Source organism: Cryptomeria japonica, chromosome 9, assembly GCF_030272615.1.
Source record: "Cryptomeria japonica chromosome 9, Sugi_1.0, whole genome shotgun sequence".
Lineage (NCBI taxonomy): Eukaryota > Viridiplantae > Streptophyta > Pinopsida > Cupressales > Cupressaceae > Cryptomeria > Cryptomeria japonica.
In genome coordinates this window covers 492,431,591-492,575,769 of record NC_081413.1, presented here as the reverse complement: position 1 = coordinate 492,575,769, position 144,179 = coordinate 492,431,591, and the positions used below count along the sequence as shown (strand labels likewise).

At 36.0% G+C, this 144,179-nt stretch overlaps 1 protein-coding gene across 1 annotated transcript; it reads left to right on the top strand.

Moving 5' to 3' along the window:
* Window positions 1-59,827: 59,827 nt before the first annotated feature.
* LOC131079683 (aspartate aminotransferase, cytoplasmic isozyme 1) lies at window positions 59,828-100,153 on the top strand. The gene is made up of 12 exons (XM_058017702.2): window positions 59,828-60,163; window positions 95,343-95,414; window positions 97,219-97,280; window positions 97,389-97,472; window positions 97,600-97,699; window positions 97,860-97,980; window positions 98,098-98,261; window positions 98,399-98,536; window positions 98,685-98,806; window positions 98,886-98,980; window positions 99,099-99,219; window positions 99,766-100,153. Exons 1-12 carry the CDS (start codon window positions 59,978-59,980, stop codon window positions 99,848-99,850), a joined length of 1,350 nt encoding a protein of 449 aa, XP_057873685.2. The 5' UTR covers window positions 59,828-59,977; the 3' UTR covers window positions 99,851-100,153.
* The last annotated feature ends 44,026 nt before the right edge of the window (window positions 100,154-144,179 follow it).

The following is a 144,179-nucleotide window of genomic DNA, read 5'->3' as shown; positions in this document are numbered from 1 at the left end:
ACTTTAATAACTTCCTCTTTTGCACTGGTGGCTTCACCACTTGGTGTACTATCAGTTACTACCAGTTTCCACATGAACTGTGTCCTTAACCAGTACACTCTAATCTAGAGGACTATTATCCTCAATATTTGTAACTTGTACAGTTTGAGAATCTATCGGTATATCTACTTTTATCATTATCCCCTATCTGTCATGTACATTAAATTCTACTAGGGGCTCTACATCCAATGCCTTATTATCTTTCAAAATTGTGGGTGGGGTACCTACTATACCTTTGCCTTTCCCTTCAACTAGGATGTTAGTAGTGTCTATCTTAGCTTTTGGTGAAGTGTAGAAACCAGGGGTGTCAATAAAGAATTGAACCCATGCCTTGTGGGTTTCAGTGACTATTTCATTAACCCTACTTGACATAAGACTAACTATCCTATGCTTGCTTCAAAAAATTGTTCTATCTACAACTTCAAGTGTCATATCAAACTCATTTGGAGTAATGGATCCACAAGTAGTTAATAACTATTGAATTTTTATGCACTTGTCCTCCTCCATAGCTGATAATCTCCTAGCATCTAGGTTGTCATATAGTCGTGTCGGTATTTGCTTCTCAATTTCCAACAAAGCCTTCTTAAATATATCCAGATATAACAAAACTTCTTCTTCAATTTCTCTTTGCTCATCATCATCTAAGTGCTCATAATATAATTGTACATTTTTCAACATACAATCCTTAGTGATTTCGTCTACCAATTATGCACAAGTATTGGGTGTGGTTAAAGTTACATTATAGGTTACAATAGCAAGGTATGTGTCATCCATCTTCTTTCTTCTACCAGTACCAGATGATGCAGAAGGTGTATGAGATGTTTCCTTTGGAGCTCTTTTCTTTTCATGTTTACTTGTCAGTACCTTGATTGTGATCTTCCTTACCAATTGCTTACTTGCTTCCTCCTTAGACTCCTCACCTTTCTTCCTTAATACCCTCTTGAATGCTAAAGGTGTGTCATCTTCAGTTCCAGAGTCTAATGGAATGGGCTCAATGAAGATTTCAGGCTCTTTCCTCTTCCTTTCTTTTGCCATAACAACATCCATTAAGGCCTTGATGTCTTGAGATACTTGTTCAACAAATTTGTTGGCCTTGTCTTGTTGTTTCTCCCTCTTCTTTCGATTGAATTCAGTTTGAACCTCTTGCTTCTTTTTTTTTTCAGTACCGAAAGACTTTTCAGTCTCATCAATAGGAGAATCAATCAACATCTTGGCATAAGCATCTAGAATCTCAGCATCAACCTCATATCCCATCTCTTCTATCCATATCTTTCGTGGTTTAACTACTTTCATTAACGTTTCATCTTTTTTAACCATAAAGCAGATCTCAGTTGAGTATTTCTTAACAATGTGTTTAGGAACCCTCTCTCTGGATTTCATTTCTTTTTGAAATGCCTTCAAGTAACCCCAAACCTTATCATCTCACTGACTACCAAATCTAGCAATATATTGTTTCAGTTGTCTTCCTACCGAGATATCAAATGCTCATTGTCTCTTCCCAAAACTGGGAGTTTCATTAAGGAAAAATAGTATCAAGGAGACAATAAGATTCCCATACCGGAATATCCCCTTTTTCTCTCCTTTGATCTTCCCAAGGTTAATTAACAACTCATCTAACATCCATCCACATAGATCTATCTTCTCATTTTCCCTCATAATCTTATGTACGACATATATGTAGGAGCTAGAAAAAAAATTGAGACAAATGGATTGAGTTACTTTATACCCAATGATCATGCTGCCAAATTTGATGTCTCTATCAGTGATGGTGTTGACCCTCATCGATCATCGATCCAAAGTTACGTGGGTGAGTTTGTTAACCTGATCATTTGAAATCTTTTTCTCAAGACGCTGACCAATCTGTGGCAAACCGGTGATGCCCCTAATGGCCTCCTTCGTCATCTTATAAGGTCTATCCAACCAAATGAACTTTCCTCAATACATATCTGATGATCTCATCTTCAAATTTAGAGATATCAAGAATGTCAATAAACCCTAGATCCTCAATGTTCTTATACTCATTCTTGATCTTTTCTAAGTCTCCCATCAACTCGCTCATATACATTCTCTTGATGTTACTGGTACCCAGATCCTCAATGCGGTAGTGAATGTATGCTCTGATGTCTTCTACATAAATAAATCCTTTCGGAACACGGGAAAATGCACCAACTAAATTATCCAAGGTGGCAATATGCAGGCATTGCTTAAAAATTAGCCTAGGATGGTCCTTAACCTTGACAATAGTAGGATTTTCAATGAAAGTAGGTGCAAAGGATGATCCTACTTCCATGATGAAAGATGATTTTGATAAGTACCTGAGAAATGGTTTCCAGTGAAACCCTAGAAAACTCTTCCAATCACTGGTGGAATCACTAAAGAAGATATCTGATCACACTGAATTGCCTTAGACTCGCTTTGTATCTCTCTTAATCACTCTGAATGCAAGTTGATAAAAAATGAAGTGGATTCAACCTTTTAACCTTCAAGAAACCTTAATCCATCATTGATATGAATGAACTTCTGGTGGAGCATACTGGATTTCGTTCGAACATGTCCATACCGAATAAACCTTTTCCAATGTCTAGAACATCTTCGAGATCCTATTCCTAGGGCTTAAGCAATATTTTCATGAATTTTGCCTACCCCTAAGGCATTTGCCTCAATTACCAGATGAGATTCTTGCAAGTGCAGGAGCAACCCCCTTTGTCAGTTGAGTAACTAGAGAATTCCCATCTACTAATTGATCATCTAACTTCCTGCCCATTTCTCGGTATGATCTTGCTATATTTCATTGATCTTCTCTTTCCCTTTATCATTTGATTCATCATCATTAACCTATGGATTTTTGCTTCTATAGAATTTAGCTATGTGTCTAATCTTGTTGCATGCATAACATGTAACATTATTCTTTTGAATTGCTTTGCTATGACTTGTATAATTTCTTGACCTGCATTGATTAGCCATATGTCCAAATTTTCCACATGCATGACATTTAACATTCATTCTGCAATATTCTATCTTATGACCATACTTATTGCATTTAGAACATTGACTGGGAGTAGAATTATAGTTTTTTTTTGCTCTATTTCTACACTGACTATCCATGTGACCAAATTTATTATAAACAAAGCATCTACCATTAAATTTGTAAGTATTAACCTGCTTTACCGGTGTCTTCTGGTTCTGATCTTCATTTGCAGTACCGAAACTTTGACCTTGTTCAAATCCAAGTCCACTGGAATCTCCATTTTGTCTTTGTCTTTTCAATAATTCATCAAGTTGTGTTGAACTAACCTTGAATTTGTCCTTGTACTCACTTGCAAAAGTTAGATCATCTCTTAGAATTATCATTTGTCTTTCAAGTTCTTGTTCATTGCTTTGGGATTGCACTAATTCTATCCTCAACATATCATTTCATGAGCCAACCAGATGCATTCCTCAGATCTGTCTTTTAGAGATCTCCCAAGGTTTTCTTCATTCATCTTGCGATCTTCAATATCCTTTGATATCCTCATAGTTAGGGCTTGCATTTCATTCCTCATGACCATATTCTCTCGACCTAGCTTCTGAAATTTGTCATTAAGGACATCTTTCTCTTCATTATTCTAATTTTGCAGAAGTTCCTTTCTCCTAGATTGAATAGATGATAGCCTCTCTTGTAGGATAAGAAAGAATTCCTTGGTAGAATTCAATTCATCTTGTAACTTTAAGTTCTTCATCCTTTCAGTGTCATAATCATCAAGTGCTACCTCAAGTTTCTTCTCCATACTCATATCCATGGATTCCGGATTCAAGATCTCCCTCAAGTTGTTAGACTTCCTCTGAGGCACAAGGCTCTGATACCAATTGTTGGAATCCAAGAACACTGAGAGGGGCAGGGGTTGAATCGGTGTTCTACCAAAATGTTCAATTTTAACCTTATTATAACATGCATTCACAAACCGGTAAACTAGTACATATATAATTGAAATAAGTAAAGAAATCAATAAGCCAATCACACAAATGAATACCATAACACAAATAATTATATGTTGAAAACCTCAAAAAGGAAAAACCACAATGAGATTTGTGACCCACAATATCAATCCACTAGCCATATGAAAAGATATTACATAATATGGGGGCCTGCACATGCAGAAAGGCTTATAGCCTAGAGCACACTGCTCAACACAAAGGAGTCTCACTGAATACAATCACTTTGAATAATAAAACATAAGACTGAACTCCTTTAATGCATCTGCTATGTCTGATTGAGTTTCGGTTCAAGCTCTGACTATTCCGGTTCTGAAACCCTAAACCCTTACCGGATCAACCTTCAAATTACAACATCCTCAATTACAATCATTTACATCATCTCCTAACATATCTCTCCTTACACAAAATGATCTAATCAACTAACCTATATACCCTTACAATCCTTCATGACTCATGTCGGCTTACATAGATAATTAAAAAATGATTATACATGTCGGCTCATTACATATATACATAAATATCAAAATGAATTTCCGATTGTCAGATCTCCCAATGATGTCGGCCTCCTATACCAGTACCCTATTTGTAAGTCATGTCAACCTTCAATGTCGTTACCCATAGAATCCTTCCTATCAGTGAAGAACCAAACCAAATAATGAAGATGGAACATGTTGCCATCAATGACAACATATGAAACCAATCAAATGAGTGTCAATTGCCAACAAGGGTATGCTTTAGGAAGCTCCTCAAATGATTTTTTTGCCCTCTTCTACTAAGTTAGGGGATGTAAATGCATTGATGGATCATATTCATATGGATATGTTGAATATTATGTTCTATCCACATGAGATTCCACCACCAAAAATGAGTAATCTTGTAGATTCTTTGATGATAATCATGTATGTTAATAGTGTAGGAATTAGGCAGACTCTTGTTGATACTAGTTTGACACTCAATATGTGTAGTTTGGACCTATTACCAAAAATCAAAGTGGATCTAAATGCTCTTGTTTCATCTTCTCTCTTTATTCAAGGTTTTGATAACATCAAAAAGGCCACTTTGGGCACTAATATTCTACCTTCAAAGATTGGTTTGATTACTATCCCAACCCTGTTATATCTTATATCAGGGCCTTTATCTTATAATCTTATTTTGGGTAAGTTGTGGCTACATGCTTTAGGGGCGATTTCATCTACTCTTAATGCTTTCATTAAGTTTGTCACAAATAATCAGGTGGTTACAATTAAGGCTGACCCTGATGCTATGCATTTATCTGAAATGGTAGCAGTTGGTCAAACCTTAATTACTCTATCTTTTCAAGACTACATTTTTTCATTATCTTCAAATGTGATGGCTCCTATCTATGCCTTCCCACCCCCCCCCCCCAATAAGATGCTCCAAACAAAGAAGTTAAACTTAAAGAGGAATCATCTAGAAAACTAGGTCCTCTAGAAGAAGACCCTCCTAAAGTAAATCCTCCTAAAGGAGAAAATCCTAAACCTACCCCTATTCAATCTCCTTCTACTTCATCTCCAGCTCAGTCGTCTTCTCCATCTAAAGAGAATGTGTGCCTAGGTGATGACTAGGGATATTTGGATTTTTCTAACACCTATGTTGGTGACTACAAAGTTGATCTTGTCCACTTGAAGGTTCCTAAAATCTTGTTTGCTCCAAGTACAAAGGATGATTATGCATCCATCAAGTCGGGTGATACTTATCATGTGGATCACATCTTCTACACTAACCCCCTTACCTCTTGTGAATTACGAGACACCTATATATGGTTCAAGGTTTAGTTTAGTTTTAAAATATGGTTATGGTGGTAGAGGTTGTGGACCTAATGAACAAGGCATTTGGGTTCCTTTGGAGCCTGAACCTCATCATCACAATATTGGACTTGGATACCAGCCTACCTCTTGTAAAGGGAAACCATGGTTGAATGTCAAAATGATTTATGTTGATCCTCTTTCTCTTAAGATTATTCATCTATAAAATATATTGAATTTTATGATAATTCTAATGAAGTTCCCTTGGACACTTTCTCTTCAAAAGAAGTCTTAGAGGATTTCTTGGGTGTTTATTCAGATTTACCTACCTATCACCACAAATGTTGGTTCTCGTATTGTTTGAATAGTCAAGCATACTTTGGGGAATTTCGTTCTTAGTACTAGCAAGAAAGATTCTTTATTTTATAATGGAGAAAATACTTCTATCCCTCATCTAGAAGACCATAGTGCACTCCTTGTATCTATATCTCAATGTTTTTGTTTGGTCATATGAGGTTATGCCTGGTATTGATGAATCTGTGGTGATTCACAATATCATTTTATCCCTTGATGCCAAGACCGGTCAGAAAAATATTTGCAAGATTAATCCTAAGGTTGCCTTGTTAATTAAGACTAAGATAGAGAAGCTCTTGAAAGTTGGCTTTATTTCTCCTATCAATTATTCTCCTTGGATATCGATTGAATATTGTTCTCATTAGTAAATCTAATGGGCATATTCATGTTTGCATTAATCTTCATGATCTTAATAACAATTCTCTTAAGGATGAATTTTCTCTTCTAAATTTAGATATGATAGCTGATTTGATGGAAGTCCATGACTTTCTTTCTTTTATGGATGGTTTCTTGAGTTATAATGAGATCCTTATCAATCCAAAAGATCAGTATAAGACTACTTTTACTACACCTTGGGGTACATTATGTTATGTAGTCATGCTATTTGGATTAAAGAATGCAGGAGAAACTTACCAACGAGTGATGACTCTTATATTCCATGACTTTATTCATAAGATCTTAGAAGACTATGTCAATGACATTTTGGAAAAGTCTCTAACCTGTCAAGCTCATGTTAAGAATATTCATCTTATTTTTGAAAGGATTTGGCTCTACAAGATGAAACTAAATCCCCTTAAGTGTGTTTTTAGTGTAGACACTGGTAAGATCTTAGCATTTATTGTCTCTCATCGAGGGATTGAACTTGATATGAATTAGATTGATGCAATTTTTAAATGCCTCTACCTAGAAACATCTCTCATCTACGTAGCTTACATGAGAAAATTTAGGTGATTCAGAGATTTGTATCTCAGTTATCTGATTGTACCCTTCCATTTGTGTGTTTGTTAAAGAAAGACATGCAATTTAGCTGGAATGCTAAGTTCCAGTAGGCTTTTGATTCCATCAAGAGCTATTTAGCCAATCCTCTCATTTTGATGTTGTCTATGCAAGATAGACCCTTCCTCTTGTATATATCAATATTTCCTCATTCTTTGGCAACCTTATTGGCCCAGTATGATGATTATGGAAATGAAAGGTTGGTCTACAACATCAATCATATTCTTGTAGATTATGAGACTTGATATTATACTATAGAAAAGTAATGTCTATCTCTTGTTTTTGCAACATAAAGCTGAGACACTATCTAATTCATGCAGATACTTGGGTGATCATTAAGAGTGATTTTCTTAAACATATTTTCTTTAGATTTGATCTCTCTGGGAGATTGTTGAATGGGTGATGTTACTTTCTAATTTCAACCTTAAGTTTGTCTCAAAAATCTATCAAGGGTTAGGTTGACATTGATCAACTAGAAAAATCTCACTCACCTAAATCCTTTCGTACTCTAGATTTATTCCCCAATGAGAGTCTCTTCATTATTGAGCGTGAACCTAGCTAGGAAATGTATTTCAATGGGTCGAGGTGTCAAAATGATTCAAGAGAAGGGGTGGTTTTAGTCTCACCTAAGGGAAATCCAATTCCTCTCTCTTTCTGACTTGAATTTCATTGCACAAATAACGTCTCAAGTACAAATCCCTTATTGTCATTTTGTGTGTTGTGATCACCTCAAATGTTATGCATATTTGTATCCATGATGATTCTAAACTTATTGTGAATCAAATCATGGGAATTTGTCGAGCAAAAAAATCAAATTTGTCTCTGTATAGAGATCTTTCTCTAGCTCTTCCTAAGCATTTTTCATCTTATACCATAGATATCATATCGAGGAGAGAAAATTGTCATATGGATGCAATGGCAAGCATAGCTTCCCTTGTACACCTTGGCTATATTGCAAATCAATATCATTTTTTGGTGGATGTCCTTCACTCTCTTGTAATTTCTAATCAACCTAAATATGAAATTATTATGTGCACCCACATAGACTCAGGTGATTGGCTCTCTCACATCTATGATTACCTAAAATCTAGAATTTTTCCTAACAATGATAATAATAATACTCATGTTAGGATCCAAAATATTTCAACATGTTATATCATTTTCTCTAATATTTTTTATCGCAGATCCTACAATGGTCTTCTCCTAAGATGCCTGACAAAAGCAGAGACACCTCTTGCCCTCCAAGAACCCTACATAGGCTCTGGAGGTTGTCATTTTAGTAGTAAATATTTTATCTGTAAGTTGATTCATATGGGAAACTATTAGTAAACAATGGAATAAGACTCCTTTGACTTTGTCAAGAAAATCCCTCAATATAAACAACATGACAACCTTATTCAAGCTCTTGCTCAATAACTTTGATCTCAAGCTTCTCCTTGGCCATTTCAAACTTGGGGATTAGATGTTATTGACAAAATATCTCCCCCTTCTTATAAGGGACAATACCTATTGGAATTTTGGAATAATTTATTATGTGTTGCATTGATGTTTTGTCATTGATGTCAACACTAGCTGTTATGGTTGGCTACCGACAGACAGGTTTTGGTTACCGATAGAAGAGACTATCTGTTGGACACTTCTAGCATGTTTGGATCTATGGAATGTGTTTGATTTCATGTGGTACGTTCTTCTAGAGCATGTCTTGGTTAGATGGTATTGACTTGGTAATCAGATGCTATCATACACTCTAGTAAACCCTTACTGGTACAGGTTTAAGGTTCTATCAGCAGAACTTTCATTGAGAATTCTTGATAGGATGCATAAGTGGTCTTGGTGTGGCTTTCAGGATGCCAAAGTTGTTCTTTTATCATACTTCAATTAGTTGGAGATGTCACTTTGGTGTGGTGGAGTCAGAATAGGTCTGATGCCTATCTAGGTTATGGACCAACATCATGTTAACGTGTTCTCTACACGTTACTAGGATGTTTTATGATTGGATAATTTTGCTTTGGTCTAAAGCCGACATGGAATATCATTGTAATATGGATTTATGTAATGATCTTATTGTAATATCTTTTAGGTGGCCAACCTAATTGGTTTAAGGAAGAGGTCAAAGGCCTCCAGTGTTGAGCTTAACCAGGACTATAATCAGGCATGGTAGATGTTATCTCTGGAAGTTCACTCTATTGGATTGTTGTCCACATATCTTGAGGTTGTTTTAACCTCTGTATTCAATGAGACTCTTTTTTAATGAGCAGTGCACTCTAGGTAATTTTCCTTCCTGCATGTGCAGGCCCCTCATTGTAACACATACTTTCTACAAAAGTATCATCTGATTGTAGGTAGGCTTCCCACCATGGTTTTTCCCTTTCTGGTTTTTCCACATACAAATATTGGTGCTATGTGGTATGGTTGCTTTGCATTGATTATCTGTTTAATTGTTGAGTTGTATTTTTTACCAGTATCTATGTCTACTGGCATCTGTTTCTGCTTTACTGGTAATTAAATATTTATGTGCTCCGGTTTAAGGTTGTATTGTGGATTAATTGTTGTAATCTGTTAACAATTGATTCACCCCCCTCCCCCCAGTTGTTCACAGGTTATCCTAACAATTGGTATTAGAGCTTTGGTCCTCCTTTGTAGAAGCTTAACCACTTGAGGTAGATCCTATGGAAACTAATCCACCGACAACTATCTTTAGAAGAGAAATTCCTAAGCTTGGTGGAAAAAAGTATGGGATATGGAAGATCCGAATGGAGACTCATCTTAGATGTCTTGGCAAGGATATTTGGGAGATCACTGAGAAAGGTTATACACCTTATGATCCAGCATCTAGCAATCCTGCTCCTACAAACTTGGATAAGAATATTGAAAATGATTGTAGAGCTAGAGAAGCTCTCATGTGTGCACTTACTGATCAGCAAATCATGGGATTAACTGATAAATCATCTTCAAAGGTTATATGGGATAAATTGCAAACTCTAAATGAAGGTGACCCTACTATGAAAATTGCTAAACTTGATGGCTACCGAGTTAGATATGAAAAATTGAAGATGGATGACAATGAAAGTTGCTACATTTATGGAGAGAGTAAATGAGATTGTTATGGGAATTCAATGTTGTGGAGGATGTATAAGTGAAGATGAAATAGTTTCAAAAGTCTTGAGAGCCCTTATACTATCTTACAAGATGAAGGCAACTACAATTAATGAGTTAAGAATAATGGCAAACACTTCAGTTAACAGAGACATTCTGATTGGGAAGTTATCTGCTTTTGAGCTTGAAGAATTTGGACCTTCTGGAGCTGCAAAATTTGAACCTACTTTTCATGCATCACCATCATCATCTACCAACAAGAATGATTGGAAAGCCCTATATGCAAAGGAACTGGAAGACATGAGGAAAGAAGATGAAGAATTTGAACAACTTGAAGCCTTATTTGCTAGAAGAGTACCTAAAGGACCGGTAGGAAGTAAGTATGAAGGAAAAGCACCTTTTAAATGTTTTGCATGTCATAAGATTGGCCATTTTGCATCTAGATGTCCTGAAAGGAATACAAGATTTGAGGAAAGAGTTAAGAAATCTTTTAAGCCTAATCTGAATAGATACAAATTCAAGAGAAACAAACAATGCTTCATAGCGGATGAGGAAGGAGTAACTGAAGACTCTCAGGATGAACCGGCAAAAGACTATGCTAGTGGATCTAGAAATGGAAAGGAATAGGTGTTCTATGCCCTAAAAGTAGATGAACCAGAACCGGCTATCTTGAATGGAGAGAAAGCCCTGGCAGCAAAAGTTGAAGATAAGGATGAATGGGTAATTGATAGCAGATGTTCACATCATATGACTGGAGATAAAAGAAAATTTATGTCCCTGCAAGAATATAATGGTGGTCAAGTACGATTTGAAGATGACAAAGCATGTATGATCAAAGGTACATGCACTATCTCTCTGGATGGTAAGCATAATACTGACAATGTCTATTATGTAGAAGGTTTAAAGCATAATCTTTTGAGTGTTGGTCAATTAGTGGACAAGGGATTCCAACTTCAATTCAAGGATAGAAAATGCAAAATCATTAACAAGAGTGGTTTGGAGATTGCTACTAGTACTCAGACTGGAGGTAATATCTTTCACTTGAACATTGGTAATAAGACATGTTTGATTGCTCATATTGATGAGAGTTGGTTATGGCATAAAAGGTTGTGTCATGTTAATTTTGATTACATTGTCAAGATCAGTTCAACAAAGGCAGTTAGAGATATACCTAAGATTATGAAGCCTCATAATTGGGTATGTAAGGAATGTCAATTGGGAAAGCAAGTTATAACTACTTGTAAGAGCATACAAGATAAATCTAATGATGTTCTTGATTTGATTCACACTGACTTATGTGGTCCATCAAGGATTAGAATCTTTCAAGGTGATAGATACTTCATGTTGATAATTCATGATTATTCTAGAATGATGTGGGTGACTTTTCTTAGGGAGAAGTCTGAAGCTTTTGAGAAATTCAAGATCTTTAAAGCGAAAGTTGAAACTGAAACTGGATTGAAAATCAAATGTCTAAGATCAAATCAAGGCGGTGAGTTCACTTCTCATGAATTTAACAATTATTGTGAGACAAATGGAATTAGGAGACAATTATCTACACCTAGGACTCCTCAGCAGAATGGAGTACTGGAAAGAAAGAATAGAACTATTTTGGATGCAGCAAGAACCATGATGATGGAAGCCCAATTGCCTCATATCTACTAGAGAGAAGAAGTGAGTACAGTAGTCTACACATTCAATAGAGTTCACATCAAAGGTGAAACCGGTAAGACTCCATATGAACTATGGTTTGGACATACACCTACTATTAAATATTTTAAAATTTTTGGAAGTAAATGTTATATCAAAAGGGATGATTCAATTGGAAAGTTTTATCCTAGATGTGATGAAGGAATATTTCTTGGTTATTCTTATCAAAGTAAATCATATAGATGTTATAACAAAAGATTGCAAAAAATTGTGGAAAGTGCAAATGTGAAAGTGGATGAGCAATACAGAAATCATTCTATATCATATGACAGGGAACCGACAGTGGAGATGATCATAACTGAACCGGCAATACCTCAACCAGTATAGGACACTGAAAATGTTACACTTGCATAGTCAGAAAACTCAATTGTGACTGATGATCAAATCACTGAAGCTAAAGTTTAGAAGACTTCAAGGTATGTAAGATCAAACAACGTTGAAGATCAAATCATTGGAAATAGGAACAAGGGAGTTATGACTAGAAGGAGGTTGGCTAATGAAGAGGTGTGTCTTATTTCTCAAGTTGAACTGCCAACTATTGTTGAAGCTTGTAAAGATAAACATTGGTTAAAGGCTATGGAAGATGAATTAGATCAGATAGAGAAGGATGAAACTTGGAGTTTAGTTCCTCAACCTAAAAATAAGAATGTTATTGGAACTAAGTGGGTTTTTAGAAATAAATTGAATGAGGTTGGTCAAGTTATAAGGAACAAAGCTAGACTAGTTTGTAAAGGTTATTCTCAAAAGGAAGGAATTGATTATGGTGAGACTTTTGCACATGTAGCTAGAATTTAAGTTGTTAGGCTATTTCTTTCTTATGTAGCATATAAGAACTATAAGGTTTATCAAATGGATGTTAAATGTGCATTTTTGAATGGTGAACTTGAAGAAGAGGTATACATTGAATAGCTTGATTTTTTTTCACTGATAGATGATAAGGATATGGTTTTTAGGTTAAAGAAAGCATTATATGGATTGAAACAAGCTCCTAGAGCTTGGTATGCAAGGTTGGACAAATATCTTCTGAAGCTTGGTTTTACTAAAGGCAGTGCTGATAATAATTTGAATTACAAAATTACTGATGATGATATTCTAATTATTGAAGTATTTGTTGATGATATCATTTTTGGAGGAGAAGATAAATTGTGCATGGAATTTGCTAACAACATGAAGAATGAATTTGAGATGTCCATGATTGGTGAAATAAAAAAATTCTTAGGTTTGATTACTCAAACTGATAAAGGTATCTTTATCTGTTAAACAAAGTATCTGAGGGAATTGTTGAAGAAGTTTGGTATGGATAATTCCAAACTGGTAAGTACTCCTATGGTGACAAGTGAGAAAGTATCTATCAAAGATACATCTACACCAGTAAATCCAACAAGATTCAGATTGGGCAGAAGATACTGATGGCCGGAAGAGCACTTCTAGTGGAGCTTTCTTTCTTGGAAAGAAACTAGTTTCAAGGATCAGCAAGAAATAGTCATGCATTTCTTTATCTACTGCAGAAGTTGAATATGTTGCAGCAACAACTAATTGCACTCAAATCATGTGGATGAAGAAAATGTTGAATGATATCAGGGTAAAATGTAGTGAATGGGTAGTTATCTACTGTGATAACTCTGCAACTATTGACATATCTAAGAATCTGGTATTTCACTCTAGGACTAAGCATATATCAATAAAGTATAACTTTTTGAAGGATAAGGTAGAAGAAAAGGAAGTCAAATTGGTTTATGTGAACACTAAAGAGCAGATTGCAGATATATTCACTAAACCACTAGCTAAGGAATCATTTGAGTATTTGAGAGACGGGTTAGGGGTTTCTGCTCCTCTGGCAGAGACTTGATTGATGCAGTTTTGCATCAGTCTGGTATGCATTATTAGAGACACTATTCATTCTGGTACTAATGAAGTGGTTCTACTACTCAAGGGGTGTAGTCAGCTTTGAGTTTTAGGGAATTACATTATTGCTTTGATATTTTTGTCAGATTTTTGGCATTGATGTCAAAGGGGGAGAGATATTGATGTGAAAAATAAAAAAGGAGTTGTATACATTAGGGGGAGTTATGTTGGTTGTCTTCCATTGGTGGAGACTAGTTTGGCATTTCTTGGTACTTAGATGTTTTTCACATCTAGTGTTGCCATCAATGCCAAAGGGGTAGATTGTTGGCATTTTGGAGGAATTGATTATGTGGTGCATTAATGTTTTGTCATTGATGTCAATACTAGCTGTTATGGTCGGACACTAGTTGTTATGGCTGGCTACCGGCATATAGGTTTGGGTTACTAGCAGAAGAGACTATTTGTTGGACACTTCTGGCATGTTTGGATCTATGGAATGTGTTTGATTTCATGTGGTATGTTCTTCTGGAGCATGTCTTGGTTAGATGGTATTGACTTGGTAATCAGATGCTATCATACACTATAGTAAACCCTTACCAGCACAAGTTTAAGGTTCTACCGACAAAACTTTCATTGAGAATTCTTTATAGGATGCATAAGTGGTGTTGGTGTGGCTTTCAGGATGCCAATTTTTTTCTCTGATCATGCTTCAATCAGTTGGAGATGTTGCTTTGATGTGGTGGACTCAGAATACGTCTAGTGCCTATCTAGGTTATGGACCGGTATCATGTTAACGTGTTCTCTACATGTTACCAGGATGTTTTATGATTGCAACATGCAATATCATTTTAATATGGATTTATGTAATGATCTTATTGTAATATCTCTTAGGTGGCTGACCTAATTGGTTTAGGTCTTACTGTTGGTATAAATGAATGTAAGATCTCATTGTAGATCGGGTATCATGCTCATGAATTGCAATATCATATGAGAAGGAGTTTGGGTCGATCATTGAGGATCGAGTTGGGTTTAAGGAAGAGGTCAAAGGCCTCCGGTGTTGAGCTTAACCAGGACTGTAATCAGGCATGGTAGATGCTATCTTTGGCAGTTCACTCTATTGGATTGTTGTCCAAATATATTGAGGTGGTTTTAACCTCTGTAGTCAGTGAGACTCTTTTGTAATGAGCAGTGTTCTCTAGGAAGTGTGCCTTCCTGCATGTGAAGGCCCCTCATTGTAACACATACTTTCTGTAGAAGTATCATCTAATTGTGGGTAGGCTTCCCACCGTGGTTTTTCTCTTTTTGGGTTTTCCATGTACAAATCTTGGTGTTATGTGGTATGGTTGCTTTGCATTGATTATTTTTTTAATTGTTGAGTTGCATTGTTTACCGGTATATGTGTCTACCATCATCTATTTCTGCTTTATTGGTATTTAAATATTTATGTGCTCCAGTTTAAGGTTGTATTGTGGATTAATTGTTGTAATCTGTGTAATCTGTTAACACCTGATTCACACCCCCCCCCCTCTCAATTGTTCACCGGTTATCCTAACAATACCTTCATCATCATGACCACAAATTACTTTACAAAGTGGGTTGAAGTTGTACAACTAAGATCCACCACTATAGAGGCAATCTGTAACTTTCTTCTCAACAATATTATTTCTCACTTTAGATTACCTTCTACCATTGTTTCTAATAATGACACTTTATTTAAGAACAAAGAAGTAGAATAATTTCTCAAGAATTTTCATATTCAGCATCGATTCCCTACACCTTACTACCCTCAGTCTAATAGTCAACACAAAGCAACAAATAAGACCATTGATCAAATTTTGTGAAAGACAGTTAATAAACCTAGTAAGGATTGGCAGATCCAATTAGTTTATGAATTATGGGCCTATTGCACAAGTGTTTGTATGGCTATTGGTGTAACATCTTACAACCTTGTGTCTGGTGCTAATGCTATTATGCCTTTAGATTTATAAATTTCTTCTTTACAAGTTTCTCTTAAAGGACTAATTGATGATGACAACTATTGCACTCACTATCTCAATTAGCTTGGATTTCTTGATGAGCATTGATTAAAGGCCCTTCAACATCTACAATCTTACCAGAAATATTTATCCAAGTAGTATAATCAAAATGTTCTTTCTCACATGTTCAAAATTGGTGACCTCATTCTCTATGAGAATTAGAAAAATGTGAACACACCACCTGACTAGAAAGGGAAGTTTAGCCCTAATTGGATGGATCCCTACATTGTCACCTCTATTTATGATTCTAGTGCTTATGGCCTATCTGAAATGGATGGTACGCCACTCAAAGAACCTATGAATGTCATGCTTTTGCGTCAATATTATACATAGAAGTGTCCATCTGTCATGTACATGATACTTAGTTCTCCTAAGACCATCTTGATATGACATTCTTTCATTGACATGCTCCTATTCTACATGTGTCGTGATGTGTTCATATTTCTATTTGATTCCTTTTATTATGTGTTAGACATGTGTGTGAATTTTTCTTCTATGCATCTATCCATATCATCATATTATATTACCTCATCATGATATTTAATCAAGCATACATATATTATGCATGAAATTAAATCATGAAGCTATCTAATCTAATCATACACATACATGGCATACATAAAATAAAAAATAAACATCCATAGAAACACGTGTGAAGATCGAAACAAAACTTCAAATATATATATATATAGACACACACACACACATACACATACGATATGTCACATCACTACAAAAACACATGATGGTTGCATAAATGTATATGAATATACTCATGTGTATGCATCTCAAAAGAATTTTTTACATCACTATCAAGAATATATCTACAAAATCAAAAATGTAACACATGATCCTCCTAGAGCATGTACTCATGAGCTTGCAGGACTTGGTGGATCCTAATCTCTACATGGTAGCTGATGGACAAAAGTGGACTATGATCTAGCCATGGAGGAACTTTATGTCCAGAGACTTCTCAACTCCCCTCACAGCTCTACTATGGTCTCTTTTTGTTTCATGAGCTCCTCTCTAAGGGCATCCTCTCACCTCCTCACTGCATCAAGATTTTCCATAAGCTAGCACACTCTGGGGTGGTTGAGATCACAAGATGCACTCTGTTGAGCAGCATCGACCTGCCTCTAGAGGTTTTCAATGTTAGGACCCGAAGGCAATTGAGAGGGGGGGTGAATCAGTTGTCAATTAATTTCAACCCAAATATAACTTAATCAAACTTGATACATAATACCTGTAAACCAAACTTAATGTCGGCTAATAGATTAATAGTTAATATTAATATTGGTGAAACTTAATGCATGAAATAGGAAGAGAAACAACATCCACAACACATAACACAGAGATTTGTATGTGGAAACCCTATAAGGGGAAAAACCATGGTGGGAAACCTTACCCATAATCAGATAATACTACTGCAGATAGTATGTGTATACAAATGGGGTCTGCATGTGCAGAAATGGCAACCGCCTAGAGCTCACTGCTCAATCACAAAATAGGAGTCACGCTAAATACAATTGGATGGTTAAATCCAATGATAATGTACTGCTCAAAGTAGCATCTTCAATGCTAGATTCAGTACCGATTCAGCTCTAATAATCACCTTCAAACCTTCATTGAACCTTCTCTATGGTCTGCTCATATGATCTTCAATATTCACACATACCATGTTACAATGTCATAACCTTTTTCTTCTCTACTCATACCATATCTCATCTCACAAATGAGACCTTACATATATACCAAAACCTAAGAACAAATGTGTAGGTTGGCTCACTAAGAATATTACAATTAAATCAATTACAAATGAATCAAGATGTGATGCATCATATCAGCTCAATACATTTACAATAATATCCAATTAATAAATCATCTCCATAATGTGTCATACTGATCTAGAATAGATAATGCATGTTGGTCCATAACCTAGACCAATTTGTCGGTAACAACAAATATGTCAACTCGATTAGACCAATAACCATAACACCAAAACCAAGTATCCAAACCATGTCTTCGACATAGCCAAGTGATCTCCAGATGATAACAAGTCATCATCAGTGTCGGTGAACAATATGTTGGTGGTTGTGCATAAGTCACTGAACATGCCGGTGAACACAATGTGTTGGTTCAACATAACCAATGTAACCATAGATCTCCAAAAGGATAAGTGTTGACATCAATGACAAAACTAATGCAACACATCCATAATACCAACAATCTCCCCCTTTGGCATTTATGGCAACACAAGATGGAAAAACATCTAAGTGCCAAAATCAGAATGCCAAAAACCAAAACCCAACAATCTCCAGAAGAGATCAATTACCAGAAATAAAAATACAAATGCAGAGAGTATATATCTCTCCCCCAATGAATAATATCTCCCCCTAGGATAATGATTCCTAAATACAAATTTTTTTCATAGATATCTCTCCCCCTTTGACATCAAATGACAAAGCAATACAAATACCAGAACATACAACCAATTACAATAACCAATTGTTATAACCAACTAATCCCCCTGAGAAGTAGCTCTCATCCATCAAAGCCAAAAAAAGGTTTCTCTATTAGGTTCTGCCTATTTGATACCAATCTCCAACTGTCTAAGTCTCTACCAATGAGGGTATTACCCCAAGCTGCTCTCTGAGATATTCAAAGGTTTCCTTAGGCAAAGGTTTTGTAAAGATATCTATAATCTGCTCTTTAGTATTCACATAAACCAATCTTACTTCTTTTGCTTCAACATTCTCTTTCAGAAAATTTTATTTGATAGAAACATGTTTAGTCTTAGAGTGAAATACCGGATTCTTTGATATATCAATTGCTGCTGAATTATCACAATAAATGATTATAGGTTCTTTGCATTTTACTTTATGTCCTTCAACATTTTCTTAATCCATAATACCTGAGTACAATTAGTTGTTGCTGCAACATATTCTGCTTCTGCTGTTGATAATGATGTACAACTCTGTTTCTTGCTCAACCATGAAATCAATCTGCTACCAAGAAATAATACTCCTCCAGTGGTGCTCTTTCTGTCATCTACATCTCTTGCCCAATTTTCATCGGTGTATGCACATAAATTAAAAAAAATCATCTTTAGGATACCATAAACCAAGATTTGTTGTGCCTTGTAGATACCGGAAAATCCTTTTCACTGTTGATTCATGATTTTCTTTAGGATTACTCTGAAATCTTGAAACAATACATACTGCATTCATAATATCAGGTCTTGTTTGTGTCAAATACAGTAAACCTCCAATCATAGATTTGTACCTTGTCAGATTAATAGGAGTTGAATCATCCTTCAATATCAATTTGTCAGTTGTATTCATAGGAGTACTTACCAGTTTAGAGTTTTCCATACCAAATTTCTTCAGTAGTTCCTTCAAGTACTTTGTTTGACATATGAATATACCTTTATCAGTCTGTGAAATCTACAAACCTAAAAAGAATTTTATCTCCCCAATCATAGACATTTCAAATTCTTGCTACATCTTGTTAGCAAAATCCTTACACAATCCATCTTCTCCTCCAAAAATGATATCATCAACAAAAACTTCAAAAAACAAGATGTCATCATTAGTTACTTTTAAATATAAGTTGTTGTCAGCATTACCTTTAGTGTAACCAAGCTTCAAAAGATATTTGTCCAATCTAGCATACCAAGCTCTAGGAGCTTGCTTCAATCCATATAAAGCTTTCCTTAATTTATAGACCATATCTTAATCATTTGTCAAAGAAAATCCATCGGGTTGTTCAATGTAAACTTCCTCTTCAAGATCACCATTCAGAAATGCACATTTTACATCCATTTGATATACTTTATAGTTCTTATAAGTTTTGAATGCAAGAAATAATCTTACTAGCTCAATTCTAGCTATCGGTGCAAAGGTTTCATTATAATCAATTCCCTCTTTCTATGAATATCCTTTACACACTAATCTTGCTTTGTTTCTGATTACCTTACCATCTTCATTAAGTTTATTTCTAAATACCCATTTAGTTCCAATTACATTTTTGTCTTTAGGCCAGGGAACCAATGTTTATGTATTATTCTTTTCAATTTGTTCTAGTTCATCTTCCATAGCTTTAATCCAATGTTTATCTTCACATGCCTCAATAACAAATTCTGGTTCAATTTGAGAGATTAAACATACCTCTTCATTTGCTAGTCTTCCTCTTGTCATAACACCTTGATACTTATTCCCAATTATCTATTTTCAGAGTGATTCAGTCTTACATACCTGGGTTTATTCACTTCTTGTTGTTCTTCAGTCGCTGTGTAATTCTTTGATTATGTCGGTGTGACTGGATCCACATTCATTATGATCTCTTATGATTTGTATTGTAATTTAATGATGTAATTAGGGTTTACTAGTTGACCTAGTTGAGATGGATATTTAGGATGACACAGTTGATGTTTATTGTGTCGGTGGTCTTAAGAGAATGTGTTGAGTCCTCAAAGAGTAGTGTGAGATCTACCTGAGAGTTGAAAAGTGTTGAGCATAACTGGATCTAATCTAGCAAGCTGAGAAGTGCAAGTAATAGATCACTTTTTCACTATTGTTCCCTAATAGTTGCACCAAGTTAAATCCCTTAACTGGGTAGGTCCTAACATGCCTTAAACATTTAAGTCCCCTAATAGGGTAGCTCTCAAAAATAGTGGTAAATCCTCTCATGAGGTTGATCCTAACAGATCATCAATCTCCTAACTCGATGACTCCTAACAAGGTCTGCTCCTAACAGGGCGTATTGTAAGCTCCTAACAGGACTAAGCTCCTAACAAGGCGTACTTCAAAAGAGTACAAATATTTGTGGGTGCCAACTCCCATTGTGGTTTTTCCCTATTTGGTTCCCACATCATAAATTATGGTGTTCATGTGTGGAATTATTTTCATGTGATGTTCTTGTTTATGTTACATTTCATGCACTATTTATGAGTACACCGGTTATGATGTTTTATCAGAGGTTTATCAAAGGTTACCTGTACTAATAAGAGATGGTAGAGAAAGTGTTTGATCTAATAGATGAGGATAATGAGTTGGTAAATGATCAAATTTATATGACTACTTAAGTGGTGAAAGATTTGATAGATGTGGTAAATGATCTGATTAATGTGTTAGCAAATCTGATAAAGAGGTTGTTAGATTTGATAAAAGAAGTTGAGATATTTTGATAAATGATTTCAGAGCTGATATAAGTTTGTTTTTGGTTTAAAGTTTCAATTGGTATTAATATTGATTCACCCCCTCTCTCAGTATTAACCAGATCCTCGTAGGATTAACAAAGAGTTGCCATCAATGACAACCCTAAACTAATAATCAACCATCAGTTGTCACCAGATGAGTGTCAATTGCCAACATGTTGTTCCTCTTGCATCTTGTCCACCATCCCTAAATGATGTTAAGAAATATTGGGAGGCACATGATTTGCTTGACTAGCTCCATTAATGTTGTGGATTCTCTTTTGTGTGTTTGCTTGTTCATAATATGCTTCCCCCATGATGTGTTTCTTGATATGTCTTTGTTTTATGTTAGATTATCTTTGAATGACCCTTGTTACTATGTTAGTGCAAGGTAATAAAGAGGTTGAATCTATTCTATCATTACTATATTTGTATCTCAATTATTTTATATATTGTGGGGATAATGCAAAGCATTGATATATCTTTTTGGTCTCTTCCATGTTGACCCAAGAGTATATTTATTAGTTCATCTCATGTTCTCTTCTTGCATTGTTTTTGTAGTTTCACTACCTTTGGCTGATGAGGTCAATTAAATACAATTATTCTTGATAGACATTATTTATCAAAAGTGCATATTGACCCCACATTTAGTGGATCCCTTCTATGCTCTTTTATTCCTATATGTTTTGTGACCATTATCCTTTGACTTGTCATTTCTTAGGGGCATCTCATTGTGGAAATGTGCTTGTATTTTGGATGCATGCTACCTTAAAGCCATTGCTCCTAATAAGGCATGTACAATCATTTTAACATGGGGGCATACACTCCGCTCAATGTTACACTTCATGCACACACCATGGCATGTTTTCCATTCATTTCAATATTTAGGTTACTTTACAAACTAAGCCTTTTACTTTGTAATTTTGTATATCTATTTTTCAATTTCCTAGGCTAGTATAGTCATGCTTTTTCCTCTTCATGTGTTGTTCCTTTTATCTCGATCATAGAGTGGTAAGATCCTAAAGTCCTTGGAGGCTTGGTGTGTCTTAGTGAAAAATTTTCAGTGCAACTTTGTACTTACTATAGACACTAAAAAAGGGTCAACACCTATGATTTCACTTTGTAACATGTCTTCTTATTGTATGTTTGCTCTTTACCATTCATCTATCTCACATCATTCTTTTTTCCTCTAATTTGATCATTTCTTGTCAATTTCCTATCATTTTGACTTAAATCTCCCTTCTTGTCTACTCGATTAAATGGTTATATGGATTACTCAATTTCTATCTCTTTGGCATCAATTTGACCTAATTCATTGCTAGGGTTAAATAATTATCAATTCGTATCTAGGGTTAAATATTGTTTAATTATCAATTCCTTCCTAGGGTTAAATAATTTAATTAATTAACCCCCCTTTATGATAACATATCCCTCTTTGGATAAATAAATTCATTATGTATTTATCCTTAATTGCTTTTGTCATAATTAAATGAATATTGAATTGGCTAGTTATTAAATTTGGAGTGAATTAATAAATGAATATATAAATGCCACCTCCATTTTGATCTCCACCTCACTCTTTCAATTTACCAATTTTCTCCACTTAACTTCTCTAACCTTCCATTTCACTCTCCACTTGGAAATGAAACCTTTCCTATTTGGCTTCACTTAACTCATTCTCACATTCAATCTTGTACACATATTGAAATCAATCTTGTCCATCCATTTTATCTTTGAATTATATAAATTGAGGTCTCATTTCTCATCTTCATAACTACGATCCTTCAAATACCCTCGTGATCATGTTGTTGAATTTGTCCTTGTTTATCCCATTTGTGCCCTCACCTAATTGAAAGTTACATCGCATTAGAGGAGAAATAAGAAATGATGAAGTAACATCAAGGGAATGCAATGTTTTTATTTCAATATCAATTCAATGTTGTTTATTTCGTTTTGCATTTTTTCTTGATATCTCTATTGGTTTGATTAGGATTAGTTTGTTTATGATATATTCTTTGTGGTTGACTTATTATATCATGTTTGTTTCTAACCATTTTCCTAGTCAACAACAAGAAGAAAATTCATGCACTTTATAAAAAAATCACCTAAAAAGGAGTTTGTATGAGCTCAAACAAAGCCTCTAAAGTTGCAGAAATGGGGATTACTCAACTACACTTTTGTAAAACTAATTTTTCTAAAAACTCCATGCATCAAAATCAAAATCTTATTTCACCACTATGTAGAGCATAAAATATTAGCCGAATAAAAACAAAAAAATATCGAAAAAAGTTGGCACAATTTGCAAGATATGGGCATTTGAAAATCAGCTTCAAAAACCAAACTGCTAACCATGAGGGGGCCAAACTTCAAAAATCCCACATTGGCTATGGAGAGGATGATTTTTTTCTTTATAAAGTACACACCACATTTTAATTATTGAAGCCTTGTGGATTCCATGTACGAGTTGAGACCCATATGGATTTTGGCTTATGTGTTTGGCTAAATTATTGGCGTCAACAACTCAATGGACCTAGTCAATGCTAACGTGGCAATCTAACTTAGCCCGTTGATGTGACATTGACATGTGTTACTATGAGGTGACTAGGTCAACTACTGACTGGGCAGGTGATGTAGATAATAATATTTTTTTTGTTAAAAAATACATTAGAAAAGTTTAATTTTTGCAAAAAATATATAAAGGGAACCCTGTTAGTACCTATGCAGTACTACTATGGAGGGACATTGCCCCCTTTTATAAAATTTAACTTATTTTTTTTTGTTTTATATAAAAATAAACTTTGCACTATAAATTTTTATTATTTTTTTTTAAATTGAAGACTATATAAAAATAGGGGAAAATTATTAAAAAAAACTTGGTTGTGCATTATGACGTTTGTATGATGGAATAGGTAGAATTTTTCTTTGATGGTACGAGACAAAGTGCTCCAATTTCGATGATTTGACAGTCAATTTTGAGGTTTTGGGGCCTTTTGAGCGCAATGGAAGGGTTGGTTTTAACTCAAAATGCTCAAAAATTGAAAGTACCTCTTAGATCTAGTAACCGTCTTCCACCTTCAAACCTTCATATATTTGGTCTCTGGTATCTGATTTGGATAAAACAAAAGATAAAATTAACTTTAACCGATATTTTGAATCTAATGGTGGCCTCATATTTAACCCCACAAGCTTTGACTTTGATTTTTCATAGAATACCACGAAAATTAAACCCTCAAAATGCACAAAGATATCTCAAAATGATGAACCAAAGGCACTCTAAAATCCCTAATACCATGTAAGATTTGGTTATGGAGATAGCCACCCAAGATCTAGAATCCTAATGGAAAGACCAAGAACAAGAGATAATAAATATGACAAGAATAAATAGTATTCTCATCAACAATTCAATAGAATGAATGAATGGAATAATAGCACATAAGAGACCCCTTGGTTAAGTAGGCCAAGATGAGACATAGGACTGCATGATATTATGACAAGCGTATTAATCTTATGATATGATAGATAAAGTGATAACTTATCACCCACATAAAGTGGAAAAGTGATAGTGGGATAAGTCCACAAAAGGTGGAAGTTCTACTTAAGGTGGATAAGTGATAATATGATAATACCACTAAAAGTGGGAATGTTCCTATGTGGTACCTGGGTAAAGTTAAGTGATAATATGTGAAATTATAACCTAAGTGAAGAATGAACAAGGTACAACACCTTAACTACACCAACACATACATAAGCAATACCACATATTTCATTTTAATTAATGATAAAGAATTTTATCAAGACAAAACTTGGAGTTCTAATATTAGTTCAAACACTATGTTCAACAAAGAATCAATGGGAGAAAGAAAAAATCATTATAGATGAACAATGGAAAGCTACAATATTTGAAGTGCCATAGATGGTTAGTGACCCAATTAGAATAGAATTGGCAAATCATACAATGATCCTAAACGATGGGGATTGCTTGCCAATTTTTCACAATAGGGTGGATAGATTATTTTGAATGAATAACAAGGTATAATGATGAAGTCGCAAGAAATTTTTCCTAGACTTTAACAACTAATGTGGCAATGATAAAAAATTATGTAGGTAGATGTCTTTGAAACCTCTATAGTAGGTATCACTTGATTACTTGTTATAAGAGAAGTCTTCCTATAACACCTTGATGTGAATGTAGCTTGAAATGAGTTTGTCATGTCAACTGAGTTACTAGAGTCTTCTTCACAAGGGATAAAGTGCCTATCCTTGCCTTGGAGATGGACATGTACTATAATTTACATCATATTTAGTATTTTACCTATGAATGCCAATATTCTTTATTATATATAGTTGACTTCAAATTGTTTAAGCATTTGAGACATGGTCGACATGTACATATTCACAAATTTCTTTGTCACCTATTATCACGCATGGCTACAAAATTCCAAAATGTAAGGATATTGCATTGTCTCATCATGATTTAATTAAATTTTTGTTTAAAAGGATTTTGAGAATTCATTTACCAAATATATCCTAGGAATAATTTTTTATAGCGAAAAAGGTAAGAGAGGAATTGGGCCTTGTGTCCAACCACTTACATTTAAACAAACAACATGAATGAATATTTGAGAGAGGATGGGCTTAAGAAATGAGGAAAATAGTAGTGAACCTATAGCCTAGTTTGGTCATGTAGTCTCTTCAATATATGTAGCTCCTTATATGCAAGAAACTTCCCCTAAACCAACGGCTTCTTCAAAGTCCACAACCTCTCCGAATGAGAATGTTCCAACTAAAAACTCTAGTCAAAAACTTGTCAAGAAACACCCTTGACTTTAAAAACTTATATAGAACACTCATCTTCTCCCAAGCCTATGGCCACAAATATACCCACTAAAAGAAAAAGAAAAGTAGCTCAATCCTCCAATGTGGGTAAAAAGAAAAAAATAGCCTCAACATCTACTATGGGTAAATAGAAGAAAAAGGCTTTGGTTAAACAAACAAAAGCCCCCCTAAAACCTTCTATGAAATTGAATCACCTTAAAAGGAGGAAGAGAACCACAATAATGGCTACCACGAAACCAAAACCCCTTTTAAACAAATTATAGACTAGCTCTAAAAGAGATTTTTTGTTTGTGCAACAAAAATGCCCACCTTATGTTGTGGATTCTTCACCCTTTGGAACTATTGGTGAGGAGATTTCAATTGATGCACCAATTTTTTACTAGAGAGACCAATGAGAAGAAGGGAAATAGTCACACCCATAGCCAAAATTTTCAAATAATGGAGAACAACGGGATGAAGAACAATTACCATGCCTACAATAGTATGTCCTAGAGTAATTAACTAAAATGGTTGCCATTGCAAAGAAAAATAAGTGCCATGTAGTGGCGAGTACTTGTCGTATATTGTACTAGAAGTAACAAGTATAGTAGTAGAAGTAATAAATATAATAAAATAAGTATAGTATAGTAGAAGTAACAAGTATATAGTAGTAAGAGTAATAAATATACTAAAATAAGTATTGAGTAGCATAGTTGGTTAATTCCATAATTTATTGAATTAGTCTAATAAAAGTTACAAACTTCAATTTCAGATGCATATCAAATTTGTAATCATGAAAATTAGTTATATTATAAAAATATTTTTTAGTTCAAAAGTATTTGATTCATAGATAAATCTAAAACTAATCAAATTTGTAATCATGAAAATTAGTTATATTATAAAAATAATTTTTAGTTCAAAAGTATTTGATTCATAGATAATCTAAAACTAAACACTTGTTGTAAATCTTATTTCATTATTCTAAATTAAAATTGGTAATAGTTATGATTTAATTGATTTCTCTATAATTTATGTTAAAGTATTTTTTATTTTTGTAAAATTCTTAAATATGAAAAATAAAATAAAAATAATTAAATTTTGCATCCATCAATTCAATTTAAATGATATTATGAATTTCACAATATAATAATTTAATATAAGTCTTAAATTAAATAGAAAATAAAACTACTTACAAAAATAATTTATGATTTTTAAAAATAATATTAAAAAATTTATAATAATAAAATAATTCTCATTGATTTTAAAAATTATCAATATATCATAATTAATTTTTAGCATAAATTAAATGTCTTTCTGTAAAGTTCTTAAATATGAAAAATAAAATAAAAAATCATTAAATTTTACATCTATTAATTCAATTTAAATAATATATAAATTTCATAATATAATAATTTAATATAAGTTTTCAATTAAATAAAAAATAAAACTGCTTTAAAAAATAATTTGTGATTTTTAAAAATAATATAGAAAAAAATTATAATAATAAAATAATTCTCATTGATTTTAAAAACCATAAATGTATTACAATTAATTTTTAACATAAAGTAAAAATCATGCTGAGTGGATAAAAAGGCAAACATTTTATGATATGGTGTATCATACTGAATCCTACAAATTCATGTATAAGAGGTAAAATGATTTTGGCCAATCAAATAGTCATAAAATGTCTTTTTTTATTTAAAGGGTTAAAAAATATGCATATATATAAAAAAAAAACTTAAATTTGATGATAAAATAAAAAAATACTAGATTGTAATTGATTTAAAGAAAAATAATAATAACTACTTAAGACACAAAACTGAAAATTCATTGCAATAATACTATGCCTAACAACAAGTACTAAAAATTAGATTAGGTCGATCAACAACTATATAGTTGACTCCTCCCAATTTTTCATGGCCAAATATTTCCCTGCGCTTATGGAAGAAAGTGTAGCAACTTAAGTTGCAGCAAGAGAAGTGGAGGAACAAGAAAGAGGAAATGCAATCAAAATTTGATATAGATATGAGAAAATAAAGAAATTAAAAGGAATGATTGAGCAAATGGCTCTCATTACACCCCAAAACACTAAATGCAAGTCACTCAAAAGGTTTTATGCCTTGTTTTAAGGGAGCAATATCTAATTTTTCAATATATGTACTTATATTGTGATTTACTATTCTTTACAACCATCTCTAGGAAATTTTTTAATATTTTTTTTAATTCGACTACATAATTGTTGAAAACCCTCTATGAACTTTATATGGGGTATTTGTAGCTACAAGCATTTTCCTCATTCATCCAAAATGAAACCAATAGAGGACAATAGTTGTATGAGTACAAGGAATTAGAGAAATCAATTTTATTGAGCCTTATACTAGAGTCAAAGAACTGAAATAAGATTATAGATGTTTGGTTTATCATTTTTGGTAGAGCGGATATTCAAAGTTATTTTTTGGCACAAAGGAATTTAAATTACGTCATTTTTACATAGGTGGCTAGAAATAAAGGATGAGATGCTCTAGGATTCAATGTAGGGAGGTAGCATGAACCAACAAATGAATTGAAAAGGAAGGAACCTCATTCCTTGTATAACTATCATATGGTAATTTGAAGAGCACATAAATACATAAGGATTATAGGAGACTATAAAATATTTTGGGTACCTCTACTATTTTAACCAACATTATTGTGATGTCTTATTCCATATCGGCAAGAGTACATTATGATAACATAGCATAGTAAGTGAGGTGGAGAAAATTAGAGAAGATGAAGATATTTTACTAGAATCCTCAAAATCAATATACTAGTATCACCACACTAAGTGACTTCAGATACTTGACTTTGATGCAAACTCAAATGCCACTTCCTACGAGTGATGGGTTCCCAAATTGTATTTTAAATGCTATCTTTTGCTTTTTTATTTCCCAAGAACTTTTGAACCGAACTTTGATGGATCCGCCCAAAATGCCTGCCAAGTAGGGGGTGGAATCATCCACGACCACTTGGGGAACACTGTGGCAGCCTACATAGGCAATCTAAAGAACAATATTGTCACTCAAGTGGAGGGAATGGCCCTCCTATGGGGTTTGAAATTTGCCAATTCCATAGGACTTAAATAGCTAGAAATTGAAGGAGACTCGTAGATTATTGTGGAAACGGTGAGGGGGAGATCTACAGCTGGATGGAGAGTGGAGTCCATTTTGAGGGATTTTAGGATCCTTCTGGCCAATCTGGATGGCTTCACCATCCAATATGTCTTTAGAGAAGGGAATGCGACTGTTGACTCCATGGCGGCGATGGGAAGGCTGCAGAACGACTTACGATGTTGGAGGGACCCTAGTTTGCTGCCGATAACCACCAAAGTGATCTTGGAGAGGGAAAAAACCTAAGTCCAATGAGGAATTTGTTTATCCATTTTTAGATGAGGAGAGCCAATTTTCAAATTTTAAATTGGGATGGGAATCCCGCCCATTACGAACCCAAGTTGCCACATAGTCATGACAAGCCTTGTCACCACCCTCACAAGGGATCTGTTTATGATGACAGTACAGATATCGGGAATGATTATTCCCTAATTATTACTCGGACGGAGCCAGCTGGCGGTGATAAAGGTGATAGAAGGGAAAGGTCAAATCACACTGGCTGGATTGAAGGTCCGAATGTTTCTAGTAGATTTCCTAATTTTGATATCTACTCGAATATAAGAGATAATAATCACACTAATTATTGTGTGCTCTTATCTCAAGTTAGGCGCAGATTTTATTACAACTTTGCTTTAGCCCTGCCTCGGCTCTATGATTCTACAGAAGGTCTCACATTTACTCTATTAAATTGGAGGAAACAAAAATGGGGGGGATAGGCTCAAACTGGAACCCAATAAAGTTGATGATTTTAAAGCTAAGTCGACGTTGTGGTTCGTCTATTCAAAGGGCGGCATTGATAAATTCATGGAAAGTATGAAGGGGAACGATGAAAGACTTTCCAAGCAATTTGTGAATTCTTGGGAAGACAAAAGAGTTACCATGGGGGGTATCTCATTTGAAATTAATGAAGAGGTTATTGCTCAGGCGACAGGTCTTTCTATGGAGGGGGGAAAATAGAAAAATCAGAGCCATATTGCGGATACCACCAGCCTGAACCAGTTCTTCCGCGAGGGTGAAAACCCAGTTAAGAGGGTTGGCGGATTCAACCGAGAGGAGCTCCCTTCTCCGTGGGATGAGGTCTGTTACATTGTGATGAAATACTTCACGTTGGAGGGAAGGTATGGTATCTTCTATTACTACCATCTCCCTTTACTTAACCATTTGAGAAATAAGGACTATATTTCCATTCCATTTTTCTTCCTGCATTCTTTGGATGTTAATGTCAAGGATATTGCCGAGGCCAAGAAAAAGGGTAAAGATTTCCCCATCTTTCACTAGGGCCACATTCTTTTCCTTTACAACTTCCACCTCCCCCTTTGCCCGCCCTGTTCTATCTCCATCCAGAATGTGACTAATACCAATCCTTTGGCCTACCCCATTGGATGCTCATTTCTTAAGCTTTTTGCTTATTTTCACTAGTTACGTAATTGATGATGTTAGATGGTAGATCTCTTATTTATTTTTCTTTCTTCTTCTTGAGTATTAATAAGATTCTACTTCAAGTGAATTTCCTTCTTTTATACATAGAGTTAATTTTGTGGCATAATTCTGAATATTGGTATCGATTTTATCTACATTAGAATAATGTTAATTTATTTTGAATATAAGAGTTAGATTTCTTAGTTAGAAAACTAAACAAAGGGAGTTGGAAAACAAAAACCTTAGCAGCATTCGGTATTTACAGTGCCTCTGGGCCATGCTTACGGGTATTGTCATCTTGTTGAACTACTGCACCTAACGCCTAATAAAGTTGCACCAACGACGTCTATGGCATCGTCCCTATAAATCGTTGGGGAGTAATAAGGGGCACTTGGAAGTTAAAATCCAAAGGGCGGGTAATCCCCCTTGGATCAATAATCTAATAAGATAATCTTTAAATGAATTTACATCCGCTAGTTAAACTTTAGTAAATCCCTTTAGGGTTGATTGAGTGAAATTCTTTTATATACTTGGCTTAACCTTGAATAATTGTTGACGATTGTTAATTGGATCAAGGGTGACGCTTATAATAGGAATTAGGACCTAGTTGGTTTAGGCCACAAGCATTAGGCTACCTTGAGCCCTATGCTTAAAGCTACCATCGTGGGTAGCAACCATAGAGAAACTATCTAGGACATTGACCCTATAAAGGGTTGTGTACCCACCAAAACAGTTTACATTAAACCATAGATTAGAAAACAGAAATACATACTTTATGCCTTGATCATGTGTCGAAACGGGTATGTAGGCAGTCTAGGGATGGAGTTGTCCCTAGTACTCAGGCATTAAGGGTTGGGGTCTAGGATTTGGTAAAGCAGATGGATTGTGAAGTCTCCTAATGGAAAGATAAGGGAAATAAAGGAAAAAGTAATCCAACACATACTCAGAAGGAATCCTGAATGGATTCGCTTGACTTCCCAAGGCTTTAGGCCAAATTTCAAGGTGAAATTCAAGCTTGCATTATGCTATTTTAATTTCTCCTAAGGACAGTGACCTCGGTGCACTCCTATTAGAGGAGTGTAGTACTTAGTGAGTGACTCAGGACCCGGATGGTCCCGATGGGTCTAAGTCTCTGGCCAGAGCACCTCCTATCCCAAGTTGGATAGATGCCTACCCCGTTTGGCTAGATGCCTATCCCGTATTGGATAGAAGAAACCCCATGTCCCGTATGGATAGATGCCTAACCCGTATGGTTAGATGCTCATCCTGGATGGATGAATGCCTAATCCAATTGGATAAATTCCCAGAGTATGTGATTGAATCAAACACAAATGATTAAATAAATTAAAAAAAAATAGTCAAAAAATTCTTGGGTTATGTAGAGTGGGTTGTTACATACAAGTTTGTAAAACATGAAAACTAGTGTTGAGCTAGCCCATGACAAAGGAAGATCAAGTAGCTACATAAGACTCCTACTACAAACAAATGATTATAGAATTATGGATTCTTATATTGTAGTTAATGCTAATGCTTTTATGTGACATGATTCTATTACTTGTCTACACAAACCTCTATGATCAAATCTTATCTCATATGTTAGCCTCTAGTTATGATATGACTTTGTTTCTTAGTATCTATGTTGTGTCATTATAGAAAATAAATCTCATTCTATTTAATAGGAATGAGTGACAAATATAGTGATGACCCAAGCAGTTAGGATTAGTTAAGTTATATATTGCATAGAATAGTGGATCAAAAGAGATTATTTTGTATATTTTGGTTTCACATAAGAAATTATTTCCAACAAGCTTTATTTTTGTCTATATGAAGTGATTTTTATGAAGCACTATATATTGGCTAATTATTTTGTGTAGCTGATGCAGGAGCATCCCTGGTTCTTGGCAATCTTGCATCAACCAAAAACATTTATTTTCAGTTTGTTTCCTCTTTTGCAGTTTCAATGTTTCTTTCTGCATTTTCTTGCATTTAGTCACCGGATCTTACAGAGCTGGATTTTGCTTGTGGACATGATTATCTCCCTTTCCCTAAGTCTGCATGATGTTTGAATATTTTTCTGGCAAGTTATCACTTCCAGATTCCAAGACATCTTTTGACCTAGAACACCGGAACCGCTTGGACCTATTTTTGCTATTGGTGAATCTTGCAGACCCTTTCCATAGCTTGTGGAGATTCAATTCATTATTCCAATGTTCCTTGGTATGTGGATAACCTTCCCTTTGGTCCGCACTTCATCCTTTGGATTTTTTGGAGGATTTTCTTTGGTGGAGGCCAATCTAGTGGTTTTACACGTTTCATTTTGTCCATCGACATTTGATTCTTCTTGGGCTAACGTGGATCCCTCTAGATCATATAAATCAAAGTAATTTAGCTTGTAGAATCAAGATTTTAGAACACAGAAGATATATCTTGAGATTAAGAGGTCTGAAGTTGACCAATATTGTAATTAGAGCATGTATGTGTTCAGGCTAGTGAGCCAAATCTTGTAGCCTGCATGTTGTCGGTAGATTGTAATTGGTTTTCATGATATAATTCAATCAGTTATGCATTGCCTTTATCATCTTGTCTTATTTTTGTTGTAAATTAATCCTGTTGCACGGTCCGAATAGGTCTCATTGAGGTCCCTCCTAACCATGACTACACCAATAACAAGGGAACATACCCAAGTAAGGGGAAACTTGAGGTATGATGCCACTCTATATTCCATCATAGTCAAGAAATTTTACTTTGTATTTGGGAAAATTTTCTCTGGTTTGGGTGAATTTTCCCTAGTCATCCCTAGCCCTCAGTCAATATTTTTCCTCCTTTCGTGAATCCTTCCAATATTTAAGTGAATCTACTCCCTCTTGGGTGAATCTTCCTTTATCATTTATGAATTGTGAAATAAATGTTGGAGGTCAAGACTAGGAGAAGGTAAGAAAGAAATAAGAATCGACACAAACTAGAAAGGGTGACCAAGACTTGAGAGAGAGAGAAGTATATAGGGAAGGGGAGAGAGAGTGCAAAAGGTAAGGAGGGATGGATAGAGTGAGATGTCGATAGGGAGGATGTGCAAGGGAGAGACCTAAGAGAGAGAGAAAGAGCTCATGAAGTAGTAGAATCTATTGTCATGTGTTTTTGAGAGCAGAAACAATGTGTAGGGTTCTTGGATAAACCATTGAAATGTTATTTAAAGATAGTTAAATATTCATGTAGAAATTGTTGATTAGTGTTCCATATAGGAATCTCAATTCAACTATCATTTACTATAGTTATGATTTATAAGATGAATATTAATAGTATTATTTATCATTTTAGTTCAGTAATGCTTGTGTTTAGATTCAACAATTTCTTTGATTCATGAAAGAATATTAGAAACCCAAGAAACCTCCTAGTATATATATAGTAAGGTATCATCTCAAGTGTACGTCTATAATTTATGATTTAATGTATTCTATTACAATTTATTGCTACTTAATGTAGGGTAGCTTTTTCTCAAGCAGAAGTGCATGACTATACTAATCCATATTATTAGTTGTATAAGTGACCACACAATCTAATATTATTGAAGATTTTGGTATTTTTATTTTATTTTTTCATTCTTGGAGAAAATAATAAGCATGTTGATAGGTTAGCTACCATAGGAGCTCAATATGACATGCCTAGTGATATACAAAAATAATAAAGTATAACATATTAAGTTGGTGGTAAGGCCATCCATTTATGATAATAATTTTCTTGACAAGTTTTTGATAGTGACTAGTAGATTATAATTCTTTTGCAAGAGGAAGTTGAATTCTCAACTAAGTATCGAGATAAATAATAGAAACAATATAGGGAACACATCATATAGCTAAAGTATAACAAACTACCAAGAGTTTTATTCAGTGTGAAGAATCATTTTCAAAGACAAACTTGGCAAGGTATGTATACAAGAAGAAAAATATGCTTTTCAACTTTGTCAAGAATATAATAATATAATTACATGGAAGTATAGTGAATTAAAAGTTTTTGATAAAAAATTATCACAACGTACTGAGTTAGAGAATCATGCTAAACTTGTGAGGAAAAAACAAACCTTTGAATCCAAAACTTGAGCCCCTTATGAAGAAAGATTTGAATAGATCAATCGAGGGCAACATTATATTTCCCATAAAACACATATCATGTGTGGGTCTCTAATTTAGTACCTATGAGGAATAATAATGGAGACATAAGGTTGTGTATTAACTCCAGAGACTTTAATAGAGTCCCTTTTAAATACTAGTATTATTTGCCCTTAATTTTACAAATATTACAATTTATTTTGGGATCGAAATGCTTCTCCCTCCTTGATGGCTATTTTGGTTATAACTGAATTTTGGTGAAGGAAGAATATCAATTAAAAAAAACATTACTACTACATGGGGATCCATAGGTTATAGAAGATATGCCCTTTGGCTTATCCAATATAGGGGAAACAGTTCAAAGAGCCATGGGCATGGCACTCCAAAGATTGATAAACAAAATTGTGCTTGTATACCTTGTTGACATTAGATTGTTTTCCAAATATGTTAAGCGTCACTTTTTTCACCTAAAGCATATTTTTTATAGGTGTAGGAAGTTTGGATTCTCACTTAATCCAAATAAGTACAATTTTGTTGTCCATGAAGGTAAGCTCCTTTGTCACGTTGCATAAAAAAAATAGAATTGTTATTGATCCTGATGGAGTGAATGCCATATTAGCCTTACATTTGCCTAACTGTAAGAAAGGGTTGTGAAGTTTTCTAGGAAGGACTAACTTCTATAGAGGTTTATTGTTAGCATTGCAAGTATCATGAAACCACTAACCTCAATGTTGAAGAAGTATTTTCCTTTCAGCTTGAAAAGGGGAAGGGAGAAGTAGTTTTGAAACCATAAAAAAAGCTATAGGATAATCTCCAACTCTTGTAAATCTTAGTTTTCTAATGATTTCATCTTGTATTATTTTGGAAGAATAGATACCATCCCAGCGATGTCATTACACTAGAATGAAGAGGGTTTGAAACAAGTAATAGCCTTCTTTATCCAAGGATTGGAGGGGTGTGAGGAAAGGTACTCATTTGCAAAAAAAGAAAATTATTGTCATAAGAAGTTTGAATAAATCTAGCCATTATATAATAAAATATAAATTATTTGATGGTTTCTCACCTAAGTGCCAAATAATTTATTTTGAGCAATGACTTGAATGGGAAGAGAGTAGTTTGAATAACGAGGGTTATGGAATATGATGTGGAAATAATGTTACAAATTTGGTTAGGGGTAAAGGATTGTGTGAGTGGCTAGCTTTAAGTTGAGAAAGTGAAAAGGAGATTTTCCTAGTACTCCAAAATGATTCACAAACAGTTGCACCTTCCTCTCAAATGAGTTGGACACAAGACATGGTGCATTTACTTCAATTAGGTGAGTGTCCATAAAGATTGGAAAAATAAAAAAAGAAGATATTTTAAACTTCAATCCATTCCTTATGTGCTTTTGGATGGTATGTTGTTCAAAAACTATTTAAATGGTATTTTTTTAAGGTGCATCAAAACTAATTAGATTGATAAGATTTTGCAAGAAATTCATGATGGAGCAAGGCGAAGGAATTTTTCTCCAAGAACAACATTGAAAAATAATGAGGGTGGATTATTATTTGCCTAGATTATTCCAAGATGCTCATTCATGCTCGTAAGAAAATGTAAAAAATTACATTCTTTACAAGGAAACATTAGCTAGCCAATTTAGGTAGAACAACATCCATAAAATGGGGTTTTGATTTCATAGGAGTCATTAACCCACCTTCAAGTGCAATCCATAAATGGGTGTTAACAACCAGTAATTATTTAATAAGGTGGAAAAATTGCATAGCATTTTATGAGGAAAATGAAAGTTTAGTTCTAGATTTCTATAAGGATATTGCTACAAAGTTTGGGTACATGATTCTATTATATCATTAAAAAAAATGGTTTTTGTTAGAACCAAGGTAAGTGATTTGGTAGTTAAGCATGAAATTCATTTGATTACTCTCTCTAATTACCACTCCAAAGGAAATGGACTAGTTGAGTTCACCAACATGAATCCAATCAAACGGACAATAGAGGATAATCAAATATCATGACATACGATGTTGAAATCAGCCTTATGGGTTAATTGGATTATCCCTAAGAGGTTAATTGAAAACTCACCATACACACTTGTTTACATATGGTGAAGAGACAAGGCTACCCATATCTCTTGAACTTGAACTAGCTCTTGAATTGGTTAATTATATAGAGATCTAATGGAAGATGATCCAATGTCAATTAGAAACTTAGAGTTAATGCAGTTGGAGGAAACTACAAATCAAGCAATAAAAATAATGGATCTTCATCAAGCACCAGTCAAAAGATCATTTGATAAGAAAGAAATCCCCAAAAAAATCAAGGAAACTTTGTCCTCTAATGGGATGAGGTTAATGGTAGACTTAGAAAACATACTAAATTTGACTCCATGTGGAGTGGGCCTTATATGATTGCTAATTGCAAACAACATAATGTTTTTTAGTTGTCCAAGTTTGATAGAGAGGAATTGTCTATCCTAGTCAACGAGATACACCCCCAACAATTTTATTGAGGCAATGAGACATATTCTTTTACATATTAGGACAAGTTTTTCAAGTTGAATAAGTGTTGTTTCACATTGTTATAGTTTTTATTTTCATCCAAGTGTTGATTCACAAGTAGTTAGGTGTTGTTATAAGTATTTCTTTTAGGTAGTTGATATTTCTATATTTTATTGTGTTGGTTGTTCAAGATTTTTTAACAACTATTGTCAAGTATTGGTTTGTTTTTTTCTTTTGCAATTTGTTGTAAGTCTTCTATGACTCCTTTCCCAATGGATGGCTCAAGGCTACTAGGCTTAGATTCCTAGAAAGCAAATATTCCACAAAAGGTCACCAAAGATGATATTTTTTCCTTTCCTTGGCCAAAATAGCCACAAGAGAAGTCTTAGAAAGTTTTATAAAGTTAATTTTTTAGTCCAAGTCTTTAGGATTTTAAGGCACCACAGAGTCAAAAAGGGAAAAATAAAATGTTTATATTTCACCAGTTTCAATACCAAAGAGAGAAAAATAGGTTTTGGCTTTTTCCATAGTAGCTTATCACCGATGTTGTATGAGAAAGTTTGGGGTTCTATCATGTTAGTGCTAAAGAAGTCCTCCATTCTTTGGTGAGGTGACAATGCCTATTTGTTCTATCTTTTTTTCATGTTGCAATGGCATTGAGGAGGCTTCATGATTCATGAATGCTTTCTCACATTGTAGAAAGAAGATATGTATGCTTACCCACATTCTAATAATGAATGAGGATTTGTAGAGTTTATTCATAGCTCCTGTTGGAAAGAGACACTGTACTGGTAGAGATTTGTGCATGAGAAATATTTTGGGGTTTTAATTTATGGAAACTTAGATCTAAGATCCCATCTATCATATGTAGAAGTGTTCTACCAGAAGTTTGGGAAGTTTTGATATATATTTATGCTTAAGTCTAGAAGGTGGAATATAGAGTATGGATACATTATGCACATCTCCATTTCGGTTGTATAGTTTTGATTGCAGTGAAAAAAATAGATGGTTAGATAATTGAGGCAGCTTGACTCACAATCCTAGCCTCTAGTATTGACTCTCTTGGAAGTTAGAAGATTCAGTAACCGATAATTCAGGAAGAACGGAGCTATTTTAGTGTAATGTGCTAATGTGAAATCTTTGGGATGATTTTGGTGATTGGTTTTGAGTTCAAGGTGATTGAGCCGACATGTGTGAAGCTTGTTATCAATTTGTTTGGGTCCGCATATGGATTGGAAATCGAATTGAGCCAGCTTATGGTTACACGTTTCATGTTGCATGTTATGTGGTTTTTGAAAACCAACATGGGAATTGATTTATTTTGTTGGTGTGGATATATAAGACCAATTCATTTGAGCATTTTGGTATGAGATAGGAGTGATAAAAGATTGTATGAGCAATCATGTGAATTTTTGTGCATGTGATTGGAAGTCTTTGTGCTCTGGTATATGATAGAGAAGCATAACAAAGCAGAGAGATAGAACAGTGGTAGAAGACTAATTGAGCTTAACCGGAACTGATATTTGGAATTTGAAGATGATACTATTTAGTTCAGTCATTTTTGTTATCATTTGTAAACACTTGTAAGGCAATGAGCCTTCCTCCAGGTTGTAGCCCTCTTTTTGTAATTGAGCAGTAAGCTCTAGGCAGTGTGCCTAAATACATGTGCATTCCCCTCTTGTAATATTATTATACCCCTGATCACAGTATTATAATATTATGGGTTTAAATCCCACCATGGTTTTTCCCTTTCTGGGTTTCTATGTAAAAATTCTAGTGATATTGTTTTGTGCTTGTTTGCATTTTGTTTTTGCATTTTACTTTTATTCATTTGTATCTAGTGGTTAAAGAATTAGTTAAAGAAAGTTGTTAATTACAGAACACCGATTCACCCCCCCTCTTAGTGTTCATTGATTCCAACAATTGGTATTAGAGCTTAGTTTCTATGAGGAAGCCTAACAGCTTGAGGAAGATCCGGGAGATTGAATAAATGGACTCTCGTTTGCATAGACAACTTAGATGTAGCAAGGAAAGAATCAAGTGATCTAAGAAGAAATTTGAGTGATGCTGAAAATTTAATTGAGTCATTGAAAGATCAAGTGAACATATCCAGAGAGAAGAGAAATGAGCCGATGGACAAACTTAAGGAGAAAGAAGAGCAATGCATTGATAATAAGGACAAGACAAATGAATGTAAAAAACTTGCTAGAGATGATGTAGTCCTCAAGAATGAAATTAAATACATTGTGATGAAGCTGACAAATGGGATTGAAGATAGGAAGAAGAGTGAAGAAATTCTGATTCGGTCATTAAAGGATAGATCTAATGAATGTTGCAGATTTAATCATGAAAATGACCCATTGAAGCTTGAATTGATACAGTCCAAGAATAATGAGAAATAACTTGAGAGACATATCATAATTCTGAGAGATGAACTTACCACTACTAATGAGTACAAAAAAAAATCCAATGCTAGCTCAGCTAGGCTGGATGAGATGCTAAAAAGTTAGAAGGACAAAGGTGATATGGGAGGACTTGGATTTGAAAAAGGAGAAATCTTCGGATCTAGTCAAAACAATCATCAAAAGAATAGGAGATCTCGAGTAAGACAACCTAATGCTTATAAATTCAATGGTAAATGTTTTATTTGCAATAAATTTGGTCATATGGCAAGTCAATGTAGAAATAGAGCTAATCATAATACTACATCATTCTTTGGTCAATGTTTCAGTTGCAATAAATATGGTCATAAGTTAGTTGAATGCAGAAGTATGGTAAATAGGAGATATGTAAGATGCTATGCTTGTGGAAGATTTGGAAATACTGCTAACCAATGCAAATCAAGGGAATTTCATGCCTAATCAGAGAAACAACATTGTTTGCTATGCTTGCAACAAAACTGGTCATATAGAAAAATACTATAGAAGCAATAATGTGAACAAGAATGCTCTGGTAGAAAAGAACAAAGCAGATAATAAGGGCAAAGCTAAGGTTGAAGAGATCAAAGAGTAGAACAAGAAGATGTGGGTTAAGAAGTAAGATTCAAATGCAGCAAATGGGTCCACACCTGATTTTGATTTGGGATCTTCATCTAGTAACTAAGGCATTTTGGCCTTAGGGGGAAGCTTTTCATGTAGATCCTTAAAACCCCCTTTATGAGATTTGTAACCAGCTGCAGAAGGTTGTAGAATATTGAAGATGATTGTGAAGATGATCCTGAGAGATATCCGGAAGATTTGATGTTGATTTGATGCTTTGGTACAATGTTCATGAGTTTCATGGCATCCGGAAGGACTTTAGGGTTGAGCATTTATTGCACCTTAAATTTAGGTATTGGAAAGATAAAAAGGCATTTTAACATTCATTTTTCACATTGCATGTGAAGCAAAAGAGAAGAAGAGTGTGGAAAAGAAGATTGTGCAGCTAAAATAGAGCTTCTACAAATTCAACGAAGATTTCTTGCATCCGGTTGAAGTCAAAAAGGTATTTTCTGAAGTTCGAAGCTATTTGTTCATAACCTAGATTGTGATAATGGCATCTTCTGGTTCTAGTGTGGTGACTTTTCTTATTGTCAAGATAAGTGATAAAGAAAGGCCTCAATTCAATAAGCATCCATGCAAATCAATGGAAGACGATCCAAATGGTGCATTCTCATATGTTCCTTACGAGGTATTGCATGTCAAGGACATTAGGGCATACATTCACTGCAATACTGAGGAGCTTGGAAATGCATAAATTCTATCACTTTACACCAAGCACATGATTGATGGTATGGACAATCTTAAACCTAATTTCAAATCTTTGTAGGATAAGGGTTTCATTCAGTTTGTGAACATTCTGGTTTTTGACATGAAACCAAATGGGTTAGGTATATTCTGAGTAGGATACATGATGAATTCATATGGCTAGACAAACCTTACAAGATTACTAAGACTGCTATCCAAGTGGTAACATGTTTGAATGCAACCGGTGAATTCATCGATCTAAGAAATATGAAGAACACAACTATAACAAAGGTAACCGGTTCACAACATGACAAAAAATCAATGAAAATTAGTGATATTGTTTAGTATGATGTGAGATTTTCATCCATGGTGACTGGATACAAGATATATCAATCTAGCAGAGATAACTCAGTCTCTGGTACAACAATTTATGCAGCATATCAAATTCTGAAGGAGAACAAGTTGTATAACTTATGCAAAGTATTGTTGAGTGAATTGATGAGAAACTTGAAGAAGATTAAGCAAGATAAGAAGCATGTCTTTAAGTTTGGCACTTTGATTGTCTATTTGGCACTTTACTTCTTGAAGGAGATCCTTGGTGTAGGTAGGGTACATTGGTCATATGATAAACCAGTGGTAGTGTAGATTAAGGAATCTTTACAAGGATTGGGTGATGGATAAGCACAAAAAGTTGTTTTGTGGGGATATTTTAAGTCTTTTCAGGTTATGATGCAAAGCAGAGAGAGGATTCCAATGGACATTGTCGAGAAGTATGAGGACACCATATGATTCATGGTGGAGATTAACCAATGTCTAATGGAAGTAGTAGAACTTAGAACAATATGGATCATGTCCATGGGGTATGAAGTTGATACTAATACTCTTGACATGTATGCTCAACATCTTTTGAGCAAGCTAGTGGATGAAGAAGGAAGAGAGATTTGGAACCTATAAGGAGAAAAATTTAAGCTTTAATTCTCAATTCACTAAGCCTCAGATGCAGAAGAAATTTAGGAAAGAAGTACAACAACTTGTTGAAAACATGGGTATAACAAAGGAAGTTGTCTGCAGGGCCAGAGAGAAGAACATCCTAAAAGAGGAGGACATGGTGCAACCAAAGAAGACTAAACTGGTGACTCCTCCGAAGCTAAGGCAAACAAAGTCAACACCTTCCTCTAGTGCACAAAATCTTGTCCCTCCATCTAAACCTTAAACCAAATCAACTGGTGGGGTAGAGAAGAGGAAGAAAGTGAAGCTTGAGAGAGTCTATGTGGCAGCCACTTCTGAGGAAGAAACAGAGTCTGATGAAGAAGTGTGGGAAGTGATGAAGGTTGGTACCTATGCCAAGGTAGTCAGGAAGCCACAATTCGATGAAAGTCGGCCAAGTAAAAAGCTTAAAGTTGCAGTTGAACAATCCGGTAGACCTCATCCTAGCAGGAAGCCTAAATTTGAGCTTAATGAAGCTCTGAAGTTTGGTAAAATAGAAGGTACCTATATTGTTGTACCCCATTTCTCTTAGTCAGATTATTGATGAAGTAGTGAAGGAAGGAAATTTGGAGAATTTATCTAAATACTATGAGAACTGTGATGAAAATGATCAAAGAGCAATAGAGGAAGCCATTGTACAATATATGAATGTATATACAAGATCCCTAATAGAATTATTATCTATGATTCTGAAGGGTTTGTATGAAATTTTGGATGTCAGAAGGCATTCGACTAGTTTAGAGGATGAGAGAATAAAAGAATATGTACTAGTTAACTTGTGTGCTATAATTTCTAAGATTGAAGTTGACAGATTACTTAAGATTGCCAAGGAAATATTTAGAATAAAAGAGGGAGTTAACAAGATCATGCTCGAAAAAATAGATGAATTAGCTAAGGAGACAAAAACAATTTTTGGAAGAGAATAGGTATGAAGTAAAATAAACCAAGGTTGACACCCCTCTGGAAGTGCATGTACATGATGATACCTCCACTCCATATGTGCAGACAAATGTTCAAGATATAGTTGGAGATGACATTGTTGATAATTAGAAGGTTAATGACTCCGGTGAAGTTGATAAGAATCCTCTGGTAACAAATGTTGAATCTGAGAAGGTAGTTGAGGATGTTGGAAAGGGAAAAGATGTAGAGAAAGGTGAAGAAGCAGAGAAGGTAGAGTTGGAAGAAAAGGATGGAGATAAGATTGAACAGGTACTAGCAGCAAGAGACACTATGGACAAGGGGAAACAGATTATCAAAGACACGAATCTCACCACAAGACCTATTGATCTTAATTCTTTATCTTGGATCCAAGCACTGAAACTTGCAGCTCTCGCTCAAGCCAATGCAAGTGAGGACTTATTGAAGTATCACTCTAAAAACAAAGAGTTTATATCCATGGCAATAGATGTGTTGGAGAAGATTTTGCCATCTTTTAAGCAAGACTCATAGAACTCACCCTCCGATAAGCTGAGGAGTATGTTGAAAGCAGTTGATTCTCATTTTGTATATTTGGAGAAAGTGACTATTGCAAAGTCCTTAAACAAATCAATGCCATGCTGCTAAGGACAATTTTGAAAATGGTTGAAGGTGATAGGATCAGTTTGACTGTCGGTTTGAAGACCATTTAGGAGGCATTAGATGAAGGCGGTAAGTTATATCAGTCATGTCTTATTCTGCCTAAGTTTACAGTTGAAATTGATAAGAAGTTTAAGGAGTGTGAAGGGAAGTTAGCCGACATATCTTAATCTTATGACCCTTAATCAACTTTTGCTAGTAACTATGAATCTTAGGTGATGGCTCTACTAGACAAAATCAAGAGCCTTAATCAAGAAAAGGATAGAGTAGCTCATAGAGTGGGAGAAATCCGAAATTCGATAACTCCCTAGCTGGATACCTTGTTGAGCAGCCAACAGGATGTTATGAATGCTCTGAATAAGAGTGTTTCTGCAAATCTTAGAGGAGCAGAGATGCATGATTATTTATTTAGTGCTTTGATAAATATTTTGGAGAATTTGAAGAAAGGTTGGGATGATCACCTGTAGTCCCTAAGGACCATTTTTGCAGACATCTTTAAATTCATATAAGATATTGAGTATACCCTTGTATATAAATTTTGGCAGATACCTATCTTTGCCATTGTTGTCAAAGGGGGAGAGAGAGGTCTAAAAAATGATGTACACTATTAGGGGTAGCTTATTGAACCTATTGAGTTGTTGAGGTGTTGCAGTTTTGAAATTTTGAAGTTTTGCAGTGACAGTGTCATTTTTCACAAGTGTTGCCATCAATGCCAAAGGGGGAGATTGTTGGCAAGAGATATTGTACCAGTAGATATTTGTGCATGAGGAATGTTTTGAGGTTGTTATTTATGGCAACTTAGATCTGAGATCCCATCTAAAATATGTAGAAGTGTTCTACTAGAAATTTGGGAGGTTTTGATATTCATTTATGCTTAAGTCTGGAAGGTGGAATACAAATTATGGATACATTGTGCAGATCTACATTTTGGTTGCATAGTTTTAATTGTAGTGAAAGAGTTAGATGGTGAGATGTTCAAAGCTTGATTCATAATCCTAGCTTCTGGTATTGACTCTCGTGTAAGTTAGAAGATTCGATAACTAGTAATTTAGAAAGAACTGAGGTATTTTGTTGTAACGTGTTATGTGAAATCTTTGGGATGATTTCGGTGATTGGTTTCGAGTTAGAGGTGATTGAGCCAACATGTGTGAATATTTTTATCAATTTTTTTAGGTCCACATATGGATTGGCAATCAGATTGATCTGACTTATGGTTACATGTTTCATATTGTGTGTTATGCGGTTTTTGGAAGCTGACATGGGAATTGATTTATTTTGCTGGTGCGGGTATACAAGACCAATTCTTTTGAGCATTTTGGTATGAGATGGGAGTGAAAATATTGTATGAGAAATTGCACAAATTTTTGTGCATGTGATTGGAAGTCTTTGTGCTCTGGTATATGATAGAGGAGCAGAACATAGCAAAGAGACAAAACAGTGGTAGAAGACTAATTGAGATTAACCGGAACTGCTTTTTGGCATTTGAATATGCTACTATTTAGTTCACTCATTCTTGTTATCATTTGTAATCAGTTGTAAGGTAGTGAGCCTTCCTCCGAGTTGTAGCCCTCTTTTTGTAATTGAGTAGTGAGCTCTAGGTGGTGTGCTTGAATTTATGTGCATTCCCCTCTTGTAATATTATTATACTCCTAATCACAGTATTATAATATTGTGGGTTCCAATCCCACCGTGGTTTTTCCCTTTCCGGGTTTCCACATAAAAATTCCGGTGTTATGGTTTTGTGCTTGTTTGCATTTTGTTTTTGTACTTTACTTTTATTCATTTGTATATGGTGGTTAAAGAATCAGATAAAGAAAGTTGTTAATTACAGAACACTGATTCACACCCCGCCCTCTTAGTGTTCATTGATTCCAATAGCTCCATGCATTTTAAGCCCCAAAGGATATAGGTTTAAAATGGTATACAACCTACACCCACTATCACATGAATTTTTGTCATATTAAAATTGTTAAAATTTCTTATCTTTGTTAAGGATGTCTAAAAATTCTTTAAAGACATGTAGAGTCTTTCAAAACCCTAAGATTCATGATATGAGGAGAGGTTAATGGCATGTGAAGTGACAAAGATCGTAACAAACAATATTTTTATAACAATAGGAATAAATCCAATTAAGTGAAATCTATAAATGGATTATGTCCTAAACACCTATAGAGAGTGCCAACAATGAAGCCTATGTGTTGTGTCATCAATGTTGGTTGACACTCAAAAGATCAAGTTCTTGTTTTATAGGCATGGGTCCTTATACGCAGTTTTTAAAATCCATCCATAAAAATGTCTTTCATTCCTTCATGAGATTCTTGTTTTCCATCCCTCTTTAGTTATGTTAGCTCTGCATCCTCAAGCATATATATCATGTGACAAATCCTATTGAGAAACCATTATATTAAAAGAGGGGTTTAACAACTAAATAGTAATATGTAGATAAAAAGAAGTTAAGCCTTAATAGGTGTAAGTTTTTTATAATGGTATTGAAGTCATTAATTAAGTTATTTAGAGGTTCTATGAGCCTCTTTGAAAGTTTTAAGAAAGAAAGTTCAAGTCTAGTAATCAAATTCCAAGTAGACATTCTTAGATCTTGATTAAAGAAGATTATGAATAGTGAGTGTGATGCTATGGAAAAAATACTAGATGATATATTATAGATCTATCATAGCATTTATTGCTCAAATATATGAAGTCTCCTTGAAAACAACATACATATATATATATGATAAGGTAGGAACACATAGGTGTTTCTAGTGCCATGTAGTAGTTTCCAATGATAGTAACACACAATCATCATGCATGCTAATCCATGGAGATGAAATGGTAATATTATGTTATGTGTTAAATATTTATGTAAACCCATGGAAAGTGAATGATAGCTATATATAATTCATGATAATGATCTAGGTATCTCTAAGAGCCATGGCAATGATATGATTCATATTGATGCATGACAATAGTTAGAAGATAAAAAAAAATATTTGTAAAAATAAAGACATGACTATCAAAGGTAGTATGATAGTATTTTATGATTGTAAAAATATATGATATTCAAAGGACATGATACCATGGCAAGAGAAAACCTTGAGGGTAGTATAAAAGACCATAAATATGATAGTGAATTTTAGTTATCTAGCCTAAACTATTGATAAAAGGTAATGACATAATGTTGATTGGAAAAAATGGAACCATAAACTACAACAATAATATGTCATTCCGCACAAATGATATGTGATAGATGATAGGCCTAACATGAAATAACATTCGATGAAGTCAAAAATCCATGGCCATAGATAGCGTATAAAGGACAATCTCGATTTGAGATAGTTAAAAACAAGGAGGACAAAAAATGAGACACAATCTTGTGATAGTGAGGATCTACAATGAACATGATGTCAAGTTACAAGGTGGATCACATAATAACATAGATTATTGGTGGTCAAATGGACATTCTCTTAATATTGGCATTGTCTTTTCCTAGTTGGTTCAGTGGGAAACAATATGATAATCTTTTTGAACTTTGATCCCACTTGCACTATGGATAGTAGGCCTTACAAGTTGCAAATATTCTTGTGTGATGATTCACTCTCTCAACAATAACTTTACATTCTACCACACTTATAAATTTAAAGATGCAAATGAACATGTGTCTTAGCTAAGAAAAGCCTATTTCCTATTTTTGATATCTTGAAAAGGGAAAGATTCAAAGTTTTCCATGAGATAAAATAGTTATGAAGTTAAAATGCTACCATGAGACTATAATGATTGTTGTAAAGGAAAAATGAGTTAAATGACATTTAAGCCTCTCTAAGACACTCATGATAGTCATAAACTAGAGGATAGTCCATGATAGTTCACAAGGACAATTATCTCACAAAGAGAAACATGATCATTGTAGCAAATTAGAATAATCTCCAAAATCAAGGAGACAACCATGAGACTGAAAAATATGATTTAATAAGAAAGAACACAAATTTAATGAAGTAAATTCATAGGTTATGCTAATCTAGAGACTCCTAAGACAAGGCAAAATCTTATAAAGGTCTTAGAAAAATTGTGATAGTCTGTATAGTAGTCTTTAGTGAGTGAATGATAGCCATCAGGCCTTGATGTTGTAAGATACAACAAACTTCCAATCATGGATCTATACAAACTCTGATACCAATTGAAGAACACAAAAGGACACTAAGAGGGGGGTGAATTAGTGTATTTTAAAACTTTTAACTATGTCTGTAAATACTGAAACTTCAAATTAATTAAGAACATATACACACACATATAAAACCACAACACAAAATATATGAGGAAAACCCAAAGTGGGAAAAACCTTGGTGAGAATAGCTGCTAGAGTCTACTGCTCCAATCTAGCCTCATAGTAAATAACAGTTTACAATGTTTAGGGAACCAACCCAATGAGCACCAACCCCTAATTTTATGAGCACCTACTCAAAGGAGCACCTACCCCTTCTCTAAGCACCCACTCAGAGATTTATAGTGATTGATCAAGTTTACAATGCAATGATAAAACCTTGTTACTAATGAGTTTTGTAACACGTAAAAAATTATCATATCTTGAGAATGACTTTCTCTGCCTATTGAAGTCTCTCTTCTATCTGGTTGTCTTCTTCTCTCTGCTACAACATTACTCTCTAGAATGCTCTGTTCTTTCTCTATTTTTGCGGATATCTTCTTCTTCTTGCTACAACTTCACTTTGCAGAATACTTTGTTCTTGCTCTGTTCCAATTTTTGTTTTTAATTCTATGGATTTCTCTAATTCTCTTGGCAGCAACACAACTTTCTATGACACACCACATACACAGTCGACTAGATGAGATATTTCTATTTCCATCTTTGTCACTGTCTCAACAACCACACCTACAAATATCAAATCTCATTACACTTGTTGTTCAATTCAATCGTCAGATATTTCTTCTACTTCAAAATTGAATATTTTATTCAAGTTGGTTCTCTTGGAGATCTGCAACTCTAGAGATTTTATTCTCCATCCTGAATATGATCTCATATCGGTTTCCTAAATTGAATGCATCATGTTTGTCTTTAGATCATTCTCTATACTTAGATTACTAAGTTTAGTAATATTTCTTTGCCCAAAATGATCTGGAAACCCTCCTCGAGCCACACAACTTGCCTGCAACTTGGTCGCCATTAATGCATTTTTCATCCTCTATCAACCTACTCTGAAAAGATCGACAACTACCACACTAGAATCCTTTATCACTGACTTCTATGTATGTGATTTATTCTTTGTTCATCAAGGAGCCTCATGTCTTCATATTCTTTGTCTAGATCAGATGGTCAAGGTCAATCGACTTCCACATAAAACCCTTGCGCCTATCGACATACATAGGTGTCATCAAAATGACATCCAAGTCACTTGGTAAACCATAGTCAAATGCCACATGGACTATTGTGTCTATCGAGTTGCCACTGTGTTGACTGAAACACCTCAGTGGGTCATGATGACCTTAAATTCTGTCATTGTGGGATGGTGGGATGCTCGCTATTTTAATTTTTAACTTGCCTTGCATCATCATTCATATGCCTATTTTGCTCATGCGGGTTGGCAGGATGCATCGTCTTTATGCCTTAACTTATGCCGTGAATTCCTCTTTACATCCATTTGCAGGTTGCGGGATAGCGGGATCCTTCTCTTGCTTCACTGTCTTATCTAGCACAACCATGGCATACCCACCTTGAACGGTGCAAGATAGCGGGAAGATTCTTTCACTACCATCATGTTTCCCCACATGATCATTGTCTTGTCTTACTTAGTATCACGGGATAGTGGGATGCATATCTCACTCCACCTCGTGTTGCCCCGCATGACCATCACTCCTTAATTTTGATGACATGGGATAGCGGGAAGCCCAATTCCTTCCTTTGTCCTTTTAACCGTGCAAAGTCACCTTTCACTCATCCATCATGTCGCAGGATGGAGGGAAGCAACTCTTGCTTCTCCTTGTGTTACCTCGCAATACCTCTAGTCTCAACGCAAACAAGCCATGAGAGAGTGGGGAGGTCGCTATGCCCTGCTTGAAATTATCCCGCAAGAACAATATGCACACACTTTGCATAGTGCGGGATAGCAGGGGACACATTTCCCCTTGACTTTTCTTGTCCCGCACGGTCAACTTTCCTTCATTCAAACACACCATGGGACCCACAAAAACACATGAACAAACCAATCACAGCCATGTGGAAATCATAGCTCTAATCCCCAACTCGAAACTCAATTACTATTGCCAAGATGGATGACATGTGGAGATGATGAATCTGGTCGAAACCCTACAACATGTTATGCGCAATTCCACAACATAACCCGCATGTTATGCATGACTGCTATCTATTTCTCTGCAACCTTTTGACATCCCTTGACATCGCGATTGCTCCCTACAATTCTGCAGCCATTTGACATCCCTTGACATCAATGGCAATAATGCCAATAGGTTATGTGTTAATAAGTCACTGAAACTACAGTTCAAAGGGACATTTATGAATTGGCATGTCCAGAGGATAAAATTTGGCATCCTATAAGAAGCTCAAAGAAGGGGGTTTCACATGACAATAATAAGGTCAATAGTGTTTTGTGGAAAGGGTATGCTTCAATGACAGTGTTCTAATATAAGACAAAGATTACAAAAAATAGTCCTTTGGAGGATAGTCAACAATTAAATATAATAGACAATTAATGCATAACTTTTAACACTATACATTCCTCCACAATAGGCTAATGTATGGAAGAAAATGACTAGAAATCATGAAATAATAAGTAGAGACATATTTGGAAAGGGTAGTTGAAAAGATGAAGGTGATGAAGAGTTATATGAGATACGTATACCCTACAAGACAAGTACCAAGCATGGTATGACAATTTATAGGTTAGAAGTATGACAATCAAATGCCAAAGAGGATAGCCTTGTTCATAGGACATTCATATTCATTATGACAGTGATGTAAAGTGACAATTTGGATAATTAGAAAAAAAGACATGAAAATCATAGGTGATAGTTTTGGCATTTCATCAAGACTTTGATGACAATTTCATGATAAAGGACAGTGACTCTATAGGCCTATAACATGCAAAAGGAACATTGTTTACAATTAACCAAGTAATATAATAGTCCCTTTAAGAGACAACTACAAAAAACCAAGAACAATCATGGTATGAAAATAGTTTGATGAATATGATAGAGGTTTTATAGTAACACAAGACACAGTTACGGGTTTTAGATTAAGTGGACAATGACACAAAGAAAATTTACATAGAATATGACAATGTTCACTCAAAGAATATGTCCCATACCTATTGAGGAAAATCCATTACATGTAGTCTACAAATGGAATAATCTCCTTCAAGGCAACCTATGAAAGATAGTAAAGAATGAGCATGACAATGCATATGAGTAGATACCAACCTTTTAAGTGTTGAGGAAAATATTTAAGACCTTATCCAATTCCATGAGGATTCCTAATCACCTCAAACTCCTAAAATCACATATATCGTCATCTTACAAATGAGGTTATGGGAGTTGAGACGAGATGGAGCAATCATGAAAGCATCTATGATCGAATTTGACTACTATCCTTCTATATGGGATAATGAAGACAATATTTGCAAGTATATAGGTGGTTAAGGGGCATAAAAATCCAACTTGACCAACAAGATCATCCTTCTTCAGTGCCACTAGAGAGAATTTTAAGAAGTCAAAACAAAGGACTCTTCCAAGCACCCAAGTGTAGGTCAAACATTCAATACAAAGCAAGAAAGTGCCATTTATTGTTTAGATTCATGTCCTAGATTCTCTCCTATCATTGGATTGAGAAGTAGGATGCTTAGGATAGCTAGTGAATTAGTTCTTTTCTAGCTTTTGGCAACAGATTAGCTTATTTTTTAGAAGAAAAATAGGATTGTAAATGAATGATAATCTTAGGAAATACACATATATGTATATAGTTTTGATACCTTTTTATCATTAAAATTATAATTTTTGCCTTCTCAAATCTTTATATTGTGTGAAATTAAGTTATGATAGATGCAATTGTGTGATAACATGAGTAAACCTTGATTTCATGACTCATTTTCCAAGCAATTTTAAGCATAAATGTATATGTTATGCATATCATAGCTTATATTATTGGTTTATATAGATATTAATTGTGAAAAGGCATTTGATTTTCTCCTAAAACTATATTGAAACTCCAACTTTCTTATGAAGCACTCATACATAAATATGCCAAATCTAAGTTGTTCATAGTATAACTTACTTATTAAATAAATTATGTATGTCAAGACCAAATGTAGGTCATAAATATCTAGTACATCATCTCCTAATAGGTTTATAATTTAATTTATGTTATTTTTTCCCCTTTTCCATATAAGAGAACAATAAGATATATTAGATTAGATGAAACAATAAGGAAACAAACCCCCTTTGGAGATTTACTTCAACCCATAGACATTCCATGGCCTTGGAGTGTTTCAATGGTATCAATTGAAGAGGAAGTTAACTAATTACACTCTTAAGGGTTCAATTTAGTCAAATAATAATACTATCAAATTCTTATACTCAAAATATCATGCTTATGCTCAATTTTCTATGCTTAGATTGTCACGTTATCATGCTTAATTTTTATAACAATTTATCTCCCCTTAATCTGTGTCCTTTGGAAAATCAAGAGTGCATATTATTACTAATGCAGGAGCATCCCCGGTTCATAGCAATCTTGCATCAACCAAAAAATTATTTCCTTTCTGTTTGAAGTTTCAGCATTTCTTTCCGTGTGTCCCGGATTTGGCTCACCGGAACCTGTGGAGTTGGATTTTGCTTGAAGACTTGATCATCTTCTTTATTCCCAAACCATGGATAATTTGGATCATTTTCTGGCAAGTTATCACTACTGGTTTCCATGACAGTTTCCTATTACCGGTTGACAATTTCCTGTTACTGGTTGCCTGGTGATCTACCAGATCCCTTCCATAGCTTGCAAAGCCCTAAGCATTGATTTCGATATTCCTTGGCATGTGGCCAACCTTTTCCCATGATCTACTCTTCATCCTTTGGATTTTCCTGAGGAATCTTTTAGTAGAGGTCAACCTTGTTGGTTTTGCACGTTAGGTCTTGTTCTTTAGGTCTTGATCACTTTTTGGGCCGACTGAATCCTCTTGGATCATATAAATCATTGTAATAGAGCATTAGAATGAAATAAAAAATTTAGACAGAGCATAGAAGATAGATCTTAAGATTCGAGGTCCCAGTTGTGACCTGTTTTGTATTTTGAGCATGTTTTAGCAGGCCTATGAGCTGCTTTCTATAACCCAATTGTTACCGCTTGGTTGTAATCAATTTTCATGTTATAATTCAATCTGTTTTGCATTTCCTCCATCATGTCTTTGTGTTTCTGTTGTGTTTACTCTTGCTGACCGGTCTGGACTGGTCTCTTTGAGGTCCCTCCTAACCAGTGACTGCTTCAAGTGCTATCAGAGTGAGTTTTCATTCTGAAGATTGCGTTGTCCTGAGAATTTTGTTGTAGGGTGGTAGACTGTGGATCTAACCTACAGCTACAGAGGACTGGCGTAAAGATGGCGCAAAGAGGAACTAGGAATGGTGGAGTGCATGGGAATGCAAACCCTGTTGTGATGGAAATGTTGCAAGGAATAGCAGCCTAGTTGGAAGCCGTGGAGACAACCCAGAGAAGAGGTCGAAACATCGAAGATACAAGTGAAGATGAAGGAGAAGAATCCCTAGCAGAATAAGTAAACCCATCGGTGGTTGATCCGAATGAGGAAAGGTTTTTGAGGGTTTTGAGTAGGGTGAATACTAAACCTCATTTTACCCCACCAAAATATGATGGAAAGTTGGGTTCAGATTAATTGATGGATTGGATCTCAGAGATGGAGAAATATTTTAATTTTGAAAATACTGCAGAAGAAAGGAAGGTGAAATATGCCTATACCCGATTGAAAGGGCATTCATCTCTTTAGTGGGTGCATTTGTAGGTTGATAGATAGAGAAGAGGTAAGGAGAAGATCAAGACATGGGATCGGATGATTGCTAAGTTGAAATCAAAATTTATGCTAGCTAATTATCAAGTGAATCTATTCCAGAAGTTGCAAAATTTGAGACAAAAGGAATCTAGTGTGAAGGAGTACACCGAGGCATTTTACAAGTTGAATATCCGATCCGTATATGTTGACGATGAAGTTGAACAAGTTGTAAGATATTTGAATGGATTGCGGGTGTCTATACAAGATGAACTCAGTTTGATTAAATTACAGAGTGTTGAAGAAGCTTACCAATATGCCCTGAAGGTAGAAGAAAAGCTAAACAAAAGACATGAGTAGAGGTAGAGAGGCAGAGGTGGAAGATTTTCTGGAGGAAGAGGATATACCAAAGGCAGAGGAACCTGTACAAATCAAACTAAAGGACAAGGAAGTAAGCAAAGAAGGTAATTCATACCGGAGGAGAGAACCGAATGGCTACCATAATGAGAATTTTGGAAGACAAGAGAAGAGAACATTTAGAGGAACCTTCTTTAAGTGTGGAGGAGAAGGACATCATTCTTTTGAGTGTAAGAAGACAAAGAAAATTGGAAGAGCAACAATGGTGGAAGAAAACTCCACCAGATCAAATAATAAACTGAAAGATGGAGAACTATTGATGATGAGGAGAGCTTTGTGTCATACCGGGAGAGATGAAGAACCCTTGCAGAGGAAGAATTTTGTCAAGACCAGATGTAAGGTATCTAGTAAGTGTTGTAAAGTTGTTATTGATAGTGGTAGTTTAGATAATCTTGTTTCAGAAGAAATGGTGAATAAGTTAAATTTGGAAAGATTGAAACACCCTAAGCCTTATCAGATAGCATGGATTCGGGATGAACACAAATTGTTAGTAAGTGAGCAATGTTTGGTGAAATTAAAAATTGGGAATTATCATGATGAAGTCTTGTGTGATATTATGCCTATGGATATTTATCATATTTTGTTGGGTAGACCTTGAGAATTTGATAGACAGACAATACATGATGGGAGGAGGAATACATACACTATTGTGGCCAATGGGATGAAGCAAACCTTGTTGCCCTTGGAGGAACCTTTGAAGAGTGAAGTCTGTACGAATGCTAGAACCTGTTTGGTAGATGGAAGGAAATTCTTGGATGGATTGAGATATGAGAATGTGTGTTTTGCCTTAGTTTCTAGGAAGATTGAGAATCCAGAGCATGAAGAGGAACAACCGAAAGAGATAAAAGATAAGCTGACAGAATATGGAGACATCATTTCAAATAATGTACCTGATGGATTGCCACCTGTGAGAAGTATCAATCATTGCATGGACTTGGTTCCCGAAGCTAGTTTTCCTAACAAAGTTGCACACCAGATGACACCAATAGAGAATGAAGAACTGAATAGACAAGTGCATGAGCTGTAAAGAAAGGTTTGATCAGAGAAAGTATGAGCCCTTGTGCAATACCAACAATATTATCACCTAAGAAGAATGGAGAGTGGAGAATGTGTACTGATTCCATAGCAATAAACAAGATCACAATGAAATACCGGTTTCCTTTGCCTAGGATGGATGACATAATGGACTGTTTGAGTGGAGCCAAATACTTTACAAAGATATATTTGAAGTGGATATCATTAGATCAGGATCAGAGAAGGAGATGAGTGGAAGGCAACATTCAAGACAAATGAAGGACTATATGAATGGTTGGTGATGCCTTTTGGGTTAACTAATGCACCGAGTACTTTCATGAGACTGATGAATGAGGTATTAAAGAAATTCTTGGGTAAGTTTGTTATTGTATATTTGGATGACATTTTGATTTTTAGTAAGACAAAAGAGGAGCATTTGTTGTATTTGAGAGTGATGCCTTTTGGGTTAACTAATGCACCGAGTACTTTCATGAGACTGATGAATGAGGTATTAAAGAAATTCTTGGGTAAGTTTGTTATTATATATTTGGATGACATTTTGATTTTCAGTAAGACAAAAGAGGAGAATTTGTTGCATTTGAGACAAGTCTTGCAGAGGTTGAGAGAAGAAAAGTTGTTGATAAATCTTAAGAAGTGTACCTTCATGAAAGATGAGTTAGTCTATTTGGGATTTGTGATATCTGAGGATGGCTTGAAGATGGACCCTGAGAAAGTAAAAGAAATTGTTGAGTGGCCTACACCAGAAAACATTGGAGAGGTAAGATCATTTCATAGATTGGCTAGTTTTTACCAGAAGTTCATCAGAAATTTCAGTTCAGTTTGTAACCCTATGACACCATGAGGGGAGATCAAAAGGAATTCAAGTGGACCACTAGAACAAAAAAAAGTTTTGAGCTGTTGAAAAAGAAAGTGGCTAAGTAGCCTCTGTTAGCTTTACCAGATTTCAATAAAGTATTTCAAGTGGATTGTGATGCAAGTGGAACAACAATGGGAGCAGTCTTGAGTCAAGAAGGGAGAGCAATAGCTTATTTTAGTGAGAAATTGAATGAGGCCTGGAGGAGATATTCAGTGTATGATCAGGAGTTTTATGCCATACTTCAGGCCTTGAAGAAGTGGAGACATTACCTATTACCTAAGGAGTTTGTGTTGTATACAGATCATCAAACTTTGCATTATTTGAATAGTCAGAGTAAGTCGAATTAGAGACATATGAGATGGGTAGAATTTTTGCAGAGTTACACCTTTATGTTGAAGCATGGAAGTGGGAAATCTAACAAAGTTACTGATGCATTGAGTAGGAGAACGAATATGCTAATAGAGATGAGAGTAACAGTATTAGGATTTGAAGAATTGAAGACCTTATATGATGATGACTCGAATTTTGCAAAACCTTGGAGAGCATGTAGAGAACTAGTTATGGTAGATAGAAGCAAGTGGTTGGATTACTTCATTCAGGATGAGATGTTATTCAGAGGAGTTCAGTTGTGCATACCTAAGAGTTCTATGAGGGAGAATCTGATAAAGGAGAAACACAATGGAGGATTAGCCAAACATTTTGGTATTGACAAAACAGTAGCATTGGTGAGTGAGCAATACTTTTGGCCCTAGATTCATAAGGATGTTAGCAAATATGTGCAAAGTTGTAGAGTTTGTCAAGTTGCAAAGGGTAGTAGTCAGAATGTGGGATTGTATAAACCTTTGACAGTATCGGTAAGACCTTGTGAGGATATAAGCATGGATTTCATACTTGGATTGCCTAAAACACTGTGAGGGAATGATTCTATATTTGTGGTAGTGGATAGATTCTCGAAGATGGCTCATTTCATACTTTGTAAGAAGACATTAGATGCATTACATGTATTATTTTTTAAGGAAGTAGTGAGATTTCATGGATTACCTAAGAGCATAGTTTCAGACAAAGACACTAAGTTTGTTGGCTAGTTTTGGAGAACACTTTGGAAGAAGATGAAGATAGATTTGAAGTTCAGTTCTAATTTTTCATCTGTAAACTAATGGATAGACAAAAGTAGTTAACTAGAGCTTGGGAAATTTGTTGAGATGTTTGGTTGGAGACAAAACTGGAAGTTGGGATTTGATTCTTGCACAAGCAAAGTTTGCCTACAATAATTTAGTAAATAGGAGTACCGGAAGAACACCTTTTGAGATTGTTACCAGAGTGCATCCTAGAGGTATATTAGAATTAAGAGATATTAGTAGCAAAGACCAGAGAAGTTCAGAAGCAAAAGAATTTGCAAATCACATGAAGGACTTACATATTCAAGTTAAGCAACATTTGGAGGACATGAATAGCAAGTATAAGGAAGAGGCAGATGAGAAGAGGAGACATAAGGAACTTGAAGTTGACAATGAAGTGATGGTGTATCTGAGAAAAGAAAGATTCCTGATTGGAACTTATAACAAATTGCAGATAAAGAAGTTTGGACCTTGCAAGATTTTGAGAAAGTTCAGTTCTGGGAATGCATATGAAGTGGAGTTACCAGATAGTCTGAGTATTTCACCTGTGTTTAACATTGCAGATCTCCATGAGTATCATGAACCAAAATTCAGTGAGGACAATATTGCAGAATTGGAGAAACAGTTGCCCCGAAAGGAACTAGATCAGATTGTAGACATTTTGGACAATAGGATTGGGCATAGTATCTGAAGTAGTCAGTATAAAGAGTACCTTATGAAGTGGAAGGGCATACCAATTGAAGATTCATCTTGGATTTCTCAGGCAGAGGTAGACTGCCTTGGTTTTCCTTTGACCCCGGCAAAGTGAGAGACTCACTTTTTCAACAACCTCAGATGTCTAATGCAGGGGCATCCCCGATTCATAGAAATCTTGGATCAACCAAAAAATATTTGCTTTCTATTTTTCCTTTCTGTTTGCAATTTCAACATTTCTTTCCGTGTGTCCCGGATTTGGCTCACCGGAACTTGTGGAGTTGGATTTTTCTTGAAGACTTGATCATCTTCCTTATTCTCAAACCGTGGAGCATTTGGATCGTTTTCTGGCAAGTTATCGCTACCAGTTTCCTGTTACCAGTTGACAGTTTCCTATTACCGGTTGCCTGGTGATCTACCAGATCCCTTCCGTAGCTTGCTGATCCCTGAGCGTTGATTCTAATGATCCTTGGCATGTGGCTAACCTTTTCCCATGCTCTACTCTTCATCCTTTGGATTTTTCGGAGGAATCTCTTGGCAGAGGCTGACCTTATTGGTTTTGCACGTTAGGTCTTGTTCTTCAAGTCTTGATTCCTTTTGGGGCTGACCGGATCCTCTTGGATTGTATAAATCATTGTAATAGAGCATTAGAATGAAATCAAGAAATTAGACAAAGCATGGAAGATAGATCTTAAGATTTGGGGTTCGGTTGTGACATGTTCTGTATTTTGAGCATGTTTTAGCAGGCCTGTGAGCCAGTTTCTGTAACCCAATTGTTACCAGTTGGTTGTAATCTTATAATTCAATTTGTTCTGCATTGCCTCCATCATGTCTTTGTGTTTCCGTTGTGTTTACTCTTGCTGATCGGTCTAGACTGGTCTCTTTGAGGTCCCTCCTAACCAGTGATTGCTTCAATTACTAACTATATTATCACATTATATATTTTCACAATTTGAGAGCGCACATTGATCTAACAACCTAGTCTTATGAAGACCCTATCCTTTACGACACTATTAATTATCTTAGTTTTACACAAAATCATGAGGGTACATTATTACTACTTACACTCACTTTATGTGTAGTTTATAGGTTAAGAACATATGTTTGATCCAAAAACTTAGTCTCATGAAGAACCCATCCTTTATGACAATATTATTTAACTTAGTTTTACTTTGGTATATACGTATACTTATTTTTGCACACATTCTGACATGGGAGAAAAAAGTAGAGGAACAAATTGCATACTTTGGACACATTTATTATCATAAGAGGATCCTTCTAGAATTATATAATATAGACACATGTTTATATTCTTGGGGTCATAAAATTGACTAATGTGCACATATGTTTATGTTCTTAAAGAGATCCTAAAAAGGCCTTGAACTGTGTCTAAGGTGTGTATTTAAAGAATTTACCCCTAGGTCATTTGAAGAATAGAGCATCAAGATCCTATCATTCACATAAAGAGTATGTTATAAAAATATATTCATATATTTATCAGTAACATTTTGTAGATTCACAACAACCACCTTTAGCTACAACAACACTCAACATTCATCTTCATAGTAATTCTATCTTTTCAATGTTAACATAGTCATAAGGCTTGACCAAGGTGCAAGGGCAAAGTACCACACTTCCACATGCTAGTTTTTCAAGCTCCTTAGTGTTCTTTAACTCTACTAGTATTTTCCTTACAATCACACTTATTATAGGGAATAACTATATATATTAAGACTATATAGTAAGGTCAAAGTCACACATAAAGATTAAGATTGTCCTTGAGTGATCAAGACTACCCTTATGACTTTGACCTATGCTTTTATATAATTCTAGCTTTTGCATAACACATTCATCACAATTGTCTTTTTTAAATCTAATCTCAGATTTAAAGTATCAAATCTCTATTCCAATAAAATTAATTTCTTATTTTAATCTTTATTCTAATTCTAAATCTAAATACGCATTCTAAATTTAACTATTATTAAAGTTAATTAGATTGTATTGACCAATACACTTATTAAGCCCAATTCTTTGTAAACGAAGTGCTTAGTTGATTTGAAGTTTGTCTTTGAAATTCCTAAGCATGACAAGTATCAAACAATGGCAACTGTTTTTCAAGGGAATGTAAATCTTCTTCATCACCCTTCAACATGGAAGAGGCGGATAACTTTGGTATGCAGCACAAGGTACCAAAAATCTGTTGGGAATTTTTGCTAAAATATATTTTTCTAGTCAAGCAAACCCTGCCTCGATTATGGTTAGGTACATCAACCCACCAACAAGATTGCACGATAATCCTGTCCAAGAGGATGGCCTGTGTGGGCCAACGGGAGAAAAAAAGAAATTAATAACGGCCTCAGATACGCGGCTTTCTTGGCTAAAAATAGAGATTATCAAAGGGTAAGGACTATGTCATTCTTGATAACACCTCAAAACGGTGGCACACAATTCTATGGGGATCTTCCCCTATATATAACTAGCCTACCCATTGTTTTATCAAAGGTCGTTGAATTGGCATACGGGGTGTTCGGTGCACTGGCCCTTCAAATATCATTGCAACAACTCAATTGTATCAATGAGCATGAAGGAAGAGGAGACTGCTGTAGCTGCTGGGAGACTTGGATTGCTGGTTCGTCATTTGGGTGGAGCTCAACCAGGAGTAGAAAGTGAAAGAGGTCTTGATATTGCAAGAACAAGTGCAGGAAGGATGATGTCTGTATTTGAGAAGGTGGAGCAAGCACCTGAAGATCCAATTCTCGGGGTAACTAATCTCTCTCTCTCTCCTCCTCTTTCTCTCTTCCTGTTTTTAATCTAAGCCCAATTGGTTCTTACAATTCATGGAACATGAATATTAAGTACAGGATCTCTGAGAAAAACTTAAATTTTCATTTATTTTCATCGAGTTTTTGTTATTAGATTATAAGGTTTTCACAATCCATGAATGGCTTCTAAGTTGGGAGAACTGGAGAAAATTTCTTTTCTTTTTTCCACCAAACATTTCGCATCAGGATCAATAAAGATATAATAAGATCTGTATTAACGATGGTGGTGCTGTTGTCTTTGCAAAACAGTTTAACTGTGCTGATGCCTCCCGCAAGAGTGTTTTTCTTCATTTTTTTTGATGGGGGGAATCCCCGCAAAGAGTTTTAACTTGAGCCATCTCTGATGACCTTTTGGATTAAATTACAATAAGTTTTAGATTTTAGTCGATTTGTTCCTAGTCTTAGATAATAGAATATGATCTATTTGGAATTTTATGTAATGTTTTAGATTTAATGTCCCATGTTTCAACTTTCCTGCTGGACCCACCATCATATTAGATTAATGTTACACATTTCATCATCAAGTATCGACTTCCACACATTTATGGAGTACATTAAAAAAGTGTTTCACGTTTCTGTGTCTCGCTATTGGACACATTACTAGGCATTGGCTTCTATCCTCTTATTCCTGGTTCTGATTACAGTAGATATAGGGAAATTCATTTGAGTTAGCTTAATGCCATGCATTTTTTCTTGCTACTGAACCCATAATCACTTATGGGCTTCTACTGTTTAACTGGAAGTTCCTACCATATTAGATTAGTGAACCATGTTTGAATCATCAGACATTGGCTTCTACTCTTTTATTCCTTATGTGTTCTGTAGTTTTCTTTTGGTCGGTAAATTGAGGGATTATGATGCAGCATCTCATCTCAACATAGAAAGATTCATATTCTTTAACAGAAACACACCAAGCAGACGGGAGAAAGTTTCCACAAGAATATGCCAAAAATATACAGCAAATCTTATGTTTACAGATATAAAGGGCTTTACATAAGTCTCATCTCTAGGACCCAAAAATGCTAACTCACAGCGAAGCCATCCCTCTATCCCTCGAATTATAAATCATTACATTACTTCCAACTTTTTTCACCTCTGTTTACTTTTTGATCTCAAAAACATTTTCTTCCCCCAACAAGGCTTATTCCATCTCTTAATCCAATACTAACTCTCCAAAAATAGCATCCATGTGACATCTGCACCCCAAAAGTCTGAGCAGTTACTGCCCATCCTTAAAATTAACAAATACAATTAGCCATGCCTTCTGATTTTGAGAAGATTGTTTCAACTATGCTCCCATTTTTTACAAAAATTTGAACCTCTTGGTTCAAAGCTAATTTATTTGAAAACAACTTCAAGAAATTTAACACACTTAAGAAAACTAAGAACTCAACTACTACATTTTTTTAATTTTTTTTTGTGAGGGGCGATGCAGAATCACTTTACTCCAAGATACTAGTACATCAAATGTCTAGGTAAGAGTCTGGGTTAGATGGTAGAACCATCCTTTTGGTCTAAAGAGTAAGGCCATATTTTTCCCTTCCATCAAATTAAATACCTCTGCAATTTTCACATTTTTTCTTCTTTTACTTTCAACTTGTTATTTGATCAGAGATCTTCTTCCTCTGCCAATTGGTTCTCTTTCTCTTTTTCCTGCTCCTTGAAGGCTTAGTGATCCTTCTCTACTAAAAATCATCATGCTCTTTGTGTTAATTTTAAATCAGACTGTAGGTTTAAACAGCAGTATTCACAATTTGTTCTTTACACAGAGATCACACTTGATTATGCTGTATATTTGTTTAATGGTTTGAATTTACTGGATGCAGAAATTGTTATACGTATATGCACAGTATATATTCCACGGATGACGCACCCCTAATGCTCCCGATCGAAGGAATTAAATACCTGTCAAAGGCAAGTGAATGGACATGACTCCAATTGGAGTAACACGTCTGAATCAAGGGGTGCGATTTAACCAACGGCCTGATAGTTAACCAACCTTAATCATCCGTTAGGAATAATAGATACTAACTAAGGATTTAGCAAATAAGAGATCGATAGAAATAATACAGCGATAAGCAATAAAAAATAAGTAACGTGCTTGTAATAATTTGGCACAGCAGACAGGTGGAAAGAGAACTGCTGCTATAATCATTAACACTCCTTAGCTAGGGAGGTATCTTTCCAGATATACATGTCATGGAGTCTCTCAACATGACATCCACCATGGCTACTCCCATGTGTGAACTAGTGCACAAGTGCCCATCATGGAGACACTCAACGTGATGTCGTCATGGAGTCACTCAACATGACGTCCACCATGGCTACTCCCATGTGTGGAAAAACACAAGTACAAAGGATTCATCACGGAGTCTCTCAACATGATGTTGTCATGGAGTCTCTCAACATGACATCCACCATGGCTACTCCCAGAGGGTGGATAGAATCACATTCATCTCAGAGATGGACAAGGGCTTTCACCTCAAATTTCTCTGTTTCAAAGAAATAATGCATTATATTAGATAACACAAATCACTAATGCCTTGCCTCCCTCTTAGCAAGGGCTTCATTCTTCACAACTCCAAGCTTGTCTCGAAAATACATAAACTTCATTCTAGAGAGAGGCTTGGTGGGAATATTAGCCGTCTGATCATTAGTGCAAATATACTTCAGTTGAATAGCTTTCCTAAATACCATATCTCTGATGTAATGGTATTTGATTTCCACATGTTTTGTTTTGTCATGGAACACAGGATTGACAGATAGCTTCACATAGCTTTGATTGTCATAGTAAATAACAATCGGCTCCAATGATTGTCCAAACAATCCTGCAAGGAGCTTTTGAAGCCACACTCCTTCTCGAGCTGCTACACATGGTGCAATATATTTGGCCTCCGCAGTGCTTAGTGCCACTGAAGACTGCTTCTTGCTACACCAAGAAATCATCGCAGATCTCAAGCTAAAGCAACATCGATAGGTGCTCTTCCTGTCAACTACACTCTCAGCCCAATCAGAGTCAGAATAATCTTGTAACTTTAGATCTACACTGTGTTGACGTGTTTTTTATGACTACGTCGAACACCGAATAAAGTTACCAATGGTCACCTTACTCTCTCTTGAACAAAGTTTAACCGTATGATAAGATTGCACGAAAAGTTCAAATGACTAACTCCAAGGTTCCTTCAATGCGTGGACGTGACTCAGTTGATTTATGGGTTTGTTGTTAACCCAAGGGGCCTTACGTATTCACTTGAAGAGGATAACGAACTTATGCGAGTTCAAGGATTTCTATGTGAATGATTTGCAATGAAAGCCCTATTTTTTGGATTTTTGGATTTAAGAGATGCGGAAAAGTAAATGAGGAAAGGTTTAGAGGACTAAGCTAAGGCTAATCTAATCCTATGAACATGGAGATTGGATTACTTATGCAAAATCCAACCACGCTTCGCTTCGCCAGCAATGCACAACTACACGAAGGCGGTGCAATTTTCAAAGGGTGTGTTAAAGATTTTCAAATCATCAATAGAAACCATCAAATCGAACAATCTCTACTGATAATCAAAGTGAAACATACACAAATAATGGGGGCTTAGACTAACTTTGCACAGTATGCAACAATCAGCTGCACACCAAAGTATGAGCACGAATCTTGCAACAAGCAACCCTATCAAATCTAGTCCGTCTAATAACATAAAGCAAGATCTATTCTAACTGAAGAGAGCAAGACCATGTAGATTGCTAAAATAGAACAAGAATACACCATCAAAGTCAAACAATGTATTAAGTTGGCTACTTCAACAATCCTTAGCAACAATCTCTCCTCTTTACAAGTGAGGGGGGTCACCCCTTTATATAGGCTCCTGGCATTGACTACATGCAAACCCTAAATATTCCCCACTCAAGATGCAATAAGGTGGGAATCGGCTATTAATGCCCACTAAGCCCATATACAATTATTCTAAAAGCCCAAAAATGGCGTCCATCAGTGCGTTAAATGCACCCCATTACATCAAACATGCCCAAAATACAATAAACATTCCCATGCAAGAAATAAATGCCCATCATTCCCCATGCGACGACTACATGCGTAGAGAATCTGTCATATAATCATTAATAAGGTGGCTGCGTGCAAGAAGATTCCTCATGCATTCAACATGCATTGACCAGACCACCACTAAGTCAAAATTTTCCTGTAATAAGTGCACCACCACGAAGCCATAAATGCACCATCATCTCCTGGACGTGACGACTGTATGCAAAAGGAATCTGCCATTAATTCAATATGTGCTGACCTGGTTGCCACTTGGTAGGAAACCCCTGGAGAGAGAAAACTTCAGGATGGAGAATCTTTGACTCTGGAAGCATTTTCTTGAAGTTTTTGAACTTGCCTTGCTCTAGAAGAGATTTTCAATGATTTTCAACATCTCCTATTTTTTAGGAACTTTCCTAAAATTTAGGACTCGGGTCTAGGAGAGAGAGAATTCTCTCATGATTCCAAATCTGTAAAAATTTTCGGATTCTGATAAGATTTGGTGTCTAAAAATTGAAATTCAAAAAAACTTCCCGAGGGGATTTCTACTTTTCATTCCTCCTTGACCCTTGGATTTTCATGCCTTGGACAAATTTCCTTAGTTTTATAGCTTGAGCATGGAATTCCCTATGCCTTGGAATTTCATCATTTCCTTGATTCTCCTTGACTTAGCCATTTCATCACTCTTCCCTTGGATTTTCATGCCTTCGAGAATTTTTCAAGTTTTCAAGCTTAAGCATGGAATTTATTTTGCATGGTGGAATTCATCATTTCATCCTTGGTCGCAAGAGTCTTTCAATATTCTTGGGTGTGGAATCATCTTGGAGGAGAAATTTCATCATCATTTAAACCTTCCTTTCTTGTCTTTGAACTTGGGCGCTGAACTGGCTTGATGAAGGAATTCATCTTTTGCACATTTTCCAAAGCTCGGGCATTTTGGCGCCCTTTCATGTTCATGGGCGGAATTTTGGCTCGAGGAGGGAATTTCATGTTTTCCATGACCCTTGAAGTTTAGCGACCTATTGCTTCCTAGGGCAGCGTTTTGCACTGGGCATGGAATTCATGGATTTTTTCATTTTCCATTGCAGTCCAACTTTGGTGCCCTCTATCATCTTTGAGCGCTATCTCTTCGTGAAGGAGGAATTCATAATTTTTTACATTTTCCTTCACCACCTCCCTTTGGCGCCCTACCTGAGTGTTGGGTGGAATTTTGTGCCTGATTCACTCATTTTGCAATCTTTCCCTTATCTCCCTGTTTGGCACCCCCATGTTGCTAGGGCGCTATTTCCCTTAGGACAAGGAATTCATAGTTTTCTATTCTTCCATGCATACTACATTTTGGTGCCCTTTCAATTCTTTGGGCGGATTTTTGCCTAAGGCAAGGAATTCACACTTTTTTCCACTCTCCTTGTTGACCATGTTTTGGTGCCCTTTGACTTTCTTGGGTGGGATTTTGCCTTGGTCATGGATTTTCATACTTTCCATGCTATCCTTGCCCCTTCCATTTGGCGCCCTCTACAGTGTTTGGGTGGACTTTGACTATGGCCAAGGAATTCATCATTTGTCCTGCTTGCCATGCCTTCTCCAGTTTAGCGCCCTCCTGAGGAGTAGGGTGGAATTTCCACCTTAGCATGGGTTCACTCATTTTTCAAACTTTCGAAGAGCACTTGGATTTAGCACCCAATTGCACACATGGGCGCTAAAACCACATGATGGAGGATTCTTCATAGTTTTATGAATTCCGAACTCAGTTGGATTCGGTGCCTTATTCCAAATTCATGTGTGGATTTCTCCTCGACACGGAAATTCATTTTTCAATCTTTTGGGGTTAGGACATTTTGATCTCCTTCGAACTGAGATATTTGTGATTTTGAAGTGTCTTCTTGGACTTGGATGATTTTCCACGTTTTCCACTTCCAGAATGGGTGTCCATACTTAGCCATTTTTTATTGATCCTGTCTGCCTTTTGACTTTCCGGAATTGGAAATAGTCGTGAATGCTTGATCTTCATCGTTTGCCTGAATGGTCCTGTCAAAACAAACTTTCCAAAAATAGAAAACTTTTCAAAACGTCAGTGTTAGACCCCAAGACAGGACACAAGATGACTTACTATAAATAGAAACTTACTAAAAATAGTAAGTTTGATTTTTGGCCAAATGAAGACATTCCGGGATAGTAAAATCCCTAAAAAATAGGAACTTTCTAAAAATAGAAAGTTGCTTCAATTTTGCTCATATTTTATTGGGAGGTTCCTTGAAGGGTCCTGATTCTAGTTCCATGCTCAATTTGTCTAAAACCCTAAAAGAAACCCCTAAAATCTAGGACTGAAGGCAGAAACCCTAAAATTAACAAAACGAGTCCTAGACTTAACCAAATTTGCCCAAACAAAAAGCAGATTTAATCAATCTGACCCCCGAACACTTGCAAAGCAGAGAGAGTCGAGAGACTGCTTCGAAAAGACCCCAAAAATGAAAGCCAAAAGACCTGGAGGGCCTAAAATGTAGGGGGTCCCCATTTGCAATGGGGCGATGTGTGAAAACGTCACAACACACTGGAAGTATATCTCAAGCCATATCCAACTGTGCCACACAAGTATCTCAAGATATGCTTTGCTGCAACTAGGTGAATTTGCCTTGGTTCACACATGAACTGACTGAGGGCACTCACAGCATAGCAATTGTCTGGTCTAGTATTGACTAGATACATCAACGATCCAATCAACTGTCTATACAAGGTGGGATCTACTGGATTTGAACTAGCTGCAGACTCACTCAGTTTCTTCAAATTTGTTTCCATTGGTGTAGACATAGATTTGCAATCCATCATACCAAATCTCTTCAAGATATCTATGGTGTATTTCCCTTGACTTAGAATAATCTCATTGGGTCTCTACCATACCTCCAATCCTAGAAAGTAATGTAAAAGACCTAAATCCTTCATCTCAAACTCAGAAGCTAACTCCTTGCATTTGGCAATGAGATGTTCTTCCCCAATAAGGAATAAGTCATCAACATAAAGAACCAATATTAGAGCCTCACCATTAATTACCTTGAAGTAGAGATTTGAATCTGCATCATTCTTGGAGAATCCCAAGCTCATTAGGTATCGAGCAATCCTCTCATACCAAGCATGAGGTGCATGTTTAAGGCCATACAATGCCTTCTTCAATTTGCACACATGAGATTCCTTTCCATGAATCACAAACCCATGTGGTTGCTCAATGTACACTTCTTCAATCACACCATTAAGGAATGTTGTCTTTATGTCCATTTGGTGTAGCTTCCATCCTTTAGCTGAAGCAATAGCAATAACAGTTCTGATGGATGTATAATGAGCAACAGGAGCAAATGTCTCCTCATAATCTATTCCCTCCTTTTGAGAGAATCTTCTAGCCACAAATCTTTCTTTGTACTTTTCAATGCTTCCATCAGCTGCATGCTTGATCTTGAAAAGCCACTTAGAAGATACAACTGATTTCCTTCAGGTCTCGGTACAATGTCCCAAACATCATTCTTGATAATAGATTGATATTCGTCAGCCATAGCATCTCTACATACTTGCTGACTTGATGCTTCCTTGACACTGGAAGGCTTAGACTCAATGATGTGACTCATCAATGCTACACAGCTAGGAAATTTCTGTGGTCTTTTGCTTTCTTTGAATGTGCCTCTAGGGGCTGCAAACTTCTCTGCATCTTCCATAGTCTGTCTAACCCATAGAGGTCTTTTTCGACTTATAGTAATATCTCTTGGACCATCAGTAGGTTCCAAAGGCTCGACTGGATCAATAGCCTCTTCAGGTTCAGTAGACTCCCTCTGAATCTCGAGAGTATGATCAACGTACATGTCTTGAGAAGTCTCCTGGTCTTCATTATCGATCTCCATTTATGAACCTTTAGATCTTTTGAATGCAACATCTTCTTAAAAAGAGACATCCCTGCTGATCTCTATTTGTTTCTGTCCTGGAATGTAAATCCTGTAGGCTTTTGAGGATTCACTATAACCCACAAATTTTCCTTTCTTGCCAGATGGTTCTGACTTAGATCTCTTATCTTTAGGCACATGAATATAAATAGGACAACCAAAGATTCTCAAAAGACTAATCTCAGGTTTCTCATCTATAAATGCTTCTTCAAGAGTCATATTTTCCAATATTCGATGAGGGCTCCGATTCTAAACATACACTGCAGTTCTGGATGCGTCTGCCCAAAGGAAGGTTTGTAAGTCTTGATTATGGATCATAGCTTTGGCTGCCTCAACTATGGATCTATTCTTCCTTTCTGGAACTCCATTTTGTTGGGGATTGGAAGGAACAAAAAATTCCCTCTTAATCCCTACCTCAATACAGAAGTTAATGAAGCCTCCAGAGGTGTAATCTCCTCCGTTATCAGATCTCAAAACCTTGATCCTTTTCCTGGACAAATTTTCTTCTTGAGCCTTAAATTCTTTGAATTTCTCAAGCACTTCTTCAGATTCCTTAGACTTCAAAAAATAAATCCAAATCTTTCTAGAGTAGTCATCAATAAAAATTACATAATACCAAAAACCACTCAAGGATGCCACAGACATTGGACCACACAAATCAGAATGAACAAGATCTAGAATACATTTTGATCTACTTTCACTACTATGAAAAGGACCCTTAGTATTCTTACCCATTGCACATCCTCTACAAGTACCATAATGCTCTTGACTAAGTTTCGGAAGGCCAACAACCATCTTCTCCATGGATGGAAGAGCTCTGAAGTGAAGGTGAGCAAGTCTCCTATGCCATAGCTCACTTGGACTGGTGGAATCATGCATCAATGCTTGAATTGGACGAATGGAAAGTTTATATAGACTCTCCAGACAAACACCAATCACTCAGGCTGTTTTGATGCTAGAGTTCTTCGACCAAGAAAGGACCTTTCCCTTAGAAAATGCAACTTGATATCCTTTGTCTTCTAAAGCTGAAATTGATACAAGATTCCTCTTGATTCCTGGCACGAATAAGACATCACTCAAATGAAGAGGGATGCCAGAATCTAGGCGAAGAGAGGTGTCTCCAACACCTTTTACTGAATAGCAAGCATCATCTCCGATTATCACTTGAAGGTGAGTTTCTCTTTCTACTAAATCCGAAAGATGTTCTCTATAACCTATAATGTGACGTGAAGTGCCACTATCAATCAACCATGTGCTACTGTCGGTTGGAACATTTCTTGATAGGGCAGAGCTGAATAGAAATCCACTTGAGTTATCTCTTGATTTCTTCAGAGGAGAGACATCATCCACATCCACAGTAGAGGCATGATGATTTGGTCTTGTTGGACAATCTTTAGCATAGTGACCATACTTATCACATCTGAAGCACTGAATATGGGAGAGATCCTCCTTCTTCTTTGATTCAGGAGCAGCATCTGATTTCCTGTTTCTATTCCTCTTGAAATTTCCTTTTCTACCTTCTCTTCTTTTCCTCTTTGAAGTTTGAGCAGTAAGAACATAATTGTCTTCATTGTGAGAGCTATGACCAATACCTCTTGCTGCCAACCTGGATTCCTCTTGAATGCAATCTGCTCTAAGGCGATCAAACTTTGGTAGCTTAGATCTTCCACTGATACTTTGGATAAAAGGTTCCCAAGATTGAGGAAGACCGTTAAGTGCCAACATGACTAAGTCCCTATCTTCAACCTTGAGTCCATTCACCATTTTCGATGCTAATATAGATGCCCTAAGACGAAGAGAAGGATATTTCGCTGCTTAAACAATTCTGATCGCAATCTTGCTTAAACCTGCTTTGATACCATGCTAATTTTAAATCAGACTGTAGGTTTAAACAGCAGTATACACAATTTGTTCTTTACACAAAGATCACACTTGATTATGTTGTATATTTATTTAATGGTTTGAATTTACTGGACACAGAAATTGTTATATGTATATGCACATTATATACTCCACGGATGATGCACCCCTAATGCCCCTGATCGAAGGAATTAAATACCCGTCCAAGGCAAGTGAATGGACATGACTCCAATCGGAGTAACATGTCTGAATCAAGGTGTGCAATTTAACCAATGGCCCGATAGTTAACCAACCTTAATCATCCGTTAGGATTAATCTAAGTTACCGGTTCGGGTTCGGGTACCGGTTCGGGTTCGAAGAACCCGGTACGCCGGTACGGCAAAATTTTGAAAAGGGGTTTGGGTTCGTTTGGGTTCGTTAGTACAAAAACATGTAAATTATATATATATGCAACCTATAAGCATGAATTAAGATTAGCATGTCACATAGCATCATATAAACAACAAAACCAACATAAACTTGTAATCGTAGCATCATGATCATCCCATAACAGCATCATATACATCAAGTCTAATATCAAAATGATAAAATATTCAAGTATCATTGCTTCAACTTTCAACAATTTAAAGTTTGATCATTAAATGGATTCAAACTAAGAACATCCAAGTTTAATTTTTCAAACTGAGGACCTGGATTTTGCCGGCAACACCCCCAACGGGGTCAAGGGGCAGCGCCCCTTGCGGGGGTCTGGGGGCAGCGCCCCCAACGGGGTCAAGGGGCAGCGCCCCTTGCGGGGGTCTGGGGGCAGCGCCCCCTGCGGGGTCAAGGGGCAGAGCCCCTTGCGGGGTCAAGGGGCAGCGCCCCTTGCAGGGTCCCGGGGCAGCGCCCAGGGCGCGCTCCCTGTCGCGGTACAGGGCGGGGTCGAGGGGCAGCGCCCCCGCCGCCAACACCAAATCACAACCTTCAAACCCACACGGAACTCCATGGCGTGCATCAGTTTTCTGTTTTTTTAAAACGTCTAATTTTTTGCTTATTAAGGTTATAACTTTCACTTTTTACAAGGCGGAATTGAAAAAAAAATTAAATTTGCATTGTTTTTTGACTTTACAGGCCGCCTAGCCACCCAGGTTCGACTGGGTCTGCCCGGGTTCAACTGGGTTCGACCCCGGGTTCGACTGGGTTCGACCAGGGTCGAACCCACTCTGGGTTTTTCGAACCCTGGTTGAACCCAGGTCGAACCGGACCCGTACCACGGACCCGGTCGAACCCGGACCCATACCAGGGGGGCCCAGAGGCGAACCCGGTAACTTAGGGATTAATAGATACTAACTAAGGATTTAGCAAATAAAAGATCGATGGAAATAATACAGCGACAAGCAATAAAAAATAAGTAACGTGCTTGTAATAATTTGACACAGCAGACAAGTGGAAAGAGAACTCCTATTGCTATAATCATTAACACTTTGCATCATTCATACCAACCTCCATTGCACCTCCACATAAAGTATTAAAAACAAAATTTCCTATATGAATTTCCTCGTTCTCTACATTATGCCATTTTGGCATGCATTTCAATTCATCTTTTATGATGAGGGCTTCATTTCCTAGCTTTGCATGATGCCATTCACATAAAACTCCTTTTTTGCATTGTCCTCCTTTTCTACAGGAAAAATGTTTGTGCTTCTACTTCTTCCCTCAGTCACTCTCATCCCTTCACCAAGAAAGTGATAATCTTCTATTCTCTTTTCATCAATAACAGGATTCTCTAGACATTCCTCTAGCTGCATTTGGCTGATTGTATTCTCTAAAACCAATTGGACTACAATAGTTTGAATCCACTTTGTGTGATAGGTTGCAATCCTCTTCATTGCAATCAGCTGTTCTCCTCTTGAATTATACTCTCCAATACCTTCCCCTTCTTCGATGTAACACAACTCAACATCTTTATCGCACTCATCCTCCTTATCTTCATCTCATTCATCTATCTCTGCTCGTCAAATGTCTTGGAAGATTATAGTTAAGGGACTTCTATCCACTAATAGTTTTTCCAACTCTTCAAGGGATTTAATCTTTCCTTTATCTAATAGTTATATCCTTTGGCTAATTCTTGACTCTATGCCTTTCCTCTCTGAATATAACTCTCACTTACAAGGTGAGTATATATTATCACCATTATTTTTCACCTTCTCACAACTCTTCAATGCCTTTCATGTAGATTTATTTTTCTTTTCCTTCGTATTATTGCTTGCCTCATACTCCTCCAACATCAACCATAGCTCCTCCAACATCCACCATAGCTCCTCCAACTCATACTCTATTTTTTTCAACTCTTTTTGCCAGTCCATAGTTTTCTTTTTCCTCTTCGTTTGTCTTATTCTTTTTTTCCAATATAGTTATCCTCTTTCTTACATTATGATAAAACTCCATATTTTCATCCACAACCATATCTATAATTGCCCATTAAACCATAAAAAATCTTCTTACAATTCAATGCCAAAACTCAAGCTACTTCATGCATGACAATAGTCTTCCCTACACCAAACTTGCCTAGAAATAAGATGCTCTCTCCTTAAGATTGAAGGTCGCGGATCATGTCAACATGGTCATTCACTACTTTGCCAACTCTACATGTGAAAACAACTATCATGCCTTTTTTTGCTCCTAATTGTAGATATTCTATCTAGAGTCCCTTTAATGCCTACTTGATTGTCACCACTAAACTCACCAATGGAAGCGTGGGCTGCATCCAAACCCTTTTGAGTTAACCCTTCAGGTCATAGAAACATCTCACCATCTTTACTGAGGAAGTGAGCTTGAATACTTATGCTCGGCAGCAATGAATGCCAATGTGCATACCAATCCTCTTTCCTTAATATGTAGACCTCACACTTTTTCTCAAGGGTTTCCTCTATGGCAGCATTTTCTCATCTCATGGAACACTATCATGCCCCCAGCATAAACACAACAAATTGCAGCCTGAATAAAAAAAACCCAAGCAATAAAATAAATAGTAATAGCAATTCAATGTTTGGGGCTGACCAAGAGCAAAAGAAATTAATAGGGCAGCAATTTATTTTAAGGGATCGACTAAGATTAGAAGTTAGCAATTGAATGATGGGGGTCGACTATGATTGAAGAATATATAATTACCAATGACTACTTAAAAGGGATTCTAGGTCAGCAATTCATTATGAAGGGATGTATCCCTCGCAAAGGCTATGGGGAAGAGGTCTGACTCCCTCCCATTTTAAGATATAAAAAGGAGGTCAAATCATTTGGAGAGGCATCAACTCAGAAGATAAATTCAAAACAGCAGGACAGAAATCAATTAACAATCAATCTAGCATCGATATAAAATTCAATTCATCAATTCAAGGCACAATTCTAGAAATACACTCAGCAATACATATAATTCCAGAAATTCATTCAAGAATTATTCCTAGAACATTCAAATATATTATTCAAGGGATTGATTACCAATCCATCAAGAAATATTATTGAGAAATAGTCCAGCAAATATATCAAGTCATCAATTTTGAATCTAGTTAGTACTTGCGAACAAGATGAGGTCTAGGCCCATGGGGTGGGATAAGGTTTGGAAGGACAGGGTCTTTGTAATGTCCCCACTTTGAAATACAATTAAATGGTAAATAATAATAATAATAAAATTAAATTAAAATATAAAAGAATATAATTAAATTTTAATTAAGTTAATGAATGGTCAAAGACATGAAATGAAAAGTTGCGACTCCTTCAAACATGAGATATAAAAGGGAGAAGAGAACCTCATTTGAGGGGGGATAATTTGGGGAATCAGAAATGCAGATTTGATTTTAATGAGAAGTCCAAATCTGATTTAAATAAGGAGTGCAGGTCTTATTGTGAAAGGTTGTGTCCCTTTCAAAGGGCAGAAATAATGAAGAGTTGCACTCTTTCAAAAGGTGCTAATGGTGAAAGGGTTTGTCTCTTGCCAAAGGGCATACATGATGAAGAGGTGTGACCTCTCCCTCACATTGAGTGATATAAAGGAAAGGAATCAAAAGTCTCCAGTGATATCACCATCAATCAAATTAGATCAGAACTGTTATTAAGTTACAGACAGCGATTATTAGAGCAAAGAATAGCAAGACCTAATCTATCGTATGCAGCAATAATAATAATAAATACATGATAATAATAGTCAGCAATTGGTAGACTAAAGGCTGCGACCCCGATATTACAATTATAATACAAAACCATAACTTAACGATGATAATCAAGAAAGGTTGTCAACCATAATCTGATTCGATAACCAACAAGTGATTAGTTAAGTCAGAAGACTTGGTGAAGAATCGCTACTCTTGGAAAGGGGGGACCCATTGGGAAGGAACATAACCTTCCAACCCGGTCGAAGGATATATATGTGCAACACTTCAAACATTCCAAGGAGGGGAAAAAAGCAGATCAATGAATTCCTGAATCTCATATAAGGAGATCAGATTTGGTACTGATAATAAATTAATGCATCCAGCAGATTGATCATATATTGTGATTTTGGCTTCCCTCTTAAGGAGATAAAGGTACTCCCCTCTAACCCTCTCCCTTAACTGGCCGAGAATTGTAATCTAGGCAAACTAGGGCATTTTACAAAAAGGGGACATTACGGTCTTTTCCTACCCTTTGGCAAGCTAGGGATGAGGTCATTGGTATTATCATCGAATGGGGTCTGGGCTCACAAGTGAGCTAGGGTTTGGAAGGATAGTTTCTTTTCCTATCTTTGACGAATTGGGGATGGGGTTCTGTTGTGATGTATTCACACATCGCCCCATTGTAAATGGGGACCCCTGCTTTTTTGCTTTCTAGGGTTAGTTTAGTTTGCTTGGTTGTCTGGTCTTGGCTATTAGCCTTTGCATTGGAGAGTTTCCAGGGGGATCATTAAGATAGCAGGGTTTTCTTGAGTTCAAATTGGTCAGTAGATGGTCCAGGTCAGGGTCTCTTTGAAAGCCTTCTCTAGGTCAGGCCTTTGCTCTTGTTTCTAGGTTAAGTCTTGATCGAGTTTGAAGAAGTCTTTCTATCCTGCTAAGGTGGCCTTGCCTTTAAGATCTAGGGCATTTAGTCAAGGAAGTGATGAGGAATTTGAGTGAATTTCTTTAGAAACCTCTTTTGCTCCCAGTCTAGACCTCAAAGCTTGCTCATACATCTTGACTGAGTGAGGAATGACCTATTTTTGCCTTGTGAACAAGTTGGAACGAGATGGGATGAGGAAATTGAGTCTAATAGAGAAATTTCACTCCTGACCCTTCCAGAGGGTCCAGAGCGAAATTCCTAGATAGGTCCTGTCCTTCCAGAGGTACCTAGGCGAAATGGTTCAAATGCACTTTTTGTTCAACATCTTGGCGAGGAACTCCTTTAAGAAGGTTTGCTAGCATATATTGAGGTGAGAGCAACATGAATGAGGGTAAAGTTTGAATATGAGTGATATTTAAGGCTAAAACACCAATTTCACTCCTGACCCTTCCAAAGGGTCCAGAGCGAATTTCCTTGGATCTCCCTAATTTGCATCAAGCTTAGGTTCCATGGCATTAATTGAGGTTGACTCAACTTAGAGGTGCCCTTAGGCATGCAGTTGAGTGGGTCATAATCGCTAAATGTGAAGAATTTGGGCATAATTACAAATTTCGCTCTTGACCCTTCCAAAGGGTCCAGAGTGAAATTTACCAAAAGACCTATTTCTTCACTAAGGGCATCAAATAATGGACATATATGGCAAGGAAAGAATTCAAGAAGGCGAGTCTAAAGAAAGATGAGTGAAAAAGGATAAAAATTGAGCCAAAAAGAGCAAATTCGCTCCTGACCCTTCTAAAGGGTCCAGAGCGAATTTCTTCATAAAGCATTCTACCTTGCTCAAACCTATGAACTAGTCCTTTTCCCATGCATTTTTGAAAGAAAAGCACCTTGTTTTGATAGGGAAAGGTTGGAAATGAAGTCAATGAAGTCAATTTGAGCCTAAAACATCAATTTTGCTCTTGACCCTTGCAAAGGGTCTAGAGTGAAATTCTTAGAAAACTTTTTTTTCTCACCACTTTGATAGCAAGTCGGCTTGAATATGACAAGATAAAGGAGAAATGGACAAGTCCTAGGCAACTTGAGTGGGAATTAAACTTGAAAATGTAATTTTCGCTCCTGACCCTTCCAAAGGGTCTAGAGCGAAATCCTTGACTAGACTCTCTATTTTGCCTAATGCACTAAAAGGACCTTGTTTTGAGCTAAATAGATGGCGAATTGAGTTGATTATGTTAGGAGGAGATTTGATAAGTCAAGTTTGAGGTGAGTTGAGAGGAAAAGAAGTGTGGAATGAGCCTAAGGAAGAATTTCGCTCATGACCCTTCCAAAGGGTCCAAAGCGAAATTCCTTAAAGACACTATTTTCCTCCTTGTCCAAACCAAGAACCTTGTCCCTATGGCGTAGTATAGGGATGATTGATGCATATTTGACTTACATGGTGGATTGGAGCAAAGGAAATGATGGAATTAAAGCTAAATGGCAAATTTCACTCTTGACCCTTCCAAAGGGTCCAAAGCGAAATTTTTTCAAGCTCCTGACCCTTCCAAAGGGTCCAGAGCAAAATTCCTAAAACTCCTTTTGCTCCCAATTTTGTGTCAAGCCTAGTGTTGATTGAGGTGGATTGAACTTAGAGGCATCCTTAGGCATGCAGTTGAGTAAGTTGTGGTCACAAAATGTGAGGAATTATGTCCTAAAATGCAAATTTCGCTTCTGACCCTTCCAAAGGGTCCAAAGCGAAATTTCCTAAAAAACTCTTTTAGCTCCTTGTAGAGACCAAGATCTTGATTTCTAAGGCATGGTTTGGAAATAATTGATATGTACTTGCCTTTGAAAGGTGATTTGAGGCAAAGAAATGATGAAAATTGAGCTAAAATGCAAATTTCGCTCCCGACCCTTCCAAAGGGTCTAGAGCGAAATTCCTAGGAGGTCTAATGTTTTCGCCAAGTCCTTGAGCAAAACCCACTCCTAAACAATTTTGGAGGGGAATGATTTGATCTTGGTAAGGTAAGGTTGAAAATGAGGTCTAATTGAGCAACTTTGTCCAATTTCGCTCCTGACCCTTCCAAAGGGTCCAAAGCGAATTTCACTATAGAGCTTGTCCCTAGAGAGGATCTTGAGCGAATTTCATCCTAATGCCTTCTTGTTGATGATTTAAGGTAAGAAATGCTATGTTAGAATGAATATATTATGTATACTTAATCATCTTTGTTTCTTTTGCAGATTAATAAAATCAAGATGGAGGAGGATCAGGCCAGGATAAGGAAGACCTATTCAAGTTCCATCATCATCAAGGACACTTCAAATGCATGGAGGAATCAAGGTGCTTCTAAAGCGTTGGAAGACTTCAAGTGTTCAAGGAATTGCAAGCTATCCTCAAGATCTTCATTTTACCACATGGAAAAATCACACGATGACAGAGAAGAAAGATCTTATAAACAATTCAAGGCAAGGTGAGATGCTAGAGGAGGATTGACTTGACCAGGAAGGAGGCTTCATCAAACACAGGAGAGTCAAAGAGAGGTACATCATTCATCAAGTACATCAAGGACGGAAGAGGATCAACCAAAGTCAGTGCAAGGGTACGTTGAAGGAGCAGATAGTTTCAGAAGAGTTAATCAAAGTTAGCTTCTGAGCATCACCAAATTAAGTATCAAAAAAAAAGATACAAGCAAATACCAGACAAGGTGGCATCCCAGTCACTGTTCCTCCAGTCAGATAGCTCCACCTCAGCATGTCCAGATTCAATGTACCTGACTCACCAGTGATGACACAAACTTCAAGGCACCTACCCCGGCTTCCTATTGGTTCTCAAGCATTGAATGTAATTTTCTCATTGGCTAAAGGAGTTTGTTGTAACAAACCCCAATTAGGGTTTTCATTGTAAAATCTTGGCCATTGATCTTAAATTGATCTGATCCATTGAATTGTATTGAGAGCATTATAAAAGGCTCAAGCTCTTCATTTGTAAGGGTTAATAGAGGGAGAGTTAGTCAGTAGAATAGCTAATACTCAGTAAAATAGAATAGCAAATAGAATAGCAATTAGAGTAGATTAGGAAGAGAAGGCAAGAAATTGTTGCCTTGATTGTAAATGAACTTCATTTTCATTGAAGTTATGGTGAACGGTGTTGTTTCTTTGCAATACGCATGGTCTCCTGTTGAATCTTCATTTTAGATGGTAAATAATTTGATTGAATGAAGGAAGTTATTGAATGCACTCGCGTGGAATCTGCCTAGTCCAAACCACTAGCCCCTTGCTGATTGTGAGGGCGCCCTGCGTGGTCAACTGGCATAGAATGAGCTTAATCTCGAGTCGTTACACGTCTATTGTTCATGCATTATCTTGAATGGTGATCAGTGTCTGATGGTGTACGATTTGAACATATTCGAAGCATCCCTTAGAAGATCGCACTAAGTTGATGTTGAATTGTTCAACCTGATGGTGAGACCCAGCCCAGTAGGACTCCAACTAGTCATTCATTCATCTTCTCGCATTCTAGGTCTTAGAGTAGAATTTTTGAGCCTTGTATCTTTTGATGTTTCTTTATCTTCCAGCCAATAGATAGGATTCAAGTTCCAGCAGATTAAACACTCAGGCCATTAAACATAAGTCCCCTTGTGATTCCAGCATAATCACATCATACCACAAGAGCTTATCCACACGTAGAGAACCTACATACCAGAACTTTGGAGTTGCCTCGATTGATCCTTAGGCAAAATCTTCAGCATTCGGGGAAACTTTGTTCAAGAGAGGATAAAATACCTTGGTATTTTATTCCGTGTTCGCATGTGCATAAAAAGCACATCAACAGGTTCTTGGTTTCATCACTGCTGAGTTAGGGACGGGGTATTTTAGCTCAGCAGATTTGCAAGGTATTGATGCGGAATTCACAATTTGATAAACTTGGGTATCGTGCTATGATTTTTTGACTTGAATATATTTATATATATTGTAATCCTTGATAAACCTATTATATCTTTAGTGAATTCCATTATTTTAAAGAATATCCCAAAAAGTAGACATTACAAACACTCTTATTTATCTTTAACAATAGCATTTGAAGAGAAAAGAAAATATCAAGAAGTAATTACCTTCTCTTTGCAATGAAATGAGAGGTTTTTGTTTTTTGAGAAGGATGGTGCTCCAAGTTTTTGTTTGATACAAACATCAATCCAACTCCACAACCCAAATGATCTAGTGCTCAGATACCAAAATGATGTAGCATCTCAGCTCAACAAAGAAAGATTCATCAAAAACACACCAAGAAGAGAATAAGAGATCCATAGTATAACAATATGCATGGAAATATATAGCAAATCTGATATTTACAGCTAAAAAGGGCTTTATGTAAGTCTTGTCTCCAAGACCCAAAAAATTGTCTTACAATGAATCCATTCTCTATCCCCTAAATTCTAAATTGTTACATATCTTCAACTTCTTATTTTCACCTCCACTTCCTATTCGGTCTCAAAAAATATAACATAGTTAAAAAATATAACATACTTAATGAGGGACTGGAGCCCTTCAGAAATAGGAAAAGCTGAATAGTTTATGCTACCTAAAGAATAATTTCAAGAGAAGGCAAAAGAAAAAGCTGAGATACTACACTACCTGAAGAAACTACCCAGGGAAGTAAAATCCAATCGAAGTTGAAGCAAACAATTATGTTTATGTTGAGTCACATCTTTTAAAAAATGTTGAGTATTGCTTCCTTCAACTTTTAGTGAGGTGGGAATCCATATTCCAGTGAGCTACAACCTTCTAAGCATAATTCTTTTCCTTCCGTTTTCCTTCCTCTCCACTTGCTTGTAGCTTTGCAATTTGGTTTAGTGATTTTGCTCTTCTGGGAAAGAGTAGCAATCAGGGAAAGGGTATGAATTTTAATTTTCAAGGAAGTCTATCATGTTTGACTCCTACTCTTTTGTGAAAGTTTGAAGGAAGTTATCCTCATTTTCCTAAATCTGATCCATGCTGTTGAAATTCTTCCTCATTATTATAAAGCTGATTTATACCAAAACAAATCTACCTTATGTGATTGCTGAATAAATGTAGGAGTAGGCGCGAATTATCTATTTGAAGCCATTGGAATCTTAGTTCAGAAAATCAAGCATCTTATTCATACCCCAAGGTTGAAAGGAGGTTGAGTTTGCTTGAAAATTTTCTTGTGGTTGTGGTTTCACTAGTGAAATATTTGATTGGGGAGCTGTTGACGTGTATTTTGTACACCATCATACACAGAATAAAATACCAATAGGCATCTTATCCTCTCTTGAGAAAATAGTCTCTAACTGCTGAAGATTCGCATAAAGGATCAGTTAGGTAGACTCCAAGGTTCTTTTAGTAGGGTCTCTACGTGTGGACAAGCTTCCAGCGGTATGATGTGATTTGTTGTTTCCTCCAAGGGGCCTTACGTATTCCGAAAGTTCAAGATTTGCTAAACTAAGAAACTTTTCAAAAATAACAAAAGAGTAGGGTTTGAAAGAGGTCTAATCTAGTCTAACCCTATGAATGACTTAGTATGGACAAGACTTGGCGAGATTCAACCAACTTCAATTTTGCCATAAGATAACAACTCAATTGAAATTAGTGCGATCTTCTAAGGTAATAAAATGATATTCAATGCATCAAAGATCATGGACACTACCACGAAGGTACATATCCAAGGTACAATAATGATTGAAGATTAAGGGGTTCAAGGTATTCTCCAGTCGACCACGCAAGGCGTTCCTACAATCAGCAAGAAGCTAGTGGTTTGGATTACGAATCCTACCAAAAATCAAGTCTCACACAATGTCCTTCAAATTAACAAGCTACTTTGATTGAGCATGATTCAAGTAAATCAAACAACCATGAAGATAACTTAAGAAAGTTGCAACGAAACACCATAACTTCAATATTTCATTGATTTCCAAATCATCATGTACAACAATTTGCTTGAATTTCTCTCTTCAAAACTCAATCTTGCTACAAAATAAAATTGCTTCTAACTCTAATCTCTCTTCTCTATTACATCAACTATTGACTATTACACTCTTATCAAATGAAATGAAAAATGGGGGTATAAATAGCATCCCCAATTACAATGAAAGGTCTAGATTGAAAGTAGATCAACGGTCAAGATCATGACACCTAAACCCTAATTAGGGTTTGTTACAAATGGCCTCCTTTTTACTGAACAATATTAAATGCATAGCCAAATATTAAATTTGGCACAAAAACCTAGGAGACATAAACCAATGACAAATAAGATGCCATGTCATCTATAACAACCTTTCATCTAGAACCTTATTCCCTTTCCAATGTTCTTTTTTGGCATATGCAATGAATCTTGTCACGATTCCTTCGATTTCTGCAATTGGAATCTCGGGAAGATTCTTCATACTCTCTTCCAAGTGGATGACCTGATTGAATGCATCTAGGAGAGCTGTGTCCCATGAAGCTTCAAGTTCTTTCGTTCTTTCAATCAGGAGCATGGTGGCAAACATTTGATCATATTGCTCATCTGTAACGTTTGCGTCCTTGCAAAAGATGATCTTGATTCTATCCTCTAGTTCCTGCATATCCACATCTGTCTCGACCTCGATCCTTCTGCCAAGAATGGTACGAAGTACCTCAAATACTTTGTCCTGGATCGGATTGATCACCTCCTCAACTTGGCCACATCTAGTACTGATGTCTTCAAAGAAAACACTCTTCATATGGAGTAAGGTTGACCAATGAAACAAACTGTGAGATTCTCCCTCCAAGATCTTCTCCTGCGCTAAAATCTTCCTTGAAGTATGTCTTATTACTTTCAAGACAGGAATGATAACGTCCTTGGTATGGGCAAATGCAGCTACTGTTATCATCAAATTGTGGATTATCTCAAGAACTTGGATAGCTTGATGAATAATCTTCATCATCCTTGTAACAAACTCTATGGCCACTGTATGAGATCTATCCATCCAATTACTTGTACGTTGGACCATGTTCCTGAATCTTTCTGCCTCATTGATTGATTGAAGTGGAAGTGCTTGCACTGGTGATCTAGCTGGATCCTGACGTCCCAAAGGTTCATTGATGTGACTGAAATACGTCCTCCATGCACCTCTCTCTCTCTCAAGCTTTCTATTCTTCTCCATTTCTTCTCTAAGCTTGTCTTTCAATGCCTCAAATGAATCGGTGGCATCATCTAAAGTCTGCTCTGCTATAGATGGTCCTAGCTCAAATGTCTGTATATCATATTCCTCTGCTAGGATCTCACCTTCATATTTGTCTACTGCCGGTGTAGCTATCTGCAGTTTTCTGGATCCAGTTTCATCTCGAATCATCTTGGACATCTTGGTAGCCTTCTTCTTCTCTGTTACTTTGTGTGAGCGTCCAACAAGGCTCTCTAAATCAATTGCATTGTCCTCGTCCTCTACTACGATCACCTTAGTTAATCTTTCCTTCAACCAATCTGGGATATTTGATCTTGTTTCTTGAACTTGAATCTCTTTGTGCACTATTTCTTCTTGTTTGGGAGGAGATGTCATTTCATTGTCTTCTTTATCTTCATCTAAATCATAATCTTGGAGAGATCCATTTGGTGAACCATGCTGTGCCTGTCCTTCTTCCTGCCTGTCATTCTGTACCATAGACTCCATGGATTCTTCCACTTGAATTGTTCTCTTCTCAGGTCTAGAAGAAGTACCGGATGATCGATCTCTGTTAGCCTCTTGTTTCCTCTTGGAAGACTCTTTCTTTTCTGACCTTTCTTTTCTCTTCGAACCCCTTGGATGGAGATTGCCCTCACTGGCACATCGAAGATTTCCTTCACCTGAATTTCTAGGATTAGGATTGCCTTCACTCACACTAGCTCCACCTTCGGCTGGTTTCTCTTCCAAAGTGAAAGTCATAGCTATGCCTTGTTCTCTCAACTTCTGATGTTGTATGTCAACCCATCTGCGAGTACAAGACAAGACTGGTGCCATCAAAGCATCTAAATCCACGACCTCGGGCTCATTCCAATCTAACCTTATTGTTTTGCTTTCTCGATCATAGGAAGACTGGATATGTCTGCCACTGTCCTGAGCTTGGTCGGCCACTTCGTAAATCTTGCATTTCCTGATGAAATCCAAAGGTAATCTAGAATGCATTTTTCGTTTCACTTCAAGATCATCTAAGAGATTCATCATAAAATCTTCAATCTGATACTCATGTCTAAACTTCCTGCCGACTGTCTCCTCTAAATGTCCATGTGGATCAAAGCTTTCTCTCAGAGCAAAAGATGAAAAAGAATACAAGGCTAACTCCTTCTCTGCGTCATCCATGGCTAAAGCATTAGGACATACCTCAACTGAATTGCCCAAAATGATAGGTACTGGAACTCCATTCTGATGTCTGTGTCTGAATGCCTTCACATATGCTGCCAACTGTCTTGTTACTTCAAGTAACACAATTCTGTCTGTCGGGTATCTCGGCAACATGTATGGAGGTAAAGGACATCCATGCACCCTAATATAAGTGAACTTGGGAAACTGAATGAACCAAGCACCGTACCTCTTTATGAACTCCTGTGCATCCTGAGATAACCCGTTGTGAATTCCACCTTGCAACGTCCTTGTGATGTTCATCGTGAAAGTATCATTAACCAACTTATAGTTGCTCCCTGGCGGATGATGCAAGTAGGCATAGGAATCACAAGCTCTGACCTCGCCGGGTCCTCTTCCAATCACTCCTCTATGAGGTAGTCCTGCGTACTCAACACTCCTGATCAAGGCATAGATGACATATGAACTCATGTAGAAAGACTTAGTAGCCTTGAGTCTTCTCAACTGTACGTCCAAGCAATGGCTAATCATCCTAGCCCAATGTATCGTACCTTTTCCCTGAACGATCACCTGGATGAAGTAAAACATCCACTTCTCAAAATAGAAGGCATGAGGGGCTCCTGTAACTCGGTTGAGCATGGTAATCAAATCTCTGTACTCCTCCTGGAAATCAATCCTGTGCGGTGTGTTCGGGACCTTACTCAGATGGGGACGGCTCTTAAGTAGCCAGTTCTTATTGATAATGCTTAGACAAGCATCTGGATCATCTTCGTACATTGATCTGGCTCCTTCTATGCTCTTGTATATCATGTCCCTGTGCTCTGGAAGATGGAAAGCTTCACTTATAGCTTCCTCTGAAAGGTACGCCAAAGTGTTTCCCTCTTTGGACACGATCGTTCTGGACTGTGGATCATAATGACGAGCACACTCGATCATCAACTCATGGCACTGAACAGCTGAAGGAAAGCCGGCCGTCTTAATGATGCCACTCTCTATTATTCTCCGGGCGACAGGCGATGGCTTGCCAATGTAAGGGATCTCTCGAAACTTCTTCGTGCTAAAGTTGCCTAAGTTTGTATCTCCAATGTGGCTCCACTTCGACACGATCTTGGTCTCCACTTCTTCGGTCTTCTGATCTTCTTTCATGAGAGCTGAACGACTGGTGGATGCTCCCACCTTCGGGGTTGCCATACCTACACAACATTTCATAATGAGAACTAGATTCTACAATGAATAACATAGATTAGAGAATAAATTTTAGGAAACTTCATGATAAGTCTTTGAGTTATCATTTCCTAAAATAAAACGATTGAGCTAGGAATTCAAAATTTCAAAAAAATTCAAAATTCAAGATTTAAAATATGACGATCAACAAATAAAACAATAAAACCAAATTGCCATACCTCAAATCGAGAGCTAACTCTAGAATGCAAAATAAGGAAAATTCGCCTAGGCAACAAGATCGAGAATATATAGTCTTCAACGTGATCTCTTTCTTCAAAATATCAATTTCGCCACCCTTCTGATATGTCTTCGATGTGATCTCCAATGTCTTAGCAAATTCGCTCAAATAGATCTTCAAGTTCGCACAAATGAATTTCCAAATTTCGCACCACCTTGAATGATATTAGCGCCACCTTGCTTTGTCTTCCTCAAATCGCATGTGGAAAGGTAAAATGATGATGTGAAAATGAAGATTTCACTCTCCCTTTATAGCGCTCACCTCTCACCTCCATATAGGCCGACTTGGTAATTAATAAGGCGATTTAAAATGATTTTTAAACAAATAACAAAGCCGACCTTCTAAATACCAAGCGCTTCATCCAATTTTTTATTAATTAATAAATAATTAATTAAATGCCTTTATTTTCAATTATCAAATTCGATTTTTTTCAAAGGCAAAATAATCAATAAATGTTAAGCGCAATATTTAAATGCTAATTTAATAGGATTTTCAAATTTATCGATCTTAGCATTTAAAATAAATTAAAAAAAATGTTTGCTTGAGCGCCAAATGAAAAAGTGAGAAGATACGTACCTCATCGCCCTGGTCCCTGACTGGGGGACAGGAGCGATCCATCAACTTCATCATGATTCTTGCAATTTCGACGTCCAAAGTCCTTATCTCCACGTTCAAATCGGCATTTTAGTTGGGTCCTTCGAGCTTGATTGACTTGTTTGTGCGAAGGAATGCCCTTGGATGTAATATCGCCCTGGTCCCTTGGAGAGGGACAGGAGCGATCCTAATGTTTTCACTTGAAATTCTCCATTTTGACATCAACTTTTCCTTGTATGGTGAATAATAACCTTGCTTGTTCATTCCATGCTTGTATCACTTGACTTTTATGAGGCATTTGGACGTTAGAAGGATCATCGCCCTTGTCCCTTGGGGAGGGACAGGAGCGATCCTTATCTTTTCTCCGTTTTAAGCTCAAATTGGTAATATTTAACGTCCATTTCCCTTTGTATCGCCTTCCAAATGATGTTTAAAACTTTGTACAACTTTGTTTTGACGTGGTCTTTAAAGGATATCATGCGTTTTGGCAAATATCGCCCTGGTCCCTTGGAGAGGGACAGGAGCGATCTCCATGTTCTGGCTCAAATTTGTAAACATTTGATCTTCGTTCTTCGTTCATTGTCTTCCAAAGGACGTCCTTTACTTCGCCAATCCTTTCATTGTCTTGATTTTGAAGGAGCATGAGTGTTTTAATGAAAATCACCCTGGTCCTTGTCCAAAGGACAGGAGCGATATAGGCTCTATAGCTCATTTGATAACATTTTGACGTTCGAAACCTTTGTAAATCATCTTCAAATGACACCTTATACATTGTGTGATCCCGAAAGACCTTGACTTGGCATGAATTTGAAGGAAAATGAATGATTCCATATAAATCGCCCTGGTCCCTTGAAGAGGGACAGGAGCGATATAGCTTCTGTATTCAATTTGACGATCATTTTACGTTTGAAGTTTTTGTATATCTCCTTCAAAAGACGCCTTAAACCTTTTACAACCTTGTGAAGTCTTGACCTTACGTGATTTTTGCATGAATTAGCCAATATAATAAACGTCGCTCTGGTCCCTTCTCAAGGGACAGGAGCGAACTTCAAGGTTTTGAGTTTGTTCTTGCGTTCTTCAGCTTGCCATTACCTTCAATGCGTGATATGACGTCCCTTGACCCTCCTTAATCACTTGATGCTTGACAAACTTTCAAAATTTATGCCTTTATGCAAATTTCGCTCTGGTCCCTTGGAGAGGGACAGGAGCAAACTAGGGGTCTTAGTGTAAATCCATTCAATTTAGCAACTTTGGATACTTCGTTCTTCATTGGGACACTTCGAAACGCCTTTACCACCCTTCATCTTGACTTGGAACGGTTTTGAACTTGAGGAAAAGGCAACATACTCACTGTATCGCCCTGGTCCCTTCCTGAGGGACAGGAGCGATTCTAGCTCAGTAGGCCTCATTTCATTTCGTCATCTTCAAAACTTATATTCAACGGATTCGTAATGTACCCTTCTATTCATCCATGCCTTGAGATCGGTTGTAACTTGGCAAGAAAATCATCTATAACAAAAATCGCTCTGGTCCCTTCCTGAGGGACAGGAGCGAACTTAAGCATTTTGGTCCTTTGTTGGCATTTGGTAATCTTCAATTTATCTTCAATGAGTTCATTTCACCTCCTTCCTTGCCTTCAAACGTAAACTTGACTTGATCTTTGCCTGAATCTCGCCCTATGAAGAATATCGCTCTAGTCCCTTGGAGAGGGACGGGAGCTACAATGTACTTCGCCCTGGTCCCTTGAAGAGGGACAGGAGCGATTTTGGCATTTTGGACCATTTTTCTTCATGTTTGCTCTTCAAGTTATATTCATTCGATAAAACATATCCCCTTGGACATCTTCAAATCGTCAAGTCGTTGAAATCCTGCAAGGACAAAGCAATATTTGATTTGTAGCTCCGGTCCTTCACTGAGGGACAGGAGCGATTTTGATTCCTGGAGGCACCTCTGTGCTTGTGAAAATCTACAATTTATATTCAACGGAAAGATCACGCCTTTCTCTATCATTTCCAACTCGAAATTCACCTTGACCCTGCAAGGACAGTAAGATATTCGAAAACGAGCTCCGGTCCTTCACTGAGGGACAGGAGCGATTTTGCTCCTACAGGCCAAAATATCATGATTTTACACATTTTATCACTTCACACGGCGAAAACAAATCATTTACAATGCCTAGGATCAAAAATCAAAAAACTCAAAATCTGGTCAAAATATTCAATCGGACAAAAATTCACATTTCATCATCAACACTTAGACAAATTTAAGCTCTGCACTCAAAATTCCAATTGAAAATAGACCATTCTGGCGAATTCATTTCATTCAAAATTTGCATCCTTCGAAAGGAAGCTCAAAAAGCTCCCAAAATTAACTGGATTCTGGCCTTGAAAAGACGGCAATTAAAACCCTAAGGCTTGACCCTAAATCCAGACAACTGACTGACTAACAAAACCCTAAAAGCGAAGCGAAAAGGTGAGCAAAAAGAGGGGGTCCCCATTTGCAATGGGGCGATGTGTGAAATGGTCACAACAAGAGCCTAATCTCCTCATCCATTTCTTTTAGTCGACCTTGAGTCAAGAATAAGTTTTAAAGAACACCTCATGATTTTGTGACCTATCATATTACACGAAAACACCTCATAGGCAGCCCCATAAATTTTGTAAAATGGGTTCACGTGCCCTATGAAGAATGAATCTTGATGGTGTGAATTACAAGTTTGGAAATACCAATCATGGTGCCAACCATGGTTCCTTAGGGTCTATTTTCATGAATGCACCCACCCAATCAATCAAATTTTGAATCAATTTATAATCTCTCATAATTAGAGATAGGTTGTGGGCACAACCAAATCAAAACTTTGGTAACAATGGTCATCATAGGGTCAGAAGGGCAACCATGAAGCTAAAAACAGGTCAACCTTTCCAAAGAAGCAAGGATCATGTTGCTATACAAAATTGCAATCTTCAACATAGATAAATTGTAGAAGAAAAAAGTCATGTTATAGGGTCTCTATTCAAGGGGCCACCAAATCACTCTTAGGTTATTTTTGTCCATGACACAAATTCTTAAGGGCAACAAATCAAAAGTCCAAAATAAACTTTTGAAGAACACCTCATGATTTTGTGACCTATCATTACATCAAAAACACCCCAGACACAAACCTGCAAAATTTAAAACTTGGGTCCAAGTGCCTTGTGATGCATGTATCTTGATGTAGGCTTGGAAAGACCTATCATGGTACAGACCCTAACCTGCTTGGGGTTTCGTTTCATTGAATGCACCCACTTGAGCAATCAAAATTTGAATCAATTTAGAATCTCTCATAAGTAGAGGTAGGTGGTAGGCACAACAAAATTAAAACTTTGGTAATGGTGGTCATTGTTGGGTAAAAAAGGGTGACCACGAAACCAAAAACATATTGACCTTTCCAAAGAACTAAGGGCCATGTTGGTATACAAAATTGCAATCTCAACATAACAGAATTGGAGAAGAAAAGCCATTTTCTAAGATCTCCATTGAAGGGGCCACCAAATTACTCTCTAAGTCAAAAAAAAAAAGAAATTGGCTTTGCCAAGTACTCTTTGAGTTCGAGTCTATGAACAATAAAATGAACAACCAGCTAAAAATTGCCTAGAGTTACACAACACAAGCACAAGAATGTGGAATATTAATAGAGAATCAAGAAGTTCTATAATATTTGTAGAAGCATTGTACATTTTGTGGATCACTTCAAAATTGTATGGGACCCAAACAACCTACATTACCATGCTTTACAATACTCAGCCATCTTGTAGAGATTCTCTAGATTAGTTTGATTTCAATTCTTGACTTTAGCCCTAATAGTAGCAATATCCATAGAAGGTAAGTTTTCACTTTTATTCTAACATGTGATTATTGACCTTCTCCATGTATGTAAGAATTGTAAGGCCATTTCCATGCCATGTGTTTGTAATCAAAGCTTCAAGAAACTCGACACTTCAACTTCCATCTAGTTCTATAGACTTTTTGTTGCACTTGTACACCGCTAAATTTGAATTGAGTTCTTTTGATTCTTCTATAGAGTTTGACATAACTTATAATAGAGTGCCATTTTTCATCTATCAACAAGAGAATGACTCCTCAAAATAGCCATCCTATGATTATAAGACCAATGATAGAGAGAGTTCATTTTTTCCTCTTGTATGAGATCTTTGATCTCTCTTTTAAATCGTGACTACTAATTTGGCTTATGCATTTAAATTAGTCTAGTTACACTAGAATGATAACAACACATTCCAGCTAACTATTGGTTCCATACCAATAATTAGTGTACAAACACAAAATCACAAAGAGGTCGTATCATTACATAATACCAAGTTCACATAATGATTGGCCCAAGCATACACCACTTATACACAAGGTGACTCGCTCATACATACATCACAAGTACAATAGTGACTAGCTCATACACATCATAGGTACAGTAGTGACTAGCTCATACACACATCACAAGTGCAACAATGACTAGCTTATATGCACATCACAAGTACAACACTAATTAGCTTATACACACATTACAAGTACAATAGTGACTAGCTTAAGCATGCATCACATGTATCTAGTGTGAGTAATCCACACATACATGACATGCTGACATAAAAATCAACTACTGAAGTGGAAATAGATGCAATCTATTGCATGCATCATCCCACTACCTAGTTCACCAACACAAGCCCATAAGTAGATCCGATTTGGAAAATAAATGTCCATGCATCTCATACTACATCATGGGTTCCATCCTTTTCCCAATCGACTGCCATCTATAATGAGAGTCAACTGTCCCATACTATCTGATGTCATCACTAGCAAGGGCATCACTATAACAATATGCACAAATTTTGAGACCATTTACACAAGTACACAGTGAGTGACTAACATATACACAATGAGTGATTAACATATACACAATAAGTGATTGACATATATACAATGAGTGACTAATACATACCCTTTTAGTGCATCCTAGTTAGAAAAGAAATGCCAGTGCATCCCATACTACACTAAAGGTGCCATTGTAATGTCCCCTACCTAATTAACATAATTAATCTGTTTTAACATGAATCAAATCTGTGCTATCCGTAGTTCAATTAATTTATTATTAATAAGTGAATAGTTCATCAACCATGTTAGATAATTACGTTTGTCTTCCATAACTCTTAATGCAAGTGTCAACCTGCAAAACAATCAAAAGGGTGTCAAATATATAAAATACATATTAATTTCACTTACCTTTCACCTTCATATGTCTGATTTTGTGCTTGCTATAGGTCTGATGCAATGTGATTTTTCACACAATTCTGCCCAGGCTGCCTTCAATTTGGATTGAAAATGCTTCTAAGTCGAGTTCAAAATCCTTCTTAAAAATCGCCTTCCTTGAAGTGGAGTTGATCAATGAAATGATCAACAAATTCACTGGTCTGAAGATAGAAATCGTCCTTCAAAATTACCACCTTGGGTATATTTCGCTGTGCTTAGAAGATGTAATTTGTTGATATCTTGAATTTGCAGATCGAATTTGCTAATTTGCTTGAATAATGTTTTGAAAATGAACTTTGAATGCCATCTTATATAGGCGTTGGAGAGATAGAGTCGCCACCTTTTGTTTCCAATCCCCATAGGCCGTCTTGCCTTCTAAAAAAAATATTTCAATTCGTTTGTTTACTGGGCGCCCAACACTTAGGTTATTAGCTGACCTATTGCTGATTAGGGGATGCCGATTTTCTTTGTTAATCAATTTGTATCTTGAATCGGCTTTGAACTCTTCATTTGCACCTTGAATTGGCTTTGAACCTTTCATTTGCACCTTGAATCGGCTTTGAACTCTTCATTTGCATCTTGAATCGGCTTTGAACCTTTCATTTGCACCTCATTCATTTCATCTTTTGTTCGTACCACTTTAAATTAGTCAAATTTTAAACTACATTGGGCAAAAATTTCACCTTCATTTGCACCAAGTTGATTTCATGTTTCATTCGTACCACTTTCAAGTTCAAAATATTAAATCTTGAAGGGTGGAAATTTCACCTTCATTTGCACCAGGTTGATTTCATGTTTCATTCGTGCAAACTTGAGAGTGTTAAGGAAACATTCATCAAGATCAATTTTAGCAAACATTTCATCTCAAAACCCAATTCGGCCTAGGACATGAGATTTCATATTTTATCCATCCTTTAAAGCAATTTTGATGACTCCTTTCTCATTTTGACCTGCCCATTCAAAGCCCCAATTCATGCCATTTCAAATCCTAAGACTTTTCTTGCAAATTGACAATTTTTGCCTCTTGACAATCTTAGCAACTTTGCAAGTTTGACACAACCACAACCTCAAAACACATCCTCTCTCACAAGCAAGGGCTAACAGCTATTAAACTTACCAAGCTAAGACGACCTAACTAGACTCCTAAGCCTAAGCAAAAAGTGGGGGTCCCCATGTGCAACAGGGCGATTTGTGAAAATGTCACAACACCCTATCTTGGGACTTAACCTATTGCTTGGATTTAAACTGCCCCTCTTTGGAACCTCTCATCCCCATCTTCTTAAAAATAAATACTGACAGTAATAACATGATTTAAAATTTAGACTATAAGTATGCTAACTTCTCATGTATTATGAATATATATAAAATTAAGTATGACTGTCATACTTATTGCAGTTTATATTAATATTACTATTAAATTCTGCATAAGAACATTATTAGGCATCATTTTTAAGCATACATATTAAGCACATCCTCATGCATACCACCAAGACCAAGGATGTTACTGCCTGTAACTTAATAACAGTTCTGATCTGATTTGATCTGATCTAATTGATGGTGATCTCACTGGATCCTTTTGATTTCTTTCCTTTATATCTCTCAATGTGAGGGAGAGGTCACACCTCTTCATCATTTATGCCCTTTGCAAAAGACACGCCCTTTCACCATTAGCACCCTTTGAAAGAGTGCAACTCTTCATTATTTCTGCCTTTTGAAAGGGACACAACCTTTCATAATCAGATCTGCACTTCTTATTTAAATCAGATCTGCACTTCTGATTTTCATATTGCCCCCTTCTCAAACGAGGTTCTCTTCTCCCTTTTATATCTCATTGTTGAGGGTGTCACAACTTTTCCTTCCATGTCATTTGACCATTCATTAACTTAATTAAATTTAATTAATTATATTTTATTATATTCTTTTATATTTTAATTTAATTTTTAATTTTTATTCTTTTGTAATATTATTATTATTAAATTATATTTCAAAGTAGGGAGATTACAGCTATTATTCTTTAATTTATTTACTCTCCTAAATGATGCAACTATGCCAATATAGTCGGCCTTCAAGGAAGGTGAAAACTCTCCAATGAGTTGGCCCTTATAAACAATAACATTATTTAATATTTCTTTTATTTCACCCATATAAATCAAATAATGTGGATGTAATTTCAGCGCCGACTTAGAAAATTAAAGCTTCTGCCTTTAAACAAATCGCTGCTGCTGTTCTCTTTATTGCTGCTTTTCATTTGTTTAATCACTGCCTTAGGAACTTATGAAATGATCACATCTCGTCTTTGCCTTGGACACTTAAAAGAATGCTGCTCTATTAGAACCGCTGTCTTATGAATCCATTAATTCTCATATCACTGCTGAAAAACATTCTTATGAATCTGCTTCAAATTGGCTTATAAATCTGATCTAAGATACCTTAAATATGTCACTCCAAATGCTGAAATGAAGTGCTCCAATGTGATGATATGACATGACAACAATTAATCTTGCTTATACACCTTGACATCAATGACAACAATATCTTGACTGAGCACCTTTGACATCAATGCCAATATTTCCAACAGAGCAATAACAAGTTGTCATTGGATAGTGCCAATGATGGATGCTTAGAACTACTATTGTATCTTATGGACTAGTCAGCCATAAGACTTTTTAATTTTCCTTATTTCATTTTAATTCCAACAATGTCTCTTATAATGAGTTGGCCTTCTCAATAGTTAGCAACTTTAAATTTTATTTAACTTCATTTCTAATTAAAAAAGAGTCGCTCAAGAGGTTATAGAGGCTGAGGACTCTGTTTGCTTTCTGTTGAATGTATCTTTTTTCTCTATGATCAATGTTACGGATGCTACCCCTTGGTAGTAATTTTCCAACAAAAAAAAAAGATGTGGAGCAATAAGCATGATATATAAATGACCATTATCTGTTGGAGGTGCCTCTAGTGGGCTAGTGCTCACGAATTGAATGAGGGGTTGGTCCTCTAGTGGGCAAGCGTTCACAAATTGAATGAGGGTTGGTGCCTCTAGTAGGTTGGAGCCTACAAAATTTGTAAGAGGTTTTTATATAAGCAAGTAATTTGTCGTGCTTTTCTCCCATAAGGGTTTCCACATAAATATCATGTGTTATTGTGTTCTTCTCATGATTATCGATATTGTGTAAATGGTGTTATTATTATTGATCAAGTTTTAAATATGGTTTTATGTTTGTAAAAGGTAATGATTATAATTATATATAAATAGAGGCCTTGTGAGCTCATTTGAGGCATCAAGTGTTAGAGTTAGAGTATCAAGTTTAGAGTAAGTGTCATAGAGAGTCTCTTAGAAGCAAGTTAAGAGATTATCACTATATTGATTAACACCGCCACACCCCTCCCTCTATATAACCGTTTGCTCATCATGCTCCAGTATTAGACTAACATGTGAAGTCATATAGCCATGTACACAGTCACAAGGTTCACAAGTACTAATGAAGTGGGCCACAATCAAGTGATTCAACAGCCTTGTGAGGCCCCTTTTTGGGATATTCTTGATTTTAATAGATTTATTCTCAAATGGCTGCAATAACTTAATTTGTAAAATATATTAATTACTACTCTGATTTTATATTCTGAATTATTCCTCAATTGGTTCTCAACTGATTTCTCAGTCGATGATCAATTGCTTTCTCAATGGATGCCCTCCACAAATGAATTGTTCTCCTTATACCTATGAAAGAGAGGGAATTACATCTCTTCATTTTGTTAGGGACACATCTATTCATAGGCACTGCTTGGAACATGTTTTGTCTATTCATATTCTCTTAGTCAACCACCCTCTTTAATAAATCACTAATAGTTATATATCTTGGTCGGCCTCTTTTGAAACCATATTAACTTCATTGCCTGGGCTTAATTTTTTTTAAAAAAACCTGCAATTAGTATATATTAATGTTGCGATCTCTTAGGCAGGGCATGACAAGCCTATGCATAGAGTCCTATAGATCTGGAGTTAAATTTTACAAACACATAAGAATCACATTGAATCCACATGAGATGGCCTCTAGTCAACATGTACACATAAACAAATATTGACGTGTAAGTAATCAAATTCACTCACTCCATTCAAATTTTTATCTAGGTTACATTATTCAAAAATACATTCTTTATTAGGCAAAGACAAGGGCAAAATATCTGACCTTATTTAGTAATACTCATTGTTTTTGCTTACATATGGCATAGAATGGATGTTTTACTTGTGGTTAAGTTAATCTTTTATTTTTCTTCAGTATCTACAATTTAAATCTCATTTACTAGCACCTGCTTAAAACACAAAATTGCTTGCTTATCACAGCTTCTTTGGTGTATCAGAAGATGAGTATGCCACAGTTAAAGTGAATTTTCCCAATTTTGTTTTTCAAGTAAACTTGCATATTTAATATGTATTTTCATGTGACCAAGTGTTAACAGGATATGCTAATTGTGTTAATACAGGATACATATAGTTTTTATCACCTTGTTGAAGTTGCAGTTTTTATGCCTTACCCTTTTAGCAGTTGTGTTTATAAGATTTTTCTCTCTGTTTGGCATTCAAAAAGTGTTGCTGAATTGTGACTTGGAATGAATGACCAGGTGACAGTTGCCTACAACAAGGATCCAAGCCCTGTGAAATTGAATTTGGGTGTAGGTGCATATCGAACAGAGGTAAATTCTTAATACAGGAATCACTGAAGTTTATTTTTCAAGTGATTCCAGTCCCCATCCCTAAGATCCATTAATATAATGTTATTGAAGTTTAGCTTATTGATTTGATTTCTGAAAAAAAATTCATATTAGTCACGAATATCTGTTTTATACTTGGTTTATATTGTAGGCTGTTTTGCATTTTTAAGTGTATGTTTGATTGCCAAGCCAATGACTAGCAGACACTCAACTTTGTAACTTTGAATGATGATAGAGAAGAATCATTCATCTGTAATGTTCTCTATTCCTGTTCTCCTAATGATAATTACAAACTGTTGAATACTTATTTTGCTGAGAGGTGTAACCTCCAGCGGCAACATGGGATGGAGTGCACTGGCATGAGTGTGTTAACAAAAATTATTTAACAGTCGACATACCAAAATAATAAATATTCAAAACAAATAAAATGTATGGACGAGAGTACTCAACATCAATAACCAAAATTTATATATATATATATAGAAAGATTTAACTCTATAAAATTATGTATTTTGTATTTGTACAGATGGTTATTTTCTTTTAATTACAATGAATAAAATAATTTTAATGAAATAAGTATGCCCTTAATGGCTATATGATTAAATATGTAGTGAATAATTTATTTTAAATTTAACTTTTTTTTAAATAACTTAAATATTATTCCTTTAGGAATTTTGTTCTTAAATAAATAGCAAGCAAATCTTTAGATATCTTAAATAAGTAAGTAGATTTTATGTACTTTATAAATAAAACACAAGTTGGATTTAAGAAAAATATAGAACAGTAAAAACAGTAAGTAAATAAATTATTGAAATCACTATGTATTCGGTAAATAAAATAGTCAAAAGCTAAGTATTTTAGTAAATAAAAATATAGTAAGTAATATATTTAATAAATAATATTTTTTAAATAATTATATAATGCAATATGTAGTAAATAATTTATAGAAATATTTTTCGAACTGGCGTGGTCCCTCGGAACGAAGGTAATAATGTTATAATCGGCAACCCCATCCAAAGTTTGATACTGTGCCCCTCCTCGTTTCTCAGTTCTATGGAAACACCGAAATGGAATGCCCCCACTGCTGGTGTTGACCCTTCGGAAGGAAGAGTTCATGTTTCAAATAAAGATAAATTGATTTAATAAATACTAGCATAGATATCTTAAATACACATTTCTAAAAGATGCCAAGAGACAACAGTCTCAAGGTGCCTATATTGAAACTGTTATTTGTGATAGATAGGTGCCTTGAGATTGATGAACTGAGAAACGCCGAAATGGAATGCCCCCACTGCTGGTGTTGACCCTTCGGAAGGAAGAGTTCATGTTTCAAATAAAGATAAATTGATTTAATAAATACTAGCATAGATATCTTAAATACACATTTCTAAAAGATGCCAAGAGACAACAGTCTCAGGGCGCCTATATTGAAACTGCTATTTGTGATAGATAGGTGCCTTGAGATTGATATCTCTCGACATATTTTAGCTAGAAGTATTTAAGATATCTATGCTAGTAAGTTCTTAGATTGTTTTATCTAGTTTAAATATTTTAAAGCTTAGATTCCTGAAATTTTTGAGCATAAGCAGTTAGCGAAGAAGATTGACTTTAAATATTGTATAATGTTAATTTATCATAAGCACATTGAAATTGTCCTATCTGATTTTTAGTGTCAATAAAGTGATAATGGTAAACACTGCTGGTCATAATTCTTAAAGCTTATTAAGAAGATCGTTCAATCTGATTGCAAATCTGATTTTTCTTGAGTGTTGTTTCTACATTTCAGGAAGGGAAACCTCTTATTCTGAACGTTGTCAGGCAAGCAGAGGAGCTCTTAATTCAAGACAGGCATGTAGTTAGTTTGACATTGAACTTGGATAGTTGTCTATGCACTTCTGAATGTACAAATACTTTTGCTTAAAGTGCTCAGGTTTGACAAACTATGCTTTTACATAGGTCCCGATATAAGGAGTACTTGCCCATAACAGGTCTTGCAGAATTCAATAAGCTGAGTGCGAAGCTGATTCTTGGCAATGACAGGTAAAAGCTTATTAAGTAAGACTTAATGTAAAAGCTTTTCAAAGTAGAGAGCTTATTCTTTAATGAATATGGAACAGAAGAAACCTAAGTATTTTTCTCATAATTTGATGCTGTTTTATATCAACAGTCCAGCTATACAAGAGAGAAGGGTTGCCACTGCACAGTGTTTGTCTGGAACAGGTTCCCTTAGGGTTGGAGCTGAGTTTCTGTCAAGGCACTATAGCCAAGTAGGTTTTCGTTCTCATTAAATACAAAAATATTGAAATAGTGTAGGGTGACCATATATGCTGTAAACACCAATCAATTCTATTACGGTTACCTTGTGCTATTTATGCTATGTATATAAAGTTACATCTTATCATTCGAGATGTATTGGTGTCCTTGCAGCGTATAATCTATATTCCTGTACCTACATGGGGCAACCATCCCAAGATCTTCCATTTTGGAGGGTTGGGTGTAAATACCTATCGTTATTATGATCCAAAAACACGGGGGCTTGATTATCAAGGTTAAATTGATTTCTTTTTTATATTATGGTACCAGTGATAAATTTTGAGCTATGAACGAATGTTAGCTAATTTTCACATAAACAAATATTTGATCCATCTTGCTGTACTTCTGACAGGCATGCTTGAAGACCTCCAGGCAGCTCCATCTGGTGCCATTGTTCTTCTCCATGCATGTGCTCATAATCCCACTGGTGTTGATCCCACCCAAGAGCAGTGGGATGGAATCCGTCAATTAATTAGAAGTAAAGATCTACTGCCATTTTTTGACAGCGCGTATCAGGTAATCTATTTACATAGATGCGAGTGTATTTTTTTCTATAATACTATAATAGAAATGGTATTGAGACCAAAGCATACGTATGCTTTGGTCTTTTTGACTGTGCATAAAATATGACAATTGACTTTGTTCGAATTTAGGGATTTGCCAGTGGAAGCCTTGATACAGATGCATACTCTGTTCGTTCATTTGTAGCAGATGGTGGTGAATGCCTTGTTGCTCAGAGTTATGCTAAAAATATGGGACTGTATGGAGAGCGTGTAGGGGCTCTTAGCATTGTAAGAAATTAATGCACCCCTGTGAACTCATCAAATTCGTCTTATATTCTTGAATATCATGAGCATTGAAGGTTCAGTGACCAGATTAAGTTCTTGAAAGGGGAAAGTAGTTACTGTCGATATGTGCTTTGGTTATATGTTGTTTCAGATATGTAGAAGTGAGCATGTAGCAAAAAGAGTTGAAAGTCAATTGAAGCTTGTTATTCGGCCAATGTATTCAAGCCCTCCTATTCATGGTGCTTCTATAGTGGCAACCATACTGGGTGACAGGTATGTCTTTCACACATTCACATCTCCTTTAGTATAACAATATTTAGAAGGATGGTGATAGTATCATATTTTCTTGCAGGAATCTTTATCATAATTGGACTATTGAATTGAAAAACATGGCAGATCGCATTATTAGCATGCGCCACCAGCTGTATAATGCTCTTAAAGTCCGGGGTAAAACCTAACATTTTCTTTCAAAATTTTGATCTTTATAATGGACCAGTTTGAAGCATTGACACCCCGTTATATGCCTTTGGTAAATTCTTCTTCTAAACAACGTGTTACCCTGCAGGAACTCCTGGAGATTGGAGCCACATTTTAAAGCAAATCGGAATGTTTACTTTTACTGGCTTGAACAAAGATCAAGTTAGATTTACAACAGCAGAGTACCATATTTATATGACATCTGATGGGTCTCTCTCTTTCTCTCTCTCTCTCTCTCACACACACACACACACTGTGGCTATCTAGCAGATCGGAATGTTCATTTTTACTGGATTGAATAATAAAAATAAGTCAGGTTTATGACAGCCCATATTTATATGGCATATGACGGTTTCCTCTTTACTGGGTTGAATAAAAAATAAGTCAGGTTAATGACAGCCCATATTTATATGGCATATGACGGTTTCCTCTTTCTCTCCCTCAACCCTCTCCCTCAACCCTCTCTGTCTCTCAGATTCTCTGTGTCTCTATATACGTGACTTGTTTCCTTTCTTCAAAGTTTATGGATTTTATGTTTCCTTGGGTGTGTATCTTTCAGTGATCCATATGCATTTTCACATTCAGTCTTTGTGTGTGTGTAATTTGACCCCCTTTTCAAAGTTTTATCAATTCTATGCTGTCTTGTTTGTGTAGCTCTGGATGATCAATATCCATTTTCACATTCCTTTTCCGTTTTACAAAAGCAGTTTTGATTACAAATAGTCAAATATACTTATTAGAGTTTACTTTTGCAGGCGTATAAGTATGGCAGGCCTGAGTTCAAAAACGGTCCCACACCTTGCAGATGCTATTCATGCTGCTGTCACCCGTGCAGGGTAGCAGCAATATTTACCAATCAATAAATTTTGGAACAGAACATACGAAAGGCCTAAATCTCCAAAATGATTTTCTTGATAAAAGCTGCAGAAATTTGTTATCTCAATGGTTTCCTTTTCTTTTTACATTTTGTTGTTCAATATGATGGATATAATTGAGTGTAAAATATTGTCTCAGCAAAAATAAGAATGGCGGAAACGTTTGATACTGCATAACTACTTATGCACTGTATCAAAATATTATATTTTATCAGGAGATATTTATTTTTGGAAATAACATCTTAATTATTTGTCTTTTATAAATGCTGTAATGTCCAATCGGATGGTATCTTCCATGTTGATTACTTTGTGTCCATGGCATTTAGTAGATCAAATTTTGACACATTCAGTGGAAAATAGCAGTTTCTCTTAGGTTTATTGTGATTACTCTTAATATGTTCTCTGGTTGACTTTAAGCAATTGAAATGGCTGTATGATGCTCAGCGTTTTTCTCAAAATTTGTAGTGTATCTTTTTCTAAAATTATTCAGCCTGACTTGAAGAGCATACTGTTAGGTTTGTTCCTTAGCTTCTGTCAAAAATCTGTCTATGTTATTGTGAATTATTCTTGGGAGTGAATTGAAAAGAGTGCTTGCTTTCATATTACCCTTCAGAGACTTTCTTAAATATAAATACTTTTACATTTTGTTAAAAAAGGGATATTAGGGTTATGATATTGCTATCAGGATTCAACTGTGTAGTTTTTGAGTCAAACTCATTGACCCATGTAAAGCTTGATGCTTGCTTTTAAACTTGATTTGAATGGCATAAGATGAGAGTCTTATTACAAACAAATTTTCCATATATTGGCTTCAGTTTTCAACATTAATTCTAGGATAAATTTTGGTTTTCCATCTACTTCAACAATCGTCTAGAATCCTCTAAATTTGTAGTCTTGTGCACGTTAGAGTTCTCTGGATTGTTCTCCTGTCTTTTCCATCAGTGCAAACTAAGAAAAAATTTCTGCCCCAGTACTGAACTCTGAAATTGTTGCAAAGGACAAAAAACTATGTAAAAGTGTTTGTGGAAACACCAAAAATGTCCTCTCTCCTCTCTGTAGACTAGTACAGACCTATATAAACTTTGTTCAGATTGTTATTTTCAATTTTGATAGATGGTAGATCTGATGTTTTTGTTCTCATGGTGATGATCTTCACCGGGTTCTTGGAAATTCATTAATTTCTACCATCTTCACTTGGTCCTTGGAAGTCAATTAAAAAATAAATCTACCATTCTATAGGATCACCAGGTACCTTTGTGCTTTCTATTTATTAAAACTATTAATGGACAACCTCCCCAATTTCACATTGCTGTTACTTCTTGTTGATTGCTTGAAGTCGTATTCCTGACAGTACCATGCATGCATGGAGTCTTTGTTCTGAGGAAACATTCTAGCTGTCCATTTGTAATATTTTTGAGAAACTTAGGCGACTCAGTCTGATCAGATTACTGACCGACGCTATCCTTCAACACTCCCTCTTAGCTAGGGAGGAATCCCACTCAAGATCTGAGTCACATAGTGATATTCACCATGGCTATTCTCAGAGAGTGAATCTATTATGGCTACATCCATGAGAGAGAATGCAAGAGAACACAACTACCATGGCTACTCCCATGGATGGTGAACAATTGGTTATCACCTCACTGTTATAACAAAGATCATGGCATATCCATAGACATCACTTCATGTGATATCTACTATTATGGCTTATCCACGGATATCACCTCACGTGATGTCCACCATAGAGATCTCCTCAAGTTATATCCACCATTATGGCTTATCCATAGATATCACTTCACATGATATCCTCCATTATGGCATATCCATAGATATCACCTCATGAGATATCAATCATTATGGCATATCCATAGTATCACTTCATGTGATATCCACCATAATGATATATACAACCATTATTGTGAGTTTGTCACCTTACAATAATGGCGAGATGTACAAGTGTTCATCATTGTGAGATTGTCACCTCACAATGACATTCACCATGGCTCATCCAAAGGATAAACACACAAGTACAGGAAAATCATCACGGACTCTCTCACGTGATGTTTGTCATGGAGTCACACACATGACATTCACCATGAACCATATCAGAGGGTGAGAAAAATGGCTTAGACCTCAAGTCCTTCTAAAAGAGAAGTGCATTAATCAAGAGTTTACACTTTAAACATCCTTTCTCAAATATAAGATTACATTAATATGACATATAACCAAATCAATGATGCTGAGACTCAATATTAGCTAGGGCTTCATTCTCCACCATACCAAGCTTACCTCAAAAGTATACAAACTTTATTTTGAAAAGAGGCTATCTTAACTAAATAACATACCTTTCCATCATGTTTCTAACATAGTGAGACTTGATCTCCACATGCTTTGATCTCTCATGTAATACAAGGTTGGAGTTTGCATCACTCTTGATATATTCCAAGCTCACCAAGTATTCTTCTATCCAGGAATATCATGACCTAAAAGTCAGCATAAGGGCCTTTGAGCCTACATAAATGGGACTCCATCTCATGAATCATAGTCCTTTGACTGATCACTAGAGAAACCATCTTGACATGGTCCACTCCCTCTGAACCAATATAACCAAGATCCTCAGATATCAATAGAAGCACATCCTCTTAGCTGCTCCCTCTGTCACGGAAGCATCCCCTGCTCACATGGTCCCAATCATGGAAGATATCCTGCTTTAGGAGACTCTCATCATCTGGTATGATCATCATACGGTTGGAAGTGCTAGATCCAAAACCACCATGGATCTATTGTCATAAGATCGAGCTCTAGGTAGGAATATGATCATCCTGAGATTTAGAACAAAATTCCCTTTCAGTATGCTCCCTCTCATTGAGAAAGCCCTCTTGTCTCAACTTGGCTTTGTAACCCTAGATGCTATCATTACCAACACAAGTGCCTCTACGGCTTTCACAAGTGAACTGTTGCACCTTTGCAGGTAGATATTTGTTTTATAAAAAAATGGAAATGCAAAATCTCAGAATCTCCACTAAAGTCCTCTGCATATTCCTCTTGAATTTCAATCTCTTCATCACAAATAGAACTTCAAAACTCTTTAGTCTGAAAAGCAACAAACTGTGATTCTAAAGATGTCCTAAATGTAAGGGACAAATTTCTCATAGTAAATTGAATAAATTTAAAACACAAGATATCCAAATGCAGTTTGTCGTAAGCGAACATCTACTGACAAAGTTGTTTCACAAATAACACGCATAATGTAATTGCATGAATAAAAAAAAAAATACATATTAAATTCATGAACATTATTCAACTTAAAAAAAACTTCTCTTTCAAATAGAATATTAACCCATCTAAATCCTTTTGTGGAATAATCTCACCAACATCCGCAATGGAAGCTTGAGGCATAGTCTTGGTTGGACATTTCATTGCGTAGTGACCATATTTGTCACATCTAAAGCATTGGATTTTTGAAATGCCCTTCCTTCTTTTGTGTGTAGGAGCACCATTTGATTCCTTATCTTTCTTTCTTTTGGAGTGTCCTTTCTTACCCTTCTTTGAGGAGTGCGTGACAAGAACATGAATATCTTCATTTGTGGAGCTTTGGCCAATACCTCTTGTAGCAAATTTTGACTCTTCTTGAATGTAGTCTATCTTCAATCAATCAAACTTAGGGAGTTTTGATCTTACACTTATCCCTTGAATAAATGATAGGCCATTTAAAGCCAACATGGTTAATTCTTTTCTACTTATGGTGTGTCCAATGGTAGAGAGTTGATCTCTCAATTCGGTAATCCTCATGAAGAAAACATGATAGATTCTCCTTTCTTCATCTTGATGTGGTGAAGTTGTTGCTTCAGTGCGAGATATCGACTCGTGTTGTTGATCGCATACATCTCCTCTAATGTTTTGAACATGTCAAATGCCTTCGTCATCTTGGAGATGATTGACACAATGTGATCTTTCACGGAGTTAACCAACATTTTCATTGCTTTGTTGTTCTTTCTCTTCCATTGAAGCTTTTTCATCCTTTTCCTTTGGTTCCAGTACCGCATCCATCACGATTTCATCTAATTTGTTTTCCCCCAAAGCAAGAACGATTCTAAATTTCCAAGATACGAAGTTTAATGCTCCTTCAAGTCTGTCCTCAACTCTAATTCCATTCACCATCTTGACGTTGATAGAAATAGATGAACTTGAAGACAATAATAGAAGATAATCTTGCTTATATGAATCTGATCTGATCTTTGCTCAATCCTACTCTGATACCATGTTAAATTTTGGTGATCAGATTATAATTTCAAAATTATTTCTATGAACAAGTTTCTCCTCTGAGAATAGAACCTATACAGTTCAAACTTATGAGTTCTATCTGCCTTAATGATAATCTGTAGTAAATAGATGTATCACAAAACAAGAGGGAGAATTCAATTGATTGATGACCGTGTAAGACAATGATAGAGATCACAAACTGTTGTTGATTCTGGACAGTTTGAATATGTAGAATGTGGGACTGAAATATTAACCTTCGGTCTTCCACACTTATCAATATTAGGATAGAGGGAGAGATCGAACTGAAATAAGTAGCATGATATCTAATCCTACCAACACGACTCTCTTAATCATCATGTCTCCCTAACCATCACATCTCTCCATAAGATCAGTTAGACATAACACGTCTAAAGGCAAGTAAGATAATACTGATTAATAAAGAATCGAACAGGTGTTAATCGATTCATAAACTAATCGATTTATATTTATTAATCATTTCATAAATCGTATTATATCTAATTATTATTATATCATAACAATATATGATTAATTGGTCAACTAAGTTGTCTTAGACCGATTAGGCCAATTAGACAACTTAGAAGACTTAGTTTGATCAGATTACTGACCGACGCTATCCTTCAACAATAGTAAGCCACCACAAACCCTTGATTTCTTTTGACTGTTTAGTATTGAAAGTTCGTTGGCACCCAACTGTTGAAGAAAAAATATCCCAGCTAGTTTGTAAACTCTGAACTGCATTTAACATCCAAAGGCACACTCTTGATTAATCATATTAACATTGGGTAACCAAAATGTCATGCTCCAACATGAGAAATTATTACTTAGTTTGATCCTATTTGGCCTTTGCCCCTTTACAACTTGGGCTTCTGAAATTGTTTTTATAACCAATAAGAACACCACACAATTGTCAGAAGTTTCATGCCAAATTAGAAGTAGTAGGCAATCCATTAGTATAGTAAGCAAAATACTCTAAAGCATCCAATATCCGAAAAACGTATCACAAGCCTGGATATTTTGAACTCCTAGAAATATATTTCATGATCTTAAACTAGTTTGGTTAGACCAATGTTCAGATCTAGAATACAAATTGTTCAAATCTTCTTTAATCTGGAACATTGGAACACAATTTCTTCAAATCTTACATAATCTTATGACCAGAATGCAGAATGTGTGTAGAAATAATCCTATGCTTATGCATATTTATTCATACATGTAATTATATTACATCAATCTCATCATATGTGGTGATACGAATCATCATTTTGCATCAATTATGTGCAAAATGATTTAAGTTGATATTCAATGTCATTCTTTTCCAGTGTGAATTGTGCTACCTATTTATGATTCAGGGGTTTGATTGGAATGGGGTTGTATTCTCTGTCTTTGTGATTGATCTGTCCCAAGTAAGAGTCATCCTTCTGATCAGTTGAGAGCCTAAATGCTCCAAAGGCCTTCATGCAGTTGTAAGGGCTCAACCATCAACAAAGCACATCAGTCATATGAATTGGAATTGAATGAGCAAAACACATGAGGAAAATAACAACACCCACAAGAGAATACAAAGATCTACCCTAGAGAAACTCAAGAGTACAAATCCACTAGGTGGGGATGTGTATCAGCTAGATATCAACCCCCAAAATTTAAGGGTTACAATAAACCTATCCTCTATTTTAGATATCTAACACCTTTTTCCTCTCATACGTGACAGATCTAGGAGAGAGGGCCCGATTCATGCGCAGGGTCCTAAATGTGTTATAGGACTGACCACGTTTGGGCCCCACACATAATCAACAAATAATCGATACATGCCAACTTTTTTTCCAAAAAAATAAACACTTTTAAGCCTATTATTAATTGGACCAAAAATGAACACATATCAATTAAGTATTGTATTTTATATATATTCAAAATAGTCATAAGTATTGCATAATTGTCCAATTGCCCAAGAGGGTGTCAATTCATTGAACACTTATCAAATCATTGACATATTCTACACTGGCTCTTTGTGGGCAACGTTAGCAAAATACACACACAACCATGCTTTTTTATATACACAACAAAACATACATTTCATCCAAGGCTCAACACCCTAGTAAAAAACCAACACAACAAAATTACACTACCTCGTTAAAGTCATAACAAATATATTTGTCCCATCAAGCCCATCTGCCCATCAACTCTATATACCACATTTCCCTAGTTTGATATGACCACCCTAACATGTATTGGCACCATCGTAACATTTTAAAGAACATTTTGTCCCATCTAAGCCACGATGGGTGTACACCTACTGGTCTTCTGAGACACTTTCCCACCTACAACCACACAATCAAGTGTATAAGGCCACCATTCTCCTTATAAATGCAATGAAATGAAGAAAAATATCAAGTCAAATTAATGGCAAACATGAATCGACCCTGCAATTTGAATGCAAATTCAAATTTGAAAATAAAAAGAGGACAAAAATTAAAGAGGGCATACCAAACAAGCACTCAACAGATTGATTGATCAAGTTCAAATAGACAAAATTCTTTCATTTCTTCTCACGAAGACAAGAAGAGTTTTCAGTGACCTAAGAAGACATCAAAGAAGATAGATCGACATAAGAAGACACCAAAGAAGACACAACATTGTTTGTTCCAAGTTTTATTCTTATTACAAATAATAACTTATTTATTTTACAGTGCAAACATATAATTGTTCTTTCAACTGTCTATATGTGTCTACTATGTATGCCAATGCATTTTTCATATGCTAAGAGTTGTTCCCACTTTGTTGTAACAGTATATGTCTACATAGTATATGTGATTGCAATTTGCAAATGTTTTATGTATCATTCCCACATATAAATGTGTTTTGTTCCCAGTTTGTTGTCATATTACTATTTTTATCCCACTTACTATGCTTAATATGCCTGCAAATGTCAAATTTGTGTATGCCAATGCAATTTTACAAATGTTATGTGTATCATTTCCACATATATGTGTTTTGTTCTTATATCTATCGACAACTAAACAACATCTTCTATCAAAACAACCCAACAAACTTTAGCAACAATCAACCATGTTTTCAACAACAAAACATACATACAACAGTTGAACTAGAAGTACAAAACAACATTGAACCATGTATTCAAAACAACCCAAAAAACTTTAGCAATAGTCAACCATATTTCAACAGCAAACATTACATACAACACTTGAACTAGAAGTGTAAAACAACATTCAACCATCACATATTTCTTTTTTGTTAATTTAGTGATTGTCAATAATCACTAAATTAAGTGGCATTGAATATCAAATTGGTTAACATTTGCATTGTCAAAATGGTCCTTATTTTTTTTAATGATGCTTTAACTAGTAAGACTTCTCATTATACGTATTCTTTGTAGATGAGGAAGGAAAAACAAATGCATGTTGCAAACAAAAGAGAAAGCACAAGGTTGCCTACTCGTAAAAGAGGTGTCATATTCCCCCAAGAACCCGATTCCCTAGTTCAAGTTGAGATCAATCAAGAGCCTGGACCGGTAGTAGTGGAGGTCGATACATTTCAAAGACCATGAAATGTAACAATGCAACATAAGTTGTGATCGACTAATGACATGAAATTTGCACTTAAAGATGTCGAAGATAACGACATGTTAGTGAGGGCTGCATTGAAAAGGTGGAAGATCCCAACAACAACACTTTCAAAATGGTTGGGTGGGCTGACAACCACCTCTAAGAAAGGACCTCATACTGTCATCACCAAGGAAGAGGAATCTCTGATTGTTGAGTGGTGCAAGGAGATTGCTTCAGTTGGACATGGGCTTGAGATTCTAAACTTGAAGGCAGAGGTCGCTAAGATTTGCAAAAGAAGACCAAACCCTTTCAAGAATGGTCTACCTGGTAAGTCTTGATGGACTTGTTTTAAGGCACAATATCCAGAACTCACTTTTTGGACAACCAAAGGCCTTGAAAAAGTTCGGGCACTAAACCTCAGACCAGTTGTTGTGACCACTTTCTATGAGACATTGTCGAAAGTATATGCTGCAAATTCTTATGGTCCTCATCACATATGGAATTGCGATGAAACTAGTATCCAAGCAAGCCGAAATGGGGCGACGAGGGTGCTTGCTAGAAGAGGAAGCAGGAGTGTCTCTTACACCATATCAAAGAGTCGAGAATGGATTGCCATTCTCTATTGTGTTAATGCTATAGGGCAAAGAATTATAGGGTTTTACTTGTTCAAGGGCAAGAAGCAATTGAAAAACTACATAACTAACTGTGAACCAGGTGCTTGCATGATAACCCAACCACATGCATGGATGACAAAGGATCTATTTTTGAATTGGCTACACCACTCTGCACAATCAATTCCAGAAGCGTTTTAGCCACCAATAAGCACTTATTGATCTTTGATGACCATGGCAGCCACGTAGCACTGACCACAATCCATGAGGCAAGACAACTAGGTATTTATTTGCTAACTTTTCCAACGCACACCTCCCATAAACTTTAGCCACTAGATGTGAGTGTTTTTTTGCCATTCAAGACATACTTCAAATCTTAATGAGCATCATGGCTAGCAAGATTTACCAAAATTGAAATCAAGAGGGGAGAACTTGTAGAGCTAGGCCGCAAAGCATTGCTTAAGACATTGAAAATATCAAATATCACAACAGGGTTTAGAAGGATTGGAACATGACGACTCCATCCCAATGCACTACTCAACGACATGCATCCCAACAACACCTTCCAATTCAATGTAAGTGAGGAGGCTTTCGTAGTTGAAAACATACTTAGTCTATCTGGAGGAGTTGTTTCAATAGAAGATGTTGCACAAACATTTCTATCAAATTCACAAGTGGATGGGGCTACAACACGAACACCTCAAAATACTCTTGCAGATTTAACTGCACAAGTCAATGTGGATCAATAGACAAATCACATGGTGGAAACTTGAGTTGAGGACATGAAGGATAGTTTTACTCTTCCAACACCGCCTAGTCAACCATCATGGTTGGTGGAAGGAGCCATGAATCTAGGCATTTATTTGCATGCCCAAGAAGACCAAGGCACTTTCTCTTTTCCATCACCACCACCCACATTTGTAGTACTCAAATTGGTGCATTACTATGTTGCATCTCAGATTACGTGATGCAGATTTCATGCAAGACTCAGAGGTAAATGGTGATGAAGATTATGACAACATTGACTCCCCCCTAGAGAACCACACTTTGGCTTCTGGAATAGAACCAATTATCAGTAAATTCCTAAAATTGCTTGTGCACACTATCACTACAAAACCAACCAAAGAGGGTGATAATGGAATTCGGCTCAACCGACAATCACAACTCTTAACAACTAATTACTACATGAAAATGTTAATGGAACAAGAGAAGAGGAAAAAGGAAATTGAGGAGATCAAAATCCAAAAGAAACAAAAAATAGAGGAAAACAAGACAACATGGTTGGTGGCAAGGGAACTTAAGGAGCAAGCCAAAATATACAAGGAAATTAAACTTAAAGAAAAAGAGAAGCTCAGAGAACAACAAAAGAAGGATAAAGAGGCCAAAAAAGAGCAATAGAAGGCACTTAAGGAACATGAGAGACAACAAAAAGCTATTAAAGATGCATAGAGGGAATTGACATGAAAAAGGCGGTTAACATGTCTTAGCAATCCCATTCCTGAAAGTCATCCAATAGTAAGGGATCTCATGCACATAAACATCCCCAAAGTTATCCATCCATGCTAAACTACTTAGATGACTCAACATCCCTCATTACATGCAGTTAACTTCTAAGTCAAGTTACTAGTAGTCCAAAGGTCCCCTCATATGTTGCATGCACTCAATTTTCCAACCCATGTCCAAGTAAACTTGGTAGTAGTCTAGAAGCACCAACAAGGGCTGAGAACATCCCTCCTGGTGGTACATCAACCAGCCAACCACCATCACCTACTAATACCCATCCTACCTCCTTTGTCTAATATAGGGACTGATCCAACATACAATCAATTTTTTGATTAGTTTTACTTTTATATGTTCTTGAATTGAATTATATGTTTAATTCATCGCATGTATACAATGTATTGAATATTTTTGAAGACTAATACTTTACAGAGGTACATGTTAATGGTTTTGTTTTTGAATATTAATATGTTATGTTCTTCATGTGTAAATGATGTACATGGTGTCTACAATTTAAGAATTTTTTTATTTAACTAATCTCGTATAAACACATGCTAATACATGATAGGGATAGACATGAACCAGTAGGTGTAAGATGCAGTTTGTGAAGTGGACAGTGTGGCCGCGTGGCAAACCTCCACCTTGGCACACTATACATTCAACATGATCAAATTTAACTCCCGTCATCACCATACACTCTGCCACCTTCCCACATCTACTGCACGTCCCTTCCCCTTACATCCACCTTACATCGCACAAAATATCGAGCTATTTTTCATTCAATTCGTCTTCCTTTTCTCCTAAAAGTCTAACATTCTTTCCTTTCATTACTGCCTTTTCTAGAGTCTTGGATACGTTAGGGTCCCAAATGTGTTCCCTTTCAGTCTTTTCAACTTGGTTCATCTTCCACAACATGCTCACAACTAACACCAGTCTCCCTTCAACTTCGATGATTACCTTTTGGATTTTCAGAAGTAGCATTTTCCACCAACAACATTTACATCATCAAACTCTAATTTATTGTATTCATATATATATGTATACACACACACACACATATATATGTACACTTACATAATGACATATACATAGCTAATATATGTATGTACACACACACACACATATACATACACTTACATATTGACATATACATAACTATATACATATGTTTATATGTGCACACGATTGTTCTTCATGGTCCTGTTAATAATGTTGATGGTTTGTTCAATTCAATATTGGCAAACCTTGCCAACCATGACGCTGCTTCAAAAATTACGTTTGTTATGAATGGACAACATGTCATTTAGATTAGAGGTCCACTTATTGCATATTATGGACCTTACAACATAGGGTGCACACTTATAAGCCGCCCCGCCCCCCCAACAAAGTCACACAAGTATCCTTTCAATCTTAATGAAATAATCTAGTTTTACATAACTAAATTCGCCTTCTATATCCCTTTTATGGTTTGAAACAGTTTTATTCCATGATTGAAAGTTCAATGTCTATCTCGCCCTTATGATGCACCAATATAGAAGTTACCCTAAAACATCATCACTTATATATCGGTGCATTGTAAGGGATGGATAGCCACTTCCCACCTACTGGGTGTAGACACCAAATTGGCCAAAAAATTGACACTTTAAACCAATGAGCATTGTACACGTGGTAGATGAAGTAGAAATCGACTAAAAATAACAGGCTTCATATAAGCCAAAAACAAGCAACTATGTTTTTATTAAATACAACAAAACATACGCTTCATATAAGGTTAAGCACCCTAGTAAAAATCCAACACAACAAAATTAAAGTGCCACTTTAAAGTTCTAACAAGGACATGAGATAAATTCATATGAATGTTGAATGAAAATGTGTGTGCCAAAATTGGCAAAAAACACTCACCTATCAAATTGTACAGTGTTTCAATTTTATGGTGTGGAATAGTTTTCTTCTATGACTGAAAATATGTAATTGGATTTGTAAATCACCTATGAGAAAGAGTGAACAAATAAAAATATGTGGTAAAAAACCTAGTACAAAATATCAAGAATGGGATCAATTCATGTGATTGTTGAATGAATATGTGTGTGTGCCCAAATTGGCAAATAGTTGAAACCTACTAAATTTGCATTGTGTTTCAATTTTATTGTTGGAAATAGTTTTATTCCATGTCTGAAATGATGTAATAGGACTCGTAAATCAGCTATGTGAAAGAGTAAAAAAATAAAAATATATATGGTCTAAATTTTAGTACATGTTATATACCTACATACATACATACATACATAGCTACATGCGCACATATGTACATGCATACAGACATACATATATAAGTACATATATACATGTAAACAACAACATATACATATGCATTTAATCAATCCCATCGCATTTACTTCCTTTCTCAGTGGTTATCATTTGAAATTTTAATAGTTGCATTTACTTCCCATGTCACTAGTTTGGAGGTATATATAAAGATACATACATGTAGGTATATATACATACATGTATATATAGATAAAAACAAGTATATATCGATACACACATGCAAATCTATAGACATACATGAATATGAAGGAACAAAATAAAGGTAAAGGTTGCAAACATTTGTAAATTGCATTGGCATACATAGTAAACAAATATGCACACAGAACAAACAGGGAAAAATGTTTGTTAGTGTGGGTGTTTACGGACACTACAAAATCAGGAAATAATTAATCAATGTTTGACATAATTTGTCACATTACATATATGATATAATGTAACCATTTAATTGAGCCAATAAGTTCACACAAATGTTTGATATAATTTGTCATATAAAAACACTACACACCTTAAATTTAACCTCATAAATTTCTAATTTGTGTGACCTATAAGTAAGAGACCTTAAATTAATACATATAATGTTGTAGACACCTAAAATTGTCATGTCTAATTAAATAAATATTTTATTTATTTAATTACTTTAGCTTGATTCTTCTATTAATTAAATAAATCTTTATTTATTTAATTAATTCATTTATCCTCTGCTAGTCTTATTTCTCATTTAAATAAATACATTTATTTATTTAAATTATCCTTTTTCCTAAATTTAAATAAATATTTTATTTATTTAATTGATCCCTATTCTTCTATTAATTAAATGAATCTTTATTTATTTAATTAATTTATTAACCTTTTCTACCCATGACACATGTCATTCATCTCTTAATTCCTACACTACCTACCCTTTCATTATTTTATTATTTTCTCTACCTACCCTCTAATCATAGCCGACCTCTTTTACACCTCTCAATCTTATCCCTCCATTTCATATAGTGTCTTCTATATAAGAGGATACTTCCTTCATTATCAAACCCTAACTACCTAGCTAATGAATCAAGCTAACCACTACTTGCATATGCGATCCTACTTGCAACCACATTTCCGTTCTTTGTTGAGCTCTTGTGCACATAAAATATGAGAGCAAATATATGAAGCAAGATCAATGGAGATAGGAAGAATGGAGATCAAAGCCCTATTGGACATGTGATGGTATAATCTTTGTGATTTCATTTGATTTGCATTGTCTTAGGTAATCTTCATATGTTATGGTGGATCTTTGTTGTTTTTAGGCTAGGGTTTTGTGGTTGAATCTATTTAGTCTTTCAATATTATTATTGTTGTATCCATTTTCACCGTAAACATTTTGGCATGCCCGATGGGACTCTTGTCCCTTTTGCATTTAACATCCTTGTTGCAGATATTGTATTTTGAAGTTGCAGATCTGACATTTTCGACGACATTTTGGTATTTTCGTGTCTGTGTACTTTCGGATCGCGTTTTTGGTTTTTTGCCACATTTACGACATCTTGGATCGCATCTACATCCTCGACAGTATTTTATTTTTGCAGATTCTGAAAACCACGTCTATGTTCCTCAGTCACGTCTGTGGTGTTTTTAGGCGCGTCTGTCTCCAGAAGTCGCGTCTGCGTTCTAAAACCGCGTCTGTGTTTCACAGAAGTGCATCTGCGTCAGAGAGCCACGTCTGTGTTTGGGGTAACCACGTCTGTGTGCATTGATTTCATTTTTGGAGTTTTATTGATTCGGTTTTTAGTCATTCGGTTTTATTTTTTTTTAGATCTGGATTATTTTGAGCTAACATTTGCAAATCTAGCTAACGAAATTGGTGTAGCTTGTCTTGAAAGCAAAATAATTTTGTCAAAGGCCCCTATTTCACAAAGTCTTTTGGATCTAAAATTTACCTAACCTGTGTGCTTGCAGGAAGGGGTGATCATTTGAAACAATCCAAACTACTAACAAATCTTTGTTCTAGGACCTTGGCAAGGGTTTTTGATATTTATTGTGTGCCTTGTTTTCATAGACTAGAAAACACTTCAATTGGTGCACTAAAATTGAACCATTGTCTTTTGTGTCTTGAGCAATAGGCTCTTTTTGTTTAATCTTTAGAGGGCCTATCTCCCTATGTGGTCATTAGGACTACTAGTGAGGAGAGAACGACCCAAGTGGTAGCAAAAGAAAAGCCATCTTCTTCCAAACCACTATAAACAATTGTATTCATGGTGAAAACTATGAATAACGCGTGCTGATTAGTTCATACCGACACTATGTCTCCCCATAAACCCATTTGATCAAATTTATTTGATCATTTGTAGGGCGTAACCCCTACCGGCTAGGAGCCTTCTATATTTACAGAGCTGAAAGTGCCGCATGTATGGCCACACGAGCGGATGCCCTTACTAGCACCTTTTTGTTTTAGAAGCCCAAATCCTTCTAGTTGTTGGGGCATGAGGTCGGACCTCTGGTAGTAGCCCACACACATACGGTTCTTAGTAGAGATACAAAGTTCACCACGGGGAGTTTTCGTGGGGACTGATGCTTGGCTGCCCCGAGAAGTGAGTGCCGAGGGTGGAGCCAGTGGGGTCAAGCATCTAAGTATTTGCTCTGAATAGCATAGCCTTAGGGGAAACTCCATGTGGGATCAACAACTATTGTCTTGGCCAGCCATAAGAATTGTGCTTGACTTATTTTAAACATTCAAACATTCAAGACCAAACAACAAAACATTGTGTCTTTTGTGTCTTCAAGTGTATGCAAAACAATTTTACATCAAACAACACACTTTCTTTTGAGTCATTTTTGAGTCTAAACACTTGCAAACATTGAGTCTTCATCAACACGATGTCCTCTTGTCACAAAAAAACAGTCAAAAATTCAGATTTGATCACAACAAGCAACTTCACAAATTGGAAAAATTTACAGTCCAACAAACAAACACAGTCAGTTTCGGAATTCTTGAGCTTCCTAGGTTATCTCTTCAAGTTTTCACCAAGCATTCAACCTGTCTTTGGGTCTCACAAAGTCCATCATTGCTTTGCACCTTACATTACATTCACATTTGTCTAAACTTAAGTCAAAAGGTCACTTGCTTGTCCTCATCTTACTTTGTCAACACACTACATACAACAACATTTTACTAAGTGGTCCCTCATCAAGGTCTATCACCTTTGGGTCTCATTTGGTCTTACTTAGAGTCAAGGTCAACTTACCTCATCAAGAGAAACTATCCTCTCTTTGGAAGCCACACCTACTCTACTACATACATACTTGGTCTTACACTTTGGTCATTGCAAGTAAACCTCAGATTCATTTACATTCCATCCAACTCTTGATCTTCCATACTCTTTCCATTTTCATCTAGTCTCACACATCTTGGTCAATACCTAGTTCATGGTTGAAACCGGTTTACAAAAATCTAGGAGAGAAGCTAAAGAGGCTCAAGAGTCCACAAACATGAGTTCTTATGAGTATGACAATGATATCTTTTTCAATTCTGATCATACTACATTACCTGACATGGATGCCTATAGAAACATTCCAAATGTTGAGAACATGGACACTACAAACAACAATGATACACACAATGACAATATGGACAACTTCTCCGTACATTCAGTAGAAGTGGAAGAAACCATTATGAATCCCCATTTCAATCGATTGGTTGAGGAAATAATGAGGAGGAATAGACAATATTTCTTACAAATGATGGCACAAAGTGGAGCCAAGATACCTCATGATTTTGACATGTCTCAAATAATGGAAAATCGACCTTTGCAACAACCTCACCAAAAACATGGATCAAAGGAGGCCTAATAGTGGAGGCAATAGAGGACCACATATGGTGCCTGAATCAAAATCATCTTTGTTTCAAAAACCAGAGGTCCCATACACACATGGTCAAGCACATGATACTCATCTTCGTAGACCATTAGGGAAGTCTTATGCAGAAAAATATGCTCAATCGCATATCAATGCTAAGGATCAACCACCAAAGCAATTGGATATTCAAAGGCATGCTCAAAATTTGGACACAAGGAAACCCCATGTCAAATTTGGGGGCAACACACTAGAACAAACTCATGACATTCCTATAGAGTATGGTATACATGGACAAAGTAGATATTTCGTTCCTCAACATGAATCTATACCAAGTGGTCCATATACACAGCATCATTATAGACCTCCTCCATATGAACATGTGTATGATCAATATCATCCATATATGCAACATGCTCCTCCTCCAATTGGTGCCTCAAGCATGGGGTATGGTCCAAGAAGTCGATCTCCACCTAAGAGAAATTTGGAACAACAAATCAGGGACTTGAGGACATAAATACACTGAAGCCAACATACACAATGAGAGACATATGTCCTTATCCATTTGAGAAGAGCATTCCAATGCCTCCTTTTCCTACACACTTTGTGACACCTAAGTTTGATAATTATAGAGGAAAAGGGGATCCTAAGGCACACATAAGATAGTTTTTCACAGCTTGCATTGAGGTAGCAGCAGAAGAGACATATTTGATGAGATTATTCCCACAAAGCTTAGGCGATCAAGCTATGGAATGGTTCTCCCAACTTCCACCTGGTATTAAGTCATGGGGTGACTTAGCAGAGGCATTTATTCAACATTTCTCCTACAACATAGAGACAGACATATCAGTCACTACTTTGTGAAACACCAAGCAAAAGGATGGAGAGTCTTTTGCACCATTTTTACAAAGATGGAGGAATCTAGCCAGCAGATGCTCTTGTGAAATTCCACAAAAACAAATGGTAGAGATGTTCACCCAAAATGTCAACAAAGACATTGGCTATGATCTAAGAAAAGCTTGTTTGTCTAGCTACAAGGATGTCATTGAAAAAGGCTTAGCAATAGAAAAGGTCCTAATTGAACAAGGAGTCATTAAAATATTCAAAGAAAACAAAGATGACTTTAAAGGAAAAGATAAGCCAAGATTTTGGAATAAAAACAAGAACACAGTCAATGATGGTGTTGTTGATGCCAATACAATGCGACCCAAACTCATTTTTTCCGGATCAAATCAGGTGAATACTCAAACAACTTCCAAATCACGAAGGAAGTACACTCCATTGGGAGAACCACTTGAGTCAGTTTTCAAAAAGCTAGTGGCAAACAAGGTAATCACTATTCCAGATTTTCCTCCATATGAGCCAAAGGTGAAACCAAATTGGTGGAATGATGATGAATATTGTGAATTCCATAAGAGAAAAGGTCATAAAATAGGAAATTGTCATCAACTGAAGAACATCATACAAGATCTCATTAATAGAGGTGACATTGAAATTGAAGGACACTCAACCAATCAAGAACATGAAATGTTTAAGGAACCATTCCCAAAGCATGACAAGGGAAAAGCTGTAGCCACAGATGATCAGACCAACTATACCAAAGCGTCCTATAACTATGATTCAACCATCAATCACATTTCAATGGACAATTATGTCTCTACCATTATCATCAAGGACAAAAACCCTGAGAACTACCTAGAGACCCAAGATTGTCCCAAAAGGCATTGGATCTTCTTTCGAACCTACCTCTGAATGTCATGTTACAATCCATCAAGGTAAATTCACTTTGCAAGGTTCTCCAGCCAAGAACACCACTTCCTCATCAACCAAACCTGAGTATGACCTTGTAGAATAGTTAGGGAAGACACCCGTGCTCATCTCCATTCTTGAGCTCCTACGCATATCCCCCGCATATAAATCCATTCTTGACAAAATCTTGAGAGAAAATCCTGTCCCTATTGATCTGAATGTGGACTAGTTTCAAGCCATGGTGGGATACCTTTCCATTCCACACTCCCTTACATTCATAGAAGATGATGACGCCTCCGTAAGTCAGCCACATAATGCACCTTTACACATTGAAGCCTTCATACACAAACATTGAATAAAATGAGTCTTGATAGATGGAGGAGTAGGTCTTAACATATGTACATTGAGCACTATTAAACAATTGGGATATTAAGATAAAGCTGTGAATTCTACAAACAAAATTACCATCAAGGCATATGATGATGAAGAGCGTTCATCCAAAGGCACAGTCACCTTGCCTCTCAGAGTAGGACCAGTTACAAAAGATGTGGTTTGTCAAGTCCTAGATCTCGATCTCACATACAACATATTGCTAGGACATCCATGGATTCATGAGATGAGCACAGTCCCATCTACATATCATCGATGTATCAAGTTCCCACACAATGGAGTTGAAGTGACCGTCAAAGTTGACCCAAATCCATTCATATATTGCAACAATTTGTGACCTAGATCAGAAATAACAATTCTAGTCAATCGACAAGCTATTCCCTCATCAGCATATGTGGATCTAGAATCATTGAAAGCTTCTACATCCAAACACGCAGAGCTCAAAGACAAGTTCAAGATTAAAGACATGGGATGTGGTGAGTATATCTTTCATGTTGATCAATTCCCACTATCTCCTAAGACATTGAGTTGACACGAACAATCTACAAATAATTTGCAATGTCAAGGAATTGGGTATGAAGCATCTAGTGTTGTGGCTACTAAGTCTGAATGCAAATCTCCTCTACTGGTGCAAGTGTCTCTTGATATCAATAGTCCTAAGAGTGGTTCCAGTGAAGAATCTATTGAGTGTATCGCCAACCCTCAGGAGAACTCACATAGCCTTACCATTTCATCCACTCATTCCATTTTCACTCCTCTCCCAGACTTGGATCAACAAGAATTACAAAAGCCCTTACTTATTGGGGATCAAAAATCAAGAATTGAAAAGAAAAATCTAAAAGTCAAAACTAAAGAGAAGTCCTTAGTCCAAATAAAAATAAAAAACTATTGGACTCTGCAAAAATCAAAGTCAAGGATAAAAATCCTATGAAGAAAAAAGAGCAAGAGATGATCTCCCCTAATATCAAAATAACTGGGGGCAAAAGTTCTAAATTTACAAGCCAAAAATCATACTTGTTGATCCTAAGTTTTCATCATGCCATTCTACTTTCACTTCTTTTCACAATCATGAGCCTTCATAACTCATCCACTTGTTCCACACATCCATCCCCTTTTGGCGATACATCATGGACCTTTAATGGAGCTTCCTTGAAGGACTTTGTTATTAGGGATGCCCAAACTTCTTCAGGTGACATGCATATGGACCTATGTAGTCCACATACTAGTAATTCTATTTCAGTTCCCTTATCAAGGAAGACAGTCACTCGAGCTATACATCATTCAGTCAAGGAACAATGGAGCTACAATCATAAAGTCAAGCCTCGCACATTTGAGGTAGGTGATTTAGTTCTCAGAGAAAATCCTAAAAATCAGCAAGATAGAGAGAGGAAGGGAAAATTCGAACCAAACTGGCTTGGTCCTTACATCATTACAACAGCATATGGATCTGGTGCATATCAACTCTCAACCATAGAGGGTGAACCTTTAGAGGATCCTATCAATAGCATGCACCTTCGCAGGTTCTACACATAGCTCTTCAGAGTATCCCAATTCAAAAATTAAAAAAAATTAAAAAATCATAAAACATAAAAAATCGTTACTTGGTGAAAACCTGGCAAACAGGCGCCTTGTGACGCAAATTTTTTTTTTTCAAAAATTCAAAAAAAAAAAAAAAAGTAAAGAGAAATTTCGTCCAACAGTGAAAACCACTTCGATGGCGCCCTGGGCAAGTACCATGGTGAAAATTGGGTCACCAGCGCCATGCGTAGAGACATTGCTCCTTCCTCCTTCAGGATTCACTTTCATCCTTTCACTTTGCACACACTCACAATCTACTCATCCACAATAAACCTTACCCATTCTCATCATGGCTTGTTATTGATCTACCCAAGATTGGTTCGCCATTCATAATAAACCTTCCTTTTCACTCATAATAAATCAGCTCCTATCTGTGGCTAAGGAAAATCCTACGTCTCGTAATGGGTGTGGAACTGAGAGCATCACATGTTTTGAGGAGTACAGTTTCTTCCAGTTTTCTTCAGTCTATCCGCGCACAATCCACAATAAAACAACATTTGCATCATCGATCTGCAATAAAGTTCCATCTTCTTCACAATAAAGTATCAAGTTTCATGGATTTAGTCAATTTCAGATGAGACATCAACAACAATGGGCTTCAACAAATCAAAATTTTCAGCAGACTTAGACAACATTATGGTTCAGTGTTATCTATCCTTTTTGTGAAAGTAAACATTGTGACCACAATCAAATAAGACTTATACAAGTGACAAGAGACACTAAACTTCAGGACTACAGTGGATGTTGGTGTCGAGTCTTGGTTTTCTTTTGATTTTTCTCTTTTGGTGGCATGCCTTTTAGCTTTTCTAGGATGTCTCTGACTAGAGATTCTATCTCCAGGATGTCTTTGACTAGAAAGGCGAGGATGGGGTATCATCACCTATTTTTCTTTGCTATCTGCGGATTGTCTCTTAGTAATGCCATGACTTGTCCAAGGATATGAGGACAGTGTGAGTCTAGTATGAACTGGGGCATTCTTTGTTTGTGACTGTCTTATCTCCATGCAAACAGGTACAATGACTTTCTGGGTCGAACATATGCCTCGATTGTCATAACCTACTTGCCATAATAAAGCTCAATGATGATAACGCACAAGAAGCTCTTTCACTTTCATATCTTCTATCTTCCATCCCCCCTTTCTTGATTGACTTCCATCGTCCTTCTCAAGTCCGTGTAGCCTGCTATCACATGACTGAGTATAATGACACACCAAAAACATTTGCATTTCATGTTGTTTGCATCTGCATTACCACATATTAAGCATTTCATACATACATATAGATATCACAATCACATCACATCCTGCACACAACACATGTTAGCACATTTTACATTTTCATCATGTAAATAATCATTTGCATTCCATACATTCACATTTGCATTGGCATAACATATAAAAACATAAAAGAATAAAAAGTATTTCATTTCATTATGTACATATTTGCATCCATATCATAACCATCACATAGAAATGTACATCATGAAACATACATCACATAGGTACACATGCATATAGTTGCCACAAGGATGAATCATCTCATATATCAAAAATCATAAGTGTCATGATACAATGATGTCAAAATACATATGGCTACACAGCCAATCCTCGTGTCGCCCTATTCGGACAAAGGAACCCACTGATAACTCCTGCCAACACTGTTGGTAGTGCTAATCCTGTACACATCCTCTAAGGTGACTGTCATCTCCCCCATCGGCAAGTGGAACGTGCAAGTCTCAGAGTGCCATCTCTCAGCCAGTGTAGTCAGCAACCCCATGTTCGCCCAAAACTCAGGCACATACAAAATATGTCGTAGGCCCATAGACTAAATCGCTGCCCTATCCTCAAATGTCAGCTCAGGTCGCAACCTCTGAGTCGATGGGAATCTCTCTCGTGACTCCAGCATAGGCAAATACTCCTGCAGTCAAGCAAATCAATCATGTCAGTCATAGTGGCATTCACTGTTCATCACAAAATGCTACTTTTTATCTACGTACATATGATGCTCTATCCTAGTGACACTCACTGTTCATCACAAAGTGTTGCTATCTATCCTAGTGACACTCATTGTTCATCACAAAGTGTTGCTTTTTATCCTAGTGGTACTCCTTGTTCATCACAAAGTACTACGTGTTTTTGCACTCCCTATTCATCACAAAGTGCTGCTCATATTTGTACTCCCTGTTCATCACAAAGTACTCTCTATGTCTTGGTACTCACTATTCATCACAAAGTGACTTGACCTATCCTAGTCTTCCCTAGAGGACCTGCTTGAGTGTATCCTCTCAGCAGCTTATCCAATCGACAGCGTATGTTCATCACAAAACTACCGATTCGGCCTAGAAGACATAAACGAGCATTTATTGCGCTACCTAAGATGCATTAATGACAACATTTCATGTGACAAAGTACAAGGAGGTTTTGTGGTACTTACTAGCTCTCCTGCCTCTGCTGGCCTTTGGAATCGGCAAACGCGGTCGAATCTGTGAACCAAAGCCATCGCTGCTGACTGCTGCTGCTCTATCTCGCTCTGCATTCTAATCTCTTGGATGTGTGGATGACAATGAGGATGTTTTCCCCTCGTGGTCTATTTTATAGACTACCCTAGCCCCAGCCCTCGTCTCCCGAGTCAGTCTTCATTATCCCGTGACTCTGTCACTCTATCCTATCTGGTCAATCCATTCTAGCCATTCTTTCTTATCAAGAGATTGTCTGCGATCTTTTCAGACATTTTTCATCCAATCTCTCGAGGGGGCATATCATTCCCATATTGGGGCAACTTTGTATCAGTTCATCTTATCTTCTTTGAAACAACGAGACAAGCTGCATTGTCTCAAAGAGGGGCAAAATGTAGACACCTAAAATTGTCATGTCTAATTAAATAAATATTTTATTTATTTAATTACTTTAGCCTAATTCTTCTATTAATTAAATAAATCTTTATTTATTTAATTAATTCATTTATCCTCTGCTAGTCTTATTTCTCATTTAAATAAATACATTTATTTATTTAAATTATCCTTTTTCCTAAATTAAATAAATATTTTATTTATTTAATTGATCCCTATTCTTCTATTAATTAAATGAATCTTTATTTATTTAATTAATTCATTAACCTTTTCTACCCATGACACATGTCATTCATCTCTTAATTCTACACTACCTACCCTTTCATTATTTTATTATTTTCTCTACCTACCCTCTAATCATAGCCGACCTCTTTTACACCTCTCAATCTTATCCCTCCATTCCATATAGTGTCTTCTATATAAGAAGATACTTCCTTCATTATCAAACCCTAACTACCTAGCTAATGAATCAAGCTAACCACTACTTGCATATGCGATCCTACTTGCAACCACATTTCCGTTCTTTGTTGAGCTCTTGTGCACATAAAATATGAGAGCAAATATATCAAGCAAGATCAATGGAGATAGGAAGAATGGAGATCAAAACCCTATTGGACATGTGATGGTATAATCTTTGTGATTTCATTTGATTTGCATTGTCTTAGGTAATCTTCATATGTTATGGTGGATCTTTGTTGTTGTTAGGCTAGGGTTTTGTGGTTGAATCTATTTAGTCTTTCAATATTATTATTGTTGTATCCATTTTCACCATACACAAATGTAGCCATTTAACTCATTTGAAAAAAAATATTACCTCACAATTGTGCCTCAATACCTCAAAATACATATAATTTAAATAAAGACCAACAAAGCAACAATATTGTAATTTTCTATTACTTCGGGCATAACAATTAAGTCATAGACAATAAAGAGGGATACAAATTTATTCAACATAGAAGTACATTAAAAGAAGGCAAATAGCCCAACAAAGAAAATATTACAAAGACTTGTCCTGATCAACAAGATGATCCAACTAATGAGATAATTCCAGAGAAAGTTGTCCCCTATCCTCAATAGACCAGCCCTCCATAAAGACAAAAGCCCACTTAGCAAGACAATCAACAACTCCATTCCATTCCTTGGGAATATTATTGAAAGTGATTGACTCAAATGAGTTACAAAGAAGAAGAATCTAATGAATAACCAACTGTAACTGCCAACTAACACCATCAAACTTTTGCTAATTCAACAAAGTCACCACAACCCGGGAGTCCGATTCAACAACAATCTGTTGCCATCGAAGAGAACAACAACACCTCACAACAATCAGAATATCAGGAGCCTTCATATAATTATTTGTGTGAAAACCTATGTAAATAGAAAACATAAACTAAACTTGCCCCGAGCTATCACACCCCACTCGACCAATACTAGCATGTCCAGGATTGCCCCTTGAAGAACCATCATTATTAATTTTCAAAACACCAAGAGGAGGTGGACTCCAATGGCCCACTGTAGAAATCCATCGTAAAGGATGGTGACTCCTGTTTCCCATAAGTTGTCGAATCATTTGCACGCTCGAACCAGCAAGAGAAAAATTAAAGTGGTTACATATGTCAATCTCCCCATGAGCCACTCCCCCAGCAAGGTCACATTTTGCCGAGATAGTCTCCCGAACTTAATGCAAAATTTTCAACCACACATGTTGAGAAACAAGTTTGACATCTTGGAAAATCTAACGATTCCTCTCCAACCAGATGTACCAAATAATAAAAGTGGGACCTAAGGACCAAACAACCTGAAGAAAAGGAGTACCAATAGAAGCCTGGCCCCAACGGTCCCAAAACTCAACCAGAGAAGAAATATGCCAACAGGTATGGTTCCAAGTTTCCCACCAACAGTGCCAAATCCTCCTAGAGAATGAGTACTGAAAGAAAATGTGGGAGACAATCTCCTCACTATTAAAACAAAGAACACACATAGAGGGCCCACAAAAACCTTGCTTACCCAAGTTATCCCAAGTTAGACATCGATTTTGAACCACCAAACACAAGAAAAAATTACATTTAGGCCAAGAAAAATAATTCCAAACATATTTCCACCAAGGCATCTCTTCACCACCATATATTTGATAAACTAGCTTCTTATAGCTAGCATCAACTGAATATTTCTGAGATGATTCACTACCAGAAGCACATATATAATTACCAAAAGAAACGATATTGTAATAGCATTCCGTATGTAAAATTAAAATACGGTTGCTTTCGGTAATTATACATGTCCTCAGAAAAAAAAAAAGACCGATACATACATTTTTGAAACAGTTAACTCATTTCAACAGATTTAGCAACATGATACCGAAATATAGATGGTAGGTTCACAAAAGTTTATGGTTATCACTTTGTTCTGCTGAATCACTTTAGGCACAATGAAAAGGTTAACTTCCCTTATTTTCTACTCTGTTCGATGAATGCGACCATTAAGGCCTACAAAGAGAACCCATTGGGTGATACTGCCATGCATCAAGGCCTAATGGTCCTAATTTATGACCATCTCAAAGCCAACCAAATTGCTCGGGTGCAACCCTCTGTGGATTCTGAGGATGAGGGGTCTGACCCTGCCTTCTTAGAGGAAGAGGAGTCTGGCAGTGACCCTTTGACTAACACTGAGGACAACATGGATGTCTTAGATTATGAAAGTGGGAAGAAGAGGAAATACATCAAAACTAGACCTTCATCCTCTAAGGGCAAAAAGCCTAAAGGTAGATCCCAGATTAGCATTTCTTTAGAAGAGGAGGTCTCGAATGACTCTGAGGAGGAGAACCCTCAAGGGATGCTGAAGATGAAGACAAAAGCTCACACCCAAACTAGGAAAAAGCATAATAAGAAAGAGGAGATTGTTAAGGAACTGGAAGTCCACAAGCAGGTAAGGGCCCTAGAAGCTTATCAGAATCAAGAAAAGGAGACCATGGAAGAGGCTCTTAGGGTTGTAGACACAACTATCACCTAACACACCCCTAAAGAGGAATAGGTAATCCCTGGAAAAGATGACCCCCCTCTAACCCTCCCCTCGAGGGTATGCAAGGTTTCATGGAAACTATAGAGTGGCTTATTAATGGTTACAAGAAAGTTGTGGACGAAAACAAAAAACTTTGCAATAGAAACTTGATCTTGGAAACCATCAATACTGGGAAAGGGAAGACCATGGCCAATGACATAGAGGACCTGAAAAGAACCATTGCTAAAGCTGAGAACATAAGAGATGCCTTCAACCCCAAGTTTGAAAAAATAGAGAAGGATTTGCTGGAAAGGAAAAACCTTGCTGACCAACCAAACTCTCTTGGATACTGTTAGCAAAGTTGGCAAAATTGAGGAGTGTCTGAAGAGCATTGTTGAATAGAGCCTAAACATCATGAAGATTTCAGCTAACAACACCAACACTCTCATCAGCAAACTAGATGAAGAAAAGGAAATCTTGGACATTGACCTGGAAACTGAAGGAACAGGGGAAGTTCAAGGTCTTAGAACCTGTACCAGGGGTAAAAAGAAGGAAAAGAAACCTAACAAGGATTTGGAAGAACTTAAAGCTATTGGGGCCACTTACGACGAGCTGGTGATAAAGGTGGAGGACCTGTTGAAGAAAATTACTGTGTAGAGCCTTCTTTGTTTCTTTGTTGTTGTTTGTTTTGCTGTCCTTTTGGTTTGCTGGCTTTTTTTCCATTCATTTTGTATGCGGTTCTTAAGCACTGGACTTTTTGGTGTCTTATTTTAATCACCTATGTTAAAGGTTTCGGGTCTTGAAAACCTGCTTTTTTAATTAATCAGAACATGATACCGAAATATTTTGATAGTGATGCCTCAACAGAAGAGAGAATATTTCCCAGAAAAATATAATGTGTTTATAGACATAGATTTTGTAGTGTTCATAAACACCCACACTTAGAAACATCAAAATAAACATGTAAAGCCACCACAAAAACCCTATCAATCAAGCACTGAGCAATCCACACATTAACCATACAAAAAAATTCAAAAAAAAAAAGTGAATGTGTGGCTTTAGTGAGTGTTTAAACTCAACTAGGTCGAACATGAAGTGGTTGAGGTGTTCTCCTACGTGTGGTCATAGAAAAAATGGCGTTCAACTCCAAACCTGCAAGGTGGTGAGGTGAGAAGTAAAAGCAACTTCGAAAAATCTAGGCCGAAACCATTGTGAAACCACCCCTCAACGCATTTAAAAAAAATCCAAAGTGGAATTCAGAATGAAAAGCAATTAGAAGGGAAGTAAATGCCTCAACAAAAATTCAAAATGATAACCACAAAGAAGGGAAGCAAATGCTAGTACTGAAATTCCAAAATATAATCATCGAGAAGGAAATAAAATGCAATGGAATTGATTTGAATTGTTTGTTGGCATTTTTTATGTTTTTGTTGTGATTGTCATTGATGGACACACACTTGCATTGAGATCCTCTTTATATGTATAAGTCAGAGCACAACCGGTATTTGTTCCAACCGGTATGCTGTATTATAGTCTTTAGACTACTGGTGCTTTGTAGAATGTGTAACCCAGTCTGAAGCGGCATGTTGACCCCAACTGGTTCATCCCAAGCGATACAAAGGACCAAAGCGACATAACACATTTTTTACCAGTTTTCATTTTTGTCAAACCGACAACTGGCATTTTGTGATGAGTTACCATCCACCGATTGTTTGATGGTGCCGACACATTAACGGTGCTTTTTGTGTTGTGTTACCAAATTTGACCAGGTTCATTGAACTTAGGAAATTGTAATGTAATCCTATTGGACCGACATAAAATCAGATTCCTTTATAAGGACATCATGTCTAGGATTTTATGTTGTTGATGAGGTCGTAGCAAAAGTTTATGTTATTGCTAGGGTTTAAGGTGGTTGAGGAGTTGGGAAGAATATGAATGTGTAGAAGACTGAAGTAATGCAGAAGTGCATTAAGAACGAGCTATTAAGGATCTAACCGAATAGTCTGTGCTATTAGATAGATCAAACACTTGTTGATTACTCACATCTTTGACAAGTCTGTAGCCCTTAATCGGGTAGGCCCAAAAGACTTTTTGTAAATCCTCTAACAAGGTGGTTCACATCTGTGGATCTAAAATCCTCTAGCAAGGTAGCCTTTAATCGGACTTATCTCCTAACAAAGATTGAGATTCCTAACAGAATCTATTTTGGTAAAGAACATTGTAAGACCTTAACCAGTCTAGTTCCTAATCTGCAGATAGTGACTTATGAGTTCTATCTCACCATGGTTTTTCCCATTTGGGTTTCCACATCAAAATATATTGTGTTATGGTGTTTGTGCTTATGTGGGTGAATGCATTATTAGCTATTTGGTTTGCATGTTTGTTAATCGGTTTGTCTGTTAAACTGTTTTACTGGTTTACTGTTAGTCTTGCAAAGTGTTTAAGTGCAAAGATTTTTTTACATACTAATTCACCCCTCCCTCTTAGTATTCATCAATTGGTATCAGAGCCAACCTTTCTATAAGTTTAACCACTTGGAAAGAGATATGGGGGAATACACCTTGAGGGAACTTACCCATCGGCTCACTTAGTCTGAACAAGCCTATGATGATCTTATGGTCAAATACAAGGCATCTCAAGCAAAAAGAAGAGAACATGCAGAAAAGATGATGGAGCTATATGAAAATAGTTCTTCAGATGAAGCAGACATGGAAGCCCTAATTGCTGAAGTAAATAATTTGAATGAATCAAACTCCAACCTGAGAAAGGAGTTGGAAGGACTGACTATCCAGATGTGTCAAGAGCTTGAGAACTGGAGGAGAATTAAAGATCTGGTGAAAGAAAGAGATCATGAGATCTCCAAGTTGAAACAAGAGATCAGTGCCCTAAATGCTCAACTCCATGCAAGAAAAGTAGAAAAGGAAGACATGCAAGGAGAACTGAACACTGCCATCTTTGAGAATAAAAACCTGTTGGTAACAAATGCTGTTGTTTCCAAAGAACTCTCCAAGTCAAAGGAAATACTTGCTAAGTTTAACAAGAGCACTGTCAAGCTAGAGCAAAAGCTTGAATCTGCCAAACTGGACAAGAATACCAATGGACTTGGTTATTTCGGTCATGAGGAAGGTGAGACCTCTGGTACAAATGCTGGAACATTAAGGAAACAACTGGCATCAAAGGATAAAGGTAAGCAAAAGTTTAAACCTATTTGTTTCAAATGTCTTAAAGAAGGACATACTACAAATGTGTGTAGGAGTAAGGCTTACAACAATTTTCCTTATTTCCTAAATGATAAGCCTAGATCCTATAGATTTGATGGTAACTGTTATGCATGCAACAAGTATGGGCATAGAGCATCAGAATGCAGGTCTGTTATGAACAACACTAGAGGATATCCTCAGAGGAACCAAGGAGCTAGTCCTAAACCTTTTGTGAACCAGAATCACAACCAGTTTAATGCCTTCAATCATCAGCCAAGAAGCGGTGGTTATCAAGCGGCAACTAGATGGAGAGCAAATTGTATGATCTGTCATGGTCATGGTCAAACTGCTGTAACATGCAAAAGAAAGAATGTAAACATGAACAATGGACCTTGGAGAGCACCTAGATTGGTCTTCTATCACTGCAACAAACCGAGTCACATTGCCAGATTCTGTAGATCAAGAAAGAACATATCTGATGATATACTTGTCACTTCATAAGGAAACATTGATGTTGACACTATTCAAGTAGACATGAACAAAATCTGGAAGGAGAAACCAATGGTGTTACAAGAGGAACCGATTTCTGCACCTAGTGTGGAAATCATGGAATCGACAAACTAAGCTTCAAAAGGCTTAGGGGGAGCAAATGGCGAAATGTTTCAAACCCCTAGTTTACACTAGTAAAAGACCTTAACCGGTATGTTATACCTATCATTTGGCAGAAGACCAGAAATGGTAAAAAGGCAAATTAGGGTTTACACCCTAATGGAGGAGCATTAATGACGGTAGGTGAGGAATATGTTTAAAAGCATTTTTCAAATCATTTCTCACTATGAGTTTTCGAGCGAAGAAAAGTTTTCAAAGAGAAGAGCGACAAAAAGGTGATTTGAGCAGAGATTTTGAGAAATTGAGAAACCACGAAGGAGATTCAAATTCAAACTAGAAATGGTCAAGTGGAAAACACAAAGCAGTGATTCAGCAATCGACAAAGTGTGAAGTAAAGGAGAATCAGTAAGCCCTAATTTCACGTGTTTCAAAAGGTATTTCTTGAGTTCTTAATATTTCTATCATGGCTTCCGTATCTCATACCAGTTCTAGTGCATCTGTTGAGTTTGTAAGTTTTATTCAAAGGAAGTCCAAGTATAATGCCCTATCACAAGTTCCAGCTGGTGTGATAGTAGAAGAGGGAATTTTTTACTACATTGATTGCAAGATAGAAGACCTAGGGTCTCTAGCTATCCACACCCAGTTAGGCTTATTTTATGGTAAAGACAAGAAGATCAAACCGGAGTTTAATATTTTGGAGAAGAAAAAGCTCCACAATGTCGTTTACTTCCTAGAAGATTTCACAGAGGATCATATAAGGATCATTCTGAGTAGAGTCCATGGTGACAAGATGTACCTGGAGAGAACACATGACATCACGCCGTAGGCAATTCATGCAGTCACTGGATTCTACAACACATGGGAAGTGTCAGCCCTGAGGACTATAAGCAAAACTGAAATGTCGAAGCTCACCGGTTCAGTGAGAGACTCATGAGGCATGACAGTAAATTCTATCAAGGATGATTTGGTGAAGTATGCATGCATGGTGATTGGATACTGGACATTCTCAGCCAACAGAATTAACTCTGTATCTGCTGCAGTGGTAAATGCCGATTACTGGATGATAAAGGAGGATGCATCATTTGATCTGTGCACTAGTATGCAGAGACAACTCCTGTTGAATCTGAAGTCGATCAAACAGGAAAATGCACTAAGGTTCAAGTTTGGACAACTACTGGTTGGGTTGTTCTTCTATTTCCAAGGCTACTTTCCAGGAGTAGGAGATGTCCAATGGTCTGGTGACCAACTGGTGACCAAGCAAATCAAGGAAAGCATTGAAGTAATTGGAACCAGCTACCCTGATGTTCTGAATAAGTATTTTGATGAATTCAGAAAGAAAATGAGCCAAAGAATGAGGATATTAGGTGACATCGTCAAGAAATATGAAGACGATATCTGCTTCACCATCCAAGTAGATAAATGCATAATGGAGGTTGTTGAGCCTAGATAGGAAGAAGTGGAGCCAATGGGCTATGAGGTGATGTACGATATGCTGGAAGGGTATGCCTCTACCCTTATTGCCTCACTGCTTGATCCTAAGGCAAAGAGAATCGACACCTACCTATAGAGGATAACATCGGTTGAGGAACCACCAGCAATAAAAGAAAAAGAACCAATAGTAAAGAAGGCAAAGGCAGTGCCTGCAGCATCAGCACCGGTTACTACTGCAACTCCAAAAGTGACCAAACGATCACTAGCCAAGAAAAAACCGGAAGTAGCACCGGCTAAAGTGTTCGAGAGAAAGAGGAAGACAAGGAATACCTCTCCAGACTCAGAAGAAATCGTGTCTAAGGAGCAGCTCAAGAAGGCGAGACAAATAAGAAAGAAGACAAAGAATGAACCGGCATCATCTGCACCGGTAAATATTGATATCTCCTCCTAGAAACCTTTGACACATTGTCAAAGAACCATCAAAAATATTAGGAGAAAAGTATTGAATGATTTAATTGATTATTTTGATGACTTTAATGATGATGAAAAGGAGGCAGTTGAAAAAGAAATAATTCAATATTTATGTGTTAATGACCGGTCCCCTTCAGAAATTAGATCTAAAACACCGAATTCTTTGTATAAGTCCTTAGACAATAAATGACGCATTGCCATAGAGCAGGAACAGGAAATAAGAGAAAAAGTTTTTGCTGAACATTTTTTTGATGTATCAAATTCGAAACTGATCGATGTAATGAACAAATACAAAGGTCTTTTCTTCATGAGAAGAAGAAGACTCCTGTTACTGGAAGGAAAAGGTAAGGAAGTGCTCAATGATACACACACTCATTCTCTAGATGCTGTGAAGATGCATCAAGTGGCTGAAGCCAACCGGCAAGTTGAGAAAGAACTGGTTATATCCAAACTAGGTGAAGCACTTTATGATGAAGGAAATCTGGTTGATGAACCGATCGACACTATTGATATCGATGCCCTGGACGAAGAAGATGTTACTCAGGAAACACCATCTGAGGCAACAGGATAGGAGCAACAAGCTGAACAGGTTAATAAGCAAGTCGAAGATAGATAGGAAGTGGCAAAGAAATAGATAGAGAAGAAGAAAAAGGATGAAGAGGAGAAGAAGAAAAAGGATGAAGAAGAGAAAAGGAAAAAGGATGAAGAGGAGAAGAAGAAAAAGGATGAAGAAGAAAAGAAGAAAAAGGATGAAGAAGAGAAAAAGAAGAAGAATGAAGAAGAGAAGAAGAAGAAAGATGAAGAAGAGAAGAAGAAAAAGGAGGAAGAAGAGAAAAGAAAAGAAGATGAAGAGAAAAAGAAGCATGAATATGAAAGGAAAAAGAAGAAAGCAGAAGAGGTCAAGGTAGGACAAGCGGAGAAGAGCACCTAGATGGAGACTCTGAAGGCAACCAGAAGTCAAGCCAAACAAGCTGATCTCTCCAGTCCTATCGATCTCCAGTCTGCAAGTGAAACGAAGCTAATGCAGAGCATCAAGGTAGATCAAGAGCATCTTGAAATCATTCGACGGAAGAAGGAGCAGGATGTAATTCAAGTAGCTATGGATATGCTTACCAGTTTGATACCCAGTACAAATCTTCCCAACACTGATTCATCACTAGCTGAACTCAAGCTCCTAAGCATAGTAGTGGATGATCAGGTGCAAAGCCTTGAAGAGGCAGTAGAGGCTAATGTCAAGAAGGAGCATCAAAAAGCTCTTAATATAGCTCTAGTGAAGAAGTTGAATGAGCTCTGGATTGAACTGAAGAAAGAACAAAAGGATATAAGGGACGCTCTAGATGAGGGGAATCTGCTACTCAACAAAATCTGCCAACCCCATCTATTCTATGATGATGTGATATCTCAAAAGAAAAAACTTGGAAAGGACTTGCAGTCTTACTTGAGCACATTCAAGCCGCCTTATGACTCCTTGACAACTTATGGGCAAACCGTTCATCGATTTCACATCCAGTCAATAAAAATGGAGCAAGAGATCAACACTCAGTCTAGAGATTTGTAGGAGCTACAATTGGTTCTACTCCCACGATTACAAATTCTTTAGAAGTGCTATCTGAACCTAGATGCCTTAACAGTTACATAGGAGATGAGCACAATTGATGCCATGGAAGAACAAGTCTCCCAGATGTAGAAAGAGCAAGAAGTAAGCACCTCTCTACTTGAGTCCTAGTCTTTGTCAATGAAACAATTCTTGCAGGACTTTAAATCTATTTTTGACAAGTATCATTCCTTGTTGTCATAAACTTTTATTATTTTTAATATCAAATGAAAATAGGGTTGTTTAGCTGTACTTTGTCATTTTTGGCAAAGGGGGAGAAGAATTCTATTTGGAGAAGTATCTGGTAATCAAAATTTTGATTATATGCTTTGAATATCTCAATGTTTATGCTCTATATGCAAAAGTGCTATACATTGTATTGTTAAAGGGATAGTGTATATGCTAGGGGGAGCAATTTTGCTAATGGCATGATTTTGTTGTAGCACACTTAGATGTCAAAAATTTATTTTCCTAAGTGTTTCCATCAATGCCAAAGGGGGAGATTGTTGGCATTTTTGATGTTTTTGTTGTGATTGTCATTGATGGACACACACTTGCATTGAGATCCTCTTTATATGTATAAGTCAGAGCACAACTGGTATTTGTTCCAACCGGTATGTTGTATTATAGTCTTTAGACTATTGGTGCTTTGCAGAATGTGTTTCCTAGTCTAAAGTGGCATGTTGACCCCAACCGGTTCGTGGATCCCAATCGGTATGAAGGACCAAAGCGGCATAACACATTTTTTACCACTTTTCATTTTTGCCAAACCGGCAACCGGCATTTTGTGATGAGTTACCATCCACCGATTGTTTGATGGTGCCAACACATTAACGGTGCTTTTTGTGTCATGTTACCAGGTTTGTCCAGGTTCATTGAACTTAAGAAATTTTAATGTAATCCAATTGGACCGACATGAAATCAAATTCCTTTATAAGGACATCATGTCTAGGGTTTTATGTTGTTGATGAGGTCACAACAAAAGTTTATGTTATTGCTAGGGTTTAAGGTGGTTGAGGAGTTGGAAAGAGTATGAATGTGTAGAAGAGTGAAGTAATGTAGGAGTGCATTAAGAACGAGCTATCAAGGATCTAACCGAGTAGTCTATGTTATTAGATAGATCAAACACTTGTTGATTACTCACATCTTTGACAAGTCTGTAGCCCTTAACCGGGTAGGCCCAAAAGCCTTTTTGTAAATCCTCTAACAAGGTGGTTCACATCTATGGATCTAAAATCCTCTAGCAAGGTAGTCTTTAATCAGACTTATCTCCTAACAGAGATTGAGATTCCTAACAGAATCTGTTCTGGTAAAGAACATTGTAAAACCTTAACTGGTCTGGTTCCTATTCTGCAGATAGTGACTTGTGAGTTCCATCTCACCATGGTTTTTCTCATTTGGGTTTCCATGTCAAAATCTATTATGTTATGGTGTTTGTGCTTCTGTGGGTGAATGCATTATTAGCTGTTTAGTTTGCATGTTTGTTAACTAGTTTATCTGTTAAACTGTTTTATCGATTTACTGTTAGTCTTGAAAAGTGTTTAAGTGCAAAGATTTTTTTGCATACTAATTCACACCCCCCTCTTAGTATTCATCATTGTTGACATTTACCTATAGACGATGAAAGGGAGCGGTAGTCATCACGATTGAAGGTGTAGCCATCACAAAAGTCAAATAGAGATTGGTGTTGGGTGTGAGAATGTTGTGGAAGATGAACGAGGTTTGTAGAGACTGAAGTCGAATACATTTGAGACCCTAACATATCAAAGACTCTAGATAAAGCAGCAACAAAAGGAAAGAATGTAAGATTTTTAAGAGAAAAGGCAGGTAAATCAAATGCAAAACAACTTGAGGTTTGTGTGATGTAAGGCGGACGTAAGGGGAAGGGACGCACGTAAATATGGGGAGGTGGTAGAGTGTATGGTGACTGTGGGAAGTAAATGTGAGCATGTTGAACGTATAGTGTGACAAGGTGGAGGTTTTCCACGTGGCCACACTGTCCACTTCACAACTTGCGCCTTGCACATAGTGGGGGTGGGCCTGACCACATTCCAGTCACTACACCAATTTGGAAAAAAAATAGATACCTCGGATGAGACCATGCATTACAAATGTTAGATGACATGTAAATAACCCAAAAATAATTTTTTTAGGTAAAGAAGCCCTCTTCCTACATGGATGGCATATTAGTTTGTATGTGGGGTCCATGTTGCAGTCCATGTGGACCCATCAACATAAGATACACATATATAAGATGCGCATGTATAAGGCCCTCTCCCCTAGACAAGGACAAACATGTTAGTAGAAAAGTTTAGTTGAAGTTGAATGCATTATGCAGATGTACAATAATGACTGATAAATATCTATATCAAAGCGAGTTTGTTCCATCACGAACTTATCTGTGTAATGTACTATGTCAAAATTTAAGTTTTTTAAGAGAGCTTCAACACTACTTAATCATCATTCTGACATGGTTTATAGAGCTTTGAACAATGTTCTATGTCTCTATGTAGTTGCCTTACTAAATCACAAGCCTGAGAACACTCTATTTGCATGGTGGTGCTCGTAGAGTCATATATACCTCACATTTTCATACATCGAAGCTACTATATACAACTAGGAAATTTTTTCATATCCCTTCATGATAGTTCATAAATTAACTATATTTTGTATGTTGTATTAATAGTTTGCAAACATATAGCATGCCTACACTTCTAAAGGCACCAAAAAATTAAAAACTTGCAAAGGATACTGAAGTCTACAAGATCTTACAAAGTTTAACTTGCTCATGCCAAAAAAAAAAATTACTATTCAATAATATGAGCACAAGAAAGAGCACAAGTCAAACAAAATCTCTAAAGAATAGAGTGGAATGGAATAGAAGGCAAGCCTATGGGATAGTAGATCATGTTATTCTTGCATTGTGAAATGCTGATATTCTTGCATCATGAACTCTTCCATTTTGTCCACTCATATTTATCTATGTAGCCTCTAGAATATATGTACATGTATATACATATACATACATGTACATATATATGTGTATACGTAAACATAAAACTATATATATATGTATGTATATGTCTATATATGTATGTGTGTATGTATGTATGTATGTATGTGTATGTGCATGTATTATGTATGTATACATAAAGTCATTAAACACTCATGGTGTCTTGGTTTTTTGTTCCAAATATCACCCAAAGGATTTGTGTTGGAATGGACCGTAGTCCTATCAATTTCCACTTTATAACAATTGTAGTTTGAAAACATTATTTTTCACTCTAATCATTTTTTAGAATGCTTCCCTAAAATATAAAATTTGCAAAATGAAAACATATATGCTACTATCAAACAATTGTCCAATATTAGCCAATATATTTGGTTATGCCACTATGTTCATCAAATAACTATTAAAATTCAATTATATGATTTAGTCACCATACATGTTTTTTATTGCAAATTGTATCTAAAAAATGAGCTACAAGTATTACTATTATTTGCTTGAGTTGTAAGTTCAGTAAAAATACAACAAGAAGTTAAAAGGGAAAGAGAACATCTAGAAGATGCAAAATTAAAAGAATTTTGCACAGTTTAGCAAGGAAGATGTGCCAATGACCAACCAATATGATGTTGAGAAATGTGAAAACCCCTCAACACATAACTCGAGTATGGTAGCAATTGTTGGTATTTCTTGAACAAATGAGGTGCACTTGAGGTCTTCAAATGTATGCAAAAATAATTGATTACATGATGACATCCCAAGTGTAATAGAAAATGTCAAAGATAAGCATATCACCATAAGGGATGCAATAAAGAAGTGGGTAATGCCTACTATTAGTTTGATGTCATGACATTACCAACACCATACAAAGGGGGACACATACCATTTCAACTAAGAGAGAGACTAAAATTGTCCAATCATGCAAGGGCATGGTTGATATTAGCCATGGACTTTAGGTTCCTCAACTCAAATCTATTGTTTCTCAAATCATTCAATGTAGGTCTAATATGTTCAAAGATGGAACGCCCAAGAGGTCATGGTGGGAAAGTTTTAAAAAAAAGGAGAAGAGATATGAGAGTCATAAAAGCTAAACATGAAAATTTTTTACACTAAATAATATTTCTTCTATAGTATGCTCTCACATTCTCATCCAATAAATATTTATAGGAGTATTATCTCGTAAATTATAGGAGAACTAGTACAACCTCCTATAACCACTCCTTTACTTAGACAAGTTTCTCTAACAACTTGTAATGCAATCTTGTATAACCAAATACAATAATATTCTAATAAACTATACTAACAATAATATTAAGTTGTTTCTCAACAAATTTTCATATTTGTTACATGTACTTATAATGTTGATTTAACATGTGAACACTAATCTCTAACAAAAAGGAATCCTAATTTGACCATTAAATTGAAGGGATAGAAACAAATAGAGCAATAATGTTATAGCCCTACATTGTGGAATCCTTTACGATAACTTGCAAAAGTCATACAACAAGCATCGATATAGTTCCAATAGAATTTGAAACTATAATGAGACTATTGTACAAGTTGGCAAAAAATGTGATATGCAAGTAATTGCAAGAATGGTTTTGAGATGTGTCCCCCATTTAAACTCCAAAAGCATGGAGTGGACCATGGTTTTAGCATGTGCAAGTGTAGTAGGATTCAATATCCCTTGTTTCTATCTATTTAAATAAAAAAAGGTACATTATGAACTATAAATTTGTAACTCAAACACATATATGCTACTATGAAACATTTGTCCAATATTAGCAAATATAACTAGTTATGCCACTATGATCATCAAACAAATGTTAAAATTCAATTATTTGATTTTTTCATCATACATGTTCATATTTTATCTTAATAATGCTACAAGTATTTCCATTCTTTTCTTGAGGCGTAGGTTCAGTGAAAAATACAAGTTAAAAGGAAAAGAGAACATCTGGAAGATGCAAAATTAAAATGACTTTTGCACAGTCTCGCAAGGAAAATGCACCAATGACCAACCAATAAGATGTTGAGAAATGTACAAACCCCTCAGCACATAATTCGAGTATGAAAGCAATTCTTGGCATTGCTTAAACAAATGAGGTGCACTTGAGGTCTTCAAATGTATGCAAAAGTAATTGGTCACATGACATCTCAAGTGCACTAGAAAATGTCAAAGACAAACATATCTCCATAAGGGATGCGATAAAGAAGTGGGTTAATGCTTCCTAGTAGTTTGATGTCATTGCATTACCAACACCAAACAAAGGGACCCACAAACCATTTGAACTAAGGGAGAGGCTAAAATTGTCCAATCATGCAAGGACATGCTTTATATTAGTCATGGACTTCAAGTTTCTCAACTCAAATTTATTGTTGCTCAAATCAGTCAATGTAGGTCTAACCTATTCAAAGATGGGATGCCTAGGAGCTCATGGTAGTCAAGTTTTCAAAAAATGTAAGAGATATGAGTAGTCATAAAAGAAAAACATGAAAATTTTCTACACATAATAATATTTATTCTATATCATTAGCTCACATTCTCATTTGAAATACATATTTATACGAGCATTATCTTATAAATTATAGGAGAACTAGTATAACCTGCTATAACCACTCATTTACTTAGACAAGTTGTTCTAACAACTTGCAATACAATCTCATATAACCAAATACAATAATATTAAATTGTTTCTCAACAATTTTATAATGCTAATTGAAGCATGTGAACATTAATCGCTAACAAAAGGGCATCCTAATTTGACCATTTGAATTTCAAGGGTAGACATGGATAGAGAAATAGTTATAGGGCCCTGTATTGTGGCATCCTTTACAATAACTTGCAAAAGTTATACAACGAGCACCAATATGGCTCATGAGACTACTATACAAGTTGGCAAAAATTATGGCATGCAAGTAATTGCAAGAATGGGTTTGAGAAGTGTCCACCATTTAATCTCCCCAAAAGCAAGGAGAGGATCATGGTTTTAGTATGCATAAGTGTAGAAAGATTAAGTATCCCTTGTTTCTATCTATTTAAATATAAAATGCATATCATGAATTATATTTTTATTGTGCATCAAGGGAATGCATGGCAGCCAACAACATGCCTTGACAACAAAAGAGTTATTTGCTAATTGGGCAGAACATTTAATTGCATCTATCCAAGGTGGGGTTTTACCCAAAAATAAAGTGTTTAATTTTTTATGGTCATGACAACCACATGGCCTTCAAGACAATTGAGGAAGCAAGGCATATAAGCATTGAATTTCTTACCCTCTCTATACATACTTGCCACAAGTTGCAACTCATGGATGCGAGTGTCTTCTCTCCATTCAAAAATTATATTTCAAATAGAAAATGACTACATGGATGGGAAACCACCCCTAAATTAAAATAGAAAGATAATATTTGACAACTCTCGCTAACAAGGCCTTCAAACAAGCATTAACACCATGCAATATTATGAGTGGCTTAGGAAGGATATGAATTGGGCCATTAAATTATAAAGCACTTGAAATGGACTTAGGAAAAGTGAGGCCTTCATAGTTGAAGAGGAATTAAACATTTTTGGAGCTAAAAGTGACACCATGACACTAGAAGAAGATGCACAAGTTATTGCATCTGACACTTTCTTCTGCATAGTTTGATATAATGTGGATCAAACAGAAAGATTCCTCCAAACATGTAATGTTGATCATGTTATGAATGCATTAAAGGATTTAGAAGAGGAATGCACACAATTTATTGATATTTAAATGCCAATAAGTCAATCGGAGTTGTTGAGAGAAGCAATTATAAACCTAGGGGTGCAAATGAATTTTAGTCAAGTGGATGTCAGTCTTTCCATGTCATTAAGACCACAACATGACCCAACAAAGGTCATTTACTATTTTACAAACACAATAGATTGGAATGTAGAGAATGGGACTTTGAACATGATAATCTTACAAGTGAACAAGATGTTGACTTTGTGTCTTGCACACAAGATCATGAGTTGTTGACAGGAAGATTGATCAATCAATTTCTAAGACTTCCAATGCAAAGGGTGTAGTCAATGTTAGAAAGAGGTTTGATTGAAGTGGTTCATCTAAGTACACAATCATATATTTTAACATCAAATAAATATATTTCTATAATTGATGAACAAGAGACAAAGAAAATATGAAAGGAAAAATTGCAACAAAGGAAAAGGTAGTAGATGAGAGAGAGGAAAGAGAAGCAAGAAGCACTATATATATATATATAGGTTTAACGAGAGAAAATGAAGATTTCTTGGCAACCAAAGACAACTCAATGGAAAGTAGATCAACCACACAAAGATAAGCATATGAGTTCAATATTGTCTCCTCTACCACCACAAAATCCCATTTTAATGAGCATGTTCAACATATTATCTCTAGCATTTATAGCTTTAAGCAACCCACAAGTTGGGTTTGTTGTTATTTTCTCTAAACACTTGTGACTAAATGAGGAAACAAATTAGGCTTGTTTGCTTGTATAACAAGCATCCTACAAAATATTCCACAACTAATCACTTTAAAATGGTTTTGTTGCTAAAAAAGATGAGCAACGACCTCCTTTTCTTCGATTTATGAGATTATTAGGATCTTTGACGATATGTAGATTTTGATGAATTTAATGGTTTTGGATATAAATTATGTAGAATGGACATATCATTATGTCTTACTATTTTTGTTCCAAAAAAATTTCCAGTGTGTCAATTATGCACACGTGTGTGTGTGCATACATATATATGTATATGTGTATATGTATATATGTATATGTATATGTATATGTATATGTGTATATATGTGTGTATATATATATGCATGCATGTATATATGCATGTATGTATGTATGTATGTATGTATGTATATGTATGCATGTTTATATATATATATATGCATACATATATATACATACATATACATACATACATGCATATATATACATGCATGCATATATATACATGCATACATACATACATACATACATACATACATATACATACATACATACATATGTATGTATGTACACATATATATACATATATATGTATGCACATATATATGTATCTATATATGTATATACATATATATGTATGTATCTATATATGTTAATACATATATATACCAACCACACAAAGATAAACATATGAGTTCAATATTGTCTCCTCGACCACCCCAAAATCTCATTTTAATCAGCATGTTCAACATATTATCTCTAACATTTGTAGCTTTAAGCAACCTACAAGTTGGGTTTGTTGTTATTTTCTCTAAACACTTGTGACTAAATGAGGAAACAGATTAGGCTTGTTTGCTTGTATAACAAGCAACCTACAAAATATTCCACAACTAATCACTTCATATTCACTTGAAAATGGTTTTGTTGCTAAAAAAGATGAGAAACCACCTCCTTTTCTTTGATTTATGAGATTATTAGGATCTTTGACGATATGTAGATTTTGATGAATTTAATGGTTTTGGATATAAATTGTGTAGAATGGACAAATCATTATGTCTTATTATATTGTTCCAAAAAAATTCTAGTGTGTCAATTATGTGTGTGTGTATACGTATACACATGTATATATGTATATATGCAAATATGCATATACATATGTATATATATGTATATGTATACACACACACACGCACACATATATATATGTGTGTGTGTGTGTGGGTATGTATACGTATATGTGTATGTATATGTATATGTATACATATACATATACATATACATATACATATACATATACATACACATACATACATATATACATACATATATATATACATACATATATATACACATATACATATATACACACATATAAATGTATATGTACACATATACATTTATATATATACACACATATACATATATATACATATACACATATATGTGTGTGTACATATATATGTATGTATATGTATATGTGTATATGCATACATACATACATATATATATATATATATATATCTGTGTGTGTGTGTGTATATATATATACATGCACACACACACATATATATGTACACACACACATAGATCCATACATATATACACATATATACATACATACATACATATATACACACACATATATATACACATACATACACACACACGCGTGCACACACACACACACAGTATATACACATACACATACACATACACATACACATACACATACACATACACATACACATACACATACACATACACATACACGTACATGTACACATACACATACACATACACATACACATACACATACACATACACATACACATACACATACACATACACATACAACATACACATACACATACAACATACACATACACATACACATACACATACACATACACATACACATACACATACACAGATATACATACATAGATATACATGCATAGAAATACATACATACATACATATGTATTTATGTATGTATACATGCATGCATACATACATACATACATACATATATGCATACATATATATAGACTATTGTCCAATCCATTATTCAAGTTTGCTTTAGTGAAAAATTATATACAATTTGTTTTATAAGTTTCTTGCATGCAACCATGAAGCTTAAGAAGCATTATGTGTAATACTTAGCGGTATATATATGTTTATACATACCACAATTAATGAGAGCATGTTTTATAACATGTATATATTGAGGGTTCAATTTTAAATTGGCAATTTTAGTTTTTTTATGCTCATAGTTTATGAACTGTGGTATGAGGATGCATTTTATCTATATTTATGTTAGTTCACTTACCAACACACTAGAATGTATATGTATATGTAGACATATTCATGTATGTATGTGTGTATACATATATATGCATAAGCATGTGTATGTGTATGTGTATGTGTATGTGTATGTGTATGTGTATGTGTACGTGTATGTGTTTGTGTATGCATATCCATATGTGTATGTGTATGTGGATGTGTATGTGCATATGCATATGTATGTGTATGTGTATATATATGTGTGTGTATGTGTGTGTTATGTGTATGTGTATATATGAATATGAATATGTACAAGTATATCTATGTATTTTAAGTATTATCTTATGTCCTACTTTGGATATATGTCTCATGATCATTCTAGACCACTGATGTGATTGAATTTCTCCACAACAACCTTGATTATGTTGTTGCATTGAGATGTGTGATTTCTTCTTATGCCCAACTATGAGAACCATTGCATGATTGATTTGGGGAGGTTGCTATGCAATGAAATAGATCTATTAGTCTTGATGATTGAGAAAGGCCAATGTTGTGATTTAGAATTTTCATATGAAAGATGTGAATATAAATTGTTGATTTGAGTATTGATTAGAATGAGATAGATGATGTTAACTACATTAGTTGATTGATAGTAATAAATCATATTTTTATGTTATTTTGATATGATGAGATATCATGTTACTAACGGTGCTATGATGTGACCTCATTCGGGGAATATATATATTCTTATTGCTGTAGAAAAATGATATTGATGATGTTATTTAATGCAGTTAATCAAATGAAATTATTATCATGGTGTTTAATTAATAATTATATCTGAAAGGGATGATATTGTATCATTCGAGTTTATTAGAATGCATATGATGTTAAAATCCCTTTCAATGAGTTGAGAAAATTTGAGTATTTATATAAATATATGCATTAGTAGGTACACTTATCTGAATGTTTTAGTTACTACAGGTACAAGGCATCGACTCCACCTAGCTCCACAAGTATAAGCATGCCCATATCCCCAAAGTTGGTTAAAAGGAGACAACACGGTAGCCAAATATTTGAGCCAAATCTTGTCATCCCTTAATCAAGGCAATTTCCTTTGATTGTATTATTTTATTATTTTTGAGCCTTGACTACTGTAGTTGGTAGCTTTTGAAAAACCCATTCATCATGTTGAGTCGACCTGTAATGATTGTTTGTGCATAGTCAATTAGTTGCAATTGTCACTATTGCAATGCTTATAGTAATGATATTTAATTGCTATAGTGGTGATTTAATATTTAAATGTGTATTGTGGCTTAATTGTGTTTGATTTAATGAGATTTGAGTGATTAATCATGGGGGGTCTTTTACGAGTTTAATTGGCATTTTAAGTTTAATTTGATTCTTATCATTATTAAACCCATCACTCAAAAAGTGTATATTTTGGAGTTGAGGTCATTTTCTCAACACTTGGTCATTTTTATTCCTCTTGCTCTCTCAAGACCCTACATGTTGAAAATTAGATTGTCCATTTGGGGAGATTGCTTGGGTGGATTTTAGTGG

What these genes read in the sequence shown, in the direction of transcription:
- LOC131079683 (XM_058017702.2), top strand. Translation starts at nt 59,978, where the DNA reads ATGAGCATGAAGGAAGAGGAGACTGCTGTAGCTGCTGGGAGACTTGGA. An exon ending in ACGGGGGCTTGATTATCAAG is followed by an intron (nt 97,981 to 98,097) that starts GTTAAATTGATT and finishes TACTTCTGACAG; the next exon opens with GCATGCTTGAAGACCTCCAG. An exon ending in TAATGCTCTTAAAGTCCGGG is followed by an intron (nt 98,981 to 99,098) that starts GTAAAACCTAAC and finishes GTTACCCTGCAG; the next exon opens with GAACTCCTGGAGATTGGAGC.